This window comes from Xiphophorus maculatus, chromosome 13 (genome assembly GCF_002775205.1).
Source record: "Xiphophorus maculatus strain JP 163 A chromosome 13, X_maculatus-5.0-male, whole genome shotgun sequence".
NCBI classification, from domain to species: domain Eukaryota; kingdom Metazoa; phylum Chordata; class Actinopteri; order Cyprinodontiformes; family Poeciliidae; genus Xiphophorus; species Xiphophorus maculatus.
Window position 1 is genome coordinate 11,615,285 of NC_036455.1, and position 125,192 is coordinate 11,740,476.

At 36.8% G+C, this 125,192-nt stretch overlaps 9 protein-coding genes and 1 long non-coding RNA gene across 16 annotated transcripts; 4 read left to right on the forward strand and 6 right to left on the reverse strand.

Moving 5' to 3' along the window:
• Window positions 1-364: 364 nt before the first annotated feature.
• Window positions 365-29,460, reverse strand: LOC102237633 (CCR4-NOT transcription complex subunit 3-like). Its single transcript, XM_023344913.1, has 19 exons — window positions 29,319-29,460; window positions 26,171-26,233; window positions 21,410-21,477; window positions 20,449-20,523; window positions 18,270-18,359; window positions 16,275-16,403; window positions 15,377-15,472; window positions 12,811-12,939; window positions 12,617-12,707; window positions 12,077-12,210; window positions 10,589-10,645; window positions 9,384-10,305; window positions 9,173-9,278; window positions 8,827-8,974; window positions 6,935-7,025; window positions 6,484-6,685; window positions 4,130-4,262; window positions 3,864-3,989; window positions 365-3,341 (listed from the first exon to the last, which is right to left on the reverse strand). Exons 2-19 carry the CDS (start codon window positions 26,193-26,195, stop codon window positions 3,243-3,245), a joined length of 2,721 nt encoding a protein of 906 aa, XP_023200681.1. The 5' UTR covers window positions 26,196-26,233; window positions 29,319-29,460; the 3' UTR covers window positions 365-3,242.
• Window positions 29,461-29,569: 109 nt separating this feature from the next.
• Window positions 29,570-33,834, forward strand: LOC111610518. 2 transcript variants are annotated; one of them, XR_002753680.1, is made up of 5 exons: window positions 29,570-29,659; window positions 32,405-32,587; window positions 33,034-33,123; window positions 33,477-33,610; window positions 33,743-33,834. It is a non-coding gene; the product is annotated as an uncharacterized LOC111610518 (long non-coding RNA). The 2 variants fall into 2 exon arrangements; XR_002753681.1 differs by having other exon boundaries at window positions 33,037-33,123.
• Window positions 31,462-35,739, reverse strand: LOC102221071 (coiled-coil domain-containing protein 106-like). Of its 2 annotated transcripts, XM_023344915.1 has the most exons (6): window positions 35,599-35,739; window positions 34,595-34,756; window positions 33,981-34,172; window positions 33,740-33,892; window positions 33,442-33,648; window positions 32,586-33,176 (listed from the first exon to the last, which is right to left on the reverse strand). In XM_023344915.1, exons 1-6 carry the CDS (start codon window positions 35,636-35,638, stop codon window positions 32,995-32,997), a joined length of 936 nt encoding a protein of 311 aa, XP_023200683.1. In that variant the 5' UTR covers window positions 35,639-35,739; the 3' UTR covers window positions 32,586-32,994. The 2 variants fall into 2 exon arrangements, with proteins under 2 accessions (XP_023200682.1, XP_023200683.1); XM_023344914.1 differs by lacking the exons at window positions 34,595-34,756; window positions 35,599-35,739 and adding an exon at window positions 31,462-32,556 and having other exon boundaries at window positions 33,016-33,176; window positions 33,740-33,999.
• A 769-nt stretch (window positions 35,740-36,508) lies between these two features.
• On the forward strand, window positions 36,509-39,843 carry LOC102237889 (transmembrane protein 238-like). Its single transcript, XM_005808166.2, has 3 exons — window positions 36,509-36,604; window positions 37,493-37,650; window positions 38,630-39,843. Exons 2-3 carry the CDS (start codon window positions 37,500-37,502, stop codon window positions 38,815-38,817), a joined length of 339 nt encoding a protein of 112 aa, XP_005808223.1. The 5' UTR covers window positions 36,509-36,604; window positions 37,493-37,499; the 3' UTR covers window positions 38,818-39,843.
• A 4,566-nt stretch (window positions 39,844-44,409) lies between these two features.
• LOC102238149 (recoverin-like) lies at window positions 44,410-50,208 on the forward strand. The gene is made up of 4 exons (XM_005808167.2): window positions 44,410-44,469; window positions 46,440-47,018; window positions 48,859-48,970; window positions 49,366-50,208. The coding sequence occupies exons 2-4, from the start codon at window positions 46,638-46,640 to the stop codon at window positions 49,449-49,451; spliced, it is 579 nt and encodes a 192-aa protein (XP_005808224.1). The 5' UTR covers window positions 44,410-44,469; window positions 46,440-46,637; the 3' UTR covers window positions 49,452-50,208.
• Window positions 50,209-51,167: 959 nt separating this feature from the next.
• On the reverse strand, window positions 51,168-60,175 carry LOC102221334 (germ cell-specific gene 1-like protein). Its single transcript, XM_014472166.2, has 7 exons — window positions 59,880-60,175; window positions 56,536-57,593; window positions 54,529-54,723; window positions 53,726-53,785; window positions 53,479-53,637; window positions 53,185-53,296; window positions 51,168-52,837 (listed from the first exon to the last, which is right to left on the reverse strand). Exons 2-7 carry the CDS (start codon window positions 56,729-56,731, stop codon window positions 52,240-52,242), a joined length of 1,320 nt encoding a protein of 439 aa, XP_014327652.1. The 5' UTR covers window positions 56,732-57,593; window positions 59,880-60,175; the 3' UTR covers window positions 51,168-52,239.
• A 2,493-nt stretch (window positions 60,176-62,668) lies between these two features.
• LOC102238411 (epsin-1-like) lies at window positions 62,669-73,064 on the reverse strand. 4 transcript variants are annotated; one of them, XM_023345307.1, is made up of 10 exons: window positions 73,007-73,064; window positions 72,332-72,480; window positions 72,139-72,242; window positions 71,125-71,280; window positions 70,379-70,507; window positions 69,504-69,624; window positions 69,218-69,393; window positions 67,662-69,018; window positions 65,579-65,731; window positions 62,669-65,136 (listed from the first exon to the last, which is right to left on the reverse strand). In XM_023345307.1, the coding sequence occupies exons 3-10, from the start codon at window positions 72,205-72,207 to the stop codon at window positions 64,889-64,891; spliced, it is 2,409 nt and encodes an 802-aa protein (XP_023201075.1). In that variant the 5' UTR covers window positions 72,208-72,242; window positions 72,332-72,480; window positions 73,007-73,064; the 3' UTR covers window positions 62,669-64,888. The 4 variants fall into 4 exon arrangements, with proteins under 4 accessions (XP_023201075.1, XP_023201076.1, XP_023201077.1 ...); XM_023345308.1 differs by lacking the exon at window positions 73,007-73,064 and adding an exon at window positions 72,761-72,842; XM_005808168.2 differs by having other exon boundaries at window positions 65,043-65,178.
• Window positions 73,065-73,774: 710 nt separating this feature from the next.
• On the forward strand, window positions 73,775-80,430 carry LOC102216783 (adaptin ear-binding coat-associated protein 1-like). Its single transcript, XM_005808170.3, has 8 exons — window positions 73,775-73,906; window positions 75,225-75,325; window positions 75,591-75,695; window positions 76,641-76,722; window positions 76,888-76,996; window positions 77,409-77,556; window positions 77,835-77,931; window positions 78,307-80,430. Exons 1-8 carry the CDS (start codon window positions 73,812-73,814, stop codon window positions 78,359-78,361), a joined length of 792 nt encoding a protein of 263 aa, XP_005808227.1. The 5' UTR covers window positions 73,775-73,811; the 3' UTR covers window positions 78,362-80,430.
• Window positions 80,431-88,363: 7,933 nt separating this feature from the next.
• LOC102221595 (serine/threonine-protein kinase SBK2-like) lies at window positions 88,364-92,169 on the reverse strand. The gene is made up of 5 exons (XM_014472178.2): window positions 91,873-92,169; window positions 90,005-90,149; window positions 89,720-89,922; window positions 89,393-89,554; window positions 88,364-89,300 (listed from the first exon to the last, which is right to left on the reverse strand). The coding sequence occupies exons 1-5, from the start codon at window positions 91,876-91,878 to the stop codon at window positions 88,662-88,664; spliced, it is 1,155 nt and encodes a 384-aa protein (XP_014327664.1). The 5' UTR covers window positions 91,879-92,169; the 3' UTR covers window positions 88,364-88,661.
• A 2,690-nt stretch (window positions 92,170-94,859) lies between these two features.
• LOC102221858 lies at window positions 94,860-105,335 on the reverse strand. Of its 2 annotated transcripts, XM_023344710.1 has the most exons (5): window positions 105,270-105,335; window positions 97,662-97,828; window positions 97,299-97,394; window positions 97,046-97,213; window positions 94,860-96,506 (listed from the first exon to the last, which is right to left on the reverse strand). In XM_023344710.1, exons 1-5 carry the CDS (start codon window positions 105,274-105,276, stop codon window positions 96,351-96,353), a joined length of 594 nt encoding a protein of 197 aa, XP_023200478.1. In that variant the 5' UTR covers window positions 105,277-105,335; the 3' UTR covers window positions 94,860-96,350. The 2 variants fall into 2 exon arrangements, with proteins under 2 accessions (XP_023200478.1, XP_023200477.1); XM_023344709.1 differs by lacking the exon at window positions 105,270-105,335 and having other exon boundaries at window positions 97,662-98,112.
• Window positions 105,336-125,192: the final 19,857 nt, after the last annotated feature.

Sequence of the window (125,192 nt, forward strand, 5' to 3'; positions counted from 1 at the left end):
AGATGTTGGAGTAGGGGAAACATTAACCAGCAAAAATCTAAATTGCCAAAATTAAAGCACACATGCAATGTTTTCCTTTTTTTTTCTATGTAAAATGCAAAAAAAACTTTATTGTGAATTTTTCCTGTTTTGATTTATTCCCAGCAACAAAAAATAGAACTTTTTCCTCAAACCTTTTCTATATTTTTTCAGTAGGCCTACACATCTGTATTAAAAATCAATAAAAAAAAATGTCTGTATGTAATTATTTTAATTTTCTTCCTGCCAACCAATTTCTCCTGGTCACCATGGGAACCTGCAGATGTATTTTTTTCCACTTTCAGCTCAAACATATTTCAGGGGGAAAAAAAACAACAAGCACAGATTTCTGAAAAGTAATTCTTTTATTAATATTTTACAATCCTTTTATCATGGTTATGTCATCATTTACTTTTTCAGCGCCACTTTGCAAGTGTCATTATTCCATGCTGTCTGACGACAACAACAAACGGAAAAAAAATGAACAAAACAAAAAGGAGAGGTTTAAAGAATGAGAGTCTATTCAACACTTTTGACAAGGAGCACAAAGAGATTCACATTTGGGCTCGACCTCTCGTCCCGCCCACTTGTCAAAAATCAGTAAACAAAAAAGGTTAAAAGCAGGACTGTCAGTCAAGTGAATACGTGTCAGGTTTGTGTCTTGTCTTTGTGTTTGGCTTTAAAAAAACAACAAAAAAAAACTCCTGTCAAGAAGTAACTGATCTGTTAAAAGGACACAGAGCCCCATCCTTGTGTTTTCTTTAAAATGATTTTCCTCACTTCTGAAAACAAAAAAGTAATATACAATCTACCACAACAAATACAAAATATAAAGATGGTTTCTCTTTCAGCAGCTGCTCCAAACATTGGAGAATATTTGTTTATTTTATTAAAAAAGAAAAATGCTTTTTGTTTGTTTTCTTGTGAAATGAAAAGGGCCACTGTTGAGTACGAACACAGGCAAACACTTCCCAAATGAGGCCAAAATTAAAAGTACGAATTGCTGCTGAAAGGTTGCTCGCTTGTTGTTGTGCTGGCTGATACATTTCCTCATAAAATGGTCAATTGAATACTTCCTGAGAAATAAAGGAAATATCTACCTGGCATGAAGAAGAAGAAAAAGGGGAAGGGGGGAGTCTGGCTGAGAGAGAAACAAAGAAAGAGGGACAAAACGAGGAAGTGGTCCAGGTGTCCAGGATGGTACACAGGCTGTTATGTATGTGTGAGTTCATTGTGAATTTAATTGGATCCATGAGAGTGTAAACATGAAGCAGAGACCTGCAGGACAGAGGAGAAGTGGGCAGCAGTGCTGGTGTTTGTGCTCTTTGGCACATAGAGGAGGAGGAGGAGGAGGAAGGAAAGGAGGAAGCTGGGCCTGAATGAGCAAAACAAACCTGGCTGCTGGAAGCATCCAACACCTGCAGCTTTTCATGTTCAAGGATCCTCTCTTGTAATCTGGCTAAATCTAGTCGTGCTGGCAGTTTTTGTTTTCACTGTTTGAAATCATCAGAAAGCAGAAAACAAGCTTGTAAGTGTTTCCGCGGCGATGGTAGGTGTCGTTGGGTTCTTCACTCACAAATTTTCCAATTAGGATTAATTACAAATCGCTTCAATTTCTCCCAATTCATCAGAAAATCCAGATATGATGCTGTCTATTACTCAAATTGCTGCTTTAGTAGAATATGCCCTGAATTATCTGCAGCAACTTAAATAACGTGCTATAAGTGCAAATCCAATCTTTATAAAACATCAAAAGAGCTTCAAATTCACGCCCAAAACAGGAAAAGAAGTGCTCTGCAAATACAACAGAATTGAATAAGATCTGCGTTATATAATCTCACAACAAATGCAAGTTCATAAAAAATGTGTAAAAAACACTATTACATCTTAGCTTTTGTTTCAAAAGATAAAAACTTGCCTTTACAGTTCTGGTCTATTAGTTTATGTTCTTAGATGACTTCGATTTGAATTAACTGTGAGATTTTTAAGAAGGAAAACTATTCAGTTGTGTTTTATTTGAAGCACTGTTGTAAATTTGATGAAATATCTTTTCTTCATTTACTTGAATTTTATGTTTTTGCACATGCGTTAGTTGCTCTCAACCTCTGTTCCTCGACACACTATATTTTTTTTAGGAATTTGTTTGCTTTAAGGTCGCAGTCAATGAAAAAAGTGTATCCAGGACATTTTTGTCTCGTTGTTTTGGTTCACCTTCGCCTTGTTGGTGCGAAAAACAATCCATGTAAACAGATACCGCCAGAGGAAAGAGACCTGAAGTTGGATTCTATTTCTGTGCATCTGTTTGCAGAGCGTGACATAACGCTGCCCACCAGGTAAGAGTCGGTTACTACCAGCACCTCTCTGGCTGTGTGTCACCCTCCTCCACCACAGGCCTGACGGAAGTAAAAACAGTGCAGGATAATTTTGGACCTCGCAAAAATGCTCTTTGGGCTTTTATAAAGAAACACAACAGAGTAGAGCGAGGCCCGTGGTGCCACCTACGACAAACAGCCACTGGCGCCGGAGCGGCGGTGGTGTTAACGGAAAGGTGAAGTCAGGTTGTTGAGGCGAGAACAAACACTCGAGGGAACAGCAGGGTGGAATGACAGGATCTAACATTTTCGGTCTAAATTGAACAATTATGAACCTCTACAATCATCTGAAGAAGTTTTCAGGGCTTAAAATCATGTTTGCTTAAATTGTTTGTGGAAAAACAGGTAGAAATTGTTTCTTGCTGCGGCATTTGATGGTTACTTCTCCGATTTCTTAAATAATTGTGTGTATAAAATCTCTTTGGTCCTCATGGGACTGAGAGAACGTAAAGTCAGCGCAAGAGCACGAAAAGCACATAATTCTCTGATAACCAAGACTGATTTTATGTCTGGCTGCTAATAAAGGACGCAAATAAAAATAATATGATGGAGGGATGGAGGAGAAGAGAAGGAGGAAGGAGATGACAGGGTGGGAGGAATTGTCTCTGTCAGTGTGAGGATAGTAAGGCGGGTTTGGAGGGTCAGGCGGGAGGAAGGGGGCTTCAAATGTGCATTTGCAAACCTGGCCACGCCCCCTTCCCCACCCCTACGCTGACCCTTCAGTCTCCTTTCCCCCCAGAGAGCTGAGGTCAAATCCAGGAATGTCAGCAGGCGGATCACCCGTCTTCATTCGTTTGTCTGTCTGTCCTCCTCTTACTTTCTCAGCTGTCCGTTCGTCGGTGTCTGTGCGTGTCACTGGAGGTCTCGGTCTTCTAGGTACCGGTACTCAAAGGTGAACCCCTCTTTTTTCCGCTGGCCCCACTTCTCATAGTCGAAATAAATGTATGTTCCCTAAAAAAAAGCAAACATTGGGAAAAATATTAACATCTGGTGTACCCCAGGGACTGGTCCTCAGCCCACTTCCAATCTTTATTTACATCTTTTCTCTGAACTGAAGTCAAATCCAAGACACACAGCTGGACATAAAACTAGGGATTTTACAAATCTATTTATTCACTAAATTCTGGAAATACATATTTCTGAATACTCTGTTTACTTTTACATATTTATTCAGACCTGGAAAGTTGCCCCCAGTGTCTGTGGGGGTTATTAGTCACAATCACACACAATTAATTAAAATACTACAGACTCTCTCTAAAAATCCTTGTAACTGCCTATTTTCATAGTTTCAACATGAAATATACCTTAATATGCATTAATGCACAGAGTGGAGAGCATTTTAGGACAACCAGAAGATCATTTCTACTGTCAGTCTTCCTTACTTCTGCTCTTGAGGTTTCAGACAATCAGCGCCAAGGACAATAACTGCAGCAACTGGATTTGATTATCAGGTGATCAGAAATCCAAACTGACCTGCTCATACTCATCAGTGATGGTCTTGGGCTCTTCGTGCCTCTGAAACCACATCATGTACTTTGTGTGGAACCTCCATGACTGCTTCTTCAGGGCCTTGGCTGCCAGATACTGGGCCTTCGTGCCCTGCACACAGCGGGGAGCCGAAGGGACATGAAGTAAATCAGGAAAGGCTGCTGTGTTCATAGCATTCATCATCAGATAATCTGGTGTAATTAGAATTAAAAACTCTTCAGTAGAACTGTGTTACATGAACACAGAATTACCTCCAGGTAGTAAAAGATGAAGAACAACGTTTCCGTGGAAAGCCTCTGGTAAAACTCTACAGTGTCGGAATGAGGTGGTGGCATCTGGTGGTGGAAAGGTGGGGTGGGGCAGGGGTTCCTCATAAGGTACTGCCTGCAACAATGACACAGAGACTCAGTAACAATCACCTTGTCTGTAACAGTGTTGACCAATCCAACTAAGTTTGATGATCTGCAACACATGTTCATGAAATAATTATTGAAATATCAAAATAGGTGAATTTATTTATTCAATTCAAAAATACTTTCTCACACCACAAAAGAGCTGCTTAACATGTACTTTAATATAATACTAGCATAATCAATACTTGATTTTTATTATTATTTAAAATGACCACATATACAATATCTAAAAACAAACCTATCAATTTTTCTAAGTGTAGCACTCCAGGCCCACATAAGGCATTCATGCATTTTTAAAGGCGCTCTAACAGGCAGTGAACTGCAGCACGGCTTTGCTCACAGATTTTAACCATTGTTGAACTGTTTTAGAACGTCTATTCATTTTATTCCTTTAACCCTTTTTCTTAATCTTCTTTATTTTCAGATTGATTTTGTAGTTTGGCTTTGTTTCTTGCCGGTTAATTAACTCTAATTAAATGAAACTAATGGACCAATTCCAAGAGAAATTAATTTGAAGGAATATAATTAATAAGAATATAACTAATCCAATTTTTTTGGTTATAGAACAGTAGTGGCATACTGTGGGTGTTTTTTTTAGGATAATATATGTACATTTTTAAGATAAACACAACTGAGTTCAAATTAAATCTGAACAAGGATTCCACAACCCCAAAGTTTGCCCTCGCTGATTCATTTTAAGCCGCTAAGCAAACAGTGCATTTTAAGCCAAGTTCTGTATTTTTAGATCCTGTGTGGCGTGAAAAATAACAACCACCACATCATAATCTTTATAGAGTGGAAGCTCGGAATATCTGACTAATGTGAGCTCTTCAACTCAAGCAGCAGAAATTATGGCTGTGAGCAGAAAAATAACTGCATGAGATTAGAAGTGGACCAGACTCAAGAAACAGAAACAGACAGGAGCGTTTTTCTGCTGCGACTGTAAAACACAAACAGGTAGTGTTGGAAGAGAGCTGTCGAGTGTTTGGATTTAAATGTCAATTGTTGATGTGTGGGCTGCAGATGCAGCAGCAGCAAACCGGGTTCTGACTGTGAATCCGTGTGCAGGTGTGCATCGTTACAGAGAACATCTGAGCTTCAGAAAATATGAAACGCACTGCTGACGAAGAGTCTCTAAGCTGCTTCATTTGAATAGAAATCGGCTGAATCTTTTTGGCATCATAAGTGTAAAGAGAAATACTTAAAAAAAAAAGATTTTTCATTGGGAGATTAAAGACCGATATTTGCGCATTTATAATGCCAGTTAATGAATTTGAACAATTCTTAAAACGCTCTTTCTAAAAATACAAAAAACCCAGAAAACAAATGCAAAATATAGACATATAAAAATGTTAAAATTTTTTATTTTTGCTGTATTTAAAAGGGTACAAGTGTATTGATTTGTGTTTTTCATTCAAGCCTAATAAATTATTGAGTGATGTTTGCTTACCTTTAGGTTTGGTTTATTGTTAAGGAAAGCAAGCGAAGCCAGATTTATTTGTTTACTTGGTCTTGACTTGTGCTTTCACTGTATAAATAATTTTAAAAAGTATCTGTATCTTTAAAATATTTAAGATCATGACAGCTTTTCTAACAGATTTTCAGAAACTTTCACACAACTTTAGAATAGACAAAAAAAAAATCGTGTTGTTAATCCAGAACTGGATTTTATCTCATCTCAAGTGTACTAAGATATTTGCACTAAACCAAAAATACTTAGTCAGTATGTGCTTGCAGTGTTTACATCCCATTTCTATTTATTATTATCTTGATTCTCATTCTGACCAGTTATATCTTACATAATATGATGTATTAATTATTATTTTGAACATCTAGATATAATTAACATCAATTGTTTTCATAAAAAACTAAATAAATAAATAAAAAAACACTTAAAAGGATGCTTTCAGAAGCTCAAAAAGCCGCAATTTGAACTATGAAAATGGCAATGAGTGACTGTAGATAACATTTAGTAGAGTCAAATTTTACAGAATGAACAGATCAGAGGAAATTACTTTAAATCATCAAATGGAGTGCACCTCCATTTGATGAGGCCCAAAATGGAGGTGCACTGAGTGCTGAGGGCAACAAGTCCCATAGTTAAGAGTCTCCATCCTGTACCCAAACATTTGATTCCTCTTATCTGTAATTATTTTAATAAAAGGGTAAGAACTGTGAGAAGTTTACTGTACCTGATTCTCTCTGAGTCGGACGGGTGGGGCATGTGCGTCCACGCCGCCTCCTGCATGGCCTGTTGGTAGAGCTGGTCTTTGGAAAGGGGAACTGGCCCCAGTGGACAGACGCCCAGTGACGGGAGGATGCTGACCTCTGACAGGGAGGACTGAGGTGCTGACGGGGGCCCCGAGGGGGTCGTAGTGCTGCTTGGGAAGATGTCTGAGAAAACACAGGAAAAATGAGGGAATGGAAGTAAAGGGGGGGAGGGAAGAGATGATGCAGCAGAAGGAGAGACAAGAAATAAAACTGAGTCAGGGATGATTATATCAGCTGCAGCCTTTGTTCAGAAGCGGCTGAGAGTGGGAAGGGAGATGACATTTAGTTCCATTAAATCTGCTGCGTTTCTATTTCTGCTCGGTGGTAACCCCTCGGTCCTCTCGCTGCAGCACATGTTGGTGTGAATCCTACCTGAAGTAAGGTGCAGGGAGGACACATCTCCCTCAATCCCTGAGCTGGGCGCTGCTCGCTCGGCCATGGACCTGCTCAGAGGCTCCTGGGGCTGATGAGGACAGACAAGGACACTCATGGGAAAACAGATTCTCCCTGATGTGTGTGCAGAGTTGTTGTATCGTTCTGGGCGGAGGAACGCCAGTTCCCGCTTCACTGGTCAGGTTGTCAAGGAAATATGTTAGATTTTACTTCTGGGACTGTTTTTGTGTTTTTTTAACTCTTTCTTTCACTCCCCTGGGTTCAGGGGATTATTTCAACACTGCAAAAAAGTGTGACCCAGATTTTGAGGACGTTTTCATTTGTCCTTGAAATCTGTAATATTCCAAAGTATTGCTTTTTTTTTTTTTTTTTTACCAAATTAGAAATGAAAAATTGCACCACAGTAGCAACAGGCTATGACCACAAACATGCACTTATTATCAGCTCCCCTCCTCCATACTTCACAGTTTGTTCCAAAATGTCCAAAAGTTCATTTGCATAAAACCTTGCAAACCTGAAATTGTCCTGTCATTATTTCTTCATCACAAAGCTCTCTCCTTGCAACATTTGTATCTTTCTGTCTTTATCAATTTTATTGACTTTACATGCTAACTGAGGCGTGTGGAATCTGAAATTGAAATTTGGGGTCTTTCACAATTTCTCGGAGCATTGTGCGTTCTGATCTCACTGAATTTTTTTTTTTAATTTTAACTCCTGAGAAGATTGGCAACTGGTTGTTTTTCTCAGTGCAGAAAATTCAACAAAAGACTGTTTGAAAATATTTTTTAACCACCCTTCGCTTATTGATGGGTTATTGCTGATATTTTTCTTGGTTGACATTGTGCTAAACCAGTAAACTGAAAACTTGTGCTGTTAGAGGTGGAACAGATGAGGGTGATCAATTAACAATCTGCATTATCGGTCCCCGCCTGCTACTTTCTCTCTTGAACATGTTCCCCTTACTTTTTCAAACATGATATTACCATTTTGGCTTGAAGTTATTTAAAAAAAAACAATAACAGTGAAAATTGTAGATGTTTTTGTGCAATTGGTGTTACATTTACATACATTTAAAAGTTGGTAAATTTTATATTTCCCAGATTTTTACTAGATTTTGCAGATGAACACACAACTGTGAAAATTTATGTGAATCTGTGCTACACAAAGACATAATGCATTTAAAGGACAATTTTTGTTTTGCATTTGGCTACAAAAAGGCTATTCCAGCTTTTCAAATTCTACCCACAAACACAACTAACGATAACAGCTTGATGGGAACAAAATTCTACATTTGCATCCAAGAAGTGCTCCCTAAAGAGAGATAAATTTGGATTAAAATGGTGTCTGGTGGGTTTATAGTTTGTCGCAACCTGCTAGCAAAAAGTGCCCAAAGGTCCCATTTCAAATCAGTTATTAAGGCATGTTTGTTGTCTGTTATAGTTAAATCAAAACACTGGTCATTTCTTGAATTAAGAAACTTTGGAAATGATTGGAAAGGCAGCCGAAAGGCAAAGAAGAACCTCAAGACCTTTAGAAAATCAGGATATTATTAAGACAACTCTGCTGGATTAATCATACCCCTCGCCTTTTTCACATTTTATCACATTACAGCCTCAAACATTCCAGAGACCATCATAAATTGCTGCATAATTGTTAAATGGAAGGCAAATTATTCTCTGTTTTAATTTCTTATTTTTACAGTAAATGTGGGAAGTTTAGTTTGCGTTTGTTTCCACACCCTCTTTAATAAAAGCTTGTGCAAACAATAACCACCAAAACTCAGCTAATTAGAGAGACATTCAGAGAACATCAGTGAATAAAAGGTATGATGAAGATCAGGAAACACAGCAGACAAGCTGCATTCTCCTCACCTTGATGCTTTCGGGTGGTTGTGAGTAGGACAGCGGCCCGTTCTGAAGGCTTCCACCGCTTGTTGTTTTAGCCTCACTGTAGGACGCCGGCGATGGAGAGGTGGATGACAAACCCATGGAGCCAAGTAAACTGGGACCAGTGTCCTTACTGGGAAGGAGAAACAGTGACGCAATTGATCCAATTGATATATTTTACATATGACATGTTGCTCAGCCAATCAGCAATATAACAATAAAAATATATAGCAAATATAAAAAATTATAAATAAATAAACAAATATTGAAGATCGGTTAGGCTGAAGAAAATAAATGTATTTCCAAAGTTCTTCTTGTACTTTAAACTTACAGCTGATTGGCTGTGGAGGTCAGAGATGAGGATTGGCTGCTTTGTGATTGGGTGGCACTGTTGAGGGCGGAGTCTGTTGTGCTATCTGCTACCACAGCACTGTGACCTGTAGAGAGAGAGCAAACCATCAAAATTAACTCCGTAGCTCAATAAATGAAATGTCTGTTATTATATTTAGATGAACGGACTTGGGTGGAAATCAGATACTCACTGGTGCTACCATTCTGCTTCTGTCTGCTCGGCGGTCGACCGGACAGGGATGAGCTTCCTCCTCCGACTCCGCTCCCTGCGGATCCTGAGCTGCCGCTGTTGCTTCCGATAACTCCTATTCCGCTTCCAGGAGCTAAGCTCCCGATGGGGCTCTGCGGCCCCAGGGAAGATCCCTGCACTCCCGATTGACCTGAACCCAAACCCAAACCCAGAATCCCCGAGCCGACACTCCCCACTATAGAAGCCGTGCCGAGCATGCCTCCCTGCGAGAACGTCGGCCCGCCGACCGCGATGCTGCTGCTACCAATGGCGCCCACCCCGCTGTTGGTCGTTGTGCTGCTGACGCCGCCGAGAGAGCCCGGTAACCCTGAGCTGGCCGTGCCCGAGGCGGCCGCCTGAGCGTAGGGAGTTGGGGTGGAGCTTGAGAGAAGACCCACCATATTGCTTAGGGACGCCGGCATCCCTGACAGGCCGGGGCTGGTGGAGATGGAGCTTTTCCCCAGAGAGGGCCCCAGACTGAGGCCAAGGCTGTTGGAAGTCGCCGTAGGACCTGAAGGCGCCTGGGGCAGGGAGTTCGAATTCAGGAGCCCCTGTGTGCTGGGTGGCGAGGACGCCGACGAGGCGTTGTGACTGTTGGTGGAGGTGCTGGAGTTGATGGGAGCCGAAGAGCTCGGCGAGTTTTTGGCCTGCTGCTGCACCGACGGGTGAGGCGGCTGCTGCGTGGCGTTGCTGTAGCTGCTGGCTAAGGTGTTGGAGAAAGGACCCCCCACTGCACTAAGATGACTGCTTCCAGAGCCGCCGATGCCTCCGCCCGCAACAGAAACCAGAGAGGATGAGGTGAGCCCCGAGGCGGAAGAAGACGAAGAGGAGGAAGAGGAGGAAGAAGATAATGACGAGGAGGGATTTCCATTCTTCACCGGTGACTGGAAAAGGAACAAAGAGAATTTTGTTTGTTAAATTCTGCTGCACAGTAAATTCAAGATTAATTAGAATTTAAAAAGACTGGCAATTAATTAATTAATACTTTAATAAAAACTGTGCATTGTATTAAAAGCTCAAGAACATAAGTCATCATAAAAACATGTAAAATTATATTAATGAGTTGAAATCTGAGTTGTCCATTTATTCTAGTTATTTACATTTGAAACCTCAAAAACAACATTTAATCATTACAGTACAAATACTTACATTAGCATTTATACCAACCTGACTGACTTCACTGTCCGTTGAACGTCCCCTCTTCTTGTCATCTTCTGAGTTCTCCTGGAAATTGAATCACAATCAGGTTTCAGAAAAAAACTGACATCAGAAACAGAATCATAAATTACATTTGAAAAAAAAAGTAAACCTCGTCATTTTCAAAATGATATTTATCAGAACAGTCAACATCTTTTAAAGTTGAATTGAATTATTTTATAGCAACTTAATATGGTGATCCAGCATGTTTTTAAAGAGTGCATATGATTGAGAATCAAAATGATTTCTGATAAAACTGAAAAAAAAACCCAACCTAATTCATTTGCTTGACTTGAACATACAGTCTCAGTTCTAATAAATATTGAACAATTTTCCTAAGATTTGAAAAATGACTTGTTAAAATGTGATAATAATCTTTTAAAAGAGGGAATGTTTTCAAAGATGCATTAATTTGACAAAAAGACCAAATATATAAATTTACTTAGAAGACAAACATTTACACTTTCAGATTCAGAGGAGAATTAATACTTTTTTCTTACCTTCATTGAAGAAAAACTATAAGAATCAATATTTTTATTTATCTACAGAGCACAAAAGTATGAATAAATAAATGAAGATGGTATATTGTGAGAATCGATTGTGAAGCAGTGATACTGGAGTCTACAGAACTGAACCTCTGGAGTAAGTACATAATGAAGTGGTCCGAGCATTAAGCTCTGGGAGAGATAGGGGATTTTTTTGTTGCAGGATTTCTACACACTTCCCAGTTTTGAGGCCAGTACTATACCAGTCGAAACCAGTTCAGTTTTTTTTCCAAACGTCTTTTTAATTTTGCTAAATACTATGCAAACACTAAAGTGTAATGCTTTAGTGTTTGCATGACCAAAAAAAGTAAAAACCACTTTTGATTAGAGTAATTTGGAATGAAGCAAATACTCTGCTTCTCTTATGTCAGTGTTAGTATGTGAACGTGAAACATTTGAGATTACGTTTACATATTCAATGAGTAATTGTATCATCCTGCACAAATATCTTTCACATTTAATCCCAGAAAAAACTCTCCTGATCAGCAGTGGATAATACCATAACTCCCACTTACATATCAGTCTTATAATAACTACTTTTACCCACTGAATGAGAGTGTAGAAGCAGAAGAGATGATAAGGAAGCCAATAGAAGAGAATATAAAGAGCAGATGGCAAGGCTCTATAATGGTGCAATTATCTTCTGCACATATTTTAGATACTGATGTGCCTTGATTTGAGCTAAATGTAATAACTGACTTAATTGTTCATGATTACCATTGTTACATTCAGACATCTTTCAGGTCAATGATGAAACAATCTAAGCCATTCTTTCTTTATACAAATGAATGGATTAGTTTTTTTAAACTCATATTGCTAGAGGATCAAAAACCAGGAAGAACAAAAGTAAAAACAAACAGAAAGGACAAATAGTTGATGATGTGCGTAAAATGAAAAGGATCATTTTTCTCACCGTAGTGCAAGTGGCAGGCGAAGGAGGGATTGGTGAGGATGAGGTGGTGGAGGTCGGTGTGCTGCTGGAGTTCTGGAAGATCTCGTCCTCCAAGTGTGAGGGTCCTGGTGGGGAGGTGGCAAGTAATGGTTGAGCTAGAAACAGAAAAGACAAACGGTTTCAGCCTCTATTGTGAATTTTTAAGTCTTTTGTACTCTTTTGTTATTATAGGTCAAGGTTTGATCTAGACCAACTCAACTTATTGAGCTCATGGTTAAATATTTATTATTTATTGTAGAGTCCATGTAATTAAAAGATTTATACACATTCTTTAGCTTAAATGACCAAAAAATATTTATGGGACTGCTTATACTTGTTTAAAGTGACTTTTTTGCAAGACCTCCACTGGAGTACAATACAACCAGGTTTGCACAGGATGACATCTGTACTTGTTTTCATGTGTAATCAAGATGTTTTCCCCTTAAGGGAAGTCACAATGTTTGCACCAAAAGACTCCTGTAATTATTTATTCAATATTTCACTAATATTTTTTACACGTACGGAATTCATCCAGGTCGAGATCGTCATATATATAATCGTTCTCCTCAAAATCTGGATCCTGCGATGACTCTCTGTAGTACTCAACATCATCCTTTGGAGAGAAAGCACAAATACTTCAGTCTTAGTTAAATATTAAATAATAAAGCTGTGTGTCTCTGTAGTTTTTGTCATCTCTGTGATTTTGTTTGACAAACCTTGATCTTCCTGATGGATTCGACCTGCAGTGAGTCATTGTCCAGCATCCTCAGTATCGTCTCCAGCATTCGGATGTGATACCGATGCTTCTCGATAAACTTTTTCAGCTCCTCGATCCGGTCCTGCTTCTGTAGGACAACAGCAAGTCAACTTAATCATCTGTTTTTATCCAGGCACAAAGGTTTTTTAGCATTACCTTATGAAGGTTTTACATTCCTGTGCAATAAGTTTTGCGTTCTCTCACAAAAGTTTTGCATTCCCATGCAATACTTATGCGTTTCCTCACAATAATGTATTTACTAGTCTGTTCATGCGGCATCTTGAATACTGAAAGTCTTTTTGCTACAATGTAAGGTTTGTTTTTCAAATTTATTGCAAGGTAACAAAATAAAAAATTCCCCCCATTAAAAGGCTTCATATGTTTATACTCTTGGCTGCAAGGTGATTTATTTTAAAATAAATAAAATGAATCATTTTATTCTTCCACACAATGCAAAGCTTCATTAATAATTTAACTCAAACAGGGGGAACAAGAAAGCATTTGAGAATATTAACAGCTTCTAAAACAAAAAATAAAAGCGTGTTTAAAGTTTAACGAGTGAAATGTGCAGAAAGGAGATCACGAATGATTTAAAGCTGCAAGAGCATTAGTGACCGCCATGTGCACTTTCCAGCCTAATGCATCACAAAGCACGCAGGCAGAGTGCCACTTTCTGATTTCAATATTTCATTCTCCAAGTGCTTCACTGTTAATTCACACATTCTCTGAAGGTTGGAGAACACTCCAATGTTTAATTGTCCTAATTTGCCCCCAGTGTCTATTTGGACAGAACGCAATGCGTGGGCTTGGTGTGCAAATAACAAACCAGCTAAATGGATATTATTAAAACACAAAAGCTCTTAAAAGACACTAAGGGGTGTTTGTAATTAGGCTGCATGGAGGAGGTAAGCAAAACCAAACTTCCTAACACATTTCATCTTAGCATGAAAATGGTACAGGAATAGTTTATTATTTAGACCAATATTTGGGAATGAATTCAAAAATTCATTACTAATTTGATTTATTATTCTAAATCTAGGTCAAAATCTATATAACAAGCTAAAACAAATGAACAGATGCAAAATTTAGACAATGGAACATTGCATCAAGTCTTGGAAAAAAAAATATTTTTCCATATTCTTTTTTTCCCTCATCAATTAACTGGATAACGTCCAGACTCTGAAAATGAACAGGAACAGTGGAAGTCAAATTTAGACTCAACCTACATATGTTTCAGTAAGGTATATGTGAACACTTAAAGGTCACTTCTAACAAACAAAATAACCTTTCTGAAAAACTTGAAGACAGCCAAAGGCTAATAATTCACACACAGTGAGAGATGCACCTTCTAGCCTCTAAAAATAAGCTCATAATCCTAAAGAAATGAGACGCAACGTTAAAAAGTCCTCAAAATCTTCCTCACAGAGGCTTCAAAAGCCAGTCCTCAATGGCTGATGTCCTACAACTTATAAATGTTTCTCTGTTTCAACAGACCTGAACCAAATAATTCATACACAGCAGAACCCCGAAGAACTTCTCTAAATTCTGTGAAAGTAAATTTGTACAGTAATTTGATTCAGGTGGTTTGGGCCACTGACACATCCGTGGTGAAAAGCTTTTTTAGAAGCAAATTCATTTATTTGATTACTGAAACACTGAGATGCAATGTACAGATTTAAAGTCAGAAAGTTTAAAACCTATTTCATAAGCAAATTTTTATTCACATATTAAAAGGATATTTTTTGGCTGAAGGGTGTTTTTATGTACGTTTAAGTATTTCTTTTTACACTTCTCTAACACTATTCTCTGTTTTACTCTGTAAATATTTTAACAAAAGCAAAGAAATTTTAAGTCTGAAGTGATAAATTTGATCAGCGTCGATGTTTATTTCCAACCTGTGTCTTCAACCAAAATCATCAGGAGTCAAACACTTGCTATAAATATTATTCATATTTTTGTTCTTGATATTTTGGTCACTAAAGGACAAACTTGTATCAGCATTCAAGAACTCGCTGATTTGATCCTTGTGTTTCGGACAGCTTTGTTAACTGCACAAGAAACAGACAAAATGAATCTTCCTGCTTCTCAATCTGAAACTTTCTGCACAGAAACAAACAGGAGGGTCTTTCAGGGACAGTAATGTCTGCTGCACACTTTCATTTCACTGTCATTATAAATAAGCTGCTGTGACATATGGATATGAAGTATTCATTCTTAATTCAGAACTTGTAGGTTCTCTGAAAAGACTGCACTGCCACATCAGTAAGTTTCCGATAAATGAAGTCCCTGGGGAGGACTTTAAAGGGAAAGTTGGAGTCAGAGAGACTCGGTCAGTGAGGTTATCGTCGCTGGCCAGAGACAGAAGATGAAAGCAGGGTTCGATATCTGACCTCTCCGCCAAAAAAGAGACAGCGAGATAAAAGGAGGAGAGCTGTGGGGATGACAAGCCAACCGATCTGGAAGCAGCAGTGGTAGAGCAATGAAAGGGGAAAAAATGAATGATTCAGAAAGGGGAGCAGACTGACCTCCTTGTCTCCTTTCTTTTTTCTCGTCTGGACTGAAAGAGACTCCACTTCACTCTCGAACTGGTCCACCTGCATGTTCAACGTGTCTATCGTGTTCTGAGATAAAAGAAAAGGAAAAGGTCAAACAACAGCATCAAATATTTAAAAAATAAAATATTTATTTTGTAATTCTGGGATTCTCTTGACATAATTCCATTGTTCAATTGAAATGATTGCTTATCTTTGATCTGACAAAACAGTTTTATAATTTTCTATACAATTATTAAAAAAAATCTAACTATACTGTTAGGTGTTGATGACAATGAGGGAAAAATCTGGGGAAATTATAAATTATAATCATAAACTTATGAAAAAACGGAGTAAGTACAGAATGAGCATTTACTTCTCTTATAAATTCAATTCAATTTATTCATTAAGGCCATTCGCAAAAAATAGTATCTAAAGGCATTTTATGGAGCTGGGAAGCATAATGCCTGAGAATCAGCTTATTTAATGAAAAATCCAATTAGGGCTTTTCATTAATAACAATCAAAATGTAAAGAGTAAATTATCAGGTAATTCAGTCAATGTCTATTTCATAAACAAGCTGCTCTGTAATTATTAGTTCTGCCCAGCAAACTAAAAACACTTTGTTTTTATTTCATTTAGTTTTGGTTCCTCTATCATTTTCACTTCCATGTTTTAATCACTTTTAAGAATCTTTTAGGGGAAAAACGTTCCCTTGTGAGCAAAATTTGACTCCACCTATCCAGTTACATTTATGCATCTTTATGTCTTCTTCCTCACTTATTACATACTGGGGAAAATTAGGAAAAATTAGGATTCAGCAGTTCGAATGAGGGAAACTGTTTTTCTCTGAAGGGTAAAGCCCAGCTGTCCGGTTGATCCAGAGGCTCACCGTTAGCCAGGTGCCGACCTCTTCCTTCTCCTTCTGCGCCGGGTCCACCTTCTGGATAAGGCCGAGTCCTTCTTTTGAGTACGCTTTTGTCTTGGTTTCTCTTTCAACTATTTTAAAGCGCTCCATTTGCTGCAAGAAGATAAAACACAGAAAATGGATGAAGATTTAATTCCTGAAGAAAAAGAGATACAATTTTAGACCTCTGTAAATTTAATAAAGCTTGCTTTCAATCACATTGCATTCTTGAATTTCTTGAGCTAATACTGCTTTTATATCAACACTAAATGGTTTTAATGCATTTTTCAAAATTTCTAGGGTCTAATTGTTCAACTCAAATATGGGGAATGTCTTTCTTAAACCACAGGAGAAGTAACATGTCACTGCATAACTTATCAAAGAAACTATTCACATTTGGATTTTTTGTGGCACCTTATTAAAAGACAGTCACAAAAATTTTATTTTGTTGCCTCTTTGCAGTTGTATTTAAACAAACCTTGACAGGCGTACTAACAATATTTTTGTACAAATCTAAAGAGTTATTAGTTATAAACCTGATGATTTAGCCTGTAAACCCTCTCAGCTATAACTTTATCAGTGCCTCATATTTTTGTGACGATAATAACAAATTCTGTCCACTACACTGTATTTTTATATCAGCCGAGAAAACCATATGAAAAATAAATTATCAGCGTGGGGTTAGAATAAAAACCAAAACTCAAGTGTGACAGATGGAGCTCTGGTGAGTTGTCTTCTCTCGGTGTGAAGCATGTGTCTCGTATGTAATCCATCTGAATAGTTATCATTGAAAGGTAAATGAGGCTCTGAGGCCCGACAGGCAAAGCAGCAACACTGAAGACACAGAGTTAGCTAGCTAACAAACTATCTTGTACTATAATGAACATATTTTGGGAACAGATCTTTTAATCCAAGTGCAAATGCTTCATTTGTCTTCTCATGCAAATCGAACATCTCAAACCAGAAGTAATTAATTTTTATGCCACTTGAGGGCAGCGGAAACAGTCCATGAGACCACAAATGACAAGTTTACAAAGTTGGAGATTTACAGATTTCAAAATAAAGCCTAGCTGATAATTTAAGTCAATATTAGCTCTACTTTTACTGCCACCTGATTATAAAGGTCTTACACTGTCACACTGGTCTTTTCCTCTAAGCAAAGTTAGTTTACCATTAGTTCATAAAGCTTTCAATTGAATGAGATGTATGGCTCATTTCATAGAATTACAGGTCAAACTAACTGAAGTATTACAATATCACAATCAATTTTAGCTTCATAAACAGTCCAGGTTTGGGGTATAATACACAGCAGTCACATGTTGTCCTGTAGATGAGCTTTACAAGACTTTGGTTTGAGCTGAAGCAGAAAACAGAAGCTGAGGATGTGGCCATCAGTCATTAACAAAGCAACTTCTAAAACATGAAATAATGGAGAATTTTTAAATCATGGAGGGATTTAAGCACGTAGCATGTGAAGCTTTCAGCTGTAAAAAACCAATACAAACTCTAAGCATTCTTCACATAAAGATAAAATGTGGTAAAAGATAATTATATTTTTTTCCCTCAAAAGACCTTGCCTTTTGAAAGGCTGCCACTGTAAATAAGAAATCTGTTCTTAATCAGTTTATTGCCTGGTTAAATAAAGTACAGTATTAAATACAGTTTGTTAAATAATGTTTCCTTTTGTTTATTAATGTTTTCCTCATTACTAAAAATGTATTTAATTTATTTCTCTTTGTGTTTGACTTAAAAATCAAGAAATTTTATATAAGCATAATATTTCATTAAACTATCACATAAAAAAAGACTTATTTTACTTATCTTACTTATCTATGAAAAATACTAATTTAATTAGCTGATAACATAATTTCCATCTCATATGTTCACATAGTAAAAAACTGTCAATCAACTACAATTTTATTGTATTTTCACTGCAACAACAGAGAGTTTTCATCCTCTCTCTTGGGGGTTCCTACTCACCGTTTCTATGAGTTTCCGGTTCTCTATTAGCTGCCTTTTGTCTTTGATCTCGTTGGATGCCACCCACGTCTTAATCTGGTCTCGAAGGCGCTGCGGGATCATATAGGAAGAAGACGATACAGAGGAACAGTGGAGGGAGGAAGAGTAGGATACAAAAACATTAAAGAACTTATTAATACATGCATAGACTTGTCTTAAACAGTCAGATGGTGAAGCTGATGCAGGCTTCGCTTGGAGTTTGGTCCTCATGACAACAGAAACAAAGCAGTGGACACACATATAAATCTATGTTTTAAGCTGAAGGAGATGAAATTCAACACACTGTGAGCGTCAGTAAACTCTCTCAATCTGGTGTTCACAGAGTCATGTTAATTAGTTTTTCTCTCTACTTGCTGCTTGAAGTCAAACTAAGACACATTTATACAATTTCACACAAAAAAGATTAAAAAAGGCTGATAATTAAGATAGGATTTTAATCAAGAAAGGTAAAAAAATTTTATTTTAGAGTTAATATTTTGCAGCTTCAAATCAATTGAATACCTTTGTATTCTATTGACATTTTCACTGAGGAACAAAAAGATACACCATTTTTAAAACAAATTTTACAAAAATATAAAAGTTTGCAATATTTTTTTTGAGCAATCTGGTTTGTAAAATAACTCCAGTTCAGTGAAATTCAACAGAGTGTATCTGGTAAAAGGCACTCTGAATTTTTTCACCAAAGGTTCTCTATTTAATTAAAGTGCAGTACTTTGACTCACCTGACCACAACTACTCCTTTCACAGCCCTTCATTATGTTCTACCTTTTAATATGTTACACCCTTTTTACAAAGTTAACTCAAAGTTCTATGCAGAAATACCCCACAATGAGAAAGTGAAAACACTTTGTTTTTTGTAGATTTCTGCACATTTCTTAGAAAGAGGAAACCACGAAATCACATTTACTCAAGTATTTACAACACATTGTTGATCCACCTTTGGTGAAAATTGCAGCCCGAAGTCTTTTTGAACGTGATGCTACAAGCTTAGCTCACATATCATCAGACAGTTTGGTCCGTTCTTTGCAGCTCCCGGTTTTCTATTTTTAAAAATGTTTCCAAAAACTCAATATTTTTCCCACACTGTTATAATGAGGTATTAATGTGCAGAGTTTTGAAGAAAGACTTTAATTTTGTACAAGTTGGAATAAGGTCGTAACATAAACTGTGGAAAAGGTGCAACACTGTGAATACTTTCCAGATGAGCTATGTGTCATGTAGCGACATCTATCAGAAGCTGCTGACTATTGCCAGACATACTGTTTGTATTCCTTGCTGATAGTGGAAAAATTAACACAAAATAAGAAAAACATAAAAAGAGAAGCAGCGGACACCATGTATTGACACAGGTGTCCAGAACAGTTTCCGTCTCTCATTGTTAACATGACAGCCTCACATTAGCGCTCTCTCCTCTCACTGTTTCACAGACATGATGAGGAAAAATACAAAAAGAAACAAGGCTATGAGACTAATAAAAAAAGTGTATATATATATATATATATATATATATATATATATATATATATATATATATATATATATATATATTTCATATATATATACAGTATATGTGTGTTTTTTTTTTTTGAAGAGCCTTAATTATTTAATCCAGGAGCTTGTGAGGTGATCTTATCACTGACTAACATTGTTTGTTTGTACATATGACCGCCCTGGACCTTTTGGATCAGTGATGACAAAGCTTATGACAACATGTGGGCATCTGTGAAAGTAGAGAGGTGCTGCAGTTTCCGTACGCCGGCCTGTGCAGCTCACACAACATTTGGAAACAAAAGCGTTGGAGCGCAGGTTTACTGAGATTGGCTGTTCTCCGACACCATGTTTTATGTTTCTGCTTTCCTGGTATCCTTAAATTACCAAACTAGTTTATTAGAAGAAAGTTGGGAAGATTAATGACCCGGCTACATGTTCTTAAAGTTTCCATTCTTGTGAACTTTACTCATTCAAGAGGATTAAAGAACTCGGCTGGAGAGAAAATGGCTCAATGTTTTAATTACACCAAGACGAAATGTAATTTCTGCAACCTTAACTTCTTAAAAGTATTTTTGTTGACTCACTCAAGTATTTAATTACCTTTTACAATAACTTAGTTTAAGTGTTTCTAATGATGGCTTTATCGTACCTGCAGCTTTTTAATCTCTTTCTTGAGGTCCGCTTCATATTTCTCCTTCTGGTTTGTATTGGCTGCATTGTGAAGCTACAAAGAAGCAAAAGATGAAGTTTCAAGCAAGTACTGGCTAACACAAATCAAAAATGCAATTAGTAATAGCAATACATTTATATCAGCAAGTCAGTAAAACGCTGCACAGAACTAAATAACCACTTTAGTTACTAATTACTCCAAAGTTATGGGAGTTTGATTTGAAATACTGCTTTCGGAGGAAATCTTATTTTTAGCTTCAATAATAGTATGGTTCTGCTAGAAAGACAAAAATAATGAATTACTTAAACGTTATTAAAAAGGAAAAAATAGTTTTTCAGTAGTAAAACCGCCAACGACCAACTACAGCAAAAATAACTCCAGGACATAATTAAGTCAGAAAAATAAACTGGGATCTCTTTTGCCAAACAAACCCAATTAATGACTTTCTGCCATTTTATTAATTTTGCTATTCAAGTCTGCACATTTTTATTGCTCCTCTAGGCAGTATGTGAATCTTTTTCAGGGAATGATAGCCTTTGTTAAACTACAAAGGCAGCAGCTCCTGATGAAAGTTTAAAAGTCAATATTTTCTTCTCATCATATTTACTGTCAAGTCAAAGCTCAAACTAGGAAGGTTAAAAAACAGTTGGTGAATGTATCACTTTGTTGGCAGAGAATAAAAAGAAAGTATTTTAATTATTGATTATTTTAGCTATTTCCTTTGAACAATTCTCACGTGAAGATGTTTGACAGTTTTATTAGTATATGAATCATAAAAATGTTCATTATCAGCATAAGTAGCAATATGTTGAGAATTGTTTTGACTATTTAAAAGCTTTATTAGACTAAAAACAGTCAGATTTGTGCATTTCCGGCCATTCTCTGTAACTCTTAACTAAATAATTGATAAATATTTTTTGCTATGCTAAAAATGTCTTACCTTTTGCCAAATGTCTTCAAACTGCTCCACTCCTTCCGCTACTTTTTTCAGACATCGATCTATTTCCCCTGAAAGAGAAAATAATAAACAAACCATAAATAAAAACACAACAAGTTTGAGTTTAAAGAATGTGAATTCCTTCTTATCTGCATAAAAACTGAAGCTAATGTGTGTGCAAAGTGAAATTGCTTTTATCTGGTAAATTATTTGGTTCTTCAGAACTGATAGTGTTTATTTATCCTACAGTCAAATTGCATAAAAAGTGAATAAAACAATTTTTCTGCATTGAATAAATTAGACGCTCCCTGTCGGGCAGGTTTTCCCCAACACAGTTTCTCCTTTTTAAATGAGGACATTGCAAAAAACAACTGCAGCACATAAAAGCAATACACTTACAAATTATAGCTGACATCTCATGAAATATGCATGTCATAAAAGGGTCCACAGTGCTTGAGAATTAAAGGTGACACACATCCCCCAGTCACACACAAGTATATATTGCTATGTTAAATATGAGCGTTTATGACAGACAGTAAAATGGATTAAAAACTGACATTTTGAGACAGATAAGCCAACATTAGGATTCATTTGTGACAATAACATGTCTCAGATGACTTATGTCAACTTTTGTCATGTGGATCTGATAATTCACTCACAATAAAACAAACAGGAAGGAGCTCAGATTAGCTTAACTATGCATCATTTGTGACAGCAGAACATTTTTACATGGAAAGGATTATTTTTATTTTATACAAGCAGTGGAAATACCACTCTGTTCTCCATAAACATATTTAGTTAAATTTTTATTGAAATGACAATCAATATGAAAAACTACAAACCAGTAAAAAAAAAAAAAAACATGACAAAAAAGAAGTAAATCAGGCATAAGATGCTAACTTTTTTTGTCACTTTCCAAATGGAACAACTGTACTGCTGTAATTGTGGCATAATAACTTGTAATATTCACATGTTTAGAAGAACGTGTCACAAATCTTTCCATTTTTTTTGGGGGGATCAGACGTAAAAATCTTTGGGTACCATTGATGTGATTAACAGTAAATGTAAACAAATCAAATTTAAATCAATACAACAAACTCATAATTCACACAGTGAATGCTAGTTATTTCTATGTTATTCATTATTTTAAAAAATGAGTAAATGGCATGATGATTATTTTCCTCTGGAGTTTTCCTCATGACTGAACTGAGGCCTATTTATGTTCATTTCTAGCTTAATCTCATTATATTTGACATTCTGAATCCTCAGGCTTTTTCATTTGTAAATACAAATAAGGGATAATTTTATAGATTTTTGTAAAGTAGTAATTTGTACATTTAGTTCATACATAAAGTGCAAATCATTTGTTTAATTATTTTAATTTTTTTATTCATGTGTTGTTTTTAATTGTTTGTTTAAAATCATGTCAGGCCTGAGCATGACATTTATTCTTCCCACTGTAACAACATATTTCTCACATCTGTCACGTTGCTTTTGTCAGCAACTGTTAGTGAAAAGGTGAAAAGTTCAAAACATTAAAGACTCATTATTAAAACACAAAAATATTCATGCGAGTCCAGAAAGAAACAAAAATGATGTAAAATTATAAATATAAAATATAAATATAAATTGCATTTGGTAGTTCCACTGATATAAATAGGGAATAGTCTGTAACTTACAAACAGATCTAAACACACAAATCTCCAATATCAAAAATAAATGATAACATAAAAACATTAAGGAGATATGGAAATGACAAGTTCTAGAAAGATTGCAGATTATTGCAGATGCAACACAAAGAAAATTCACTCCACCTTTTTAAACAGTGTCTCTAACATGAATTTATAGCTTTTATATCATTTCATTATATGCATTTGGTGTTTCTTACAACTAAAAACAGGCAAATGAAGTAAAGACAGCTTGAAACAATTTGTCTGAATAAACTCCAGCTGAGGTCTGGGTTTAAAGTGTCTTGATGTTCAGATACTTCAGAGGGGGGGTTATTTTTAGATGAAAGGCAGCCTCCTCTGTAATAATACATTACAATCTGAGAAGGCCGGAGCAACACTGCTGCTAGATCATCTCTCCTTCAGGAGGACATTTTAGCAAATGTCCACATTTCTGTTTTGTTTTTAATCTGACAGCTGCTCTTTGGGGGAAGCCACTGTGACAAACGTGTAACAGAGCAGGACGTTGATCCCTGTCAAAAATGAACTTTTAGTCTGCAGTGATAACTATCGATTGAAAATTACATCAACGTATGTTTCTGTTGGCCAGAGTGAAGCCTCTAGTTCTACTGTCTTCCTTAGAAAAGGTCTGAGAAGAGTTACACCACCTGTTGCTTGAGATGCATAGTCATCTATGCGCTGCAAACCCCTTCAAACATCAGCTGACATCAACTTCATCTGTGCTGTTGCAGTGTTTCATTCTTTTTTTAAAATGTAAGTACTGAGAATAAAAGGAGAAGCAGTGAGAAGACCATTACGAATGGAATTTAAGGCTTATATCTCCACAGAAATGTAAGAACTGCATCCATCCATCTGGTGAGAAATTAACACTTGACCGTGATAGACGCAAAAAAGCTATCTTGCTAGCTAGCTAGTATGTTAGCAGTGAGTTATCTCCCGTCTCAGGTCACAGAACACAATGAAGATGTCTGAGAGCGACTCAAAGTTTTGCTTGACAAAAAAGTCCCGTGGGAAAAAAAATCAACAAAACACCCAACAACCTTTGTCTTTCACACAGTGAAGTTCATATTCACATTAAAAGCAGCATGCGTTTCCCTTTGAAGGCAACAGCTGTTCATACCAAACTTTAGCCGCTTCAAATTATCTGTTACATCATAGTAACTTAGTACAATAAAGAAAACTGCACTTGAGGAAAACATTATCCAACATTCAGTCTTCACAGATTTTGAAAAGACTAGGAGTTCACACTGACAAACTGGTTTCATCAGATTTTTGTTTCACGACTGAAAGACTGAGGATAACACACCTAACAGCTGCGCCTGCCGAGGATCACAAGCTAACACATCAAACTCACGAGGGCGGCAGTTTGAAGGCTAAACAAACATGCCAGTAGATGGCAATAATAACAGTAGTATCCCAGAATTTCGATTGGATATCTACATAAAATGAATGAGATGCTATGTAAAATACTTTAACACAAAAGTTAAAGTATTTAACTTTTTTTATTTAACTTTTTTTTGTGGGATATTCTTTTAATATGAGGTTGTTAGTGTATTTTGGAATGGCTTTATTCTAAAAACATGATCATTTCTATCTATCTAAGCAGACATTAATATGTTTGAACTGGATTTTATGTCCAAAAATGTAGAATTTATGATAAGTACTTTATACTTATTGACTGATATTTTACTCAGAAGTGACTAAGGATGCACAGATTTGTAAATTTGGGTCAATATCCAATATTTACTGATATTAGTTAATATCAGTTAATATAGTAATTTAGCGGTACACCAATAAATCAGCCATAATTTCCTTCATTTTGGGAGATCTGCAAAAGGCCGATATTTACATGAGAAACCAATTTAATCCACAGATCTGCAATGTCTGAAAATCATCCACCGTCTCCTTTTTCTCTGCCGTGAGAGACTGGTCTCATCTGCACGTGTGAGCCCAACAATAGTCACCCAACGTTGCCAACTTAGTGACTTTGTCAGTATATTTAGCGACTTTTCAGACAAAAAAAATTAACTGTATACAAACAATTACTAACCTAGATTTTTCACTGTAAAATGGAAACTTAAGGCACCTAAACCAAAAAAAGCCAAAGGCATTTATTACTGTAATCTGTTTAAAATACTGAAATAGTTAATAACACTTCTGTTGAGTTCCTTCCAATTATGCATTTTTTTAAGTAGAAATGTTTTTTGTTTTGATTTTTTTTTCCACGTGAAAAAGATTTGTTCTGTATTGATATTAGAGGTGCATCAATCAGTAAAACAGAAATAAAAATGTCTACTGATCTGTTCTTATCAATAATCCCCAAGTCAAATATTGGATCATTCTCTGTCTATAAATAGATCGACCACCAGCATGTAGTTTGATGCATCTTTGTTTTAGTTTAATGAAAACTAAAAGCGTAGAGACTTGTTTTTATTCACAAATACAGATATGTTTCAAGTTTGTCATTTTCTGTTGAATTTATAACTTTTCTATGCTATAGAAATGTAAAAGTGTCGAGTCGGAAGGTAAAGAAAATCAAAATCAGTACCGGCTAGGAAAGCCCTGATCAGTGAATCTCTGTTTTGTTTTGTCAGAAAAAAATCCCATGATTCCTGATGTGCCACACTGAGCTCCGCATCAGTCAAGCATCTCCAACCTAGCAATGAAGCAATCTTACCAGCAATCAACCCAGCAAACAACTTACTTGTGAGCGCATGTGATTTTTGTTTACAAGGCCTGCGACTCTTTTAAAAATAAACAGTTACAGAAAACGGCCGGACTGAGCAGCAGTAGGTGTGATCACACAGGAAAAACATTCACACATGATGTTGAACATTGGCTTCAACATTCTCACAGCGATACACCTAAAGATGCCATCAAATCATAATAAATTACAACCACGCCGCCTGTAAAGTGCTGTAGGGAGACCATAATAATTACGGTGGTATAATTTGTGGTATACCTCACCCAGCGGACACTTGATGGCACCACAACGAATCCTAACGCTTATCCGAGTGAACTCGGGTGTTTCGAAGGAAGCACAAACACACACCAGAGCTCAGTCTGAAGGCCTCACCTTGAAGTTTCCTTTTATCGGCCATGACTGATGACTAAGATGATGTCTTCATGCCTTCTTTCACTGCAGGAAAAAAGAAACACAAATTACTAGGAGAAACATTTTTGAGAAATAAATTGTTTTATCATCAATAACTGCATTATTGCCATGATGAAAGTAAAAATGAAAAAGATGATATATAAGCTGAACAGAAATTAAAAGCAATGACTAGAACAAGTCAGCACACGACATGCATGTATTCTGATGGTTCACTTTGACACGTTTCAGCTGCCTTTTGGGCTCAGATGAGACACATTCAGACTGCGGTACCAGAGGATTTCAGGCACCATAAAGGCCTCAGGAAACCAGTTAGATCATTTCTGGCTGATGGTTTGTTTCTGGTGAAATCATCAGCTCTCCTGGTTTATCTTTTGGATGGGTGTTAGAAATGTTCTGTTTCTAGCACCCATGTGGCTTTTAAATCTGTAGAACTGAAGGCACATATTAATATTTCAATATTTTGAAGTCTAGTCCTTCACATATTTTATTATGTGAATCATTATTGCACATTTCACATTAGATGTGGTTGAGATTTGCACATAACATTTATGAAAACCTTCAAAGGCTTTATCAACCTGGTCTATGTTGATGTCGACAAAATTTATAGTAAAAATATTAATATTAAGCAGCTTGACTCGACACCTCTTAAGTCTTAGTCTAATTTCTGTCTCAATAGATTTACTGTGTTGACCAGTAAATCGTTTCAACCAGGCTTTTTTTTTTTTATTATTTAGCTGCTCCATTTGAAATAGACTGGATGTTGGACAAGCAATAATAAATTAACATCATGATGATTTCCTAAAGAAAGTAATCAGATAAGAAGGCAAAACACTAAAGAGAGACACACAGTGTCGATGCTGAAGGATCAGCTTTTCTTTTAGGCCTAACCATCACTTAATGGAGCTTAGGAGGCCTTTCAAGAGTCAAAGAGTGCATTCCCCATGTTTCTACCAAAGTAACCTCACACCAGTTCTAATCCGCTTTCGTCATTGGGAGCAGCAGAAAATCAAAATGTCTGATCTATCCAATTTAAAACAAATGAAAAGTAAAAACATTCTGCTCCAACAATAATAAAATGTCAGATTAGCATCAGAATAATACAAGCTGACACTCTTGTTTTCCCACAGCTTATTTTGATCACCCATCATGAAGTACAAATAGCATAAACACCTTAATTATAAAAGGTTCTAAAAATAATACAGTTTTCAATTTATTTGGAATTCAAAATCTGAAAAGTATTGCAGGCATATTTTTAGCACCCTTTAATCCGATACTCCTAAATACAATTCAGCATAAATAACTTCAAAAAATAGGAAAGACAGAAGAAACTATTTTAAGGGAAAAGCATAAGCAGTCCTTTTTGCAGGAAACCAGTTGATGTGTGAAAAACGGTGCTCTGTTCACAGGAGATGATGATTAAATGTTTTGCCTTAGATGCAAAACACTGTTTGGAGGAAAACTGACACATCATATAACCCTGAACACATCATCCCTGTGGAAGCATCATGCTGTGGGGAAAACTGGTCAGAGGTAATAGAAAGTTGGAAATCAGTCCTAGAAGATAAACTGCTTGACAGCAGCAAAACACACATGACTAATCTAAACATACAGCAGAGCTGCAACAGACAGTTTTGAAGTGAACATGAGTTTGGAGGAATGCTACAGATATTTTTACAATTACACCTTGAGCGTTTCTTCATGTTCTGTAAAAATGTATCATCAGTCTCAGCTAAATATTACAAAAACATTCCTTAACGTCTAATTGGCATTTGGAGAGAGAAGCGACTGATTGCTGGAGGAGATACAGTGAACAACAACGGGAGCCGCTTACAAAAACTTCTCAGAATGTGAAGTGTTTGTCCTTTTCTACTCTGTTCTCACGTCTGATAGGAGACAGTGAGATATGGGGAGTCAAGGAGACAAACAGAGGATGTATAAATAGGGATTTAGAGAGCTTTTTATTTGCTAAATATAATGAAATATTTGGAAGCTAGTGTAATGCATTAATCAGTTTCCCTACATAACAACAAAAAAGCGTAAATAAATCTAAAAAATAAACACATGCTTGTGTAATTATCAAATGATCTCCAAATGAGGTATGCCAAAGCTTCCAAACAAAGAAAACTTTTGCTAAACCACACCTATGGTTGAATTTCTTTTATAAATTCAACATTTTGGAAATATTAAAAATGTTTATTCTAAAATATCATACTGAGCTTTGCATGAATGTTGTTCAGTAGAAACACAGCTGCTGGATTTATGAGTCTGACGGAGAGAAAAAGCAACCAATGCACCACTTTTTGTAAATGTCATCAGAAGAAATTTTCCAGTCTGCAAAAATTACGTTTTGCATAAAGAGGGATTAAAGTGGGATTTACAAATGTATTTCTGAACTAGAGTTTTTGTACTACCTGAAGTAGCATGGTTCCCAATACAGATGCTTACAAGTTGCAGTGTGTAATAAAGCGCCTATGGAATATGCATTTGTATCTCTGTATAATTGATATACAGATAGTTGTCCACATTGGAGTTGTTTTCATAAACGGCCCAATTCGCAGCTCGCTTTAGTTTTTAAACAACGTCAACATCAGCCTGAAGCACATCGTGTTGACTTCCGAGTTAACTTTTTTTCAAGCAGGTGCAAACCACTGTCCTGGAAACACACATTCACTCACCTGCTGAGTCTAAACACGACCTGACTCCATATTTAATAACTATTCAGGTATTAAAAAGCTGCACGTCTCTGCGGACTTGCACAACCAAAAAGTGCATCGCCTGATTTCACAAGCGGGGGGGGTGAAAAAGCGTTTGCTAGCCCGGGATGTTTATAAACAATGCGGGCATCACCAGCGCCAACAGCAGCGACAACATCCAGGCGAACACGCTTCAAAACAAACTCAAGTTCGTATTTCACCCGCGCACTTCTGGAATAAGTTGAAGTTTTCTGCTTTAAAAGCAATAACACTGAGTCTAAGTTGCTGTTAGTCAGTGAGACCAGCAGCTTCCCACCGGCTGCGCTGTTTGATGTGGGAGACTCAGTTTGGAAACGGGAAAGAGGAGCAGAGAAGGAACCTAAAACCATATTCCTGAACTTCTGCTTCTAATTCACCTGCTTTTTTCCGTGTTGAGATTGAGTTCCTCTGTCGGTAAGCTCCAACAAATCCTCAGCACTTCAATATTAAGGCTTAGTTTTTAAAATAAATTTGTCAATTCTTCTCGCTAAACAATCACCCCGCACATCCAAGATGGCTACCAGGAACACCTCCTCCTCCTCGGATGCCCTGGCGGCCACGAGTCCCGCCCCTTTCGCCTGTGATTGGGCAGCTTCTACTGACTCCCTGCTTTTATTGGTTCGACAGAGCAGTCTGTCCGGACAATATGCCTTAACTACTTCCAGGCTGACTTGGGCTATGATTGGATCGCCTGGAGAGGTTAAAGGGTAACCAGGCGGTAGGTTTACATGGGAAATAGAGTTTTGTTGTGTTATTGTCAGCTGCCAGTAATCTTGGAAAATACCACATTTAAGTTGGAGCACATTCAATTTTATTATAAAAACTTGTCCGTGGACTCTGGTGACGTGGTAATCATTACTGTAATCTTTATTTAACTAAGAAATCAGCAACCTACATTTTTTTTTACAAGTTAAATAGCTGCTGTTAACTATGGTAATTGCTGACAAATCATATAAAGTTGGGATACATTTATGGCTGCATAAAGATCTAATAAGAGCTTTATGTATATTTCATGCTTTGTTTGTTGTTTACTTTTTATTTTTAAAGGCCTTGTCTTGTTTGGTTATTTTCTATTAAGTAACAGTTTCTATATATAAAAACGTTTAGTTAAGTTTCTTTAGTAGGCCATCTATTAACATTCTCTATATGTTCTTTTATTTTAAAAGCACCACTGATATTTGTATATGTTATGTTATATTAGTAGAATAGTAATTTTGAAATAACATAATTTTTTTTCAGCTTTCCCCATTTAATCTATGAACATCGATCATATTTCCACTGTACAAAATGGGTTGGGGCAAGTTGTGTTATTCAGTGTAAAGTCACCTTTAACTTTGAATACTGAGGAAAAAGTACGTTCATCAATATTAATCTCAAATTCCTCTTGGCTGTTGCTTCAAAAACAAACATTCTGGTAATTTGCAAAATAACGTTTTAGATTTAGTTTTAAAAATTTGGACATAAATTCTCTTACCCTTAAAATCAGCTCCTGATACCTAATAATTCATACGTAAATGTTGGCATACTTTCTCCCTCTGATGGTTAGATTTTATTGTGATCAATGAAAAAAGCCATTTATTGATTAGACTTTAAAAGCTTCAATAGGCTGCAGGCTACTGTGCTGCTGATGTCCTTCGTTTGTAGTAGCTGACGCTCTCCATGCTGCACTATGTTATGCTGCACTTCCACAACCTGCAGATGTGGTTTGAAATTTTACATATTTACTTTGTCCTGCTTTAAAATGTCTAGTCTGCAAGTTCACACAACACAAGGAGGACAGCTGTGTGAAAGAACAATAAATTGTCAGATTCGTTGACAATTTTTATGCTTCAGGTATGAAATTATGAAGTTGGTGTTTTAGGCTACGGCTAAAGTTTGAACCATACCTGTGCCAATGAAAACTTTGGGATATGCTGCTTTATTATAAAAACGTCTGCGAAAATTGAAAAGCATCTGCCAGCTTATCAAATCAGAAATATTTGATAAGCTGACAGAATTATTCATGGAAATGCAAGGTTTGTCCCAATTTTGTTTTATTAAAGACACAATTGGATAAAAAAAAGAGAATAATTTAAATCTCATTATTGACACTGACACCCACGTTGGATTGTGGTTATTGCAGTATAGATTGGTCATAAAAATCTGCAGAGTTAATTTCCCTGAGCCAAAACCATCTGAATACGTCTTCATTGAAAATATAATCTTGGAAACAAAAAAAACAAAGGAAAAAGTTGTTTGACTCGTGAGCATTATTTTAATAAAACAAAATGTAAAAAAGGCAAAAGTACAGAACAAAGTAGAAAAAAAGAAAGAGAGAACATTTGTCACTGTTCTTTTTTTGAGATGCCATCAAGGAAACATTCTGGCATCACTTCCCTGGACAGACGGAGGATTCATCAATATATCATTCAATCATCCACAGTTCATAGCTGCTTTTTTCAGTCTGCTGGAACATTTCCCCCCTCTTTCTGTGTTAATTTTGATTTTAGTTTTCTGGTTGTAAATCCAATTTCCTGTTACAAAACTGCATGTCCTATTCATTACAGAATTTCTTCTTTCTTGGAAGTTCTGCAAAATCAGATTATAAAATTCAGCGCAAATAGTTTAGAGTATGATTCATTACAAGTTGAGTTCAAATTTGTAATTTTATAAACAATATGTCTGTTGTGATTAATTTCAAGAGGGAGTCATTTTTTGGCTTTCCTATTGAGCAGTACTCCTGTAATACACGAGAGGGCGCTGATGTTTGTCAGTTGCTTTAATTCTAAAAGCCAACCATTGTTTTTCTGCTTACTGACTGCTAGTAAAACAGATTACAGATTATTACAATGTTCACCTCTATTCAGGAGGGGATTCAGACAAATGTCTGCTGTATGTAAACAATACCTAATATTTACCTATTTTTTAGCCTGACAAAAGTCAAAAAATGTCTGGAGCATAAAAACTGTCAACTTGTTTTAAATTAAGACAAGAAAACAAACAAATTATGCAATTGAACATTTATTTTTCAGTGTGCAAAAGACGAAACCACAAAGTGAAAAAAGCAAAGCTTGTCTAACAGAAATCAAAATTCCTGAGCTTGGTATGCAGACGTCATGCAGTAACCATTGAGTGAAAATTTCTTTTTCTCCTTAAAAAACAAAATATATTCAGGGACAGTCTATTACATTCTATTAAGTTAATATAGATCTTCAGTTAATGTACAAACAAAAACAATAACACAAAAACAAAACACCTCAGACAGTGAAGATCACTGTGTCTTATATTTAAATTACTGCAGGCAAAAAAGAAAAAAAAAGGATCCACTCAAAGAAAATCTGCCCAACATCTGAAAAAAAAACAAACTCATCACATGGATCTCTTATATGTAGACTAAATATTGTATATTGGCACTTGACCTTTGCATAACTTTATTTTTAAGGCAAAGAAGATATATATGACCAACATGAATTTCCTTCCTCAGTTCCTGAACCTGTAGGAGATTGGGAGCAGCTTGTTGGTCTTCTTCATGCTCTGGACCTTAGCGTGCGTCTCCTCATCCATAGTCTTGTAGCATCGCCTGGCGTAATCCAGAAGCTTCTCCTTGGAGGCCTCAAACTCTCCTACATCAGTCACCTGCAGGAGAAAAACTTCAGTCTTTACAAAGGTGGAAATCTAGACCAGTTGTAGAAGTACAGCAGGAAAATTATCAAACAAGGTCAATCTATGTCCTAAATCAATGACCTGTTGAAGGCAGAGAGCCCATCTGGCTTGAATGTTTTTATCTTGCATAAACATAATGATAACTTCTTACAGTTTCTGATGAGCTGAAATACAAACCCATAAAAACATTATATTTCATGTGAATTGCTGGTGCTGTTATTCCTGAATTTGTTGATGTTATAGGTTATTTTCTTCATCACTTATTTAAACAATGTTAAAAGTTTTAAAACAGAAAAGAAAGTCCATTCAAATACTGAAAATGTAAAGCAACCAAAATCCAAGGAAAAGCCTTCAGGGAACCCAGAGAATTTTTGATTAATAGAAAATATTTAGATCTGCCTGCTGCTCTAGTCATAAAAGTGACATTAAAACCTTTTCTGGGGCCACAAGCAGGAGCTCTGCGATCGGGGAGGTGGAGGCCATCGTGTTTCGGTCGACTCCGTGGATCTGGAAGGCTCTGGACATGCTCCTCACCCGCTGGTATGTAGACAGGATCTTCTTGTAACGAATCAGAACACCATCTGGGTCTTTAACTGGACAGCAGAGAGGTAAACAGCAGGTGGAATGTGAGATAAATATCTAACAGTGTTAGATATTACATGTGCATTTTTAGAATGGGTCAAATAATTGAGTTAAAAAGGCAGGTATTGATTTTATGCAAATGAGGGCTAAGCTTGGAGAGCATTGAAAAGTATAAACTACACCAACTTTTTTAAAGAATAGACATTTTACTCGTTAACAACTTGACGTCAGTTTTATGTTTCTTTCTACTATCATTTCAGTTTTATCTGTTTTTACCTCTTTGCCTCTCCCTCCCATGCGTGATCCTGAAGATCCTCCTCATCTTCATCTTCGGCTCTCCGGTGCCACGCCCTCGGCTCTTCTTCTTTGACCCGCTCTCCACAGTCGAGTCTGCATCATCCTCCACCTCTTCTTCCCCCTCTTCCTCAACAAACTCTTCCTCTGTGTAATATTTGTCTTCTTCAAGATGAAACTCCTGTTTGACTGCAAACAAAAAATGCAATACATAATAAAAATAGAAAATAAAGCGCCTTTCCTTTACAACGTTACAACTGCTTTTTGTGATGCTCTTCACCAGGGACAGTGATGTTGCGGCGGATCCGAGCTCCGGGGCGCTGGAGGCGTTTGAGGGTCATCCCCGACCTGGTGGTCATCGGGGAAGGAGGAGATGGAGAGCTGGCAGGCTGGACTTTAACAGCACGCTGGGCTTCTCCAGACCAGTCTGCCACTGAATTCAACAACAATTGTAACACTGAAAAATCAGCTGAAACATATAACTTTTTTTTTCTTTTTTTTTGTAAATCAGCCCCCCTCACCATCTGGACTCCTCATGCTGACGATGAAGCGGTCCAGCTGACAGCGCAGGAAGTTTCGCTCCTCTTCCAGCTCCTCAATGCGTTTCTGCAGCCAGGCATTCTTCTCCAGCGAGACGTAGAGGTGAGCCCGCAGGTTAGAAATCAGGATGAAAGGGCTGTACTGGGAGTGAAGGGACTCCTGTACCACTGGCTCTGATTTCAAAGCAGAGGAAATAAATATATAAACACAACCAGCAGGGGACTGAAAAATGTATACATGGCTTGGTACAATTGTTATGTAACAATTGGTATTGTTACATAACAATACCAATTTATCATTTTAATCATAAGAGACAAGGAGCTATAGTTCCTGTGCTTCAACAGAACTGCTCAGGTTTTTTTGTTTTCTAAAGACCACTGATGTAGTGGAATCACAATTTTGTTTTACTTCACACTTGTACACTAATTTGTGTATCACATCACATAAAATCCATTGAAGTTTGTGGTTGTAACCTGGCAAATTGATAAATATTCTATACTTTTGTAAGGCTTGTACATTTTGTTTTCAGAGTTGAACAATTTTTTTTTGCCATTTACTGATACATAATAAATGTAGTTCTCATAATGTGACTTGCCTTCAATCATCTGCTGACCCTGGTTCAGGTGGTAGGCAGCTGGGCGCTCCACACTCTCTTCGAGGGGAAACGAGACCTCATAGGCATTTAGATACAAACCTCCCGTTTGTCCACTTCCTCCCATTTCTGATGAAGAAGACGAAGCCTGGGGGGTGTGGCGCTCTGATATATGGGAAAGTAACATTTGGCAAAATAGGTGAAAGTTTTGGTTGGAGAAGTTGAAAATTTTGTTGTACAAAATGTACAAAAAGGACACCGTAGAAAAAGATGAAATAAGTTCTACAGGTCTTTGCTAAAACAAATCAGTGAAAATGTCATAAAATTTTCCTCATTTTTGTAGAATTTTATTGAAACCAGCTAGACTTTCCTTTAAAATCATCTCATTAAATAGTCCTGCTGTACTTAAATCCAGTTATCACTGTTTTATTAGCATGGTGGCCATCCTGGATTCTGGCGTTTGGGTCAATGAGAAACTTAATTTTCCTATTTGACTCTTTCTGTTATTTTTTTTCTTTCAATGAGACACTGGAAAAGTGCATGTCAGACTTCAAGACTGTTTTAAACTCTTTGCTGGTATTTCCCCAAAAGTATTAAAACTGTAGCTCTACTACTCAAAGGACACAAATAAATCAAAATCTGTGAGATTGTATAAAATACGCAGGGTCTCCAGAACCAGTACTTCACATCATAAAATCATATTTGGTGATTCTATTCGAATATAAATACCCAGTTTATTATAGAAGTGTCGCAGCTTGAAAACTGTCTTAGCTGCTGTTTCTCTGCACAAGAAAAACGAAAAAACCAAGACAAACGAAATCACGCGAGAGTAGCTGAAAAATAGTCAATTGAAACAGTTATTACATAGAAAACATGATTTGTCACAATAAAGGAACCGTATTACAACAAAATGGATATTAACTGACAAAGAAAGGTCAAAACTGTTCATAAGAAAGGAGTTGGGAGATTTAAACATTCGGGTGAATGCGTCCCAGAGTTGCTGTTACCTGGCGTGTCTGTATCGTGTCTGCTGGTTGCGGGATTCATGACAGCTGAGCTTGGCAGATAATGATGAAGTGACTCAATAACAAGGCAGCTGTCCGCAGTATGTCCGCCGTAAGTTGTTATAATTTACTTCCAGGCGTCTTGTTCCCGGTTATACTTCTGTAATACAGCCTGAAACGGCGTCACATCAGCCGCTTCGCCGCAGAGCAGAAACCGGACCTGCAGCAGCAATTACCTGATTATACTCAGCCTCCACAGGTGGACCGCGCTCAGTTTGGATCAGCTCACACATGCGCAGAGCACTTTCCAGTTACATTACAGACATTAAAAAAAATCCTGCGTGTAAAATAGATGAAGTTCCTTTTGCAACATTTTTCCAAAAATAAACTTCCGTCGAATTGTTGCGATTTTTAACCAAAAAAATACCCAAAACACATTTTTATTCGTTGCTTTATTACTGAAAGGATGATAATTACCGAATGAACTAAAAAAAAAAAGAGCATGTATTGGATGTGCATCGCAGATAAAAAAAATCTTAGGTTTCCATCTGTGTACACATATAGCAATATTATACAAAAGTTACAAGAAAACATTTGTTTTGATGGTTTTCTGATTTGTTTGGATCAAGAAAACAGTGTGCTCCTCTCTTTATTAAATAAATAAATAATTTGAAAAATCTCCCAAAAGGAGTTCGTAAGTTTAAAAAATGAGCTTGAAAAAAAAAAACCGAAGTTCCTCTTCTTTAATTTAGTTAACTATGCAAAATGAGTTTGTGGTGACAAGTCTTTGTATTCTGGCTTGTGGTAAAGTTTGTGTAGCCTTTTCCGAATTTGAAAGGCCAAAATTCCGAGTTTATCAGTGAACGCGGCAAACCGTCTCACCTAAAGGGAGGGGCCCAGGTGGCAGAGAAAATTGAAGCCAGTAAACACGGAAGTACAGAAACTGAAGAGAAAAGTTCAAACCAAACTCTCAGCGAGCCGTTTTCATCGGCACGAGTCGAAAGAACAAGTAAGGCAGTTTAAAGATTTGTGTTTAAATTCATCCAGAGCGAGTTCAATTACTTGAACTTTAAAATCTCTGCTTTCTGTGATTTTTAGGATGTCAGCGTGAGAAAAGTTAAATTCTTATCTCAAGGTACAGTCTGAAAGACTGAAAGTCTAAAATGTTTTCTCAAATATGTTGCTAAGGTACATTATCTACTAATGCTACAGTTAGCCATTTAATCACCTACACAGTGGATATTATCTTCTATTAATGCATTTAACAAAGTTTTTATATTACACATATGCACATGTATTTACCAGTCGAGATGCATCAGCTTGTTCTCAGCGAGCCTTGGATAAATATTTGCATGACCTCAAATTATAAAACTATAATATTAAGGAGCTTATAAAAGTGAGCAGAATAAAAATTATCTAAAAAAAAGTTTAAAACACCAAAAAAACCCATCAAGTCTTACTTTAAAGTTTCCTGCTCTAAACACTAAAATTGTTCTCAATATCTGTTTCACTCTCATTTAGCATTTCACTTGCAGATATTTTTTTGTTTTAAAATAAATAATTTTAATTTTTTTATTTCTTTAAGATCCTGTCAGATTCAGATTATGTATGTAACAGTTAAAGAGGATATCAACACTGTGAACACAGCTGATTTATTATGGGAAAAAATAACAATTACATCAGAATTTACAAGATAAAATTGTCTTAACAGAAAAAATTAATTTCATCTATACATCTCTCCATCATACACATAATTACCACAATAGTGGGATATTTCCAGTCAAAAAGAAATGTAAGTATGGTGGATTTTATGTGACTTTGAAGCTTTAATTAGTTTTGTTAATGTGAATTTTTTTTTTTTCTAATAAAAATGTTACGTCCTTTCCCGCTTTTGCAGTCTCGCCATGGGTCTGTGTGATGACCTGTCTCACTGCAAGGTGGCGTTGGTGATTGCTGTGCTGATGGATCTACTGGGAGGCGCCTCTCTGCTGGTGGGAGTCTTTGCCTCTTTGAAGTTAAATGGAGAAGAATGTGGAGACGTCTTGGTTTATAGCGGTATTTATCTAAATTTGTTTTTTTATTTTAATGCTCACATGTTTTTGCTGTAGCTGATGTTGCCATACTATTTTATGGCAATTTAATGTAATTAAATTAGCAAGAAACTATCAAGAAATTCTTGGAGAAAAGAAAACCTTATTAAATACAGAGAGCAGTTTCATTGTCATTGCTTGTAAAAGATTCATATACAGAATAGATAAACCAATTTTGCCTGATGAGGAAAATTTTGTGTCAGACTGAACCTTAGCTTAAAGTACAGTCTGGCCTTAAGCTAAATTTATATTTGGAGAGATGAGCAGCAGTCTAAATTGTTTGACAGTTGTAATAAATCTTCTCACTCTGCAGGATGAAAGACTTGAAATAGTTTGGAAAAAATAGCCTTATATCCCTTCCTAGTTCACTGGGCTGAACAATGGCTTTTCTAAGGCCAGTGCTGGTTATTTCTCTAGTTAATACAATTGTTTTATGATCCAGAGCAACAGCCTGAGAAAACTCTTGCTTTTTTATCGGTGGTCAGATCAATTAATCAGATGCAATTGCTAAGCAGTATTTGGCTGCTGCTGCCCCCTATGGTCATATCAATGTTGAACCAAAATTTTCCACGTACTTGCTGTGTTTATGCTTTTTAACAGTATGTTTTTAGGCTTTAAGTTTGATTATTTCTGGATTTGCAAAACCCAAGAATTGACATTTCATTTCTTTTTTACAAATTGTAAAAAACGTATTTGGTGCAGTTCCCATGCAGAGAGACTGTATGAGAACTGTGCTTTAAATGTGTGTAGTCTGAATGTTTAGGATCGAATATATTTGGTACAAAACTTTGGAAGTATTTTCCTCTGAACCCATATTTTTTTCTTGTTCCTTTTTTAGTTTGAAAGTTGTGCTAAAATCTGATCAAAAACTCATTTTGCCAATTGACTTGTGCTGTTAAGAATTTTAAAAACCTAACATATGGTTCTGTATAACATTTGTTCAGGAATCCTTTTCTTAGTTGCGTCTCTGGCTGGATGGGTTCTGTGGTACAGTGGGAACATCGAGGGTTTGCCCCCCAAGAAGGAGCACGGACATCTCAACTCCGCTGTCGACCGGCTCGCCCGCCGAGTCAGCCGCAAGATCTTCTCCCATCGGAGAAACAAATATTATTCACAGTCAAATCGTGTCTGACAGTATTTTCAGAAAATGTTACTGAATCAAAACAAGTGTTAGATATGTACATTCATCATTTCAGCATATGTACACCTTCACCTGCAAAGTATTTACTCAAATGTTTACTATTAACCAGTGTTTGCATTTTCTAGCTATCATTCAATAAAGTGGTATTTTAGTGTTATTTTTTATTTTTTACAAATTGCAGCCTAGGCAGGGGTAATTTCATTACATCTTCCTGGTTTGTCCTCTAGAGGGAAACATACTCTACAAAAAGCAGCATTTGATCAGTGGTCAGAGGAGGATTTAAGCCAGAAGCTCTTTGATGCCAGGTGAGTCACTCTGTGATCCCTGATCAGTAACTCACTTCTGTTGTGAAAATTTAGGGAACTATGAAGACATGGCTCTGGAACGTCAGCTCTGTGTTGTTCTTCTGGTTCTTAAGAAATTATGGTCACTAAAACAAAACATATTTCCAATAGCAGTCAAACTTATATCTTTAATGAGTGTCTTAAGTTTGATTCATTTTTTTTCAGTAACCAAATGTATTCCAGAATTTGTGTATAAAACGTTGGAGGAAACATTTTTACCCTTTTCTGTAATTTTTTTTTCCAATCAAAAATATTCAAAGAATTACAAACTGTCCTTAAAACATGTTGGAAAACACAGCATGACAAATGGAAGAACAAGACATTTCTTTGTGTGGTGGTGTTGGGCAAAAATCAAAGACAAATTTTCACGTGAATGAACAATAAAGTCTAATTTTCTGTTTATCCAGAAAACTGAAAATGTTTCATTGTTGCGTTCTTCAACAGGACTATGATCCAAAACAAATGACCTGCATCAACACAAAAATAAGACACAACATCCTCTTTGTTCCTTAGCCATCTCAGACATGAAATGTAGTCCAGATATAAAGTCTTATTTCTCTGGTGTAATATTGATAGGATGTGAGATGAATGAAAGAGAGATTGTGCAAAGAAGACCCCAGTCTCTTTATCTTTTAACCTTGTGAAAGGTTATTCTATTTCTTGACATTTTGTTCTCATTGAATAAACATGATTAGTAACTGGATTTTAGCTGTTACATTTATGATTTATGCTTCTTTTCTTTTTCCTGCTTGGATCCTAACTCCTCCTTAATCCTCACCTCTGCTTCCACCACAGACTGACAGACCTTTGACTTGTTTTACATAAAATGTGGTGCAGGTTAAACACTTAAGCTTCTTGCGCACTCCAAATGCAAGCTGATTACCATAGATGGGAGTTTTTAACAAAAAAGTAGACTCTTACCAAAACGTAGTAAGTAAATCATACACCCCAAACATCTTTGAGACAATTGTGACAGCGTCTCTAACTTAAGTTATACATTGTTCATAAAAAATATTGGCCATATCTAGACCAGCAATTTGATATATTGGATAATTTGATCCTTTACAGCAATTGTGACAGGAGCTTTGAATTTAAATGGCTTCCTACAGGAACCAGACTTTGCTATAAATAAAAACAGACCTGCAGCCATCCCTTATTTTCTCCACTGTGTCCTGGAGCTGACCTCACTTAGGGTCATGTGACTCTAAGTGTTTCTAGATTAAACTTTCTTTTTCTGAAAATAGACACCTTGACTTCTGGCCAAAGAGCTTTTAGAAAACTGTCAGCTCAACTTTATTACAGTCACCAGGTTTCTAAGGCTCGCTGTCTGCTTGGTGCCAAATCCTCCTTACAGTGCACTGCGTCACCACCTTTGCTGTTTGACTCTTTCTGCTTCAACTTTAATTCGTGGCTTCTCTGAGTTAAAGGATTCCCTTTCTTGGAACTTAATCCAAGCCAAGTTAAGGGTCAAAGGTCAGACTGTGGATTGTGTGAGGTTAAGGCTGGTCCACAAAGCCACACAACAAAAATCCTGCTTATCCAATAAATACAGATTCTTTACAGTGTGAGGCCGGTAGGGGGATCCTGACTGGAAGAGGAAGGATGATGGATACCGAATGAGAAGCAATAAAAAGGGAGCGAGTCAGAGGTACACCAGAGAAAAGGGAGTATTAATAAGTAAAAGTAAAACAATACCAAGAAGTATTGGTCATTTAGGTTCATAATACAGCTTTATTCTTTATTCTTACGTTATTTTCACACTATCGCAACTTTATCTCCTATTATTTTGACTTTATTCTAGTAAAACTCATTCTCATAATGAAATGACTTCATAGTAATACTGTGACTTCATTCTCAAAATATTGTGACTTTATTGTCGCATCATTATGACTTTATTGTCATACTATTTCCACTTTATTCTGGTAATTTTATACTTTAATTCTTATTTTTTCTTAGTCTCCATCATAGCTTCTAACCATAAAATATCCAGGAAACTTACATAGAAATAATGGGCTTCGGTCTTCACCTGAACAATAACCCGAACTGGAGTCACTACGCTGATGCTCATTACAAGAAAAGTCACTGCAGATTCTACCTGAGGAGGTCTGTTGAAGTGCATGAGGCGCTTCTGAACCATTTTGTTTTTCTCTGCATTGACATCAGACATCTTTTATGGTGTTTTGTGTCGGAGCAGCAGCTTATCTACTGCTGAAAGGCAGCATTTGGATAAGCTCATTAGGAAGGGAAGGCCAGCTCCGTCTAGGTCGGATGCCCCTGTGCACCTGTTGGAGGTGGTGGGTGGCAGAAGAACTCTGGCTAAAATAATATCCAGACAGTGTTTTTCTCACCATGCATCAAGCTGTTGCTGAACTAGAGAACTCATTCAGTGAGGTTCACAAAGGAGTGTTGTCACAGATCCTTCCTCCAAGCCTCCTATAAAACCTCCTATAAAACATTTACAAAGTCATTCTGCAAGATCCAACTGTTTTAAATGACCACAAAGTTACTTTAGATATTAAATTGTGCAGTGGCTCTTGAATTATTTGACATAGCCCTGGGGAGGTAGTTATGCAACCTCATTGATATCAAAAACATTAAATACTTATCTGCTCTCTTCCATTTTTTGCCAGAACAAATAACATACAAAATAATAAACATATTATTCCCTGGCTGGATTCAAATATGATTTTCTTGTTGAGATGAATGTAAAATGTAAAACATTTTGTCATAGCAACACTTTTGCATTTCTGTGTGTGCAGTGAAATTGTGGAATGGATTAAACATAGAGCTTAAGCAGAGTTCAAACATGACCCAGATCACAAAAAGTTGTACAAAAATATGGCTTACAAGTGAAATGAGAAAGACAGAGAAAAAAGATTTGACCAGGTCAAAGTATTTGAGAGTATAAAGATTTGTATATATATATAAAAAAAAATTTCCTACAAATTAAAATTTGAATATTTTCTCTTTATTTTGGCATTTTGTTAAACATAATATCAGACCGTGAGAAAGAATTGTATTTTATCCAGTATATTTAAAAACTTCGTTTCAACTTTTGAAAAATGAAATTGCTTGGAGCCTTCCTTAACTCCACCCTCCCTCAAAAGGATTTTTTTTTTTTACAAATAAAGCTGAAGAATGGTAATAATTTTGAGAATTATCTGTATAAAACAATTAACACACATGGAATGTACAAACAGCACAAAAGTCTTGATTCATATTTTTTTTCTACATGTTTTCCTTTCTAAAGGTTTACATGTGTGTAATATCTTCAACTAGTTTTGATCAATCTCTCTTTGGGCTTCCTGATTGTCTTTAATTGATCTTCCTTTGAAAATAGCCAATTATTTTTACACATTTTTTGACCAGCACTGGTCCAGTTGAGCTTAGATGAAATATCTTTTCTACTTTTAGCCATAGCTATAAAATAGCATCATTGATTACCCAATGTCTGTCCGGCGGATAGACATTGTGTTTGAGGCTTTTACGGAGGGAAGATGTGTGCAGACAAGCAGGTAGTAAATATCCTGCAGCACTTTGACTTGCATTGAACTTCAGCTTAAAATAAGCCAGTTGACTGAACCACAATTACTCTGTAGGATTTAGTAGTGGTAAAAATAAAGCATAGTTGTTTCCAAAACTACTGTGAACCTTTGATCAGGTCAGGACTTAACGGTTTAAATCCGGTGGGTGGCTCTGCTGCAGTCGGTACGGGATTTAAATGCTCTTAATTAACTAAGTGTTGACTGCTGAATCCTCCATCTGCTTTGCTGTAACTGCAAATCTGTACATAAGGAAACCCACACCTCGCTCTGAGCAGGTGCGAAGGCGGCTCGGAGATCACAAGTCATTTCCAATCCGTTTCGGAACATTTTTTGTGTAGTTTCAATTTGATTGTCAAAAACACACATTTGCTTAAATAAGGTTTTATAGGTGCATATTATTATGAAACCTAACTGATACATTATGAAAAATATTTCCTACACTCTATGAAGATAAAATGAATTCTGTCATGTTTATTCAGAAATTTTAGGCAAGTCATGCAACATGCAACTGATCAGACCTGATGATACCCTATTTGTTTAGTTTGAGCACTATGGTTATCTTTCTTGGTTTTTAAAAAAAATCAATAATAATCTCTTTTCTATAGTAAACAACAACACAACTCATCAACTCTGGAACTCTGGCACCACATTAGCACCATTAGCTGGCAAGGTCTCTTGGAAATCTACCAGGTAGACTGGAGATTTAGAACCAACGTTACCTTTAAAGTAGTATAGCTGAGTAAAGTGACACTATTTCACACACACATACACAAATCAGTGATTTTCTATAACACTGCTGCTACAAACCCTAAGAAGGTTATTTGGCTCAGAATTCTGTACATTATTTTATTTATTCAACATGGCTGACATTGTCAAAAGCTGACCTAAAAAAATCCTGAGGTTGTACATATGCTATGTCTCAGTACTGTATTTCTTAAAGCTTATATTTAGGTCATAGTAATTTTTTCCATATTTAATGATTAGTGGTAGACTTTAGCTGTTGTTCAAAGTTTGAGCCCTTTGTGACAGGGGTGTCCAAAGTGCGGCCCAGGGGCTGTTGGTGTGGCTAGGGATGACTTCATACAGCTCTCTTCCTTCAATAAAATATTCCTTGTTTTGTTTGTAGTTGAGCATGTAAAACAATGTTTTTTATTCAAAAATCAAGTTTTGTGGCTGATAATTGCTTTCTGCCCTACAATTTCCACCAACGTGGCAAAGATCCTGGACACCACTGACTTAAGAAAGTCTGTTAACTTCAGCAGTTGCAGTTCTGCCACCGACGACACCCTGAGTGAGGCATTTCTCCTGAGCCCACCAAAAGTTAAAAAAAATAAATCAAGTAAGTTTCTTATTGTACTTGATTTGCATCCATGTCTTTAGTTTTGACTATACAGAATTTCAACTTCATGTGTTTTATCACAGGTTTATTAAAAATATTCCTAACTAAGAATGAATGTACTTTTACACGTTTTGGGGAAAAAGCATCATTTTAAAAAGAAAAAAGACATTAACCAATTGGTGGTCTAGAAATCCAAAGCAGCTACTTGTGAGGTAGACTTTGTCAACTTTTACAAAAAAGAAAGGGAAATTCATTTTCCTGAAGCTGTCAGAGTTCTTCTGGATGTTAGTGTGGCTCCGCCTCTGAGGGGGAAGCCGGTCCAATTGACTTATCTCAGCAGGTGGAACCTGATTTCCTCTGCTGTTCACAGTCAGAGCATCACTGTTAGCACCAAACCGCTCCACTGCTCACACAGGTAGGACACAAACCGAACTGGAAGCTGTTTGTTCACACTGTTGTTGCTTTATGCTGCTGTTGAATAAGTCTGACTTGTCCTTTATCCATTGTGGTCTGGAGGTTCTGTGTGTTTATCTGAGATACCTGAAACTGAGCTGGTGTAGAAGTAAATCATTTAGCATGTGCTGTAAGATTCAAGGATGATAACTGGGTTTGAAATGTTCTGATTGAGAAGATTAATTTGAAGAAATATTGACATTTACTTAATATAGAATTTATTTTAAAAAATGATTGAGAGAAGATCTTGGAATGGTATTGTTTCCTTTGATGACACAGAATAATGAGACATTAATCACTTCAGTTTGACTGAGGAACTTCTAAAATGTTCAGTGTGATTTTTGAGTTGGAGGTAAACTCTACTTTATGACACTATGACATTGTTTTCAGGTATAGAACTATAGATGTTTGAGATTTTGAAGAATTCTCAAATTCTGAAAAAAACGATTTAGTATACTCCTATTTGTTCAAACAAATATTTATGTTAATGTTATTATAGACTGTGCCACAATTCAGAAACAACCAGTTTCAGGTTTTGCTTAAAAATGTGTCTTGTCAATGTGAATTAATTTTGTTCGACTAATTCAAGTCAACACATAACTGAAAACCCCCAACTAAAAACATTGTTGAGGAGGCATATTATATCTGTAATCAGTCAGTCCAAAATGCCACTTAAATGCAATGTTAAATTTTTAAAAGTATGAGGTGTTAGTGGAAGTTCTTTTATCAAACCACTAATAGCTGGAACCATTTGACAACTTTACAATGTTCAAAATAAAATTTGTAATATTTTTCTAAAATGGTGGAACTTTGGAGCTCTCTATGACTAGTAGAAAAATGTCATGACCTTCCAGATCACAAAAACAAAAATTTTAACATTTGGAAATGTTAAAATGTCAGATGTTTCCATCCTTGCCTTTCTCCAGCAGTCATTGGGTGAAAGGCAGGGTACACCCTGGACACATCAGATGTTACCTGGCCACTTAATTTACTGTGACTGAGAGTCTTATGCAAATATAACTACTACATATTACATTCTTGACTACTGCAAAATATAATGATGCAACTCTTTGAAGAACTAAAAAAACAAAGCTGGAATCAAGTTAGGGGATTTGCTCTCAAACTAGCATATGCTTAGCTGGGTCACCTCTGACACCAAAATACCATAGAAATCAGTTTTCTCCCATTTATTATCACCGCCCTGGTATTTTTGCCTGTAGAGCTTATAGTTTCAGCCTCCCTTACCTTTGCTGTGTCTCTTACAGCTTTAGAGGTTGTATTTGAGGTCACTCCAAGTCGTTTGTCACTCTGGATTATGGCAGCAATAGAGGATTACCAGTGTCTAGAGATTTCAAGTCTCTTTCTGGTTGTTTTTTTTTTATTTGTTTTATTAAATTTCTCCCTTAGCCCATTGAATGATAATTTAGAAGAGCGATTTCTAAAACCCCCACACACTTTAGAATAATAGTAGTTTGCAAATATAGTTTAACACAACTCTATAATTACAGAAATATGTCACCAGAAAATAAATTATATTTTACAATCATTTGGGCTAATTAGGACTAAGTGAGTAAATGTGTGTACAAAAGATGAAAATTACTAAATAAGCATTTCAGTTGTTCATTTTTCTTGTATATTTATGTTGTATAGATATTAAAATCTATGAGATGCATTTAATAGCAGTACACATGGGATGATATTGCGGCAACGTGAAACATGTTCAGCATTCACACCCACTCCTATCTCACCTCACAGCATTTCAATACTTTTTAACCTGATTTGATTCTACAACATGTCAGAGAACCCACTTCATACTGAACGAAAAACAAGCATTTGAGATTTGACCTAAGATAAAACATGTCCTTGACACCTCTTACCGGATCTAATCGTAGGCCTAATGAGCTTACCAAGTGCCTTCTGCTCTTTTCACAGCATTTGTGTCTACGAGTTGTACACCAGGCCAACACCAGCATCAAGAACATTTTAGCTGTGTCTCATAAATAGTCTTTCTTTTACTAATTCACAAAATAGAGTAGGAAACTTCAGAGGCTGAAGTTGTGCTACAAGTGCCATTGAAAAACCAAGGGCCGACAAGTTAAACCTCTAAACAGATTTCCAACACCAGCAGTAATGGGTAACAGCAAGAGTGGAGCTGTGTCCAAGGAGATCCTTGAGGACCTTAAACTCAACACCAAGTTCTCAGAGACTGAGATTGTCCAGTGGTATGAGAACTTCAAAAAGCAGTGTCCATCGGGCCGCATCTCGAAAGACGAGTTTCAGAATATCTACCGCAAGTTCTTCCCAGACAGCGATGCAAACACTTATGCCCAGCACGTCTTCCGCTCCTTCGACACTAATGACGACGGCACGCTGGACTTCAAGGAGTACATCATCGCCCTCCACATGACTGGAACGGGGAAGACCACGAGCAAACTTGAATGGGCGTTTTCGCTGTTTGATGTGGACAAGAACGGATACATCACCAAGTCAGAGGTCACAGAAATCTGCACAGTGAGTTTTGGATACATAGCTGGAGAAAACTGTGTCATCAACATAGAGCTTGACAATAGTTTTTTCAATTTTCAGGCTGTGAAACTGTAAATATTTTTACTATTATTTATTATTTCCAATATTTTCAGAGCATAGCATAAACAACTGGAGTAGATCAATTGATAACTGGATAATGACTATCAGAAATATCTGCCTTACATTTTACATGTCAGTTTTTATCATGATTGGAAAGTTGCAGATCTTTATTGGTATTCCATGGCAAAGAGTACACAGACTGTGATCTGTGAAGGAAGTAGCACATCTGTATTGACGGAGTTAGTTCACAAAGCCTACAATTCTCCCCAGGTTTCTCACCATCTTTCTTTTCTTAGAAGAGATGTTGAGCCACTGTGTTGATGTAGATTTATACACACAAGCAAGTACAGGTTTCCAATGATTTTGACTTTCTAAGTTCAGTGATTTGATTCTTAATGGCAAATTTTAATAATTGGATGAACCGACATTTTTGGACATTAATCTGCAATGTTCCTTGTCAAAAATTAATATTTTGTTAAATTTCCCAACCTGCTTTTGTTACAATAATGGTTGTTTTGTGACCACATTATGAACTTGTTTCTTGTCCATGTCTGGTCTGAAGTCAGTTCCCTAATTTATTTTTAGCCAAAAGGTCAGGCCCTTCCACTGGTTAGGTAACATATTTTCAGGATTAGACTTTCATTCACGCTGATAAACAGTTTAAGCTTATGCTGGAGTCAGAAGACAGCTTAGTAACACTGACTGCATGGATGCACTTTTCAGGGTAAATTTACAACAGCAATAAAGCAGCTAATATCTAAAAAGCCAAAATATTGAAAGTAATTGCTGAGAAGGCTAAATTTTTCTCTTTTTTTAAAATTTTGATAAAGTGATACTGCAATTAGATAATGTAAAAAACAGGGCGATGGTGGGAAGAGTTCGTCCTGTAATGGGTTTTTGATTCAAACCCATGCTCTGTCTGTCTTAGTCGTTGTGTCCTTGGACAAAGTACTTCACTCACCTTGTCTGCTATTTGTGGTGCAGGGGCCTGGTGGTGGCCAGGGGGCCCGGTGGCACCAGTGCATGGCAGCCTCACTTCTGTCAGACTGCCCCATGGTAGCTGTGGCTGCAGTGTTGTAGCTTACCATTATCAGTGTGCGAATGACTGGATGTTATAAAGCAGCTCTTGAGACTTCGTGTTTCAAATCTTTCTGAACATTCAGACACCTTAGAAGGGAAGTTATGTCCTATTTAATTTATCCAAAATGGTGACTAAAACAAGATATGCAAGAACTGTAATAAAAGTGCATGTAATATGTCCTTGTGAGGATAAACAATTGCATTAAAACAAATACTACTATATTTTCTTGAAATCTATGAAAGTAGTTTCATATGAATATACTTTACACAAAGTCCTCTCAACCAAAAAAAAAAAAACATAGTAAAGTTCAAGCAAATGTCACTCAGTCTACGGTTTTAAAAGCATTCAATTGACACTCTTTATATGTCCTTGCAGCATTTGTGTTGTAGTAATTAAGCAATTACACAGCACCGCTGTAACTATATACAGTTGTCCACTTTCCATGTAAGCATGTTTCGTTGCCAAATATAAATGAAAAAGATAAGAGAAAATATAATTAGATAAAGCCAGAGATGCTCTCCAAATAAATGGCTTTATGGAAGGATGTTACTTTTGTTGTAAATAAATGTAGATAAAAGAAACACAGAAATGAGATGAAACTGGAGAAAGTGCTGTATGAAAATCCACAAAAGAACTCATTATTTTGACTTGAGCAATTTATTTACTCTCCTTCCTGTTTTACAGTCAATTTTCAAGCTGATACCGACAGATGAAGTGGGTGATCTACCTGAGGATGAAAACACACCTGAAAAGAGGGCAAACAAACTCTGGAAAGTCTTCGATAAGGGTGACAACGGTACGATGAAGTAGTATTGATGGTAGCAAATTAACAATGTAGTGAAATGTCTCAAGAGCAAAAGTGGTAGATGAGTTTTTGTTTTAAATCTTTAAAAAAAAAAAATCTGGTTCTTCTTCAATTGTCTACAACTGGAGCCAGAAATTTCTTTGTTTTTAATTAAGGTCATAAATGCAAAAGGATTTTAAAAAACTGCAGACATTTCTAATTGTTTTCAATATTTGTAAATCTCTGTTCCAGTTTGACCAGAACAATCTTACTCACTATCATTTTAAATCTTTTATTTCTTCGGAAATACATTTATACTCTATTATTAAATGTGTGTACAAAAATGAATAAGTATGCATTAATCATGGGGTAACTGTATGTTTTGGTATTTATTTTGTTTTCTCTAGACCGAGTTGCAGAAGGAGAGTTCATCAAAGGACTGTTGGAAAATGAAGAAGCCCTCCGTTTGATTCAGTATGAACCTTCAAAATAACTTCTTTATCTGACTGATCCATTTCCCTCTGGTTCCGGTCTTTCTGTAAATGCAGTGGCACCTGATGGTATCCTCACACAATGTGAACACATAACTGCACATAATGCCCCTTGAAAAGTATTGAAGCGTAACTTCCTACTTGGTTTTGTTGCCTGTCTACGTGTGCTGTCCACGTTGTTTGTAGTTTGAAATATGAAGGATACAATAAAAACTGGGAAAAAGTGAAGTAGTGCAAACAGATTACTTTGACTGTAAAAATCAGTATGCAACATGCTTTACATTTATCTGTAAACAGGTATTTATAAACTGCTGTCTGTCCATTTTGCTGCTTAGTGGACAGAAACCTTTCTGGACCCATCTGACACTTAAACACATACATTTACATATCATGAATTTCTGATGCAGCCAGTATTTAGTGCAAATAAAAAGGGATACAATGAAGGTTTATTTTGCTTTGAAGATGTATTCAATTCAGTAGTTAATTATAATAATTATTGTTATTGTTTATGAACCCTGACCGACATACAATATCGCTTCATTACTTTAGCTTAACTAGTATTTTACCATTTTTATTTTAACCCCAGGGCACAATTTTACATGTTTGTTGTTTATGTGATGACTATGAAAATTAGCGTTTGTCCTGCATGTTCCTTTGTAATATATTCAATAAATGGAAACAATAAAATTCTGATCAAATGAGGTTTTAGAATTTGTTTGCTTTAATGTCAAATAAAATGCAAAGACATATTTGAAAAAAGGTTCACAAGTATTCTGTTTATTGTCATTGTTGGAATATTCTTCCAAAATCTCCTGACTTAAATTGTGATTCATTCAGAGGAAATCACTTATGTTTCAGTTGATGAAAAATCATAAATATTTATTACAAAAGCAAAATGCTGTGGTCAAAATTATTCTGCTGCTAATTAATGATACAGGAGCCGGTTACTGCCCATATGGTTGAGGTTGCATAACTGCTGCATTATCTAACCTCTTAAATTACATTTTTAATTACTATCCTCATACAGTGCCATTCGATAACCTTAGAGTTGAATTTATCTCCGCCTCACTGCCTGAATTAAGTCAATCCCTCTCTCTCTTTCTGTCTTATTTCCATCACTGGTAGAGATTACTGACGTAATCTTCTGTCCAACATCTAAAAACATCTGTCTCAAAATCCAGACCTCTCTGCTACAGTCATCTCACTTTTTTCAGTATTCCTAGATAGACTTTTTCACGTTCTCAGAAGCAGAAACCGAACCATATAGCAGCAATCACACTCTATTCCCAGAAAGTTCTTGACACTGCTTGGCAGTTTGTGTCTTTTGTTATGGGAGCAGAAAAATCTGTGTTGATTGACAATGTTTAACCAAAACAAGCATCCTGTGTTATCAGCTTATTTGAGATTGGATCATGAGGATCTCAGGTCTAGGAGAAAAAACAGGATATTATTCCCCCAATGAAACGTTTTATCTTCTTCTGTGGAACATAAAGCTTTTCCCAAGCTTTTATAAAGTCCCTCTAGCTGACTCTGGGTCTGCCCTAAAATACCCTCAGAGGGAGGCACGCAGGGGTCAGCCTGACCAGATGTCGAAAGCGCCTCAACTGAGTCACACAACCCAACCCAACCCTCACCCCTCCAAATAAAAGAAATAATACTGTTTTATCCACATTTTTTTGCAGAACACTAATAAAAATTTAATCAGAAAAATTGGTGTTTCTACCTTTCATCAGTTTTGTTTTTTATTTTTCATATCTGCACTTGTTACAACAGGAGGCAGCAGGGCATCCATGCCGCACTAAATTCAAAATGTCTCTTGTCACTCTGTCACTACATGTGCATATGTGCAACTTCTGTCATGTCCATAAGTATTTCTGAAAAGTTGTGGCTAAAAAGTGCATAACTAAAATCAATTGCCCTGAGAAGTTGTAATTTTGAATGCTGATTATCTAAATCACTGATAAAACACATTCATTCACATAAAAAGTCAGTGTAAGGCTAGTTTTACACAAGTAAACTGGTTCAGTTTTCTATTACTTGTCCTGATAACGATGAGTAAACTTAAAGAAGCTGCTGTGGAATGTGACCATCTTGTATCATGTATTCACAAAATCTCTTGAAGTTTTCAGCCTTAGATTAATTACCAACAAATGTCCTTATATGAGTATGAGTAAGGTTAGGCTAAATCTAAAGCATTACAGATAGGGAATTGTTCTCTTAAAATATATGAAGTCTTTGGTGTTTGGTTTTGTATACTTGAGACAACAGTTAAATAAATTATGGTATAAATCCAGATCATTTATTCACTGAAACCATAAATTTCAACAGCCATTTCACCATGACTCTAAGTAATAGATGAGTTTCCCTTCAGAGCTGTGCTACATGTCAAGGCTTGTGTTGATGTCACCGATAGTTCACCCCAGGTGACATTTTCTTTGCGTCTTTTTATATACCACATTGAAGATATCTATGTTATCGGTTTACTGTGACAATACTCACCAGCTCTTCAGGAAGAAGACTTGAGGGATATTTATTATGTGACTGCAATATGAATAAATCCAAACTGTAATTGCAAACTTCTGAGGCATGACAAAACATGATAAAAAAAAAGTTTAGTCATGCCATTTAAGTTTGGAAATCTTAGTCTAGAGATAATGAAACTGACACACCTAACATCTAAAAACTCGAAGACAGTTTATGTACAAAAAAACCTAATACAGGTGATTCTTCAAGTCTTGTGTTGTGTTGTTCATGTGTTGTGTTGTTCACCAGTCCTTAGTCCTGTAAGTCTTAGCAGATGGAGTCCTCTCTTTCCTCCTGCAGAGTGTAATCTATCTCATCCAGCTCTCGCTCACACTCCTCACATCCTTCTGTGGCGCATCCCTCCACAACTACGACTCCGTGAGCGTCCACCATTCTTCCTGTTCCCACTCCACCTCCTCCCATTGCCCCCATTGTCCCACCAGTGCTTCCCATTCCCATCCCAACTCCACTTCCTCCAACACCGATCCCACCTGCTCCTCCAATAGCTGTGCTTCCTCCAGCTACAACTCCTCCCATTCCCATCCCGATGCCCCCGACTCCACCTCCAACCAGCAGGGCCCCACCAGCACTGCATGCCAAAGGTCCAACTGCCGGTCCCACTCCTCTTGGCCACAGTGGATCCATGAGGGCCCCCTGCTGGCCGAGATGAATCAGCTGACTGACTGAGTAAAGCCCTCCGCCTCCGGCTTGAACAACCTCCTCATAGGAAGGGGCGATAGTAGCAGCTCGGGCCTCCTCCAGCCTCAACCTGGCTCTGTGCTTCATCTCAATGATGGTCTTAGTGTACGAGTTGAGTGTTGCCACAGCAGCTGCCATGCAACAGCTAAAGGAAAGCCACGCTAGCCTGAGACATGAAAAGAGTAAAGAAAACAACACTGAGCATTGTTTTTATTTAATTTCCCAATATAACGTGATACGGTGTTATAAAAACAGCAATGCCTGGAGATAGACCTGGACTTTAAGGGTCTCCTTGGGAATTTATTCAAAGTTGGTTGAAATGTTCTTATGAGATAAGACACAGAAAAAAACAAATATATATAATGTAATTCTGATGAGATTGGTTACTGCCTTCATTTTACAGAAAGGGACACAGGAGGTTTTTTAATGGATCTCAAAAACCAGTGAGAGTCAAAGTAGTTCTATAAGCCTTGGACAATATTCAAAACAAGGAGATCACAAAAACTAACTCACGCAAAAGACCATCCATAGTCCCAAGACTGCGGCCTCCAGTCTTTTGGTCCGATGCTCACTGTCATCTGAAACACTGTGGTGTACATCATGTGGGCTACCATCCCCATCATACCTGGTAAACATGGAAAAGGAATCACTTTAAAAAAAAGAGGTGAGGAAAAAAAAACCGACCTAACATAGTGTATAAAAACAGAGATAAACTTTTGAACTTATTTAAATCTTTTGGTTTTTACTCCAGTGCATATACTGAACCAGAAAAATAAAAAAATGTTTACAATATTTTTCACCACTGACCTGAAAGGACGGTGCACATTGCAGCGAAGGCGTTGATCTTCAGGGAGCTCATCTCCTTCTTGGCACAGAGGCACATCGCTTCGACACACATCAGGAGGAAACCCATCGCCAGAAGGCCGATGTACATGAACTCACTGATAACAGACAACCACAGCACACCTGCAAGTGTAAAAAAGAAATAATGTGTTTTTATTATTGCTTATTTTCTATAATATTTGATATAGCCAACAACTGTTTTTGCACCAACCTTGTGTCTCTCCTGGGGTGAGTTCAATGAAGCTGCGGCACTTTTCTTCCTGATCATCTCCTAAAAACAAGATGTTCCACATACAACCTTAAGTCACCTGGTTCCCTGAATTAATTTAATTTCTGAATGATTTATGAACAGATTCAGATAATGTAAACAGTATTAAAATAGAGCACATGCATTGCAATGGCTTCCACCTTCTGTCAGCTTAACACCTAAATTCTGGAAACCTATAATCTTTTATTCTGATCTAAGTTGAGTGATTGCTATTTGGATTCTGCAGGTCTGTACATGCTTTATGGTGCAGGTATTAGTTGCACTAACCACACAGTTGTTTCTGCACATCAGACACCTTTGTCTTCATTTACATACATTTAGGTTTATGTAAATTAACCTTACAGAAAGACAAAAAGAAGTACAAAGGTTCCAATTTTGTTATCCACTTTATTTTCATGTTTATGATAAACAAACTTTACTTTTTTTAAAATCTAAAGCTGTCATTATAATATGCATCTTTCGAAAACAGATTTCTTTTGATCAGTTATGTGCTTTGAATTCCCATAAATAAAATAAAATGCTGCAGTGAAAAGAAATTATTCAGTTGGTTCTTAGAAACTGTTTTCAGAATCCAGATTCTTAAAACAAATTCCCTCAAGATTTTGGGAATTTATTTAAATTACGATGAAAGTGCTCTGGGAAACGATTATTACTGATTTTCTTTTTCACTTTAAATACAGATGAGTTTAGACATTAAATAAACATCTAAACCCGTTTTCAGCCACTTGGCTCTCTGCCTCACCAACCTTCGTTGTGTTTTTCACAGGAAAGCCAGAAACCCGTGTGGAAATATCTCAGCATGTACTTGTCCTCGCCCGTTTCCCAGAGATACTGCACGGCATTGGCCAACTGCTTTTTCCTTATCAGGGCCAGTTCCTCCTTCTGCTGTGGAGACAGCGTCACATTGGACACCGGGTTCTTGGGGTCCTGGGTGGGAGCCTCTGTTTGAGAAGGAAAAAATACAGATGATCGATTTGATAAAAGAGTTTAACATATTTTATAAAGTACAATAAACTGAGATTATATGACCTAAAACAATCTAGAAATGTGGCTTTTGGTTGTTTTAAGTATTTCTGTGCAGTAACTACAGGAGTATGAGAAAATTGTATGAAGTGATAATTCATCTGTATGACATCATGTAAAGCTCTCAAACACTGTTCTTAAAGTCAGCTGTGGTGTTTTTTATTACTTTACTGAGATTAGAGCATACATGGGATTATGTGAATTATGTATGACAATGTCTACATTCAAAGCTTTGCCACTGAGCTCTTAGGTTACCAATTTAACCTGTTTATTAAATGACTGGCTGGGGGATTATTTTTCCACAGAGAACACCCTGCAGTTTCACATTATGCTGCTGCCTATAATGTGTTGTGCACAGCTAAGAGATGCCACAGAGTCTTTGTGATATTTGTCACAGAATGCTACATGATTACATATGCTGACATGTTAAGAGACGGTTCTTAATTATGCACAGAATATCCAAATATTTTGAGCCAAATGGCTGAAAAATGTGCAAATTTGTGCACCAGTTAAAATAGGTTCTTGTAAGAAGTTGATTAAAACCATGAAAACTTATTTCAAAACATTGCCCACATTGAATGTAATATTTTTTGTGCACAAATCAACAACCATCTGAGTTAAATATATGAATAAAAAAGAATGAAATGCTGCAAACTGGCTGCATATGTGTCCACAACCATCGGATAATACTTTTTGGAAGTATCTTTTGATTCATTTTTACAATTTGATTAACCTGGGTTTTAACCGGCCATCAATTAGGATGAATATGATTATTCAGAAATAAAGTTCTAGTAGGGATATCCTGACATTTGCTCATTTTTATTATTTAGTGACAGCAGACTCCACTATTCTCCATATATCTGGAAGATATCCTAAAGCCTGGAGGGAGAAATCATTCTGAGCATCAACAAAGAAATATCATACCTACGATAAAGCATGGTGGTGCCCCAAACATGGTCTGGTGTTATATTTAATCAGTTTGAAGTTTTTGTCAAGATGGGTGAACTTATGAACAATTACAAAAGTATTAATCGTGATTTCTAAATTACGTCACAAGAAACTGTCAATTTAACAAGGATGTAAAAACATTATAAATCACATTAGACTTTGAGGGTAGAAGCTGTGCACACAAATTAACATAATTTCAAAAATATTTGACTTGGTATTTGAGAACATGATAGATTAATTAAATATCACTAATAATAAAACTTTGATCAAATCTATTCAGTGTTAAGAGCTTTTGGAGTTTTAAAATGATACTTAACCTTAAAATGTTGACCCTTCTCTGTTTTAATGAGATGCTGTCCATATCTTTATTTCCCAGATATGAAAGTTGAATGCTTCTGTAATTTTCTGTTTTTCCATTGATTGTTTTTTCTATTTTGGTTGCTTGTAACAAAGTTTCAATGAACCAGTTTTAACCCCTTGACTCTGATTCTCAAAATGCCGACAGTCATTGGGTTCATGAGAACTTTGGTGTCATGACAGTAAAAGAGTGACACCTCAGACAAGCTGTTGTGTCTAATTTCAAACACCTAACCAAGCTTTGGTTAGGTGTTTGAAATTAGGATTTTTTTTTATGATGGAAAGACTCAAAGGTCAGAGTTAGAAAGCTGCCTCTGAAAATTGACCCTCAACTCAAAATGAGAAATAAAACATCTTTTAATGTCAAAGAAAATCTTTTTACTTGTAGCTGGTATTTTGAGCATCCCCAGCCCTCACAGCCTCACCTGTTGTGTATGGCTGGCTGTTGTTCTTTCCACAGTTCTTCATCTTGACCGGTGACAGGCAGACTGGCTTCACCACTTTGTGTGTCCCTACACACCAGTAGGAACTGCAGAAGGCTGACACGGACATCGTCAGGGCCAGAGAGGTGAGACCCAGGGACAGCAGGGTCCGGTTACGTCTGGACATTTTCTCCAGCATTGTTACTGCTCAACTGGAATGAAGCCAGTGGAGAAATGTGGCAGGCAGTGGGACGATTTTACCTTGATGTCCCTAAAATGGCAACCAGCTTTGGTGACCTATTGGGATGAAGGTCAGCAGGCTGAAACATCCTCAAGAACAAGATTAGGACAACTTTGTGAAAAGTAAGAAGCAGGAAGGCTGATTGGAAGTTTGAGAGTGACTCATGGAGGAGCAGAAGAGGAGAAAATAAGGAGATTAAGGATGTTTCAGAAGAGAAACAAAGGTCAGTGAGGAAGATGAGCAGTGGTGAAGAGTTGGAAGGAGGGCGGGGTCTGAGGAAAGATATCTGATGAGAGGTCAGAGGACAGAGAGGGAAAGAAAGTGCTGGGTTTTAATCAAGTTGCGGCAGATGTGCCGACTGGAAGTTGCATGAGGAGCTCCAGCTGTTGCGTCCTTATCGAAGCTGGAGCATCACCAGCTGTAGTGTCTGTTACAGAAACTTGGGATTTACCAGGCGAACAAAGCAGGTTATCAGATTTAAATTTAAGATCTTTGTTTCTTGAGAGTATTACAGCACCAGCCGCCTGTCTAGCTGTGTTTCATGTTGACTTGAGGCTCCTCCCATATCCGTCTTCCTGATGAGTTCTTCTTTCCGCTCCAAGGCAGATTTAAATCTCAGAATCCGGATTTTACACCTAATCAGGTCCAGCCTCATGGTACATCCCTCTTCTCAACCTGTTCCCTCACCTCTCCGAGAGGGATTGGGTTAAAGAAGGAGTGATTAGTCCAGGATCTCAGGCCTGCCTCTGGGTCCCAGTAAATCTGTTTTAATCTTGGGAAAGGTGGAGGAGATTAATGGCCGGTGACTCTCATGCTGCACCTATCATGAGAACAAGAGAAGAAAAAGGTTGACATCTGGCCAAAATCATCAAGAAAACTTGAAGCATATCCTGAAAGATTATACGTCTATAACGTCATTGTAGCCATGGCAGATTAACCCGAAGTCAACTTGGATTAATCTTTGGTTCTTGAAGACATTTCACCTCTTATCTGCAAAGCTCTAAGTGAAGCGAAGTTCATGCTGGCTCATCAGTACCTTAAGAGCTGTTGTGCTGTTGACCTATTTATCCATCTGTCTACGGTGGAACGACTGGATTGAAAATGTAGTTTTGTGAAAACAGATTTTAGTCAAATAAAACAAAACTTTGCTCCTTATTGTAGCATCTTCAGCCTTCACATGGTGACTCATCGGCAAACAACTCATTGTTCCAGTCCTTGCAAATGAAAAGTGATAATTCATCATTTTCTTCTCTAAATCAATAGCTGTTCAATATTTCCAAAGGCCTTTAAAAGTTTTTCTTTGGACTTCGACTACTTTTAAGCCTATTTTTAGCTGACCACCTAAAAGAGAAGACCAGATTTAGATTAGTTTGAACAATCTTATGACTTGTGAAATTCAATAAAAGCTCCTCAATTCAAAAGATGAAGCAGTTTTATCTCAACAAAGCAGCTTACCAAAAATTGTTATAATTTCTCTTGCTCTATCTATAAAAATATCTAAACTTTAGAGATGCACTGATTGGATTTTCTTCATTTCAGATTTTATTCGAACTTTGAATCCAACCGAAAATCCCACGATTTTACCTCTTCATGCATCAAATCCTAAATCCCTAACCTTTATCTGGTTCTCTTACCTCACAATAAAATATTTCAAAGATTTGCGTTGTTACCATGGAGTAAAAACTGTTTTTAAAGAAGAGAAACAGTAAAAAGAAAGCAAAATGTGATCTGTTGGTCAATGGTTAAAGATAATCAATAAAACTTGTGACAACTGTGATCACTGGATGATGAATCTCTCAGGTCCTGAGAGACCTCAGGACACTGTGGGGTTTTTTGTATGTGCTAAGGTTCTGTTAGGTCTCGCACTTCGGTTTTTATTCCCCAATTCCTAACTCTGCTTATCTGAAGTGGACCACACATTTCACGTTGCTAAAGTAAGGCAAACATATGGACAGGAGTTGATTGAAAGAGCAGAAAAAGTTTTAAAAAAGTTAATATAAACATCAGAAACCATGATTTATTAGTCAAGACTTCTTTAAGACAACATTGCTCCTTTAAATAAATTACAAAGACATTTATGCACAGCTCTGTTAATAATCCTAAATGAGCCTAAATCCCCAGGAATCAGTCAACAAAAATAATAACATTAAATTTTGTAGAGGACATGCAAACAATTATCAAGAGGAATAATTTTAAACCAAGGTGTCTAAATCCAAAATAAAAAGATAACAAATTTTGGATGCTAACATAATTTATTTTTTCTGTTTTTACAATGAATTAGAATAGTAAACCAATAAGATTAATTCCTCAACCTATTTATGGTAATTATTGTGTAGCTTCTTTCAACCGTAAGATTGTTTCCAATTAAACCAACATAACTTTTCAGAAGTTAGTGCAGAGGCATTCATTTCTGTTGCACAGAAACTGTAATTTGAACGAGTATGTTTTTGAGATATATTGAGCAAAACAATAAACTTTGTAGACGACATGCAAACAGTTATCAATTAAACAATTAAATTGTTTAATTTAGGAAATAAGTGGAGTTCAGACTCAGTTACAATAACTTTTCAGAAGTGAACATGCTATGATTTTATTTAATGTCTGCCTAGCAGAAAACACTCTCTTGTTCAAACAAATCTAATTCATACTTTTATTTAAGGAGGTTCTGCTAATTATTTTAATTAACAATCTTGGCTACTGAAAATCTACATGTGCAACAAGATACCTGGTAATTTCATTTGTTTTAAATTAAACGATCAATTGTTCCAAGTTGATATGAGCAAGTGATTCTAAAACATGTTTCTCCAGACGCCCAACAGTTTGCTTGCTCATCATTCAGGTTTTCTTTCGGGCTTCTTCACACATTTGATCTGACTTTGCATTGCATTTTTGAATCAATAACACCGATGTTCACATGAAATAACATGCAGTAATGTGTTAGTTGATCTCTTCTGTAAGCGTCTCATCAGAATGAGCTGAAATCTTTTCCCTTAGGGGTGGGATTAGAAAATCCAGCCGCAGCTGGAAGAGCTCAACTTTTTGATCAACAAAAAATCTCACACAGCAAGAAATCATAGCAACAAATTAGGAATGAAGTGTCACTTACCAATGCCTGTAGGCTGGATAACGTTCACTTTGTGTTTGTCTCAACCTTCCTGAATAATAGATTCAGGTTTCCTGAATTTTTCTCCTGATTCCGGCATCGCTCCTGGTTTCCAGTAGAAACCCACCCAGATTCGCTCTAATCCGCCCAAGTCCATCTGTTACTTTCCCACCCCTTCGCTCTTTGTATCCTTCCATCATCGCAGCTTTTTCCTTTCTCTTGTTGACTTCATTTCTTGTCTCTCTCATCCAACCTGACCCAATATGACTCATTTAACGGCGTGGTATCGAACAGCTGGGAGCTGGATGAGTGCACTAGTGATAAACTCTGATGGTCCGTGTTGCTTCTTAAGCTTTGACCCTTCAACACAATCCAGTGCAGCTGCACAGTTGTGGCCAGATGTTTACACACACTAGTCAGGGATCTGATTGTCACGGTATTATTGGACTTTTTTTCATGTAGTTAGGTTATAATACACTTTGCGCATTTGTTTCAATGAAGAAAGACGCGAGTCTTTGGGCAATTCATTAGCAGAATAAGGGAAGATTATGAATTCAAACAAAAAAAAAGTTAAAACCACAAGACAAAGTTTTCTCTGTCAACAAAATGAAGCTTTTAGTCAAATTTTGAGAAGGTATCAAAAAATAATTTGAAAGTTGAAGAACCAAAATTCCACAATGTTCCATTTGGCAGGCTAGTGGGGGAAAATAAAACACATTCAGTATTGTCTTATGTTAAAAAGTTTTTGATATTTACAGTATTCAGACAGGAAATAGGTAGAGGATCCATGAACAGCTACCTCAAGGACTAATAGCCTCAATGTACAGGGCAGCCATGCTACTGCTAATCCACAAACTGTCCCAACATTCTGATGTTTCAGGTGTGAAACATTACACAACTTTATGTCATTTATCCAACTCAGACGGTGACGACCTTTCTTAATTTACAGATGAAAGCGTTTTCAAAATGCACATTAAATTGAAGCTGTTTTTGAGTTCTTATGACAGAAACAAGAAATTCAAAATTTCATACACATAAACCTAAAGATGGTGTTTTTGTTATAGCGGACATGCATGAAAATTGGAATAATTCTGACCCACAAACAGATTACAGAGCCACTACAGAAAACCAGTCACACCAAGAATTTAACCATGAAATCTAGTGAAAAGAAACATTTTGATGTAGCACAGCTTAAACTCCACAAGTTGGTAACATTTCATCTATATTAGACACTGCTGTGGCCTTCACTATGACATTGCTTTATCTTTATATCAACATTAGAGACGTGTATTATTTATTAATCTTACACAACAATGCAACACTTTAAAGTAAATTAACAGTTTACCTTAATTGATACCTAAAGTTACACAAGCATATTCCCCGCATCAGGAAGACAATCAATTTTGACTAATTACTTCCCAAGGAGTCCATCTAAGCCAATCGATTCAAGTTGTGATAGGCCATCCCTACATGATAAACTTTAAACGTCAAAATTGACAACAATGAAAGTTTATCACACAGATTTGATTTCAAAACATGACTGTTAACACCTTATAACAGATTTTCAGTTTAATCTTACAGAGGCTTAATTAATTCAATGGTTTGTCATCATCATGGAAAATACTCATTATGTTTCCATAATTATAATTATTATGGATCTGGGTTACTGAAAAAAAGGAGCTTTTCCTGTGGATTATGTTATTTAAGTTGCTTGAGCGAAAATAGGTAACACATCGACTTGACCAACCCATTTTGTCCTGATGTGACACATCTCTCTGCTTTTAGACTCTAAGCTTCTTTCTCCATGAATGTAACAACTGAGATCCGGCTCAGCTGGATATCCTGAATTACTCCAAAAACAATTCTGTAATGGCCTCTTTATTGTCTTACACCTCTGGACAATTCAGGACATGCATGTGAATGGAAAAGTCTCTATAAACAATGATTTTTATTCAAATCTTGCATTTAGATACAGTAAGAAATTTATCGTTTTTATTGATTGACCTTAAAGATCAAAACATAAATGGTAAACGGTAACATACACCACAACGGCAGTTTTGAACAGGGACCTTAAATCACAATAAAAATAAATAAATAAATCACTTATTTAAAAATACAATTTTAGATATTATACACAAAATTGATCTTACTGTGTGAATATACAGACCAATCATGTGCTGAAAACATGAAAACGTGGTGGTGTCGTAGTGACTCATTATCGCCCTCTTGCGGTGACTTTTGATACTGACGATATCAGAAGTCAACGTAAATATAAAATTGAGCTCAAAATTATTCATACTGTGGCAGATTTAGATCTATAATTATTGTCATTGAATGGAAATGTTTTCTTTTTATGATAGGATATGAAAATTCACCTCCTAAAATAAAATAATGTGCTATAAAACAAGGGGTAAAGCAATAAGCCTTTATATTGATCAGTGCAAAAGCCTTTATTGGGTCGACATAAATCAAATGATCCCTGTTAATGCTGAGCATTTTTTTTAACATGTTTCCACTTTTTATTTGATTTTGTCTCTTAGAATAAGCTTCATCTCTCTGGTAGAAGGTCACAAAAAGCATCTTCATGCAGCTATTTAAGCCAAAGGGTTACTAATAGAGGGCCAGGTGTCCCAACCTTTTCCTTAACTAGATATTTTGGCTCTCTTTTGTTTAAACAGTAAAACAAAACAAAATGTTGTTGTTTGTAACTTTCTCAATTTGATTACCAGACATGAAAAATGACATTACCGGTACATTGTTTTGAAACACAAATTTTGACATAACACACTATATAGAGGCAACATAATCCATTTTATTTCTCAAACGTACTGTACACTGTCACAGTCTACAACACAGTTTTAAAGGTAAATACACAGCAAAATAAATGTATCTCATACAAAATAAAATCTGAAAGTCACACGGTCTACCTGCCAAAATCCTCATAGTCTGAACGGACAGAGGCTGACCTTCTTTCTATCTTTACACAGACGTTTCATCTGCTGTGAGGCTTTAAATGACAACCTTCTGTTTAATCATTTAGGATGAGCAAAACCTGAAACACTTAGAATCCAAGTGAGCATAAATTCAGATTTCATTCAATCAAAATTTTTTATTTCATCCACATAATGTAGAACATGAACAGGTACCCCCCGAGTTGATTAAAAGAATGCAAACAGTATAAATGCGAGAAGTTGCATGGCTCAGTATAGGTTGAAACTCAGTCCTTTCAGCTGCTACTGTTCAGCTCAATGTTGCTGGAATCAGAACGACATCAACTGAATCCCTTTATTTACTCTTACAGAAGGTGTTTTCTAAAATACAGAATTTTGTTTCACTCACACACCAAAACTGTAAAGGTCGAACTCACTCACACACAGACACACACACACACCCACATATATACGATAACAGGATGTGCTCAGAGTGCATGCATGTAACAGAAAGCAATTTGTTGGGACATACAGCACAGACATGTTCCACTACATGATGAATCCTAATCAGAGAGGATAAAATGGACACACCAACAGTTACTGAGCTGAATTTTAATATAAGTTCACCTGATCTTCTTTTGTTGGAGGCCGCAGTTGCATCAATAATGTATGAAGCAATAAATAAATTAATAAATATATCCATAAATAGTTAATCTTGACTGTAACACTTTGATATACAGTATAATTCAAGGTTTAGCAGTAATTACTTCCACTATTTACATCAGCACAATATATCTATAACTATATACTGCACACCTGCACAGTGTGCACACACTTCACACACACAAATCTTCTTTGAACACATGCACACTTGAAGAAAACAAACATATGTAACAAAAGAACCACACAGATACACAGTTACTCTAGTGTTTCCCCAAAGACACTTGAATGTTTCCTTTCCCAGATAAATTTAATGGTTTATCCAGCTGACATGTTTTTTTTATTTGAACAGTTGAAGGAATGGACGAAATACAAAAGGGAAGGTTTTAAGAATAATTTACTATTTCATAAGCAGATCCTGACCATTGTTCATTGTGTCAACAGACGTAGAAGTGGAAACATGCCTTAAATAACAACATCATGGTCATAAAACTGAAAAGCTCCATAATGGTTATTGTTGTTTATTGATATTTAATAACAATTTCGTTTGACTCAATGAAATAATTTGTTAAAGCAAGAATGTATTGGTATCGATTATGATCATCTCATTTGGTTCACTGCCTGTGTTAATCTCACTTCCTGTCTGTGGGGAAACACATAGAAATGGATTTACACCTGCTGAGTTTGCTCCAAAAAAGCTAATTGGAGTGTCCCCTGTTCCCAAAATATTCCCCACATTATATTCTGACTCCAACATTCCCAACCCCATTTGTGTTGCAGGTGGTGGCATTCCATATTTTGGAGCGTCCTGAGCTGCTTGAAGAACATGCACAGAAGAATGAGGCATTCCCACAGCGTGTAACGGTTCCCTAAAGTGGAGAGTTTCACCAGAGGGACCGGCAGCTCCAAAAGCAGAATGAGTGGGTGCTAGGCTGGGATCAAAGGGGTTATAGTTTGGGGCTAAAGTTTCAGTGAATGCCTCTGATCTGGCCAAAGGACCAGATGTCATGCCTTTGGATGTACCTGGGAAATGAGTGTGAGCGGTAAGAGGAGGCAGGGGAAGGAGGGAGGGTGGGATATGCAGTTTGAAGCATTCCAGCAAAGAGACACCAAAGTAGAGCAAAGAGAGGAATGGGAAGATGTCGGCAGGTTACTACACACCACTATCTACAGAGGGCAACTTTACAGCAGGTCATTAATGCTAACAGGTGTTACACACGTCTATATGTGACAGCAAGACCAAAAAGGAGGGAGGGTTGGTGCAAAATGATCACAATAAGCATTTCCATATAAACCCATTAATAACTGTTGGTCAATCTTAGCTTCTTTCTATTAACACTTCCTTCTGAGGTGCTTCTGAAAATCACCATGGAAACAGCAATGTTTTGGTTCCCAGAAAAATGAATCATGCCTCCTTAATAATCAAGTGATCTGCAAGTAATACCCCACACAGGTTGTGTCCTTAAGGGTATTTGTGACCCAGAGTGATGTTTTTTTTCTGACCTTACCGATGGCATGTGTCCGGGCAGCGAGCGTGTTGATGAGGGGCTGTTGTTTGGTTTTGGGGTTCGGGGCAAACAGATCGTCCACGTCAACCAGTGACCCACCCATAGAGCCCAAAAATGAAGCAGTCTTTCTACGGATCTCCTCTTCTTTTGATGTTCGTCTTCCTGAAATCAAATAAAGTCCAATGCTACTCTAAAAGGTGTTTTCTTTAGGGGCCAGGTCAGAGAGGAAGAGAGAGCAAAGCGGAAGAGAAGGTTAATTGGTTAAGATTGTTAGCTGAATGATGGCTAAAGTACAGATGATGTGAGGAAAAAGTGTTGAAGGTAAAAGGTTTCACATGCAGAAGCTTTACTTTAGAGGTGAAAATCACACAGTGACAGAAAAAATGGTTTTATACACAAACAGAGCCACAAATCTTAGATTATACAGTAGAATCACAATTTGCCACGTTGCACTAGGCAGCAGAAAAAAAGTTAAGCATTTCATTAGATTACTCAGAGGTACAGTGACATAATCAGAGCAAAGCACATTAGACACAATCACAGTATGCTTCATTAAATGATGGATGGATGACAGAAATATACATAAAAAACAGCCATGTTTTACCTGCACCATCACCACCAGCATTACTTGGTGCCCCCCAGGGATCATTGCTTTTAGTTGCTCCGTCTCCAAATGGGTCGCCGGAGGGGGACAAGTCTGCGGGAGGAGCTGGGGTTCCCCAGGCATCATCAGATGTGACTGGAGCTGGAGCTGAAGCTGAATGGAAAAACAAAACAGAAGTACACGTTTAAAAAACAGCAACAGCAAAACCCAAGCCGAGTCCAACCTTATAGTACAAAATATTCATTAGGATATATTAACATAAAATAAGTGATAATGGTACACCAGTTTCCCAAGATATCGGATGTAAAGATAAAATTACTCCTTTCTATAAAGATTGTTCAGTATTTTGTACTGAACAATCAGTACAAAATACTGATTTTGACCATCATCGAGTCAAGGTTGTCTACTGAAAAACATATTCTCTTACAAAGAAACCTTTCATTGTGATTTGTCAAATTTGTTACAGTATTTGTGATATTTTACTGTAAATATGTAATTGAAAGAAAATAAGTCTGAGAAGAAAAAACACTTGTAGGAACTTTGCAGTGACACAAATGTATACAAGAGTTTGATTTGAAAGTAGCAGAGAAAAAAAACATTTATATTAAGACTACATTACCTCGAAATGACACGATGGAGAATAAATAAAGTTTGTAAGACAAGCATTTGCTGTTTGATGCTAAGGTTGTTCAACAAAAGGTAAAGAAAAAACCTCAACAATAAGTGAACATTAGAGTCTCAAGGCAATGAATCAGACAAAGATCCAACACAGACAGGCTGCTATCTGAACCTTCTGACAGGAAAAAGCCTAAAATCCCTCAATGACATACCATAAACTTACAGTATCTTGTAACTGTGTGTGTATTAGTTGCAGTTAAGAATAACCAGCTGTAGGGAAAGATAACACTACAGTCTGTTATCTGTAGGCTGTACAGATGACTGCAGCCTTTCACTCATGCTCCCAATGGAGTCATGTGTGAAAGGCTTCATCTGAAAGCTAGAGGAACTTCATAACACAAAGCACAAATGTGGGTTGCACCCCAAGTGGTCAACTACCCCAGATAGTAGTTTTATAAATATATCCATTGATTGTGAAAGCAAAAACTGAGCTAAAATACACACACAGCCTGAGACACACACATCTTCTTGTTCATAAACTACTGAAACTATGATGAGTAAAACCTTGAAAAAAGAAGCAGGAATAAGAGACTAACAGACTAATTCAAGAAACAGTGTAGGCTGCTGAATGCTTCATATTCCTCTCTAATTCAAATAGTTGCATGTTTAGTTCAGTCTGATGAGTTTGCATCCGCCACTTCCTGCAGTATCTGTGAAGGACACACCACCTGTTCTCTTGTTGGGAACACAAAGCAGAGAGGGGTATGAATGTGTCAGAAGGTGGGAGGAGGCAGAGGTACCCAGAGAAAACCAATGCATCAACAGAAATATTGTGAAGTCCGCTGTGGTTCCCAAAGACTGAAAGTGTGAAAGCACTGCCTTTCTGTCACCTGATGACAGATTCATAATTCAATTCTCCCAGTTTGCACTACTATCCACTCAACAGCAAAACCTGTTGGGAATCATCCCACTGGAACAGGGGCTCCTAATTCCAGTCCTCGAGATCTACTGTCCTGCAACTTTTTGATGTATCCACTCTTAAACACACTTCAATCAAATATTCTCATCAACTGTCTCGTCAGAATTTAATGGATCAGGTCAGTGCTGGAAAACAAGCTGCTCATTTCATTCAGGAGTGTGGCAGAAGAGATGGAACCCCACCCAAGAATCTACTTATGGCCCAGATATCTGTGGGCATTTCAATTGTTTGCATCAACAGCAACATAAAAATTTAAGTTATATTCTTTGTAGACAATGTTCACACCACAGCATTATTCTTCCATAAGCCTTTTATATCTCTAAAAGGAACGCTCACGTCCAACAAAGCTAGAAATAGTACAATTAAATGCTGGAATGTTCAAGAAGTCTATGTCAAGGCCCTTAATAAGACTTATCCAGCTGCTGATCAAACTGGAAATGTAAACATCCAAATCAGGTTCCAAGAACAGATTTAAATGTTTCTTACCAGGGGCTCCCCATGGGTCATCGTCTGGCTTGGTTGCATCTCCAAATGGGTCAGAGTCAGCAAGTGGTGAAGAGACACTTGGGTCGTTCCCCCAGGGATCGGCACTCTTGGTTTCCTTTGGAACACTCGGTGCTCCCCAAGCATCAGAGCCTTTGGCAGGCGGAGAACTGGTTTGAGCTCCCCATGTATCTGCAGTTTCTTGGGGCGAACCTGCTGCAGGGGCACTGAAGGGATCTGAAGCAGCCTCCACTGGTGGACTACATGGCACTGTAAATGGGTCCTCTTTTGATGGTGCTGATGACGCAGTAAAGGGGTCATCTCTTGATGTTATAGAAAACGGATCCTCCTTACCCGGCGTTGTTTGTTCACCAAAAGGATCATTTTGAACAGGTTTGGTTGGTGATGAAAATGATGCTTTAGGTGGCGTTGTGGGACCAGTGAACGAATCAGCCTTAGATATTGTTGCTTCTACTAACGGCTCCTCTTTAGGGGGTGTTGATACTGGAGCAGTGAAAGGATCATTTGCTGGGACACCAAAAGGATCATCTTTTGGTGTTGTAAATGGGTCGTCTTTTGAAGCTTCAAACGGATCATCTTTAGGAGCATTAAATGGATCATTTTCTGGAGTACCAAATGGGTCACCATTGGGGGCTTTAAACTGATCATTTTTTGGAGCATTAAATGGATCGTCCTTTGGAGCACTGAATGGATCTTCCTTTGGAGCACTGAATGGATCTTCCTTTGGAGCATTAAATGGATCGTCCTTTGGAGCATTAAATGGATCTTCCTTTGGAGCATTAAATGGATCGTCCTTTGGAGCATTAAATGGATCGTCCTTTGGAGCACTGAATGGATCTTCCTTTGGAGCACTGAATGGATCGTCCTTTGGAGCACTGAATGGATCTTCCTTTGGAGCACTGAATGGATCTTCCTTTGGAGCATTAAATGGATCGTCCTTTGGAGCATTGAATGGATCTTCCTTTGGAGCATTAAATGGATCTTCCTTTGGAGCATTAAATGGATCGTCCTTTGGAGCATTGAATGGATCTTCCTTTGGAGCACTGAATGGATCATCCTTTGGAGCACTGAATGGATCCCCATTGGAAGAACTGAAGGGATCTGGTTTGTCTTTAGGTGCTGTGAATGAATCCTCATCAGATTTGTCTGCCACAAATGGATCTTCAGTTTTGGCTGTAGCACCCCAAGGATCAGTACTAGGTTCTTTGGGAGCTCCCCATGGATCTGATTTCACTTCCTTCTTCTTCTCCTCCTCTTTCTCGCCACCCCATGCCTCACTTGCTGCATTTTCAGCTGTTCCTGCATCCTCCCATTTAAGCTCATCTTCGCTCATCTTGGCCTAGAATAGAAAGACGGAGTACCATCAAAACAAAGTCAGACTGTTGATCAGAAAGTTCTCTACCATTTTGTTTTGTTGAGGAATCAACTTGCTTAATTTCTTAAGCTTAAGTAATCCCCTTGAGCTTTAAATCGTATTTAAAAAGTAAAAAATTTCCCTGGCTACATCTCAGTTCATAATCTTGTTTTGTCTCACTCACTCGTCTCTCAGCCTCCTTCTTCTCTGCTTCTTGTCGAAGTCGCTCCTCTTTGCGGGCAGCAAAAGAAGCAGTCAAGTCGGCCACAGATGGAATGTTGTCCAAGCATGGAAGTCCCGAAGATCCAGGAACATAAACTGGCTTGTAGTTAGGATCCTTCACATTGTCTGTGGATGATGCTAGTAGGAAGAGATAGAAAAGAAATGATCAAAATATGTATAAGATGCTGACACAAGTAAAGGTAACCAGAAAGTGTTCAGCAGTCATACTCCAAGTCCAAATATCTTACCAGCAGAACCTTTGGATGTCTTTTCTCTGGTCTTCACAGCAAACTCTCTTTCTTCTTTCAGTTTTTCATCATCCTCCATAAGAACAAGAACTACCTTGGCCTTCTCTCTTACATTCACTCCCTATGACAAATTTAATTATATTATTCCTTAGTTGGTTTGACGAGTTACAGACTAAGCATGGGCCAGTTAGAGGTATCAAGGTATAGCAATGTTTTAAACAGGTTAGCAGTCAAAACGGCAAGTATTTCATTTCCTGCTTCTCCTGTGGTTCATGCAGGTGAAAGTTCCAGGGTGATGAAGTAACACAACACTAAACTTTGGCCTAAAAACAGATGATTATTGTTGTTGAAACTAGAGGGGTTCCACCTATAAATTTAGGGTGACATGGTTTATAGTTGGCAAGCAGCAAGCAGGATGTACACATTATAATATCATTATAAATGGAATAATAATGTGCTATCTTATGATAGCACCAACTACAATAACTTTGAACTTTGATTATCTTGTGTCCATACCATGACACCATGAATAATTTCACCAGAGGTTAATATACCATGATACTCTCATACCAACCCAGGTATAGTACTGCAAATATGGAAGAAAATGTATAGGAAAACATATAAACATTTTCCAAAATAATGTTTATCTTTAACAATCTTTATTTAAAATTTGCCAAAGCATTCCAAACTGTGAATGTTTCTTCTAAAGGCTTTTACTGAGTCAATCCAATATTGCTTAACACCAGGCCAAAAGGTTATGAAGGTAAGAGGCAATTAATATTTTAGTACCAATAGTGGATACTCTTAATGCAGTTCAATAAACCCCCAACTGGTCGGGCAGAATGCTAAATGCCTGAGATAAAAACAAGCTTCACCTGATCTTTCCCATCCTTTTCCACAAAACGATATTCTGTGAGAGCTTTGACAATGTAGATGTTTTCTTTCATTTTCAGCATCACACGATCATCACCCGTCTTCAGGAGGTACTCCAACAGAGTCAGAGACTGGGAAGAAAAATACAACTCAATCAATTTATTACTTTACCAAGTAAAGTTGCAGATTAGCTGGAGCAGTGATGACATTTTAGCCAAACAGGTGTCACAATTATAAATGCAGGCAAAGCGTAATTAAATATCTATGGTCTTGATTAGAACTTCAAAGCACATAATAGTCATTTAATACACTACTAAGATTTCTGGAATTATTCAGATGAATAAAATAAAAAGTCCAGTAGAATGTTGTTGTTTTAAACAAAACAATTAAAAATCTGTTGTCACAGCAACTCTTTCCAGTGAGAGCAAGGTCTGATACTAAGTGATCCAACTGAGGAGTAGTGTTTGCAAAAATTTTAAATGTTACGTCGTCATTTATTGGTATTAATTTACAAAATGCTTCTGGAGGAAGCGCTGCTTTACCAATTTTGAAAAGTAAAAGAAAAAAGAAAGAAAAATTAATCAATAATGTGTTGGATTCCACATTTCAGGCATTAAAAGATTGAAGCTGTCCTGTAAAAAAACAGATCTCAATGCTAAACAATTACTTCTCCAAGAACAAAAAATGCTCTAGACTGTCAAAAACACATAGTGTTTTGTTTTAATTTTCTGTTTCTCATCTTCTTCACCTTGTGGATATGTCTCCAATTCTTGTCATCTTTCAGGCGTTTCCAGAGCATTGTCATGATCTCGCTGCAAGCCACCGCATTGTAGGTGAGATCAGAGATGTCAGCCATCTGAGTGCTGGAAGGGCCCCATGGATCATTGGACGTCGCTTCTCTAACCTGCAGAAATAGGAAAAGGAAAAGTGTGCTGCAAAGCAAAAGGAGGAATACAGTTGCAGCAGCTGAAAAGAAGTAAAGAAACAATGACTTCAGCACTGTGAGAGATTTGACTGCAGTGTATCATTTTACATTGCAACTTTAAAACCCCTCTCAGTGTAGCATTATAAGGTCTGACCTTTACTGTAGAAATTCTGAACTGAGTGTGTTTTTTTCCATTTCCTTCATCTTCAAGATTTCCACTCTAATTGGTGTTTGGTGCTCTGCTTTTTTTTCAATTAGTTTTTTAATAGCATGTTAGCTAGTTAACCATTTAAACAATCAAAAGTCTATAAATTGCTTGAATATGAATCTTGATTTACATCAATCCAAGTGACACATTATAATAAAGAAACTGAAGTGAACACAAATTTATAATACTGTGAATAGATAAATTTCTGCATGCAGATGTACTATTAAGTGCTTCTATTAATACAGAATATTATATGTTAAACTGATGGACAATAACAAATCAAGACAAGTAAAAAAGCAGAGGTTGCTTTTCAAAGAAAGAAAAGACACACACAAAACTTACATGGTTACACATCATAATACTATAAACTGCAGGATAATTTGATTCACATAGATCATGAACAAAACTTCACATCAAATATAAAATTTTACATATTTGATTTCAGTCAACTCCCCAGCACATAAAATCATTTAAGGATAACATTTGTGTACAGTTGTGTTGTGTGCTGGCTCTATGGCATGCAGTACACCCCTTCATGTCAGGACCAACATCATCACTAAACATTTAAAAACTGGCTGATGCTTCCTGCGGACTCACATAAAAACAACCCAAAAACGTGTTTCTTTTACCTTGACCTCAGCCTCAGAGTAATTCTGGACCAGGTTCTTCAGCTGCCTTCGAAGCATTGAAGACGTCATGTTGACCAGCGGAGGTGGGGAATGCGACCACCAGTCTGTTCAAGAGAAAACACATCAAGCAGTGCTGGACAGATCCAATACCAGGCATATTTAATCGCACATATGAATGGATAATGACAGATACCTTAAGTAAATGCTGCCTCTTTTGCTGAAGTGTTAGCTTAAATTGCTTGCGTGCAGGTTGTAGATCAATGACCTTTCATCTTGTTGTTCTCTCTGCCTCCTGACTGGACTGGTTTTTGTATCAGGGAGTCAGAAACCAGATCCCAGCAGCTGCAGAGATGCAACCAGTCAACATTAAAAGATGCTGCGCCAACGTTTGGATAGACCAGATAATTATGACAGTGGCGGTAAACTGGCTCCGGTGGAGATCTTAGCTTGTTCCCTTCTGCGACAAACACAGATCCTCACCTACTGTAGGTTTGCCAACTGTTTTGCTAAGCTATAAGCTAGTTAGCATGGGTGTACGAAAAAAACAAGGAAAACCCTGGCATATTATAATAAAGCAGGATATTAAATGTAAGCTAAAGCAGCTACCCGCAGATGCGCTTACAAGAATAAAATTGAAGAATCATATTTCAGCACCTCGGAGAGCGACTCAAGACGGAGCGCTACCGTCAACATGGCTAACGGGCTACCCTGGGTGTCAAGTTTGCAGGAATTAGTTACATATAAAATAAAATGCTAATCAAATGACTTATTTTATCTCAAAAAACAGGCACTGTTAATAGTTTAAAGTAGTGCTAAATGGTATGGATATTTTGTAAATAAAATAAGACGTATTCGAGAAAAGACTGACCAGAGATATTCAGATATCTTCGAGCAGACGACACGAAGCTACGGTTTCCGCTTCCGCAAATGACCACGCCCCCAACCTGCCCACCCCCATCCAATACTGCTACCTACTATTTATTTATTTATTTATTTATTTATTTATTCATTTATTTATTCATTCTTTGGATAACCTGCTTTTTTCACTCCATGACTACAATGTAAGAATAAAGTATTGATACCAGCTTGTTTAACGCCGAGGTGAAGTAAAGAGGTCTTCTTTATGGCAGGCCATTGTAACTTATAATTAAACCCGGGAAAAAAATAAATACATATATACTGTATATGCATATATATATATATGCCCAGTGTCTACTGGTTTTCACTTGCATCTATTTGCACGCTGTTTTTTGTTTGCTTGCTTGTTTGTTTTTTGTCTTATTGTTTACTTTTATTTTCAAGGTTCCCTGTTATGGATAATATGTCATTTGATTTCCAATGTGCAGTGTTATGGTACGTTAGTTTGAACATGTTAAAGTCAACACAAAACAAATCTTGTTCTTCTACACGGTTTCTGTTTTTAGGAATGGCAATAAAGCTGAGATGATTGACAGATTTAGTCTTCTTGAGTCTTAATCATTTTTGATGTGAACTAAAACACAAATAGATTGCTGAACTGCTTACTTGGCCAATGAAGAACTGAATTATGGCAATTTAAGATCCGGTCTCATTATTACATGACAACATGTCTTGCCATACTCACGAACCCGTTAGAAAAGAGCTGAATAAATGACTCACGACCACGATCCTCCCACATCAGCACTCGGGATAAGATGGCGGCTGAGGGAGAGTACGAGTCGATCCTGTGCGTTAAACCAGATGTCAACGTTTACCGCATCCCGCCTCGTGCTTCGAACCGCGCGTACAGGTAAGCCAACACCTGCGAGGTTAAAGCAGAACCACTTGAAGGGGTTTACTAGTGGTCGGTGACGATCGGATCCTACATCCACATGGACACCAAGCCACAGAGTTCCACTAATGCAAGTGAAACTGTAGTAATTCTGTTTTTTCTGTTTAAAACACGTCCCAGTTGTTGGGGAGCTCCGTGTTTGGCTACTTGCGTGACGCGGTGTGCGGTAAAGGGTCCGCGTTATTTGTCATCATGCTGCCTGGATCAGTACGGGCAGTTTGCCAGGACAGTTCCCGACACTCTCCATAGGTTGGAACTGATTGTTGGAAATGCTGACCCGGGAAACACATTGAAAACTAAATCGAAAGTCTGTTTTCCTTTCATCATCACATACGGATTGCTGCGTGTCCATCAGGCTGGTCACTGCATGGGCGGAATCCCCATGCGAGGATCCCGAGGGCAGAAATGGAAAGTTGGGCCCCAGGCTGTTCTGAGGAGTAATGAACAGTTTTAATCTGAAAAGGATGGATTTTGATTTTTGTGTTATCAGAACCTGTCAATATTTAATTTTTGTTGTGCAAATGCCCAATAAAATTGCCAATCAAGATGATTTTTCTTTTTTTAGATAAATAATCTCATTATATATGTGAAGAATCAGTCAATTTTTGACAGATCCTTAAAATTTAGCAAGGATACCTAATATTACAAAAGTGCAGAATATTGATTAAATACTTATAAGATTAAAACACAAGTAATAAAAAAAATCATTAATTGTCATTATCAAAATTACCTCGGATGAAAAGGATGAATCTAGCAGCAGGAATAATACAGTAAGTGAACTCCTGAACTTATTTCAGGATTTCTCTCCTGAAATAAACAAATTGGACTGAATTTGAACATAAATGTTAAGCATAATAAAAGTATAACTTTTTTATATTGAAGAGAACCACATACCATGTAGTTAATATTTATGTTTTTTTGTGTTTTTTTTACATTTCTCCAAAATTTAAAAAGAACTAATCACCTGTGTTTAGGGCCTTTTGGAAGCCCTAGACACGCCGTAACCCCCAGAATTTAAGTAGGTTCTGTTTGTTTTTTGCAGTTTCAGAAAAGTAAAATGTTCATGAAACTCAGTTCTACTTGGAGCTTATTGTTTAGTATTTATTTTCAGATTGAAAATGTCATCATGTCGATCACATCAGAGCAAAGTGATGCTTTGAGTTAAGTCATTTCATCACTGCACTTCCAGGGAAAGCTGAATAATCATACAGTTAGATTGTATAATCCCAGCAGACCTGCAGCTCTGTGACTGTTCATCACAACCGTTTGTCTGCAGGGCTGCTGACTGGAAGCTAGACGCTCCGGACTGGTCCGGTCGAATGAGAATAACGGCCAGAGGAACAGTAGCATACATCAAACTAGAAGACAAAGTCTCAGGTTGGATATGAAACTCGTTGACTTGATGTTTTCTATCGCTCTGAGTCAGACTCCTCGGGTAGTGGAACTCCTGCTGACGCTGACATTTCCACTGAGAATGAAAACACAACTGTGTTAAGGTCACACAAACTCCATGCACATTACATTGCTGTCATTGAAAGCATGTACTTTTGACACTTATGCAGTTTGACACAAATAAGCAGTGCAGATGAACTGGAGTCATTATTCCTCTACAGTTTTTAACACGTGTCCTGTGGTACTGCAGGGGAACTGTTTGCACAGGCACCTGTGAAGGAGTACCCCGGCGTCGCTGTGGAAACCGTCAGTGATTCCAGCCGATATTTTGTTCTGAGGATACAGGATGACAGCGGTGAGGACGCTGACTGTGCTGTAAAAGTATTTACACTCCTTAAAGGTTTTTCCAGTTTGTCATGTTACAACCACAAACTTCTGGGTATTTTAATTCTTTTTTTTTTGTATTATCAATTCAAAGTAGAGAAACTTTGTGACACGGAAGGACAAGGATGGATGGTTTTCGAAAGCTAAAATATTTGAAATGAACTTGTATTGATTTCTGAGGAATTAGTTTTAGAACCACCACAAGCTGCACTTCCAGCTGCTTGTCTCTGATAGCGACAGTTATGTCTCGAAATAGTTCAGCCTCAGTTAGATTTAATGGAGATTCTCTGTGATCATAAATGTTTAACAGTTTTGCACCATGTTACTGAATTTAGGGTGAGACTTTGAATGAACTAAGTCATTCTATCATCTCTCTGGCTGCATGTTTAGGGTTGTTGTTCCAATTTGAAGTTTTTTTTTGTTCTTCAAAAGGTTTTTACTCCAGGATTTCTGCCAATAGCAGCATTTGAAAATGGAAAGAAAGTCACATTTTTGTCTCACCGAATCAAAGTACATTTGTTGTTTCCCTTACAAGATTCATGCAAACACAGGACTTCCATATGTTTCATAAATAGATTTTTATAGCTTTTGGATATTTTGAGTCTAATTAATTAGGTGACTTCTGAAGGGACCTGATTGCATTGGATTTTATTTTGAAGTAATGAGGAGTTAAGTAAATACACTTGATTTTTTTGTTTGTAAAATAAAAAGCATATAATTTGTCTTAACAATTTGGTTCTGCCTTTAGTTGCTTTGTCAAATAAAATACAGGAAAGTTTGCTGTAATTTGATATATGTGAAAAGGTTTAGGGATTACACATTCTTTTTGCAATGCATTGTTGGTATTTTTATCCCACATTTCTACTAGAAACCTGTAAACAAATCCACGTTTTCTCACACCATGTGTTGCATGCAGGCCGCAGTGCTTTCATAGGAGTTGGCTTTGTGGACCGAGGAGACGCTTTTGATTTCAACGTCGCTCTGCAGGATCATTTCAAGTAAGCAAGAAGGTTCAGTGTGCAAATATATGTTCAGCTTCAAAAAAATGTTAAAGAATTTAATTTTTGTCTAAACTTCCTTATGATCTGATCATGTACGTTTTCACAGCTTGTTTTATTGGAAAATTCTAAGTGAAAATTCTTTGTGTTTTTGGATCTTTGTAGGTGGGTGAAACAGGAGAGTGAAATCAGTAAAAGCAACCAGATGGGGGATTCAGGACCAAAACTGGATTTGGGTTTTAAGGAGGGACAGACAATCACACTGAATATAGGAGTAAGGAAATATCTGGATTTTCCTTAATTCCTTAATTTTTATAAAAAGTTAAGCTAATGGCCTTATTTCTGGAAACCCTATGCAACTCCTTAACATAGGAGTTACTAAAAATACAAACTAATACAGTTCAATTGATAAATTCAGTATAAAACTAACAGAAATGTATCTAAAATACAAAATAAATATCATCCTTGTCAAAACTATTAATTGTTAAAATGTTTTGAAAACAAACACCAGTGAAATCAGCAATGATATTTAATATCATTGCTGATTATTAAACTCAGTTTAAACAACTTTGTTTTGTTTGTATTTTTTTTGCAAAGTAATAAATATTTAACTTCTGACCATAAACATGCTCATTTTCTTTCTCTCTTCAGCCTTTAACTTGGCTTTCTCTTTGTTCCATAAACAGCAGGGTAAAAAGAGGGATAAGCCCCGTCCACAGGGCTCAGCGGGGGTTGGACTCCTGCCACCACCACCTGGAGGGAAGATAGCTCCGCCTCCTTCGTCTGGCTCATCTAACCACAACACCGTTCCCCAGACAGCTGGCACAGCAACAGGTTAGTAGCATTGTGCTACAGCTGCACCACGACTATATTGTATACATGAGCTCATATGAAAACTAATTTTAGGAAAAATGAATAATCTCTGTGCATCAGACCTGGGAATGATGGAAAAATCCCACCTTGTGCAGCTTTAACCTACATGAGTAACCCATTTTCTCAGTCAGAATGTTAACTAGAGAATATCTCTCTTCCGGCTGCATGAAATGAATTTTAAAAAGTGTGCCATCTGTGAGCTGCATGAAGTGATTTTCATATTTCTTTGTCTCTTTCAGGCTGCCTCTTGGAGTTGGACAGCAGTAACTCCAACACAGTTGTTCAGTCCAATCAGAGCTCAGATCTACTCTGGGGAGACTTTTCAGCTCCAGCAAGGTAGACCATGACTTCACTGGTGTTGGAGATTTATTCTTATTATCTATTTATTTATGTATTTATTTATTGGCCATCTATACAGATGTGGTCATATATCTAGCCACATTTAGTCAGAACAAATGTGACTAAAATTATTATTATTATTATTATTATTTTTTTTTTTCAGTGGTCTTTTTTGTCTGGGTGTGAATACGTTAATAATAACAATACAAATAATACGTTTGATAATTTAGTTATTTCATTTTATATTCTATTCTTTTCACAATTTCAGAAATTATGATTATGTATTTTTAATCTTCAAAAAGAAAACTGTTTACTTTTATTGATGTGTAAAAAAAAAAACAACTAATCAGTTTGTGTGTTTTGGACTTCCAGTTCTGTTTCTCCTCCATCAACGACTCAAAGCTCCACAAACTGGATCCAGTTTTGAGCCGTCGCTTCTCACATCAGATGTGATGTTTCATCTTGCTGCATTCGTGTCCATGGCTTCCTGTGAACCTCACTGAGAGTATTTCCCACACCATCACCCTCCTCAGAGCAGAGATTACACACCCCATTGTTCTGTCAAAGCGTGTATTCCCTCTCAAATCCTGCTGACAGCAAATGAAGCATTAATGACTTAAAGCCATGAAATTATATGAGCCATCTGCAACAGTATATAAGGGCTATGTGGCAGGTGTTACTCCTTCATGTGTTTACATCAGTTCGCCTGTAGGGGTCCCTCTGAGCAGACCTTTCTTTTTTGGACCGAGATGGATTTACATTTTGTCTGTGTGACAGCGCCCTCTGCTGGCACCAAAGAGTACTAAATGTCAACAAATACAGTTTCTTATCGCCCTTTTAAAAGTGCTGAAAATATGCAAAAAGCAAAATGGAGCTACAGAAAAATACTAATTTAAGATAAATTGTATGAATATGTATATATTCAGTTAGGACTAGCTCTTATTTATTTTTTGAAAAACAAAATGTAAGACTTTTTTTTTCATTTTATAACAGCAAAAAGCAATTGAGAAAAGAAAAGCTACACATAACTGTGTGTAGCTTTGCCCCTTCGGCTGAAATTATTTCACTGGTTCTAAACCACTTTAATATAAATGTAAATGCGATCACATGACCATTAAAAAATGTGTATTTGAAAACCTGTGTGAAAATCAAAATATGTATTTTTAAATCACTGGCTTTAAAAAGTTGCTGGTGTTTTAGTTTTACAGAGGAATTAAAATGATGGTTTAGCATGCAGAATTTATAGATGCCACTTAAAGGTGATGGTGATATTATTGAGGAGGTTTCCTCATAGACATACAGATACATCTGTGCTTATATGGGATTATTAGGTCCACAATTTTATGGTTATATAGTGTAAAATTATATGCCAATGTCTTACAGCATGTTCTGTCTACAGCAAAAACAAAAGTAGTTGGAAATCCTTCTTTCCATGATATATATACTGTATATATATATATATCCAAATTACATAATCTCATGTAATCTGGTGAAGATATTGGATCAGAGAAAAAAGATTTCTCCTTCAGGATATCATAGAGAGGCTCTTCTGTGGTGGCTATTGTCAAGTAATTGCTCTGCTTTTGGCATTTAATGCTTTTGGCATCATCACTGTCACTAAATCATGAAATTTAAAGGAAGCAGTGCTGCTACACCTTTTAAACATCCCTTCTGATTTGATTAATGTAAGTTCAAAGAAAAAGTGGACTGGAAGTAAAACGTTTGGTTCAGATACAAACAGGGCTTTTTGTCTTGGCGGACTGATGTGCTGCACAATAAAACAAATAATTGCTCCACAATTGGACGTGTAAACAGTTTTAATGCCCTCTGATATGTGGAAAGTTATCATAAAAAAGATTTTAACAGTGAAATACCGTGAAGGCTGGACTGCAAATGTGTGAAGTTGTTGCAGAAGACGATTTTATTTTAGGTGAAGTTGTTTCCTATGAGCTTGGACGTGCATAAAAACTGGAATGAGCTGGTGTGGCCTGGAAAAATAAACATTTTCCAGGCAGGATTCTAAAAACTCACCAGATGTGTCAACATGTCCTAGAATGAACTGAGCTGTTTGCTGCAGGAGATGTGAGAGGAGCAGCCTGAGCACTGGAGGAAAAACTAAATGATTGTGTTGCTTCATTCTGAATGTGTTAATGGCAGCAGATGAAATGTTGATCTTTTTGCTCTAAAAGTCTTATTAATTTAGACAAAGTTTACATTAATTTATTTGAATTGTATTATTGACTGTGATTTAAAATTATCTGCATAGATTTTGAAGATGTGCTGTGATCAGATCACATATTCTGTAATTGACTGGCATTGAGATATAGGACTGACTCGTTTATGTTGTCATGTGTTATGTTTACATTACTCATGTTGCCAGATCAAATATCATGTCCTTCATTTATTGCTTCTTCCATTCTGGATGTAAATTCACTGGACTAGCTCTTGATTTATGACTAGTTTAATGACAGAGAGGCAATAAAACCTTTCAAAGGATGGATGAAGTTTGTACTTTTCTTTAACCTTTATGTGCCCTGTCTGTCAGGATCTGTGTTTATTTCGAGTTTTCTGTGTCTCCTTGTTGTCCTGTCTCCCCTTGATTAGTTCCCACATGTTTCTCGTTCCCTGATTACCTCCTGTGTATTTAGTGTCACCTGTGTGTCTGTGTCTTTGTCAGGTCCTCGTCTCGTTTGGCGTCTTGTCTGATGTTGTGTCGGTTCATTCGTTTCTCCTTGTTGCTATCTGTGAAGAACCCTGGTTTCCGCTCTGCAGTGCTGCCTTGGTTGTTGGACTACATTTCTGGATCAGTTCTGTCATTAAATATTCTTTATTTCACTTACCTGGATCTCCTGGCGTCTACCTCACCCCCTCACACCACCGCAATTCGTGACACTCTCTCTTTTACTTTGATATGTGATAGGGATACACAGATCTGCCACTTCATTAGGAACACCTTGCTGCTATTGGGTTGAACCCCTTTTGCCTTCATACCTTCCTGTCTGCAGCAATAATTCTACAGGGCAAGAGTGACATCACAGGGCGCCATCGTTCCTTTCCATTGGATCTCCATCTATGCTCTGTTAGATGGAGATCCGGTGACTACGGAGACCACAGCAATACAGCAAAATTGAGTTTTTGTTTGTGCATCCAAATGAGGAGTTTGACTCTGATTCCGCTTTGCTCTCGATGAAGACTTTTCAAATGTAAAATATAAAAAGAGGAAGACAAGGCTGAATTACTGCCAGTATGTATCAAATTAACTTTGACTGATAAGCGAAGCAATGTGGGAGAAGAAATTGTCTCTGTGATGACTTGATGGTAAAAACCTTAACAGTTTGTGTCCAGGATGTGTAGGGTCTACAGAGATGATAGCTTCCCTTTTCCTGATCCTAGATCTTTACAAGGCCTAACTAATGAATTAGTAACAGGTAAAGTATTAACTATTGTATCTATACATCAGGTCTGTACGTTTTTTTTAACATTTCTGTTTTTTTAGATTGTTGTGGGTTTTCGTTTTTGTTTTCTGCCTTAAAAGTGAAAAATACTTGACAAGATTTTAATTCTCTCTAACTTCTAAATACATTGAATGTTTTACTGTAAGGATGCCCGTGACAATGAACCTAAAGCAGAAAGGTTTTATGAATGAAAAATCCCAGTGTTTCATATACCTATATTTAAACTCTTCAGATTATTCATCCCTATCTGTCCTGGCTGCCTCAAGCTGGCAATAAACACTATGTACTCTAAGAAGCTTGTTAATGAGGAAACGGAGACAGTCATAGTAGAAGTGAGAAATGTTGTGAGACATTCGGACATGACTTCAAGGAGCTGCAACTTTTAGCTCTGCTGACAGACAGAAACAGAGAGCATCAGACAGCTGGACAGGCGGCGAGCGGCTCCGTAAAGATTCATCAGGAATTCGATTCCTCTGGTTCAGAGTGTGTGATCAACTCAGATCACACACTCAAATATCAGTTTGCATCTAACCTGGTATTCGTTTACAAAATATGCAATATCATTGTGTCAAGGTGCATCAGCCTGGTATTCACATGATGGGAAAGGTCAGTGTGAGAAAGGTTCAGTGAATTTTTTTCACATTAGCATTATTTAAGAGTGTATCATGTTTTATTGGTGGATGTGCTATGATAGTGGCATCTTATTACTGGAGAGTTGCTTCCAATCAACATGGACATTTGAGGAATTTGCTTCAGATCTGATGTGTGAAAGGAAAATTAATCAACTGGACCAATTCTTCAGAAATCTGGTCACAAGAAACTTGTTGATGGATATTAAACAGCTTGCTTGAGGTCCAAGTTGCCAAAGAACATTTAACCAAATTACTGGCAATGTATGTATATGTAACCCGGGTATAAATTTTAACTTCCTTTCCCCCATTATCTGGTCTCTCCACTCCCTGACCCCTTTAATTTCAAATCTCGCGATATCTTTAATATAATGTCAGCGATTCTCGCGAGATTCCCACACAACCAATCGCTGTTGGGAATCAGTGTCACATGTACCTTCGCAGCCTATCTGCTAGGTGTATTAGCAGGAGCCGGGAGGTTTGAAACATTAGGACGCGTTGGGAGGAGCCGAGCTGCAGGTTAGTTGAACGTTGTGTCATTCATCATTCACCTTAAATTTCCATTTGTGTGAGATAAAACTGCGGAATTGGTGAGTGTTTCCGTGTGTGATTTAGCATTAGCTGCTCATTAGCTGCTAAATGACTGTTAACCCATTTGATGGACAATAAGGTGCCTTAAATATTTATTGAGCACTTGTTTAGATTTGTTTTTTTACATTCCATATTGACTAATTTATATGGTGCATATTTATTGGATTTTTCATGGATGTAATTTACATTGAATTTTATAATTATTGAAAATGCATATCAACTGAAATTGACTGTTTTAGAATTATTTATAGTGCAAAGAGTGCCAGTTAATGAATTTGTGTGCACACTAGAATGTTTTGATTATTTATATGTACATACTGAGAAAATTGTCCTATTTATTATTCAGGCCAGGTAGAGCCCAAGAAAAGATTTCACTTTTGGTGCTGGAAGACTTCTGCTTCTCCTGCCAGGCTGGTAGGAGGCTCCTTGCAGCTAATGAACAATTTTGTCCCCACTCTGATCTGACTTTAGTCAGCTGATGACCTGCACTGCACCAAGCACTTTAACTGTAATCTGCTTGGGACCTCTAATCAACCCCAGCTTGGAGGTAGATGAACTGAAGGGTGTGGGTCCATTTATGTTGGAACTGTGGGATTGATTTTGGTTTTTGTTTATTGTTTTTTTTTTTTTTTTGCGCATTTTTATATGGCCATTTGGATGTTTCCACTGTTGTAAATATATATATAATTTTTTCACACTATAAATACAAGGCACTCACAACTGCAAACTTCTGGTCTGCTCCTTCATGAGTCGCACTTACCTTCTGTGAAAACTAGCCCATTGATCTTATTGGTCACAATTCATTTACATTTATTGAAAATATAGTAACATATATACAGCCATATTCAATAAATCAGATTGAGTATCAAGGTTATTTTGTCAGATTAAATGTACCTTATAAATTTAACCTTAAAGTAGACAATAAACATACTTTTTATGAAGCACATAATTTTGTATTAAAATATTCTTTATTGGTCTAATGTAATGCTCTAATAATAAATGTTTGATCATCTGTAAGCAGGAAATCATCATAATTAACAGAAACAAAGCCTTGAAAACATCACTACGTAAAGTATTTCATCCATATAAGAGTGCATCATATTTTTCATTTAGATAATTTAGCCAAAAAAAGAACTTCTCAATAATACCCAAACCATTGAATATGGCTGTATTTAAGTTTGCATAAATCTGAGAAAATCCAGAATAAATTAAAACATACAGCAAATCATTAAAAGCTGTTTTTTTTTTTTGTCTATTTCAGCCTTGAAAAAGACTAATTCAAATAAATTTCCCATATCAGTTATGACTGGATGAGTGGATGTCTGACAGGAACTGTGTGTCTGGTTCTCAGTGCTGCTCTGATTGGACTCGGCCCACGCTGTCACACATCCAACACATCTCTCCAAGCTGCCTCATTTGTCATTTTGATTAATTATTAAAAGTCTAGTTTGAATTACAGACAGACTTTTCTTACTCGCAGCACCACCGCAGCTCTCTGGCTCCTCTTCCAGAGAGCTCTTATTAGCAGCAGTTTCTTATATTTCAAGGCACAGGTTGTTATTCAAGTATAAAAATTTATAACACGAGGTGCTTTTTTTATTTTAAAAGGTTTGTACACTAAAATGTAAAGATAAGTTCAGAATCAGATGGAAAAAGTCAGGATTAATGGTTTTGAATGTGATGTTTTCAGTAAATATTTTAATATTGTAACTTTTTGTATAATATACCAAAGGTAATCAAATGTTGGGAAAATATTTTAAGCCACTTCATAGGAATCCACTTTATCTAATAAAAAATAAAATCAAAAGATAAATCCATTATATATTCTGATATATATCATATATCAGAATATATACAAATCATATATCATTTTTATGCATGTACCAATGTCTCACAACGTTTTTACCTCAAAATCTGGCATTTTTCAGATTCCAGGATAGTTTCTTCTTCTCAACTTTCTCTCCAATCTGATCTGGTCAGAACAGACATGACAGCTAACATGTGGATTAGGTCACTTACACCAATATTAGCATTACCTTTAAAAGATAGATACTTTAGCATGACATAAATTCTCATTAGACCAGTAAATATTCAGTTTGGCTGGGGGTTCTGATGACAACATTCTGAGCAGCTGCCCAGAGAAAGTGTTTGGTTCAGAAAATGATATGTGCTCAAGAGATCTGCTTCCCTCCTCCTGATCCAAATGAGGTTTCAGTATTTGGTCTCAAGTGTTCCTATCATACAGGTGTATATCTTCTGTTATGTTTACAGCCATGCAAATAGTTTGAGAAACTATTCTCTGGCATAGATTTGTAAATTTATAAAGAGGAAGTTTTTTTTTCATCAAAAAGCAGGTAGGAATAATTACCACTATGTCTGATCCCACCTGTACTCTGCCTGGTTGCTGTAAATTAACAGAATAGTGGATTAGTGGAAACAAAAATCCCTCATTTTATTATCACAAAGTGAAACTGCAAGAGGAAGATGAAGTAATTTTAACACAGGGTTTTTGTTCTAATTGCAGTCTTAGCCATTTCTTTATCAAGTGACTAAAACTAGCAAATACAATGCAAAATTTATTAATTTTTAATACCAACTAAAGCTAATTTATAACAATGCCAGAGAAGTGTATCCAAATGTTTACCTTTCTGTCATTTCTGCTTCGACTCTGCTCATGCAATCAAACATTTGACTTTACTCAGCCTCCTAATTTTCCATGAAGTTATCTGCCGAAATGAAGCTTAATTAACTGGTTTGTCTTAAGGTTAGTTATGACTATTGAGATTTTTAATGTGATAGACCAACTGAAGCAGTGCATATTTATTATTTAATGAGACAGAATTTGGCCTTTGCAGAAAAGTTACAAGGAGGTTTGAGTGAAAACTAATGCTGTTTATCACCATTAACATATGATCACCATGACGAAGCAAGGTGGTGTCATCATCAGGCTGTGGATGTGCTTTCCTTTAGCAGGGATTGAAAACCTGGTCAGAGATGATTACAACCCAAAAATGAGCTGAACGGAGGGCGATTATAGACAAAACATCTTGAGACGTCTCAGAACACTTGAAACTGGAGTGGAAGTTCAACCTGTAGAGGGAAAACAATGCTAAACATAAAGCTAGAGCTGAAATTGAATAGTTCAGAGCAAAAACAAATTTTTGGTTTTTTTATGGTTAAAGATTAGATTTTAATCGAGCTGAAAATCTGTATCAAGACTTAAAAACGATTCATTGTGTATGCGCTTCATCAAGTCTGAGCTTTAACTGAGCTTTGTAAAGAAAAATTTGCATAAAATCCACGTAAGGGTACAAACCTGGAAGAGAAATCCCCCCAAAAGTTCTGCAGCTGTAACTGCAGTGAGAGGAGGTTCTGTAAAGTGTCACCTTGGGGAACGAATAAAAATGGATGCCACATTTTCAAACTTATTTATCCAATGAAACTCTGCGTTGTTTTGGTCAATTCCCCTAAAATCCATTAAACTTAGCTGATGTTGTATGAATACTTATGCAGGGAACTTCGTAAGGAGAATTTCCTGTGGTGGAGTTTGGATCAGGCTACTTCAAAGGCCCCCAGCTTGTGACTCTGTAAGGTCGGGAAGGTCGTTGTTGGGTCAAACCAGGAGCTGCTGAACTTCATGACTCTGGTTGTATAAAAGATTTAGGAGCTGCTGGGTGAAGCTGTAACAGACATGGGGTCAGAGCTAAAAGGTTAAATCTTAAAGTCTAGAATTATGACATTTTATCCTGAACACACTTAAACACACTCTACATGTTGATTTGGATGTCTATTGGGTCAACTTCTGGGACTGTTTGTTAGCAAATGCATTAATTCCTCGTCTGTGCCTTTTTATATTTATTGCCTTGGTGAGATAGCAATGAAAATACCAAACATGTCAAACTTTACAGTGCAGCCTTACCCAGTCTATTTGCAATGGTGTTTTTTCTCTGTGGAAGTGATGAAGGAAGAGAACTTGGAGCAATGAAGAGATAACAGTTACAAGATTTCATCCTTTTTTGTAACTTCCATGTCTCATTCAGACATGGAATTATGACATAAAGTCATGTTATTTAAATTAGAATATACTTTCAGATTAAAGGACCTTCTGAAAATAACATTCAAGAAGGTGTTAAAGCAGATATTTTATTTCTAAGCTTATTCCTAGCTAACATAGTTTTTTGAAGAAGAAAAGTCTTTTTATTGGAACTTGGCACCAGTTTAATATTCAGCTGCTGCAGATGACCTTTCTCTGACCTTACTCCCACTTCTACTGTCCTTCTCTTTTCAACACATGTGCTAAAGATCAGATATTTTCTGGCAAACACATTACATGGTAGCCTTTCTCCCACATTCTCATTGTGAGAAACGCAGTCAGGATACTAGATTGATATTTATTGGCAGAGAAACCAGGACTAGGCTAAAACTGCGTCCATCTACTTTATTTCCTGGTTGCGTCATTCTCTCAGTGCAGCTGTGACCTTTACAAAATATAAATGAAAAAAAAAAGTGATTCCTTTAATGATGCTTGTCAAGTCTCAGTGTTTCATGCCAGTTCTGAGATCTAAAAATGATCCAGCGGATTGCGCTTGCATGATCATTGAGAGTGTGACTTGGCCGGACGATGAGGCTAAAGATTCTGGCACGTCTGTGGTGCTGAAAGGTTTTAATGTCAAACTGATTACTGAATGTCTATTTATGAAAACACCTGGGGAGGCTTTCCTGATGGGCGTTACAGTGTGTGGTATATTCACATTGGTGTATAATCTTACAAACGCATTACAGAGGAATAATAAAATGATTATGCTGTTAAATCTTAATGTCTTTGATTCACTGAAGACTTGATAAAATTCTTTAAGGTATTTTTTTTTTTGTAAAAGATTAAGAGATCTGACTGTGATTGTAAGGAAACTGAACTCTAGACGGGTTTATAGTTTCAGTCTACATACCATTCATGACCCAGTATGACGTATTCTCCAAAGTCTATATCCAAATATATCACAGAGCTCCACAGACAGTGTCTTACAAGGACATGGTAGTATTACATCTCCACTAAACAGTCATGATCCACAGGTGTTTGAAGACTTTACCTCTTTTTGTTTTGTAGATCTGTGTTTTAGTTTAAGTCCTGGTGTGTTTCCTGTGTTTATTTCCACTGTCTCGCTGATTCACACTCTTCCACAGCTGTTTTGGGTTCCTCTGGTTAAGCTCACCTGATTTCACTCTCCACATTTTGATCAGTGTTTGGGCTTCTTGGTTCCCATCATTCAGAGCAGAATTCCTTTGCTGCACTCATTAGGTCCATATAGTTTCCTCCTCATGTGAGTTTTGTAAGTTCCTTGTTTTTGCCAGAATATTTTCTTTGTTTGGGTCCACTGCAACCAAAAATCTTGCCATTAAGACAAATAATTCTCAAAATTGTTGCTACTAAATTGCTTAGCAAATTAGCAGATGTTTAAAATTCTCTAAAGTGAGGGAAATTGTTTGATGCTCCCACACTTTTCCACAAACCATGGAAATTTTGTTGAGGTTTTCTAAAATCCTCTAAAATCTTTATTCAGGTCTATAAACTTTGTAAATTTTGTAGCCCTTATTTTATCACTTTACCTTTTGCTATATCTGTAGGTGTGTTAGAGCAGGGATGCATTCAAAGGTTGCAGGACATTGGCGCTCTAGGACTGGAGTGTGTTTAGTCTTTTGTGACAAATTTCTTGAGGAACTGGCCACAACAAAATTACACACCGACAGAGCCTATCATAACTTTTGGAGAGTTTATTATGAAAAATTAAAGTAACATACTTTTCCTGACTGCATAGCTTGGTTTCTATAGCATCTACAGTGACTAACTTTTTCACACATTCCAGATCCCCCCAAAAATAAAATAAAATAAAAAAAATTGCTTAAATTACAAAAATAGAGATTGCAATATTCATATTCAGGAATATAAACAGGATTTCAGGTTGATACATTTTAAAACAGTGCAATGCTAAGTAACAAGCATGACTGCATTTTCATCTTGATCACACAGTCTTAAGTCTTCTTTAGCCATCTTTGCTCACCGCTCTCCTCTCCCCTCCATCTCTTTCACCGATTTAATTGCAGTCTTCCCACTATTCTTCTTCCTCTCCTTCTCCTGTCTCATCCTCTCTTTCTCCATCATCCAGTGGTCTCCAAGGTAACTCAGAGCGTCCTCAGGACGTCCTCGAAGTTGCGGCCTGGGGTCGAGAAGCGATTGGAAGAAGGAGCAGGCTAACTGTGTGAAACAGGCAAACTGAGGGGCGACAGGTGAACCGTCCTTCTGTCTGTTTCCATTCAGATCAGTGGCTCCCTGTGTGCTCTCTGTGTCAGGTTCTACCCACACATCCAGTTCATCATCAGGACCTTCTGCACTCTCAAACCAATCTCGATACTTTACGTATGAGCAGCAGTCGCTGGCTGTCTCAGCCCAGGGGTGACTGCCGGTGAGCATGGCGTATGTGAGGATGCCCAGCGCCCAGCTGTCTGTGCTGGGCTCCACAGACGCCCAAACTCTCTGCTTCTTTGTTTTCTTCTTGTCCTCATCCTCCTGAAAGTTACCGTTTTCGTCGTTTGTGCTGCTCCAGCTGTCCTCGTTTCCTCGAGCAATCTCAGCCTCCGGGGTGCAGTAAGGAGAACTATACCAGACCTCTGGGATTCTGGTTCCCCTGGCCTTCACCTGGGGATAAAAAAATCTACGGTTGGTTGCTGTGATTTTGTTGGCAAGACTGTTTTTATAATGACATATTATGCTGATAGTCCTGGACTGACCATGCCAAAATCTCCAAGTTTGACCCATCGACACGCAGAGTCACACAGAAAGACATTCTCAGGTTTGACATCTCTGTGGACAAAACCAAGGGAGTGGAGGTGGGACAGAGCTCCACACAGCTGGGAGACCACCCGCTGACAGCAGTCGTCCTCCATCCCCACCTGTGGAACAGGTGGACCAAGATTTTATCAGTCTTTCTGTCCATATTCTCTTATTTCTTACTGTGAGCTTACAGTCATTCATTCAAACTGCTTATTCCTTTGAAACATTGTTCTTATCAGACTCTTTCTTAGTTTATATGACAAATTAAAACCCTAGTTGCATACCTCTGGTGTGATTACATCAAAGAGATCACCAAAGAGGCTGGCTTGCTGAGCGAAGATGTAATGTGACGGGGTGGAGTACGCGATTCCCAGAGCTCTGGTCAGAGACGGATGGGTGCAGAATGACAAGGAGAGATTGTACTCCCTCAGGAAGGAGAAAAGTGAGGTGGATTCCCGTGGGAAGAGCTTCAAAGCCATTGGAGTTCCTGAGGGAAACAGAAGGAACATCATTTCTTTTCTTTCAAGTTTGGTTTCTTGGAACTGTTTGGTTTTGGTTAACTTTCTCACCTCTTTTTCTGTGCACAGCCAGCATTACTTTTCCATATGAGCCTTCGCCCAGCAGCTTTAGGACCTGGAAGTGCTCTGATGTGTCCATCGCTGTCAGAGATTGAGCCGTCAGATGGCACATCTCATCCAGAAGCTTTGTGGCAGCCTTGAGAAACAGATAAAGAGTTAAAATGAGACTCAGCAAAACAGATGGTCAAACATCTAAATGGTTTAACATTAAAACTGAAAAGTGTATTTGAAGTTTTTAAAGTGGGTTTTTAAATTTGAAAATGTAGATATCATTCTCGCTGACTAGTTTTCTCTTATGAACTGAATTCCTGACAGCGTTTGGGAATGCAACGCGACCGCTTCAGCACTGATTGTCGCCATGGTGACGTTGATAACCTTCATCCGTGGACATAAACATGTCTGTTAATAGCCACATGAAACCCTGTGGCACACACTGGTCTTGGTTTTGTCTGTTGATGTTTCCACTGCAGCTGGCACCTCTCAAGCAAAGATTAGGTGTCAACATCCAGATCCAAACAGAGGGCAGCTCATTACTTCTCATTAGAGTCCAAATCCGAGCTGCAAATGTTCTGCATGCTGACACTGAATTCCTCAGCTTAGGTCACACAAACAGCTTCTGAAAGTAGGAGGAAGGAGGAATGTTTCTTCTTCAAACCTCATTCATTGTTGAATTTATGTTAGGAGAGCAGAAAAAACAAAACCTTTTGTAACAATAGAAACAATCACAGTAGAACAGTTTGGCACAAAAGTAAACATACTCCTGGCAGATGTAGGTTCAGTTTTTACCAATATGTTTATTCTGCTTTGGAGTAATATTCTGTTTCTGTGAGGCCCAACGGGAGTCCAAACTGGAGGGAGTTAAACATTAGGGCGATGGCAAGGAGGCCTTCCAACTTCAAAGACTTGGATCTCATTACAAAACATAAATCTTAAGAATAACATGAGAGAACTTTGCAGGAAGGTAGAGAACAATTATAAAAATGTAATTACTGTAAAGTCATCGCAGATTTCCTTTCATTATTGAGAAGGGTGTAGATTATCTCTTAAGTTAATTTTTTTAAATTTAAGTAAAAACTTAAATCTGAATTACCTATTAAGATATTTTTGTCTCAGTTCCTATAGAAACATGTGTCTTTGTTAATGGAAAATTAAATTAAATCTAAAATCTGCCAGAGGTATGAACAATATTGGGCACAACTATGCATTATATTTTGATGTAAGTTTGATACAAGATGACCTTGGTTGCAAGCATGTATTTAATATAAAGAAACTGTTTATATATAGCAATATTTACCATACTTTACTCCATAATCTTCTAAAATTTGTACATGATGCATTCAAAAACAGTCAAAAATATTAAACAATCCTTGCAGTCTCAAGAAATGTTTCTTTTATTTTTTTATCTGCAACTGCTAATAGCTTATTATTGCAGCAATAAAACTGTCAGAATTGTAAAAATGTTAAAGCTTCATTTTAACCTGCAGTGAACCATTTTGATTTTAATTTCCAGTATTTGTTTTCTGCTTAGCAACTTTACTGTTATAATTTTGAAAAGCTATGTTGGAAGTTTTCAACCCTCGATGTGAAGATACAAGTTATTTCTATTTTTATATTGTGAAAGGTTATTGCAGTGAATGTTAATTCTTAATTTGTATAATTACTTTTTACTGTTTCTGAAAATGTTCTTTAAAAGTGTTTCAGTTTTATTCACATTGGTTGTAAAGACAGAATCCAAGCACTAGAGATACTAAAAATCACTTTTGTCTAGAAGTGGACAATCTTGTTATCTTCTGAAAGCACACATTATACTTCATTTGCAACATTCATCATTGACGATATCTGCACTGCTTTCAACTTACTGTCATCTTGGAGTCCTGGTTTGATGTTGTCCCTTAAATCTGACCAACACAAATCACTGCTGAGGACTTCATGCAGCAGGTGCAGCAGTCAGAATATTTCTCTCCCTGGTTTTCTGTGCTATAATTCTAATTAAAAAAACATTGAGCTCTAAATATCCAGTTCTGGTCTCAATGTTTTCACTTATTCACCAGATTTTGGACTCGATTAAATGCATGTTTTCATGTCTTCAGCAGCTGCTGTTCTGTCCTCATGTCCTCTCCTTCTCCCGCCTTTAATCTGCTGCTGCTGCTGCACTGCTGGACAGACCATGAAGGGTGTCATGAATGTTTCTGCATGGGGCTGTGCAAGAGAGGGTGTGTGTGCGTGTGTGTGGGACTTTTCCATTTAATACGTGATTCTTCTTTGTTTTATCTCATTTGGATCGTTCATCTTTCAGATTAACAGTTTCCCTTCAATTTCTAGGAATGATAGTGAAGAAGCAAAACTACGGTGTAACACAAGACTCAATTTTAGGTTTTATTCTCTATATGCTGCTGTTGGGTGGAACAGCATTGATTTTACTACCTGGTGACACATAGCTAATGCTAAGTCTCCTAATGAACCCAGACTAGCTGAATCACGTTTTAACTGGACATTAAAGATTACATTGCACAGAAAAACATTGAACCCAAACTTAAACAGTGGAAATACTGTACATCTATCGGATCAGGTCAAAACCTCAGTATCATATTTACAAATCTAAGTTTCAGAAACATCATTAATAATGTAAACAGGAAGGATGCTATCATCATAAGAACTTTGGCAGTGTGAACATTTCTCTCCAAAGTAGAGACTTTAGTTCATGTTCTTATAATCTGCTTTCTGTACTTTCTAAAAGAAATGTAGCTCTATAACAGCTAACACAGCTACCATAACTTCAACGAGGACCAGAAATCACAATGAGTTTGAAGTTTCTGCATTGTCCATCTCAGAACTTATTTTAAGATGTTCATACTGACAAAAATAAAAAATAGCATTGGAAAGTTCAGATGAGTTTGATTTATCTGATAAAAAGAAAGACCTGTGTTTTCAGATGGCATGCAGTGAAATAAATTTTAAAGGCATGGTAAGGATGCAAAAAGCGAAACGTATTGTTTCACATTTTGATGAAAGAAAAAGTTTCTGCATGCAAACAGTATAGAATAAAAATGACTTTCATGGTCTCCTGGCCTCTTATTGGATAATAAATAGTCTGAAATCTTTTAAAATACTATATACTGACTCATATTTAGAATGATTAAGAGAAGTTTAACTTCATTTGTGCCTCCCTGAAATTTCAGATCGTGACAGTCGATTAGCAGCTCTTTAAAATTCCATCACCTTTATCTGCTTCACCATATCTGTTAGTGAAACACACTCTATCTGTGCTGGTTGCAAACCAAAGTGAAGTGTGGCATACGGTAGAATTACAGCTTGCAGAGAACATCTAAAAGCAGCAAACATGTATTGAGTATCAGTTATCAGTTGAAGGCCAATCTTTAAACCTTAAGGATTACTGTATTTAGTGCATTTGGGTTTTAGTGTTCCCTCCAAATTGCAAATACGGTAAAATGTGAAGACTCTTCTTGAGTCGTCTGTATTTAGCTTCTGTCAGCCAGTAAATTCTCCCACATCCTCACCACTCTCTGCACACAGAAACATGTTCCCTCTCACTCCGTGTTCAGGGGAAGGATTTTCCTCTAACACCCAGACCCCATGTGATTTGTAAATCCCAGTGTCAGCTGTCGCTTGTGGCCTCAGCCTACATGTACTCTACACAGCTTACTCGGTTACAATGAAAGTCTGTCTGTGTGTGAGATCATCTGTCTGAGGTCCTACATCAACACGCTGGTGTTATGTAAGTCTCTGTTCCCCTGCTCACTCATACAGTCTTATAGTCATCTTTTAAATAGCCTGTCTTTTAAAGCTCAAAAAACATGCACATATTGTACGTTTTTTAATTAACCAGCTCAGTTGCGTATTCCTCTGGAGTATTTTTTATAACTATGCAACATTTATGTTGAACTGTTGCCTTTTGCACAGTATTTTTAGTCTTTATTCTGGCTTTATACATTTTTATATTCTATCTTTGTGTAAGTTGATTTGCTGTTATTGCCCATCACTGTTATTGCACACTGTCTGTGCAACACTTTGCGACTGTTGCACAGACATTTTCCCATTGTGGGACAATACAAGAGATTGGACATACTACATTAGTTGTAACTCAAGTTTTCACCACTAGGAATCACATTTCTATACAGTGGACCTTCAACTCCAATGAATTTAGGTTTGGCAGCTCTACTAGCAGGTCAAGGTTATAATCTCCATTGTCTTTTGATAAAAAAAATTCCCAAACCTCCTAATTTTGACTACTTTCACATTTATAATGTACTTTAGACTTTTGACAAAGTTTATTAATAGCTAAAGCTACAATTTCCTGACATAAAGTGTTCCCGAATTGATGACTCTTCCCACCATTCTACCAAAAACAAATCTTCAATTATATTAAATGTGTTTGAATTCTACCATAATTTGGTTGATTTTGTTGCAAATTTACCATATTTTAAAATTAATAAATATATGTTAACCTCCACACAATATTTATCCACATAATGAATAGGATTTTGAGTGGCACTGTAAGATTATATATGAGACTCCCTGATAATTAAAGTTTTACACAGACTGATGTAAAATAAATGTCTATATTTGATCATTTTGGAGCAAAAATGTTAATATATTTGACTTCAAATCATCAGTGGCCTTTTGGCTGATTTGTTTATTGTATCACAATTTACTCACCACACTGAAACAATCTTTATGTTTCATTTATTTTATTAATTACATTAAACATACAAAAGCAATACATTATAACCATATAAATAGTATAAGTTACAATAACAATAATACATTAATATTAATATTATATATGACATAAAACAATATTTATTGAAAAAAATGAGATGCCTGCATCTCAAAGCTGAAATACAAAATATAAAAACTGATAAATAGCATTCTAAATAGGTTAAAAAAATATAACACAAGAGTTCTTACAGAATCCATATTTCGTATCACTCGGTTCATCATTCTGATCAACACCTGGCAGGCACTGTGAGTGTAAACAGTCTCAGTGGGAGTAAAGGTCGAAGGTGACACTACCTCGGCACAGTGCATGAGTACAGTTCAAATGGCTACATGTAAAAGAAAAATATACATTTCCTCAAGCCTACAAGATAAACCTACATTCTGCTTTCCTTTAAAAGAAATTCATATGACAACCTGTTCAAAAAAATACTTTGTAAACAACGCACCACTGATCTCAGTCACATCAAATGGAGATGGTTCTGATACTACTAGCATTAAGAAGCCCTTTGCATAGATTTATGCATCAACACTATTCATCATACATTTCTTAAACAGACATTTCTTTCCATTTGGCAAACATTCAATCAGATGGTGAAACAGTCATGCCACACTCATGGTTAGTGATGTTGATACCAGCAAAAGAAATACATTCAAGCAAAGAACAGTCTGAGCAATGCTGGAAATTCTGGTAAAATAACTGAAAGCAACCTTTTTAAACCTTTTGTTATTGATTATTAATCACAGCACAGCTGATGCATAATGATGGCAGAAGCGCAGGAAAAATAATAAGAAATTGGGCATATTTGTTTGTTTCCAGTGGGTGATATTTAGATATATGCAAAACGGTCTAAGAAAAATAGACTATAATTTCTGTATCTTCTCAGTTTATCTATTTCTAAAACTTTTTATCTAAAAATACTTTTCACATATGGATAAAAGGCAAAAATGCAAAAAAAAAAAAAACTTTTTTCAGTCCTCTGTGATGATTGAAACCTAATATGTCAATTATGTATATGAACTAAAATTGTCATAATGCAGTGAGAGTAGCTTTTCATTAAGCATGGTAAAATTATTCTTAAATCATTTAGAAAATATCATTTAAATACTTTAATCAAATGCAAACCAAAATCATGTCTAGAGTGAATGAAGCTGCCAGACTGGTTCCTTATTCTCACCATTTCACTTCTGTTGATAAAACCAAGCAAACTGACATTTTTGCAGAAAAAATGCATAAAACGTTAAGTTTTCTTAGTTTTTACAGTCTTGTCAATATGGGGAATCTTTTGGAAAATCACATTTCTAAACTACAGCTGGGCTTAGAAAAAAGTGGATAATAAAATTAATAAAAAGTATTTTTATCCTTATTTAAGCTTTCATAGTAATCCAGTGGGTTGTAGCTGAGATGTTTGGGTCAGAACCACCACAGCAGATTACCTAATGCTGCCATCTTGAGGTAGTCCACTAACATGACATAATATTGCTTAAAAACATTCTGGAGTTAGCAGTGGTTTTTTTGTGGAAGATGTTTTAATGCCCTTTAAGGCTTACACTGTCTAGAATAGCAGGACTGCCTCCGAAAAGGCTGCAAGACCTTTTTTTAAGAATGCTTCTGGAAGTACCGTAAGACTCTTTTTGACCACACACAGAAAACTTTTAACCTGTCAGAAATTTCTACAGAGTACACAAGGGCATCAAAGGCGTTGGAGACAACAGGAAGGTTGGGTGCCGTTGACGGAAGAGCCTCATTGTTTTGCTAAAAACAAAAAGAAAAAAGGAACGGTGAAATCAGATTGACTCAAATAAATATGCATATTTATGAAACTATGGTAACAGGAAAAAAATGAAGGGGTTTCTGTCTTTATTGGCATAAATAAATATGAATACAATAGTATAATCATATTTTTATAATCATATAATATAATATGATTATATAATCATAATCGGAACTTAACAAAATCTAAAAAAAACCAAAACCTTCTGACATGCCTTGTAGCCACTTATAAGAAGTGCTAAATTAACAGTTATTTTTGATATTTTTACAAATTTTTAATTTTTACACCCATTTACTTTATTTATCTTTAATTGTTGGCTTGTTGCATTTCTTTTAACTTCAGATAAATGTGCTTGTTTTTTTTGCACATATTTTACATTTCTATTTTCTCACCATCCTTTGGCATAATTTAATTAACAGTACATTGACAATTTCTGTGCTGCAATATCTATAATTTCTGTACTTTTATTTTCGCAGAAAAATTTCACATAATGTAATGGTATAAATGCAGGAGGACCTACCGGATGAAAACATTTTTCAATGAGGTTGGACAACTGCAGAAGATGAGAGCTGGCGCCCTCTTCTGTCTGGAAAGGCAAACTGACATTTTCTTTAGCAACCTTCAACCAGTCGATATGCAGTTTGAAGGACTGAGTGTATCCATACATCTGAGTGAAGGATTCATTAACCTGCAGGCACATAAATCACATATTTTATTTAGGAATGAAGAGAAGAGATAAGTTGTTTTAATCTTTTATCTTTATAGTTTTATACCTTCAATGACTTAAGATGGCCAGCAGTGTGATACAAGTCAGGAAGGCTATCCAGACTGAATTTGGCATCTTCAAAGTGTTCGAGGTCTTCTGTTCTCTGTTCAAAACACAATAAGAAATAAAAGTAAAAAAAAAACCATCATTCATTTGGTCTATATACCAGTAAAGGTGACAAATCCCAGAACATTTTCTGATTCCTGGTAGGAAAATTGTATTTCCTTTCTTGCCAAACTGTTACTACGTCAGTGAAATTCTAGTAAGTTAACAAAGATATATAAGCTATGATTCAGAGGTAAAAAAAAAAAAAGATAATAACTGAATAACTGTCATGCTAGAGATCAAGGAAGTTCAAAATAAGCCTTACCAGCTGATGGATTTTTCTCGATAAATTCATCAAACTTTCCACCTGATGGATCATCGATCCAAAAAATCCACAGTGGGAGGAGCTGCGGATGGGAAGAGATGAAGATCGGACTAACAGCTCAGTCAGAAGCAGCAGGTGGAACAGGAACGAGGAAGTCTCAGGAAGAACTGCAGAGACAGGAGAGAGGCGCACACAATGAGCCACGGAAAACTGGTCTGGTTTCATTGAAGCCTCGTTTGTGACAACAAAGAAATGGTTCTCCTTCAAAAGAATCCACCAAATCCAGTCCAACTGACTGACTGTCATCCAGCTGTGGTCGTACACACAGCTGCACAGACAGGTGTGTGCAACGCTGCATCAGCCAGCAGCACATCTTAGATTTCCTCTCTTCTCTTTTACCCAGAAGTGATGTGGTTGTGATTCAAAGTAAAAAACCACAAGACTGGATCGACGCTTGTTTTCATTTCTACACCTCATGACGCACAAGATTAGCTCTGAGGCAGCTGCAGTCAGTTTGTAGTTTGACAGTAAGGAGGCCACGACAGTAAGGAGGCCGTTTGGCTGACATAATTAATGCTAGTTGCTGCCAAAGCAGCAGTAACACTGTACAACACTTGAACTGGGTCAAACACTTTAAAAACTCCAGCTGCAATTCACATTTGTTTTGCAGTTACAATGCACTTGTTTATTGCATTAACAGTTTTATCAGATAACTTTAAAGTACCTTGTCGTCTAGACATTTACAGTCATTTGAAAAATCAGATAAAAGCTGTGAGAAGTTTGATCTCTGTGACAGGATGAAAGGCGCTGTGGCTTGGACGGATGTTTAGAGAGCAGAAACATCAAACACAAACAGATTCTGCCCAATCGTGGCTCGTGTTTCTGGGAAGACTAAACACCATATAAAGAGCTCAACTCACGTATAATGAAATGTGGTTGAAATACAGGTTCACTAACCCTCTGGGGGCCGTTTTTTCATGGAGTTTAGACATTCTCTGTAGTCTGGCTTCCTCCCACAGTGTAAAAAAACCTAGATAATTGGTTAATTGGCTTCTCTAAATTTGCCATTAAGTCTCACTACACATGTACATCTATGTGACCCTGTGAATAAACCGGCAACCTCTCTCTGGCCCATTGACTGCTGGGTGACTCTGCAAGTATAAAGCAGGTGTAATTAGGGCTGAATTTGGAAGAACAAGATCCCCTGGCCTGGAGCCAGTTATGGTGCCATATTTTCCCCCAAAAGTAAATCTTTCATTCAAGCAAATTACAGAGCATTGATAGGTAGAGGTCTACACACTGGTCACTGGACACCAAAAAAACATGGTCTTTTTGGAACCATATTGGTCCCAAAAAGATGCATTGTGACTTCATAATTTTCAAATATTTGAGTGCTGTTTAAATTACATCCAACAATATATATATAAAAAAAAGAAGAAAATGCCACAGGCGAAATGAGCCCAAGAGTTTAATAGGAGGTGCACTGTTGCTCTGTCTTTAGTGCTTGAGGGCCGTTCTCACCTTCATTTCGATGAATACTCCTTTGTTACAGTTATTTCCTCTGTTTCTGCTGCCTAACTATAAGAAGTGTCTTTGTATCTAAAACTGATACAAAATATGCAGCATCTTTCTACTTTGGCATCTGTGGAACACTGACCAACACATTTGATGTTCATTTGCTTGATGATTTCGATAATGGTATTTGACAACATGTAATATTTATTACTTGCACTATAATTGGTGACTGTATGATGTTTTTATGATGTAAAGCATCAGAAACGTGACTTGACTTCATTTTATTGCAGGCTTGGACATGCTTCCACTCAATCAACAACTGTTGGGTATTGAGGGGGGTCAGAGCATTTGCTGTGCAGACAGTCTGCAGTGTCATCTGCAAATACTTCATGCATCATGCTGGAATGGGTGGGTTACAGCAGATGGACCATCAAGATAAGGATAAACAATGCTTTGGCTTTTCAAAAATGTTGTGAGGTTTATATAAATGGTAGATCATAAAGAAATGTTTAATTCTTCTGTAGATTTGGGGTTAATAAAATGTGAATTTGTCACTGTTTCTTGTCAGTTTGTAAATTGTTTAGTGACATTATTGTGCTTACATTTGAATATTCCAAAAACACTTTAAAAAAACAACTTTTGTTGTTTCAGCCAGATCTAAAAATATAGGCTAAGATTTTAATAAAGACTTCTCAGGTCAAACATCTCATTTTGTGTTTGATGAATCCAAATAGAGAAAAAAATAATCTGAAAATTAATGGTTTGAATCCTGTACTTTTAAACTTTTTTAATCATTAATTACTTGTCTTCGAAGAAATACCTTTCACATCAAGATTAGCTCCTTGTCTGTAAACCTATTCACTGATTTATGCAAACTTAAAAACCCCAAACCTCAAATCAACAAAGAAAAGTCTTGTCCGTTAGATGTGTTAGGTCATGCTTATGGAATGTGAGCTATGCAGGGTTTTTTTTTAGAGCGTGCTTTCACACTGTAAGAGAGACGAGCAAGCCCACCGTTCTGACTCAGATTAGTCTGTATGTGATGACATCAGCAGACTGACGCCTTGGGCTGTGCTCTTTGGAGAGAAAACATCTCCTTTGTCAAGGGTGTTGGGCCAGTTCAGACACTTTTACTGCTTCCCAGACACTAAAATGAGTCTAATTTATGAGTTCACTTAAAGGCAGGAGGTTGCCACAGTGGTTACCCTTTAATTTTCAACATAACTCTTTCAATTTCTACATGTTCATTTGTTCTCCATCTGCTAAAAATCTTACATTTATTTGTAAGAGTTAGTAGGAGGTTCAAGAACCGTGCCACTGATTTTACATGAAAATCAATGCAGTAAATGAAAAACAAGAAGTTCATGTAAAGTATGAGGCTTATTGTTGACTCCTTGATCCATTTTTCATGTTAATGGTAAATTAGATGTGAATAACATCACAAAATTGTATTTGTAGATAACCTTTTCTCAAACTTCATGCTCAATGGTCCAAATCTAAGTTCTAGAAAAGGTCAAAGGTCTGAAACAACAAAAGCAACTTTTTAATTATTATTAAAGTTTGAGACTTTTTGAATTTGAAGAATTTTAAACTTCTACTTCACTTGGTGAATTATGTTGCAGCACTAAATTAAGTTTCAAACTATGCTTTTCTACTCGGTTGTCATGAACATTAGTGTAAAGACTACAATAAAATTTAGATAATAAAAAAAACCTGGATTTGTAGCTCAAATCCACAGATTTTGAACATCTTCAATATTCAATTTTCAAGTCTAGAGATGATTTCTAATGATGAGGTATTGAATTTTAAATATATTCTAATGAATGCATCTGATTTATTCATGTGTAACTGGTGCAGGATGCTACATCTATAAATCTTCTGTTTGCTGGGAAGGTTGACCTCTTCATTTTGTAATCTAATGCTAGACTAGCTTAGCTACAAATATGATTCAGTGTTGTGTATGTTTTGTCTTTGACCTGATTGTCCACTAGAATGACATCACAAACTTTGAGATTTTTCTGTTTTATTCATATCCCCACCTGAATCTTGTTTTCCTTCTCTGTTTGCTCCAGCTGCTCATATTATGTGGGAGAGGGATTGCAAAATGTAGAACACAAGATAAAGTCCCTTATCAGGGGAATCGTAAAATGTTTCAGCAAATATTTGTCAACATGAGTCACATTAACCTCCAGTTTTGAAAAAATCTATTCAGTCTGAAAGAAATTTCAGAGGCATGCACTTGTGGTGAGAAGACATCTGGAAATTAAAATTCTTGCTATTTACACTGAATAAATTTGTGGTTGAATTGCACCACAAACGTTCAACACTGCATCCAAATTGAGAGAGCCAAACTAAATAAAGTATTAAATCACAAACAGATGTCCTCTTTCAGATTAACATCTAGCCAGGCATTCAAAATGATTCAAAATAAATCTATCTGTTATCAGCTACTATCTTGGTTTCAAGCCGTAATGAAGGAGTTTTCAGTTACCAAAGGACACACACTGGAAAACTGGAATATCTTCAGTCAACAGTTGGAAAATTACTGAGGAAGAAATCAGCAAAAACCTAAAGAGACGGGGAGAAAAAAAACCTGAAGAAAAACATCCAGAGGCAGAGCAGTGTACAGTCATGTATCTGGCTGAGTAAACAGCTGTGACAGCATTACGGCTCACAGTAAAGTTGCTTCAGAAGCAGAGTGAATGGGCCGTCTTTGATGTGTGGAGCAGGCCGTTTCGTCAGAACACATTCACTCAAACATGAAACACAAACAAGTGCGTGCAGTGTCTCACATAATCGCCCGCTTCCGCAGTTTCCGTTTGAGTTCGTGCCCCCTTTTTTTTTTTGCTGGGTCAGACAAACAAACACTGGAGTTTCCTGTGTGTGCTCAGTGGACGCCTTATTTCTTCTGCTCTCTTTGCTTTTGCTCTCAAGGACAGCGAATCGACTCATGAACAGGTGCTCTGTTCGCTTCAAAGAAGTCTCGGCTTTGACTTTCATAAATTAATGCTTTTCTAATGTTTACAGTTTTTAATTCCATGCTCCTGCTGTGAACTGGGTCTTGTTGTTAAATGTAAAATATGCAACATTAATGTGGCATGAAACCGTATTAGTAGTAAATTAGTAACTAGGGACTGCTTTTTCCCCATTTTTCAGCAGTTTAACTTCCTTGACTTGCTGCTTCTGTGTGACAGTTTGTAAATTCAAGGTCTGGGTTTAATCAGCAACAGGCAGCTGCTTCCAGACATAAACTCAGTGAAAATCCCCTCTCTGCTCTGCACCAAACAGAAAACAGACACAAACTGGCTGGTGGATTTTAAAACACACACTTCCTTTAGTATCACAGAGTTATCATCAGATTATTCAGGTGGACAAAACCACAACTCTTTCTATGAAACAAGCAATCTTTTTGCTTACCATCACAGCTTATATCACGCAAACTGGTGATTTGCTCAAATATACAGATGCAAAATCAAGCTTAGTACCTAAAAGGTTGGATTTAAGTGACCCCAACACACCACCTGTTGGTGTAATTATCTAACAGATTTTTATTACCTCCCTTACGTTCTCACTATGAGTGAGCTCATGAGTGGTGGCAAGAGCCAGGTTAGTCACATTATGAGTTGTTTTTAATGTTATAACTATTGCTCTGACTCTATATATGGACAAGTTTATGGAAGCAGAATACTTCAACACACATTTACCTCACTTGAATGTTATACTCTCTTGTCTTTCCCATTTTGAAAAGTAGCTTAGAGAAATGGAGCTCAGTGTTACATTATGCAAATAGACAATGGATATCAAATCACTAAATTTTTTGCTTGCTATCAGTCTACATCAACTGCACAGGTAATAAATTTACAATTTTGAATAAATAAAGGTTTAAATCCATATATTATAAGGACTTCTATTATTCCATTGTCAGCGTTTACATGTTTTCAGTATGACTCTGGTTTCACATTACAATTACAGAGAAATGCATCATGCTGTGTCATGCAGTCCCTCGTTGGTTCACTATCCTGAGATGACGTTTTTCTTAGTTTCAGAGGCTTATGTGATGATTAAGTAAGTGAAAGTTTATTCAGCTGTGTCTGACATTATTGACTCTCATCACTGAAGTGTGTAAATCTAATGACCTTCATCTCTCTGCAGTCTGTTGATTTTCATGCAAGTCAAGGAAGCTGAGATCTCTGGTTCCATAAAAAAGGTGAAACTAATCCAAAGCCACCTGCCTTGGCCTGTAAAAAGAGGATATTGATCATATTAAGTCATGTCTGAGTAACTGGATAGATGTGAGCAGCCACAGTTTCAAGTAGCAGCGTTCTGTTTCCTGATCTATAACCACATTTGACACATGCAGTGTAACGTTACTACTTACTATAACTCTATCCCCGACACAAGTCCAAATGTAACCTTCTAATCATTGCTTTGTCTTCATTTCTCTGACCCCCATCTGGATGATACCACACATAAAAGAAGCTGAGCCACCAGCTTTTGCATGAGTCATGGTGTATTCACAGCGTCAGCAGTTATGGAAACAAAGAGGTGAAAAACAAAGCAAGAAACAAGCTTCTTGACTGCTGTGTATTTTCAATTGTAGTACCACATTTGATCACTAGGGGCAATCTGCTAAGTGCTGACTCATCACAGGAGTCAGGATCGATGTGGCTATAGGATATATTACTGTAAGTGTGCTGGTGATGTGCAATGACGACATCGATGTCTGCAAAAGTGACTCGCCTTTCTTCATTAGTCTTTTTCTTCTGATTTATTCAACTGTCACCATGATTTTTACAACATTAACTTTATAATAGGCATTATAGCCAGATGGATAAGCAAGAGAATTACCATAACTACTTAAAATCTATCAAAAACTTATAGGAAAATACATCAAAACACCACTTGTATAAAGATTAATTCAACCAAACTCTCTTCTTGCATAAAAGCAAGAAGAATCCTGCTTTTATGCCATTACACAATGCAAAACTTCACCATCACATACAAGTTTGGACCTGTAAATTCCCCCAAAACCACATTTTTTTCTTCAGTTTGCTAGAAAAGAAAACAGAGGAGGCATCATAACATCACCAGCCTCACTTTCTTACCAAAGCTGTGCAGCACAAACACAAAGCCAGTCAGTGCTGCTGCTTTCAGCGACCAACATGTGGTGTGAGGAGTCCTTCCCCCAGTTTACACCAACACTGTGTCCGCTTAATTAATGACGCAACAACTTATACAGAAGACCAAACACAACGCGCTCCACCTGGCAGAATGATACTTTCAAGTTCCCTGATTTAAATGATACTTATTGAATCACTACAAACTGATAATAATCATGTCAGTTATTCAGTTTCACTCTAAACAAACCAAGTTTTGAACTTTTTAACACATCAGTGAAAGTTGATTGGTGTTTGTTGGTAAAAAGCCTAACTTTTCATGTGGTTCTGATTTGTTGTTAGGAGTAGCTGACTTAGTCCAGTTTACATAAAGTTGTTTAAACGAGTACCCTAACAAACAGCTAGAAGATTAAAATGGATTTTACAGATACCATAAATTTAAAAAGTGATTTCAGTGAAAATGTATTGCTTAGTAAGAAGAATATTTCACCACAGATGTTTTGAGGAAAGAAAAATACAGCAATTTAGTTCTTGTTGGAAGCATTTGGGGAAATCCCTACCACACACACATATACACACACACCCCCCCACACACACATACACACACACACACGCCTCCACACACACACACAGCATCTCGTACACAAAGGATTATCCAATCACAGCCAAGCTGAAGCCAAACAGTGGGTCATTCAGATTCCACATTAAATAAAAAAACACTTCTCATGCTTCAGTCATGAACTAAATCAACATCTCATTCATTCATTCTTTCATTGACTCTCACTCTAAAACATTCACAGGCAAAAAGTAAAAGTTAAGACCACGTGCAGTGAATGCCCCCCATCCCACACCCCCATCACTACCACCACCTCCTCTACACAAACACACTCCCTCTTACACACACACACGCCTACACACCCCCACAAACAAACACACACATGATGTTTTCCTCTAAAAGTATGATGAACAAACTTACATTTCATCTTTAGGCTCCTGCTGTAGTAAACAAAAGTCCCTCTGAGTCCAGTGTGAGTACTGTACGTGTGTGTGGTTGTGTTTGTGTGGACAAAATGTAAAAGTTCCCTTTTATAGCTTGGAGTATGACACATCACCTGAGTCATCAGCCGTAGCTGCCGCCTGAGCTTCGACGCCCACGCCGTCCAGCCTCCCCTCCTCACCCCTCTTTATCTGAGCAAGCTCCATATTTCTTTATTTGCTGAGGTAATTCTGAATGAAATCAATCTTATATTGAACAAGCTGAAGTCTGAGAAAACATAAAATTCTTCTCCATCTCACCACACAGCAAACACTTTGAAAGATATAGGAAAGGAAATAGTGTCAAAAAACAGCAGGAGGAAGAAAATATTGTTTATTAATAAAATAATGGAAGTTTGCCTTTATTTTTCTCCAACCATCTTCAGGTGTACCTTGTGTATATGGACACAAGAAAAAGTGACAACATTGCAGATTAATGATCAACAATCTTAAAAATGTGATCCAACTGAGCAAACAGAAGCAGAGTGGCTTTCTCCCATGGGGGGAAGCAACAAAATTTAATAAAATAATAGAAGCTGAAACTACCAAGAAATTTTACTTCTGCTATTTATCTTTTCAAAATTAGCTTTTGAGGAAAATCTGGAACAACACTGTTTACTTCTGAATTATTTAATAGTAACTTCCTGGTTGAAGGAAGGCAAAAATAGCTCTACAACTTATCCAGCTTTGCCAAGAAGTGAAAGGTTAAGATTGTGAAACTCAACAGTTTACTTTTCAAAAGACAGGCTTGTGTCAGTTCGCATCTCTGAAATTCAACACTTTGGATGGAAAAAATCTGATCCAGTCATGTAATCTTTTTAGATTAGTCATATAGTGAAATCTGTAGCAACATACAAGAGAAAAATAAGGTCAACATGTTATCCATCCATTTTCTGTTCACCCTTTGTCCCTAATGGGGTCGGGCGGGTTGCCGGTGCCTATCTCCAGCTACGTTCCAGGCGAGAGGTGGGGTTCACCCTGGACAGGTCGCCAGTCTGTCGCAGGGCAACACAGAGACATACAGGACAAACAACCATGCACACTCACACCTAGATAGACCAATTAACCTGACAGCCATGTTTTGGACTGTGGGAGGAAGCCGGAGAACCCGGAGAGAACCCACGCATGCAGAGGGAGAACATGCAAACCCCAGCCGGGAATCAAACCCAGGACCTTCTTGCTGCAAGGCAGCAGTGCTACCAACTGCGCCACCGTGCAGCCTGTCAACATGTTAACAAACCCTAAATCTTATCATAAAGTCTTTTTTTTTTGCATTTTAACCCATTTGTTTGCTACTTTGACATTACCAGAGAAAATGAAAACATAGTAGGAGATCTCACTTAAAATTTTGAAACTTATTCATCAAAATTGGGGTGAGTTTTGATCAAATGCTCTTCTTCGCATAACATAAAGACATTAATCAAAAACAAACACAACAAACTCCACAAAAAACAATAATAACAAATATCTTTTGTACTGTTCTGAATTTGTTTTTAGGAACCAGAAGCAGGTTGAGACACGCTAAGATTTGCAACTTCACCATAATCTGTCACCAAATCATTCAAATTTTCAAATAGTAAACAGTTAACAATATTTTTAAAAAATGTACAAATTCTTTGATTCTCATCCCAAAAGGCTCAATGAATAGTTTGAACTAAACATTACATGACTGCAGTAGCTTCACAACCATAAAACCAACATACCTCAATACACATTGAAACACAGTGGAAACAATGCTAGCGCTACCACAGAAGCTAACGTTTTTCTAATTTCCACTCTTGGAGGTACAGCCAATCATCTTCAAGAAAATGAATGGAGCTGTCAGGATCTGTTCCTTATCTGTTTATTTGGAGTTTCTGTGTCTCTTAGTCTCCGTGTTGTATTGTCTCCCCTTGATTGTTCCCAGGTGTTTCTTGTCTCCTTGATTACCCTCTGTGTATTTAACCCCACCTGTGTTCTTTGTTCCTCGTCGTGTTTGTCCAGTACCGGTTGTCACTGTTTGTGAGCTCCTGCATCCGCTCCTGTGTGCTGTCTGGACTTTGTGTTTTGGATTCCCTGGATTATTGTTTCTTTATTAAATTCACCATCATTCATCCTACCTGGGTCTCAGCGTCTGCCTCCACCACTCACCACCGCTAAACCTGACAGGAGCTCCTGGATTGGCTGCTTTGCAAACACCAGCAAATAGATTGTCAAGTAGCATTGCTGCTATGTATTTCAGCTTCCCAAGCTGAAATTTGTTTAGAATATTTTAGATATGCTCTACAAAGAAAACCAAGAACTGTACTTTGGCGTTAGGTTCCACAGAAAAATCCACTTGTAGGTAAACTATGAAGAGGTGAGGGTCCACTGAATCATGAAGATGTTTCATGACCAAAGATTGTTGTTTTGCTAAGATGCTTGCTATGTTACTCCAAAGAAAACTCTTATAACAGAGTTAATTTTGTTGCCTTTCAGTTGCACAGGTCAGTGCTAAGTCTGATTTTGCTCATTTATTTACCTAACCCAGGCACTACGTGACTGCTATATGAGAAAGGTGTTTATATATATATATATATATATATATATATATATATATATAAAATCTACTTTCTTATTTACTTACTTGATCTTACATTCTGACCATTTTAGTTTACTCAGTATAATAAATAACCCTTATATTTTAAAATGTCATGCTCACCATCTGTAAGGTGAATACATTCTTTGTGGACAGTCTAAAGTCCAGTTTTTTGTTTATTTTTCATAATAACTGGTCACCACCAGTTAAAGATAGTATTTTCCCCACTATTTTATTGTGGTTCCAAGTTAGAAAGAACCATTTTGCAGTACTTGAAAAGAAATAACCACTTTCAGTGCTATGTACATATTGTGAAGATGAGTTACTTTCCTGTCAGGAAACCTCTTAGTTTTTTCCGCAGCATCTTGTAAATAAATTAAAATAGTTTTCTGTGAGATTAAAGAAAGGACTTCTTTTTCTTCAGTTGTAAACTGCAGATCATCTTCCAAAAAAGACTCAGAAATCTAACCAAAAAAGCTCCTAAAATCCTAAAAAAGGATTTTGTTTTCCTTTATTTTTTTCCATACACACCAAAAATAACTATATAGGGGGTTATTGCCTTGAGGCAAGTGTTCATTTGTGCTTTTATTACACTTAACAAGCTAAAAGTCTACATTTATAGCCTGGAGAAGTTTTTTGGAGGCCTAACACATTTAGCTATCATACTGGATGGTTGAATTTGAGTCATGCTTTTAATCTTGATTCATGTTTATAATCACCAAGCCAATAATTCTGAAAATGTTTATATCAAATACCACCATCTTTGACTTGGACTAATTTTAGTTTGTTGAGGTGTCTCATAAACCAGTTGATCAGTAATGTGTTTGAGTATTAACAGATTGACGTTGGCAGGATGTAAGCAGCATCACCGATGGAAAAAGATTAAAAACACCGTGGGTTCTTAAAGTTTGAGTCAGAACTCTTATTGACTTCTGCCATCTTATCTGTAATGGTTATAAATGTCAATGCACTTGCAGAAATTTTCCAGGTCTACAACGGATCTCTGTAGATCTAAAATCTTTGGGGTTAAAAAAACCTTTGGCAAAAAAAAAAAAGAAAACTGCCCATAGATGTTACACATGCAAGGACTAAGAAGTGAAAGTGCAAACAAAAAATCTATACGTTTTCTATTAGTTAAATTTGCCTGCTTTCCTTGTTTTACTCATTAAGTTCTGACTCCAAATTCAACAACAGCTATGGTGACTCAGGTTGTAGAAGAATCACACATTTCATGTTCTCCAGATGTTCAGTTGGCAATTGTTGCGATGTTATGGGCACCAATTAGATGTGACTGCTTTAAGCTTGGTTCATAAAAACTGTCAAACTCTGCACATTCCTACTAGGAATGTCAGCAGATGACACTATTAAAGCTGCTGAAGTTTCTGCTCAAGTCACAACTTACTCACTTGGGTTAAGTCACTCCACACCAAAGCGTCAGCTAAAAAACAGTAAATTCCATCTAATTGGAGCATCATTATCTCACTTTATTCAGTAGATGGCTTGGCTTCATTTTAAACTGAATTGTCAGGGTGGATCAAAGTGCCTCTGCAAAGTTTCCAAGAAGCCACCAGTTTTTTTCAGATGACGTTTCCTGCTCCTGACGATAGTTCAGTTTCCCCCCACCAGGATACAGTAAAATGAGCTAATAATATATTAATCCTTTTGGACTTTAGATTGTTTTTTTCTATCAGTTCTGGGAAGATTCACTTTAGCCCAGAAAAAGTATGCCTGGAAACAAGTAATAACGCAGCAGACCTTCTGTATATTGTCATCAGATGATGCCATATGGGGTAATGGAGAGTGTGCATGTGGGCGTGTGTGTGTGTGTGTGTGTCCGGAGCGCTGACGGAGGCTGGTCCTGAATAAAGGGTTTTAACTGTCAGACTCACTTGTTTCATCATTTCCCCAACCACCCACGTTCCGGATATCTCTCTCACTTTGGAGTTCCTGCTCTTTTTGTCTTGTCTCTTTTTGACCTCTGCTGAATGGAGGAATGTGAGGAATTCAGCTGTGAATGGGAAAACGGGGGAGGCATTATTCAAGTCACTGACAGATTCAGGTTTTTTTCTTTTTTTTAATTTTATACCACCCAAAGTTTATACATCTTCCTGAAGGAGTCTTACTAAATCACTCTTGACAAGGAGGAGGCTTCCGTTGGAAACGGAAAAAAACATTTTTGAAAGTTTTTGACCTCTTACAACAAAGAGAGGGCTTTTATCAGACACTTCAAACAGAACACTGGCACAATGCGTGCATACACTTTGACCCTGAGGGCTATTTTTAGGGATTACAACAGCCTGTGGCCTCTGCAGAAACCCCAAAATCTAACTGGCACTTCAATTAGAGGGAATTTACCATGACAGCCAGCGCTTGATATCCCTTTAGACACCAACTGAAGCATGTCATCAAAGCAAAAGGCTGAAGGAACTAGTCTCGACAGTCCTTCCTTTAATTTGTTACACTTTGGGAATCTAGTTTTCTGTCTGAAACTCTTACGTTATGGTGATTTCATCCTGAAATTTCTTCCCTAAAAGTTTATGTCATCACACATAAATATTACATGTTTTTAAGCTACTATTTCCCAGCAAAGACAGACATATGTTTCACTTTCCCCTGTCTGTGCGTTTCATAGAACAAGAATGTAGAGACTTCTCCATCTGCTTCTTTTTTTTTTATTTTATACTATTACTGAAAGAATTTGAGGTCTTGGAAACATATAGACAGATAAATGTAAACCACATGTTTGGGTTAAGTGGTCCCCAATCATTTCTGAAGAATGACAAATATTCCAAACCGTCAGCCAAAGTAATGAACAACTATTTTTAGAGGCAAAAGGACAAGGGACCAAACTTCCAAAGAATAGTTTAGAAACCCCACTGGGCCTTTTTTAAGCCATGTAGTCAAAAACAGATGACGTTCAGGCTTTCATCAGCAATACAGAAGATGAAGGGATTTTTCCAAGGTGTATAGTTAACATGCAAGGAATTTCAGCTGAAGTCACACAAGCATCACAGTTCAAATATTAACTGTCTTCATTCTCTGGACAACATCAGCATGTGATTTTAGTTACATGTACAAAGTTAATTAGTAAGAAGTTGAATAAAAATATCAGAAGAAAATATGTTTAAAGTTTGGAATGTTTTCTTTAACTGCTCCATTATGCAGACACTTTGTCTGTAATGATAAAAATTCACTCACCTTGAACTGAGTGATCCTATAAAAATATTACTAAAACTTCAGCCCAAAAGAGTCATTTCATCACTCGGTATAAAAAGGAGATTGTTTCATCATGGCAGCTTACTCTATTTTGATCTAAACAATTTTCACAAAATTCATTTTCTTCAGGTTTTGTCAACAGTGTAAGAAATGTTCAGGGAGATCTTGGGGTTTTGGATCATGATAACAAAACTGAATATATTCTGTTAAAAATTAGCATTTCATTAGCGTACAGTTAGGGACATTTTCAAATCATGTAAAGTACGTCTCCTTACTTATTTAACGTAAATCAAATATTCTGAATCCATGAACAGTTATAATGAATCCGTGCTTTCATCAGGCTTTATGTTTGTTCTCTGACAACACTCCGGAGGTGGCCTGAAAGTTAAAAATGACCCATAAACAATCACACACACTGGTAATTTCTCAAAACACATCAAAGAAACTGCAGGCTTCAGCTTTTCTGCTTGTAAATCAGAGCAAATTAATGAGGCCGAAGTGACACAGATTTTTTTTCTGTCACAGCAGCTCCTTTGAAGCCATTTGTCTGGTTAAAATCTTGCATGGAAGCCAGCGAGGAAGGAAAGTGGCTGGCTTGCTAATTTCATCTTCCACATCAGTCAGCCTATTTTTCTGATGGCTTCACCATTATTCTTTTCCTGTGATTAAAATATTCACCTTCTGATACTACAGAGTTCAGCCTGCAAAGCCGTTTTTTTCTCGAGATGACCCATTAATCCATTTAACTCTCTGCTAAAGTAAAAACAAATGATAATGAAAATATGGCTTTTAAAGTGTTCCTATGCTCATTTTTGTCAGTTCTGGATTTTAAAAATACTTAAAACACTAGTTAATTTTACCAGAAAGAGCAACATTAGAAGCATGGAAACTCATCTTTCAAAAATCTCAATAAGTCATTGTTAGATTTTGACTCTGTTGTATTCTGAATTTCTTTGGAGGACCATAAAGGAAGACTGATTATGCCTGCAAAGAGATCCTTGAAACAAATATCCACCTGTTGTTCTTGTTTGCATGCGTACTGTAGTTAGGGATGCAGCACAGCTAACAGCTGCCGAAAGTTAGAAAGTTGGTTTACAAGTCTAACCAACCCAACAGGTGATGTTTTGTGTTCTGGGTTAGTCTTTCAAAAATAAATTCAAGTAACTAATGTGTAATTTTGGAATTAAAGAGTGACCTCTTACCTGGATAAGTATACAGGTAATATGAATACCTATAGAGTATTTATCCTTGCAAGTTGTACCTTATGCATTGGAAATTATTAAATTGCAAAGTAAAGATAATACTGTCATAATGTCTATGAAGACATTTTACAAACAAAATTAAATTTGAATATCAGAATTCATACTCTACATAACATTGCTTATCTACTTTAACTCTGTGAGGAATTATTTGCTCAAATTTCCAATGCTGAACATCGCTAGCATTAGCTTAAGCTAGCTAATTATGAGTTAGCGTTTTCTTTAATGACCAAACTAATAGTTTTTTGTGAACTGATTGACAGTTTATAATGTTTATAACCTGTCATTATAAATATTATAAAACTGTAGACTTTTATCATATGACTCTTGCATATTTTATCATGTTGAAGAATTCCAGTGAAGTCTGACATGGTTATTCTAAAACTCAAAAGACGAAAATGTTAAGAGTTATGAAACATCCTTTAATTTCTTCGCCGACCAAATAGATCACAACCTTTGACCTGCTTTTGCTTACTACGCAACATCAGTGCATACTTTGGGGTTAAAAAAAACCTTTGGCAGTTTGTTCTGAGCTTTGCAAATTAATTGCCACTATGCTGAAGTTCCTCCATGACACATTCTCTGTCTGTGTTTGAAGTGATAACCAAAGTGACAGAACTAGAGACATTTGCACAAGTCATTCATGTTATTAAGGGGAAGTTATTATACCATGCTCATACACTCTAATGATAAGACGACAATGCTTACTAATACATTACAGTTGAAGTTGATTGTAGCAAATGCAGCTCCATGCAGGGCAATGACTAATGGCAGGAAATTGAGAGACAATTAGCTCATCTGGAGCTAATTTGACTTTCCATTGATGTGGAAAATTCCTAATTTTATGGGGTCTTTTTGTTTTATTGAGTAGAAAGGTGAACAAAATTAGCCTGGAAAATTTATAGTAAGTGACAGTCTTTAATCTGCTTGTATCTGTAACCCTCTTTGTTTCAGACCAGTAATGCTCTCCATAAAGCCATCAGAGACTGCTCTACCGTTGGACATTTATAACGGAATAGTTTTATGAGTAAGCCTATTCAATTTAATTCACTGTTTTCGTATTGCACCAATTCATAACATATGGCAGTATTACTGAAACTGAAGCCCAAATCCAGCTAGCCACCTACTGCTCCATCACACAACCAGTCCTGAAAAACAGACTAAGACACCTGAATTCCTCCACTTGAGGCAGAGATTTGCCATTGGCTCAGAGAGCAGTCTGCTTTCTTTCCACTGAATACTGAAGATAAAGGTTTGATAATAACAAAACAAAATAACTGAAAGAGGAGATGAGACCTTTTACTTTCTGAATTCCGGCTTCCCTGCATGAAACCATCAAGAGGAATGGGAAACATATCCTATTACAGCTAAATTGGGTAAATTCAGACATGTTCAAACATGTTAGAATATGAACAGGGTTCCTGCTTCTTCTATGTAAACTGTGAACATTTTTCAGAAACACATCTCCTGTGGGCAGGACCTCTTCTTGAAGACATTTAAGCCATCTGGTTGTTCGCATCCCTGGAACAATGACAGTCGGAATATAAGTTAACAGTAAATGCTCTGAAACATTTCGTTCATCTGGTTGAAAGTGCACACGCTGGTGAAAGAAAATGCTGCTTCATTTCCCTTTCTGTTAACCTCTGTTGTGTTTTTGCTCCAGTAGCTTTTGGGATGTGTTCAGATACATGTGCTAAAGACATTAACAGAGAAAGAGTCAACAGAGAGTCATATCCCATTCTTGGCATGTTGTCAACATAACAGCAATCTTCACATGAGGAACGACTGAGTGTTTGGATCAAATTATTTCTGCTTCTTCTCCAGAAAATCTTCAGTGTCTGTGACTGAAAATGTCCTTTACTTAGATGATTCCATAATAGATTACAAGTTTCCTGCAAAACTATTTTCTTTTTAAAATTTTTTAAGTCATATGCACTTGGCCGTGTTGTGATAGTCACAGTCTGAAAAAGAAACTTAAAAAGCAAGAATTTTTTAATAAAGTTCATGACCCCAAAGGTTGTTATTGCAGAAAAATCTCAATAAAGTTATGCTATAAACTTTTATTGGAAACCAGAACAGTTGTACTTTCCACAGCTCCTACCTCTGTTTTGCTACAGACTTTGCTGATGTTTTGCCCCTGCTGACACAGCCACCCTGATTATTCCAGGGAAGGAACGAGATTTAAACCAGGAACTTGAGGTTCGCTGCCACCCGCCACCCCGACTAGAACCCGAAACTGTCCTCAATTGATATTTATCTGTCCAGTTTACTCAAAAAGTCAAATCTGTTACTGTAGGAGGTTGATAGAAAGGTCTGCCCTGAATGAACTCTGACATTTTTGCTGAAATACAAAACATTTTAAGGTAAAGTTGGAATATTTCCTGATTTAAAAGCTCTATTTAATATGACTGGATTTTGCTAATTTGCTCAATAATGAATTTATAATAAAGGGAAGTTGAAGAAAGCCAGTCTGTCATTGTCTTGTTTCATAAAAAATAACTATGTCTCATATCTAGTTGTCAGTTGATCCTTTTTCTATCAAATTAAGATGTTTTACTGAAAACCTTTCCATAGAACTCACTACTGAGTTCAGTACAGTGTTTGTGCTTCTTGTCTCTTTCCTGAATCAAGCCGTCTGCTGAACTGTTGTTGCTGTTAACTTTGGGAAATCTCTATATTTTTCATTCCCACATGAAGTACCCCTGCCCAATGTTTCTCTGGAGGAGGAAGATGCTGATATACTTATGCTGCAATTACCTTACAGCCACCTTTTATTTTCTTTCCCACATAAAGAGAAGCTGGCCCTGCTTTTGCAGCTACCTTCTGCCCTTTTTCTACTAGAAGCTACTTTTATTCACTCTGTTTTTGTTTCGCATAGAAAGTACCCCCAGTCTTGCTCTTTTATGTTGCTGTGTCTTTTTCCAGAATGAAGACATCAACTGAGTTGAATTTGCTAAATTTGTCTGTGATGAATGTTGTTTCTTTCCAGGACGTCTCCATATATTAACAAACCTGTCGCTATAGGATTCAAAATAACTGGATATGACTTTACGTTTTGAAGTGAAAATTGTCTTTTGAGATTATTCTGTTTGTGACATGGTACTATAAAAATGAACAGAATTAAATTAAACTGGTTTGTCATAGAAAATGACCCAATTTTATCTGGAATCAACCATGTTTTAACATTTACTTAAATAACTAATTAGGAATGAAAACACAAAGGACTGACTGATGAGAGTTGACCAAAAGTCTTAGGCTACTTCTAAGTCAGGCTTCTTTTGAGTTGAAGACACTTTAAAGATTTAGAGTTCTCAGATAAAACTGATTTTGTTTTAGCACGACAGCTTCTAAAATTTCTTAAAAATTCCCATTTTGTGAAAAACAGAACATGACTTTGCATCGTTTGTATCTTTTTTTGTATTTCCTACATCAAACATCTGTGCAATTATTTTTTATTCCTAGTATAGATGCTTTCCAAACATTTCAGTGAGAATTTAAGTACCTTTTGGTATTTTCTGGGATTTCAGGATGTAAACATGCATCATGTGTTTTCACCTGATGGTTTGCTTGCTCATCTATAGCTGGGGTCTTCTTAAAGGTATGCCAGCTAAACTGTTACAGAAAATTTCCACATTAGCATAATCAGTTTAATGTAGATACATTCACCCCCCACATCCAGTTTTCTTTTTTGATATATCATCAACTTTCTGTCAAATTTCCTTCTATCTACTGTTTCTCAGAAGCAGCTTTATCTCACATATCTTGCATAGACGCAAAACTATTTACTTATAGTTCATTGGCATAATTTGATACATTTTTGAATTCTTAAGAAAGAGATAGAAGCAAGACTCTCCTTAAATGGAAAAAACACATTTCACACAATTTAACATTACTCATTGCTACATCCTGCTGCACTCAGTAGGAGGTATCACAGTTAGGAGACAGTGACTAGACAGAGACATCAGAAGCATGACCAAATTGCTTATCAGATTCATATATGAGGGCCTCCATTATTCATGCTGTCTCTACTCAACCCATCTGTCAACTTCTGTTGGGAGCAGAAAGCTCCGGGTTACCTACGGGTAACCTTCAGCCTCCTGGAAAGACTTGGGAGGAGTTGGGAAAACAAACACAGGAGGAATGTTATACAAACCCAGGACTGGGGACTGCAAGGCTTGGTGGAGAACTGAGATGCTTTTGTAGATAGGTCTAATTATTAAACTGCGCATATTTCATTTTATAACATAAAATAGAGTCTTCAAGGAAAGAAAAAGATTCTTTGAAAGTGCAGGTTAGACATTAATATTAATAAAAACAATGTGCAATGACTGTAACAAGTAGGGCTTTATATTTTTGTTTTTCCACTAGGATACAATTTCTTTTCAGACAAAATGTTTTTAATAAAGCATTAAACAAAGGTTCCTCTTTGTTATGCAATTGGGTACTTTTTATAGTTTATTCATCCTCCTTCAGCTCTTCTAGCTTCCTTGTTTACTTAGGTTTAACTTTCACTGAGCCATTTTTTTTGTTTCCAGATGAACTGAAACTGACTGGTGTTAGTGTATTCCATCTTGACTTCAGTGTTTTGAGTGTTTCATCACTGAACACTCTGCCTAAGTATGAGGTGTGTGTTTGACCAGACGTCTGCAGGGATTTTCCTACATTTTTTTTGATAACTTGTACAAGATTTATTCAACATTGGTGTAATAGTGGTTATTTTTTGCTGCTTGAGTTTAGATAACAGTGATAGGATTCAAGATCATCTGTACTCCAAACTGGATTATATTTGTCGTCCATAATACATCACATCATAAAAAATGTGCAATTATATCCTCTTTATTGCATTCTATAAAATAGATGAAAAATACAAATGTTGTTTCCAACAAACATTTCATAAAGAGTTTCTTGTCAAACCAGAAGTCATTTCTTTTGAGATTTTCTTAGAGGCTCACTCTGTGCGACATGGAACAATTTTCTCCTTTTACTGCCTCTTTGGCATCGACTGCTTAAAAATACTAGACACTCCTCCTTTTACATCTTCAAACTGCCTAGGGGCTGTTCAGCAAGTTTATTTACCCTGATGTGGAATGCGTAATGGATGTAGTTGGTCTGACCCATATGCCTTTCTCTTTCACTTTTACACCAACTGTACCTTCCATATAATTGGCAACCCTGGTAAAGACGTGTAAAAAGCCTTAAAATGTAAAAATTTGGGGCCCCTAGAAATCCCATTAAAACAAATGTAACGCAACTATTTAAAAATTTAAAAAAATTAACAGTTTCTTTAATCTGTGACTTCTTGTTTTCCCGTGGTAAAAAAATGAAATGACACAGAGGCCTATTTGTTAAGAAAAACCAAATAAATTTAAACAAGTTCAACAAGCCTAATCAAGCCTAATCTTGCCCATATCTACATTTAGAGAAATAATGAAACACATGTGGATCTGTGCCAAACTATGACCCACGTTTATCTCGTCAGTGAACCAGATTGCAATGGAGGTGAGAACGTCTTAAAACTTACTGAACTGCATGAAGCATCAGAGTCAGGTCAGGTCAAATGTCTTCATGACAGCACTTCTGCTGAAAGCCTTTCAGAGTGCTAGATAACGGTGGAGTGTACGGACACATAGATCTTGTTTGTATTGGGAAATGATTTGCTGGGGTAATCATTGTACTGGAATGTTGTTCAGGATTCGTTGAAACAGGAAACTATGCCTTTCAACTGTGGGGAGAAAATTTCCAAAATGTGCCTAAGGGTTGCAGGGGTTTTCATCACGTATATATCACTTACTTTATTGGCACTGAAATTTAATAAAACAATTGCCCAAAACTTCCTGGTAAGTGTCAGGAAAAGAAAAATGCCAGAATCAACATAAAGGGTTTCATGAAGCCCTGCGTTTCTCCTTAACAAAGCTGTTAACTGTATGTGCTCACTTTCATGCTATGACCTTTAAAAGACTGTTGAATGTTTTTTTCCTGTTAAAATGGAGATTTATGTTGTTACTTAACTTTTTTTTACTGCTTTTTCCTTGTAGACTGTCATAAAATGTTAGAAGAACTCAGCCTTACACTGGTGGCTTGAATTTATTTTTTCTTTCCCAATTAAGTTGAAGTGTGCACAAAATATTTACCAGCACCCCAATCTTTTTCTGGGCCATCACATAATGTATTCAAACTATGCTCGCTTTTGTCCTCATCTTAAAATTGGCAATGCCAAATGAGCCAGTGCATTAGAAGTGGAACATTCCACAATCAGCCTTTACATACAAGACTTTCAATGTTTTCTGCTCTGCTTTTGGAGCTGTCAAGAAGAGCACCACAGGTCTGTTTGTAAAAATGAAAAGTATTATTTCCTTTCTCAGATTAAAAGTTCAATTTGTGTGTGATATCACACAAATATATCATGTTTTTTCCTGTTCTTACTTCAGGTGAAACCATCTCTGGAGGGCATTTCCGTGACACCTCACTGCAGGTTGTTTTAATCTGTGCTTAAACTTTAACACAGAACTTTACTTCAACTAATCAGTCATTATCACCTGAGTAGGAAGCATTACTAAGAAAAACGGATGCCAGACAGACAACGATGTTAGTTGATTTCTACTTCTTATCTATTTCACCAAACAACATTCTACATCAGCAGATAGTGAATCATTATTTAGAAAACTGGATTTCTGACTTGTGCTCACAACATTCACTGACTGATTCTGAATCATAAGTTATGATATTTAGCACATATTAAAGACGGAGAATCCTGGGTCAGTCTAAGGTCTCTCGTTTGTTAAGCAACCCATCACATAACACTTAGCTTCAGGGTCACTGTTCTGACAAAATGTAGGTTACACAAAGTCAATTCTATAAACAACCTTTATAACTATACATCCTCTACTCTTTTTGATAATCAGCCACAAAGTGATCATTGTAACCTTTCTCCTTGATGACTAATAAACACGTATCAGTTTGTGAACATAGTTCTGGGCCCTTTTTTTGCTGCATAAATGAGAAAAGAAATAATTTTCTTTGTGAGGCCTATTTGTGCATATGGATGTTGACACAGTTGAATGTTTCTTTATTGTTGCAAATTAGTGGAACAAGCAAAGATTGTTCCTGTAATCTACAACATGAACTGAGTACCTCAACCAAAATACAAACTGTTAGCTATTAATGGTCTCTTGATATGGGTAGTAAAAGTTGTTCTGTAGTTTGTAGGAGAAGTAACCCCCATTGAGTCTGCATCTGTTCTGTGTTGCTGCTGTTCACACCGTATTTCCATCATCTGCTGTTTCTTCACCACACCAATTGAGGGCAGATTCAGCACATGAAATAACCTTAGTAAAGTTTGCATGACTATCAATACAGTCAAACAGTCAAATGATTTTATGTCCATTATTTTACAGATATGAACAGTTTCTTCCAAGTGGAAAACATTTAAAGCAGTTGCCAGTCTGTCAAATTCAACAAAACAGAAAAAAACATGAACTAGTAGTTTGTTTAATAGGTTTAAAGTTTATTCTTTTTATTTAAAAAAAAGAAAATTGGGATATTACTTAAACTTACAAAGTTGCATGTAGATGAACCACAAGTTTTATGGAACAATATCTTTTGGACACACAACAGTAGACAGGTTTGGTCAGAGTCTCGCCATCTGCAGATCTAATTTGTTCCGAACATAAGCAACAGAAGAAGAATAAGTCAAAATACTGATAAGGTCACACCCAAAATCACTGCATAGCATTGTCGTGAAGCGTGGCTCTACAAGCCATGAATCATGAGATGGACCTGATTTGTCCCAGGACATCATTTGGCAGTCATGGAAACTTTTTTTATTTTCAGACAGTGTTCTCATTTGACATTGATCCTTTAGCTTTGTTCTGCGTCTTAAAAGACAGATGTCGCATCAGACGATCATTTTCGTTGTGGCAAAATGAAGCTGTCCTGGATTTTCCCTCCTGTTTCTTTCCTCCATATTTAAGTTAACACTTCCTTTTGATAAAATTCTGTAATCCCCTTTGGCCAAAGATAACCTTCAACCAATCAGCATTTAACTCTGTCACAACGTCTCCAAGGAGTCTGACAGAATGTCAAGAGATACCCGTAACTGAGTGGCTAGGACTGATCAGAGGACAGTTAATCACCATCCTGAATGCTGAGTGAGTACACAACACATGCTAATGTCAACCAAATGTGGAGTTTTTTTATTGCTCAGCATTAATTCTAACGTATTAACAATGTATGTAGCATTATGGGTTAAATATAGGTAGAGAAGGCAGCACTCACTTGGACAATAATGTGGGTGCATACTATTAAGATAAGACACATTTATAAGATGTAATTGTGCCTTTCAAAGTGTAGTAAACATTTAATTATAGATCAGGGTTTGCAGCACATAAACATGACAGTCTTGACTGGATGTGATCAGACTGTGTGCCCTGGAGCATCAGGCTAGTAAAAACAGCAATAAAAGAGCAATATTTCACAAAAACACCTATACCAATTAAAAAGATGTCAAGTTTTGACACTCTTTTTAGTGTCTTATTTCACTCCCCAGCTTTAATCATTTTACTTTATTTTTTAAACAAAAGCCTCATTAGCAATTAGGTAAGTTAGGATCTTTACAGCAAATTCAAAATGGTTGTGTAAAACAAGCATTTTTCTTTCTGAAATTGTCTTCCTGCCCATATTGTTTTTGTTTTGTGTTTTCAGAGAAACTTAATGAATTGAGTTTTAATTTGTCTGAAGCTTTTTTGTCAATGTATCAGTGAAATTAGCACAGTCCACCTTTAGATAGAATATTCATCAGTACTGAAAACAATGGCGTGTTGTGCAGTGTAAGTACCTGTAATCACCAATGTTCTCAGGTGGTGTAAAACCTTCACCAACACCAAGCTATGACTGGTTTAGTTGCTTAAGGGCCTGTAACTTAAAGAAATGATTCAGTGACTCAATTTTCCACAGGTAAATCTGTAAATGTAACCATTAAAAGCCATATAACAAACTCATATATTATTTTAAAACTCAAAATGCACATTTCACTTCACGCTGACCCAGAAGAAGAGCCGTTGAATAAAGTTATTTGCAACTATGAGTTGATCTCATTCATGAGCCACTTTGGAGCTAAAAGAGTCGACTATTTTTAGTGATCTGAGCCAAAAGAGCCTGTTCTCTAAAAAGAGCCAGAATTCCCTGGCTGCCGTGAGCCCGTCCCACCACCCTGAGCTCTGACAGGTGGTCAGACCCACAGTAACCTGACTCGGAACATCTCACCTGCACACGGAGACCCCACCTTCAGGAAAAAAAACTGGAAACTGAAGTTTTCGATTGCCAGACAAAACACTGGCTAAAACAAAACCAAATACGTGAAGACTGATTTACACTGACCTACATTGTTACGGAGAATTAGCTTTCTCTGATATACATGTTTTTGTTTTTCTAGTTTATAGTCGCAGAAATGCAAAGTAGGTGTCTGTGTATATGACAGGAATTTTTAACTTTTGATATTACTGTCTTTAAATAAAGGTACATTGTGCAACAGTTTCTCTATTTTTCCACATGTAGCCTTGTTTAGTGTGCTGTCCTTAATTAAATAAATTTGAATTGAAATGAACTGAACCCCATTCTGTCCACATTTGAAATGAATCACGCATGCGAAAAGCTGCTTCTCGTCAGCTTTTCCTACCGTAGCACAGATAGATAGCAATGTACGGAAGAGGATTAGTGCCACTGAAAAAAAAAGAAGAATTATGACTTTAATCTCAGAATTTTGACTTTTTCCTCAGAATTTTGAGATTAATATCAGAATTCTATATTTTTTTTCCCAGTGGCCCTAATCCTCATCCATGGATATGTTTATCAGTAGATACTAGTGAGCAGGTAAGATGTATTGATAAGAAATCTGCTGAGTAAGCAATATGTGACATAGCATCGATGTGCGCATGAGCATTAGTAGAAGGTAGGACGGATTAATGGGTAGCACAGATAGTTAGAACACCTGTTCATTTACATGAACACAGAGAAACAATGATACTTTGTTGCAGTGGCAGACTGTTTATTGCTGCCCTCTGCTGTAACTTAAGAGAAACTACAAATGGTGAACATGTCTGGTCATGATTAGATGGCATAATGAAAGTAAACAATAAACCTCATAATCACTTAATTCTTCTCATTCTGTTCAAATTGCTGAGCAAACTTGAGGTTGTGGCACAGGAAGGAGCAGGACTCTGAAACTAAACAAGCCTCACCAGCGTTCCCTCAGGCACCACTAGAGGACATTGAGTGACTGTAATAGTAAATACCTAATCTTATTGTATAATTAATAGGGAGACCCATACAGATAAATTGTTACACACCTTCTCTATTTTTGCATAGGACATCTGCAGAAACTGTTTACTGGATCTGATAAGGTAAACAGATAAGACATTTCTTTTTTGTGTATTGGTAGTGTAGTTGGTTGGTTGTTTATTTATATTAGGCTTTTTGTTAGATTTTTTTACAATGCTTCCTATCCAGTACTTAATCCAATTTGTAAAATTCATGTGACAGCAACACAGCCCACTGCATGATACTTTTACCATAACCATGTTCAGCAGTTGTTATAATGTTCTTACATCTGAAGGTGTTGCCTTCTACAAACTTACTTCTTGTCATTGTGGCCAAACTTACGCATTTCTGTCTTATCAGACTATAACACTCATATTATATTAAGCTGTTAGATCCAAATGAAGACTGACTAGAGGCCATCTGATGTTGGTAATGAGAGAGTTTATTGTACAGTAACTTTAAAAAATCTGAGGAAATAACTTGTGGAATAAGTAAAGCAACTCCTTTATGCCAAAGGATATTGACACAGTAGAAATTGGTCAAGAAGTGAACAAATTTTTAATTACTGGGAGAATAGATCTTATTGTATTGCACCAGTAGTTTTTCCCCTTCAATGACCTTTACCAGTCACATTATCACATCACTTTAAGAATGAGGGTGTGATGGGTTAAAATAGTTTTGGTTCAGAATGTGGTTTTTCATATGTTTTGGTTTGTTGCAGTTCCTCTTATTTTTGATCTGGTTTCTATTGTGTGTTATTTTATTTGCTTCCTGTTTTCCGTAGAATACACATCCATGAGTTACCTTCTGACTTTTGGTTTAACATTTTCCGACATTTTTTCTTTCAGTTTAATTGTTGTGTTCTCCTCGTGTTTACCAGTGTTTTGCCATTTCATGTCCTTCAGATAAGGCAGATTTTGATTTTTTTGCAGATACAGATTTTGATAAACCAGGAAATGATTACAAAAAATAACATGTCACTAACAAAACAGTTTTTTTTAAAGCTTCGCTCTTTCTATACCATTCACTCTTTATTTAAGAATTCATCTTTTAGTTTTAGCCTTGAATTGATGGACTCCCCAGTATTTCTCAGACCACGGGTTGGATTTTACCTAAGCAGAAGCCTCACGTCCCAAAACATTATTTTATGCATGTTATTTATATTGCTGCATGTAGGATGATCTCAGTCCCTTGGACTGAGAACTATTTTTGTTCCACGAACAAACACTTAAACACTAATATATAAAATAAATATTTTATATAGTGCAATGACAGGATATAAAATGACTTTACATGTTGTGTTAACCAATGTTAGCAGTAATCAGTTTATTGCTTTGTACATTAACACAATTCTACGAGTTAACATGTGTACATCTGTAATTTATGACCACATAAAATACACATAAAATACATATTTGTTTTGTCATTGACAAAACAAATACACAGACATTCCAAATACTTCAAATAAAAATATAATTTTAAGACTAAAAGATGATACTAAGTTTGTAAAATGGGGATATCCAGACATAGTGAATTGTAATGCTGCAATGCTTCTGCTTGCAGGATGACGCTTCACGTGATGAGCTACTGCAACATTCTGAGTTCATGAGGACATTTTACAATGACCCAAGAGCCGTGAGGAAGCAGCAAATAAGGAAGTAGCTAAACAGTTTCAACATTTGTCAATAACAACATAAAAAATGGAGAATACGTAATAAAAAAAATGTTGACTAGAAGTTGAAAAAGGGTTATTTGAAAAGAGCTGGTTTTTCTTTTCATTGAAGCAGATTGGAAATAAAACAAAATAAAATAAACTTTGCTGCGCCCTGCTGGTTGAAAGTTGAATCGCATATCTGCGCCTTAGTGAACATTTCTGCTGTTGTTCTTTGGAAATCTGATAAGCCTGTAATTATTATGCAACACTATTTTATGTCATTTTACCATCATATTTTCTTTTAAACTGTTATGTGTGAAATAATACTATTATACCCAGAATTCTGCAACTCAGACTCACTTTGGAGTTTCATCCATCCTTTTCAGTTGTCATTTTAGCTCAGAGTGTTCTAGAAAAGGCTCATCACCATTTTTTAATATGTAAATGTTTTATCACAATTAATGAATGAATTTCATCAGACGTCTACCTTCATCCTCAATCTCATGCTTTACTTGCTTTTCATAATGTTTTTAAAAGATCTTCCTGTTTACCGAAAACAGCAGCAAAGACTTTAATGTTGTATAAATTGCTTTGTGTCTGCAACATTCTTCATGAGTTCATGATCCCCGGCTGTTGAAATGACCTAAGTACCCCGAGGAAGCAGTAAGTAGGAAGTAGCTGCAGTTTCAACATTACTAGAAACAAGCAAAAAAAGAAAAGGGAGGTTACGTAATAAAACATTTTTATATTTGATGGTACTAAGGGAACATTTGAAAAGAAAGTAAAATTCTGGATTTTCTGTTCCATGTACCATATTGGAAAGTAAATAAAATAAAAGCTTTGCTGCTCTCTGCTGGTTGAAAG

What these genes read in the sequence shown, in the direction of transcription:
- LOC102216783 (XM_005808170.3), top strand. Translation starts at nt 73,812, where the DNA reads ATGGCGGCTGAGGGAGAGTACGAGTCGATCCTGTGCGTTAAACCAGAT. An exon ending in GCTTCGAACCGCGCGTACAG is followed by an intron (nt 73,907 to 75,224) that starts GTAAGCCAACAC and finishes GTTTGTCTGCAG; the next exon opens with GGCTGCTGACTGGAAGCTAG. An exon ending in GACTTTTCAGCTCCAGCAAG is followed by an intron (nt 77,932 to 78,306) that starts GTAGACCATGAC and finishes TTGGACTTCCAG; the next exon opens with TTCTGTTTCTCCTCCATCAA.
- LOC102221334 (XM_014472166.2), bottom strand. Translation starts at nt 56,731, where the DNA reads ATGCTGGAGAAAATGTCCAGACGTAACCGGACCCTGCTGTCCCTGGGT. An exon ending in AATGTGCACCGTCCTTTCAG is followed by an intron (nt 53,297 to 53,478) that starts GTCAGTGGTGAA and finishes CATGTTTACCAG; the next exon opens with GTATGATGGGGATGGTAGCC. An exon ending in GACTATGGATGGTCTTTTGC is followed by an intron (nt 52,838 to 53,184) that starts GTGAGTTAGTTT and finishes TTCATGTCTCAG; the next exon opens with GCTAGCGTGGCTTTCCTTTA.
- LOC102221595 (XM_014472178.2), bottom strand. An exon ending in TTGATGTAATCACACCAGAG is followed by an intron (nt 89,555 to 89,719) that starts GTATGCAACTAG and finishes CCTGTTCCACAG; the next exon opens with GTGGGGATGGAGGACGACTG. An exon ending in AACTTGGAGATTTTGGCATG is followed by an intron (nt 89,301 to 89,392) that starts GTCAGTCCAGGA and finishes TTTTATCCCCAG; the next exon opens with GTGAAGGCCAGGGGAACCAG.
- LOC102221071 (XM_023344915.1), bottom strand. Translation starts at nt 35,638, where the DNA reads ATGAATCCCGCAACCAGCAGACACGATACAGACACGCCAG. An exon ending in ACACGATACAGACACGCCAG is followed by an intron (nt 34,757 to 35,598) that starts GTAACAGCAACT and finishes CCCATATATCAG; the next exon opens with AGCGCCACACCCCCCAGGCT. An exon ending in CCGCAACATCACTGTCCCTG is followed by an intron (nt 33,649 to 33,739) that starts GTGAAGAGCATC and finishes TTTTGTTTGCAG; the next exon opens with TCAAACAGGAGTTTCATCTT.
- LOC102238149 (XM_005808167.2), top strand. Translation starts at nt 46,638, where the DNA reads ATGGGTAACAGCAAGAGTGGAGCTGTGTCCAAGGAGATCCTTGAGGAC. An exon ending in AGGTCACAGAAATCTGCACA is followed by an intron (nt 47,019 to 48,858) that starts GTGAGTTTTGGA and finishes CCTGTTTTACAG; the next exon opens with TCAATTTTCAAGCTGATACC. An exon ending in CTTCGATAAGGGTGACAACG is followed by an intron (nt 48,971 to 49,365) that starts GTACGATGAAGT and finishes TGTTTTCTCTAG; the next exon opens with ACCGAGTTGCAGAAGGAGAG.
- LOC102238411 (XM_023345307.1), bottom strand. Translation starts at nt 72,207, where the DNA reads ATGACGTCTTCAATGCTTCGAAGGCAGCTGAAGAACCTGGTCCAGAAT. An exon ending in ACTCTGAGGCTGAGGTCAAG is followed by an intron (nt 71,281 to 72,138) that starts GTAAAAGAAACA and finishes CTATTTCTGCAG; the next exon opens with GTTAGAGAAGCGACGTCCAA. An exon ending in TGACCCATGGGGAGCCCCTG is followed by an intron (nt 65,732 to 67,661) that starts GTAAGAAACATT and finishes TTTTCCATTCAG; the next exon opens with CTTCAGCTCCAGCTCCAGTC.
- LOC102237633 (XM_023344913.1), bottom strand. Translation starts at nt 26,195, where the DNA reads ATGGCCGATAAAAGGAAACTTCAAG. An exon ending in AAAAGAAAGGAGACAAGGAG is followed by an intron (nt 12,940 to 15,376) that starts GTCAGTCTGCTC and finishes GTTGTCCTACAG; the next exon opens with AAGCAGGACCGGATCGAGGA. An exon ending in CTCCCTGCACCTTACTTCAG is followed by an intron (nt 6,686 to 6,934) that starts GTAGGATTCACA and finishes GTGTTTTCTCAG; the next exon opens with ACATCTTCCCAAGCAGCACT.
- LOC102221858 (XM_023344709.1), bottom strand. Translation starts at nt 97,967, where the DNA reads ATGACAGTCAGTCAGTTGGACTGGATTTGGTGGATTCTTTTGAAGGAG. An exon ending in GCCATCTTAAGTCATTGAAG is followed by an intron (nt 97,214 to 97,298) that starts GTATAAAACTAT and finishes ATGTGCCTGCAG; the next exon opens with GTTAATGAATCCTTCACTCA. An exon ending in TTGAAAAATGTTTTCATCCG is followed by an intron (nt 96,507 to 97,045) that starts GTAGGTCCTCCT and finishes TTTTGTTTTTAG; the next exon opens with CAAAACAATGAGGCTCTTCC.
- LOC102237889 (XM_005808166.2), top strand. Translation starts at nt 37,500, where the DNA reads ATGGGTCTGTGTGATGACCTGTCTCACTGCAAGGTGGCGTTGGTGATT. An exon ending in AGACGTCTTGGTTTATAGCG is followed by an intron (nt 37,651 to 38,629) that starts GTATTTATCTAA and finishes ACATTTGTTCAG; the next exon opens with GAATCCTTTTCTTAGTTGCG.